This window comes from Ascaphus truei, chromosome 3 (assembly GCF_040206685.1).
Source record: "Ascaphus truei isolate aAscTru1 chromosome 3, aAscTru1.hap1, whole genome shotgun sequence".
NCBI lineage: Eukaryota > Metazoa > Chordata > Amphibia > Anura > Ascaphidae > Ascaphus > Ascaphus truei.
Genome location: NC_134485.1, coordinates 322375763 through 322506844, shown reverse-complemented (window position 1 = coordinate 322506844; position 131082 = coordinate 322375763). Strand labels below are relative to the sequence as shown.

General features: G+C 46.6%; 2 protein-coding genes across 2 annotated transcripts; one reads left to right on the top strand and one right to left on the bottom strand.

Annotated features, from left to right (window-relative positions):
- Positions 1–10008: 10008 nt before the first annotated feature.
- Positions 10009–44761, top strand: FKBP11 (FKBP prolyl isomerase 11). The gene is made up of 6 exons (XM_075591228.1): positions 10009–10216; positions 11795–11857; positions 23066–23153; positions 28041–28074; positions 38569–38639; positions 44525–44761. Exons 1-6 carry the CDS (start codon positions 10112–10114, stop codon positions 44740–44742), a joined length of 579 nt encoding a protein of 192 aa, XP_075447343.1. The 5' UTR covers positions 10009–10111; the 3' UTR covers positions 44743–44761.
- A 4735-nt stretch (positions 44762–49496) lies between these two features.
- DRC2 (dynein regulatory complex subunit 2) lies at positions 49497–83844 on the bottom strand. The gene is made up of 9 exons (XM_075591227.1): positions 83734–83844; positions 72233–72380; positions 71312–71479; positions 70665–70834; positions 62688–62826; positions 61888–62085; positions 58742–58960; positions 50528–50680; positions 49497–49991 (listed from the first exon to the last, which is right to left on the bottom strand). Exons 2-9 carry the CDS (start codon positions 72371–72373, stop codon positions 49674–49676), a joined length of 1506 nt encoding a protein of 501 aa, XP_075447342.1. The 5' UTR covers positions 72374–72380; positions 83734–83844; the 3' UTR covers positions 49497–49673.
- Between the last annotated feature and the right edge of the window lie 47238 nt (positions 83845–131082).

The window sequence follows — 131082 nt, the reverse complement described above, 5'->3', positions numbered from 1 at the left end:
TGCCCGTGTGGGAGAAGAGGCCGAGGCACTACAATTCGACTTCGGAGAGTCTCCCCTGGAGGAAGCATGGAAAGAGAAGCTACGTGCTCAGTTGAGAGAGAGACGAGATGTGTTCTCTACTAGTGAGATGGACGTGGGATGCAGCAGAAGCGCTCAGCACACGATTCGTCTGAATGATGACACGCCATTTAGGGAAAGGTCGCGCCGCTTAGCTCCCAGAGATGTGGAGGATGTGCGGGGTGTCCTGAATGAGATGGAAACGGCCGGCATAGTGACCGGATCTCGGAGTCCCTATGCCTCACCGATTGTGGTGGTACGAAAGAAGAATGGGTCTGTTCGATTGTGCGTGGACTACAGAGCATTGAACAGACGTACTGTGCCTGACCAATACACGCTACCCCGAATAGAGGAGATCCTCAGCGCACTGTCCGGAAGCCAGTGGTTTAGCGTGTTGGACCTTCGATCTGGGTATTACCAGGTTCCGATGAGCCCCACTGATCAAGAGAAGACGGCGTTCGTCTGTCCTCTGGGATTTTATCAGTTCACTCGGATGCCCCAAGGTATCTGTGGCGCTCCAGCCACTTTCCAACGGCTTATGGAAAAGACGATTGGAGATATGTGTCCGCGTGAGTGTTTGGTCTACCTAGACGACATAATTGTGTTCGGAGCCACCCTTGAAGAACACGAGACTAGGCTGATGAAAGTGTTGGATCGCTTAGGGAAAGAAGGCCTGAAGCTCTCCTTGGATAAGTGCCGCTTCTGTCGAACATCGGTCACTTATGTGGGTCATATCGTGTCCGCAGACGGAGTGGCCACCGACCCGGCCAAGGTGGAGGCGGTGGTGAATTGGCCAAGACCCGAGAATGTGATGGAGCTGAGGTCATTTCTCGGGTTCTGTGGATATTATAGACGATTCGTGGACGGATACTCCAAGAAGGCAGCTGTGCTGAATGATCTGCTGAAGGTCTATCCAGAGGAACCCAAGCAGAAGAGGACCCCCCCAAGGACCCCCTTCGGGGATCGGTGGACGCCCGCTTGTGAAGAAGCATTTAAGAGGCTGAAGAATAGTTTAACAGAGGCTCCCGTTCTAGCATATGCTGACCCGGAGAAGCCTTACATTCTGCACGTGGATGCCAGCCTCAACGGATTGGGAGCTGTGCTACACCAGAAGTACCCCACTGGGCTTCGTCCTGTGGCATATGCAAGTAGAAGTTTGACTCCCAGTGAAAAGAATTATCCAGTTCACAAATTGGAGTTCCTCGCCCTCAAATGGGCCATATCTGACAAACTACATGATTACCTATATGGGGTCACCTTCGAGGTCCGAACAGACAACAAATCGCTGACCTATGTACAAACCACGGCCAAGTTAGATGCGACCGGTCACAGATGGTTGGCCACCCTTGCCAATTACCAGTTTTCTATGAAATATAAGCCTGGACCTCTCAATATAGGAGCCGATGCTCTATCTAGGAGATCGGGACTGGGCGAGACCGCCGACGATGGCCCGTGGGAAGAAATTCCAGGACCAGGAATGAGAGCTATGTGTTCCACTGCTGCTATTGTAAACGACCGAGTGGCATTCTCCGAGCTACGAGTAGTGGATTCTTTAGGGTGTCGACCTCAAGCCCTTCCAGAAGCTTACTGCCACCCCGATGGCATGGGTCTAACACAAGACGTTATCTTCACGGTGAAGGAACTGGTACTAGCACAGACACATGATCCTGCGGCTAAGGCTGTCCGAGAGGCCCTACACAAAAATGACTCTTCACTGGTGAAACGGGCTCCTCGCGAGGATGTGAGTCTTCTCATGAGAGAATGGGATAAGTTTGAGATGAATAACGGCCTACTCTATAGGGTTGTTCAATTCCACAATCATCCTGACCGTCGACAACTATTTCTACCTCGGCGTATGCAAGGCCTCGTTTTAAGATCACTACATGATGATCATGGACATTTGGGGGTGGATAAGACCTTGGGTTTAGTGCGAGACCGGTTCTTCTGGCCTAGAATGCGGGAGTCAATTGAACAACACTGCAGAAAATGTCTACGGTGCATTCATAGGAAGACCCTTCCCACCCGTGCTGCTCCAATGGGCCATCTCAAAAGTGCTGGGCCTATGGATTTAGTTTGTATGGACTTTTTGTGCATAGAGCCAGATTCAAAGGGTATAGGAAATGTGCTAGTAGTGACAGATCACTACACTCGATACGCTCAAGCCTTCCCCACGAAGGACCAGAAGGCTACCACAGTGGCTAAAGTGCTGTGGGAGAAGTATTTTGTGCATTATGGTCTGCCCAGCAGGATGCACTCTGACCAGGGACGGGATTTTGAGAGCAAGCTGATCAAAGAGTTGCTAACACTGTTGAACATTCAAAAGTCCAGGACTACTCCCTACCACCCAGAGGGAGATGCGCTCCCTGAAAGATTTAATCGGACATTGCTGGACATGCTAGGCACTCTGAAAAATTCCCAAAAAGGAGAATGGAGTAAACATGTTGAGGCCTTTGTGCATGCCTACAATTGCACTAGGCACGAGTCCACCGGATACACCCCATACATCATGATGTTCGGGAGAGAAGCCAGACTGCCAATCGACATCCGCCTACGGGTATCTACCGACGGGATACCCAACATGGCTCATTATCGATATGTGCAGAGACTCCAGGACAGTCTGCACCGTGCCTATCAGTTAGCTGAAAGAGCCACCGCTCGACTGAATGCCAATAATAAAAGACGGTACGACCACAAAGTACGCTATAGAGCGCTCCAACCGGGAGACGCAGTTCTCCTACGCAACTTAGGGATTCCAGGCAAGCACAAGTTAGCTGATCGCTGGAGGGAGGGGCCTTTTCAAGTAGAGTCCCAAATGCCGGGCCTCCCTGTTTATCGCATACGTGACGTGAATGGCAGAGTAAAAGTCTGGCACCGAAACCACTTGTTACCTATCTCCCAACTGGGAGAAAGTGAACCCGAAACAGAAACAGTAATGAACGACAGTGAGCCTGAAGAGTCTATTGAGAATCCAGGGCCCACAGATGAGACAATTCAGGATCCTTTGGAGGGAACATCCAACAGAGACTGGTGGGCACCTCCCGAAGGAGCAACAAGTAAGGGGCCGGCTGACAAAGTACCTTCATCAGAATTTTCACCAAGTAATCAATCATTAGATCCTACCACTCCGAGTTTTGTGCCTCAAAGAGACAATGTTCAGTTGCAAAGAGACTTTCCCCAAACTGGTTCACCCTCTGCCAGAGAGTCTAGGCCTCAAGCCTACGATGGTCTGTCTCAAGAGGAAGAAATGGAGACTGAGACTCGCAGGAGTCAGCGAGTGAGACGCCCTCCCACTAGAGTGGCTTATGATTCATTAGGGGCACCTCACTATGAGTCTCAGCAGCAAGCTAAAGCCAAGCTAGCCTCAGTTATAAATATGTTTGTTGAACTGTACAATCTCGTTTAGAGTAATCGTTAAGTTGTACTTTAACACTGCATTTTTTATTATATAATTTTTGTACACTGTTGGAAGGTTATGTGGTTCAAGCGAGGATGTTGGAGTTCTCACCAGGGGGAGGATGTAGCCAGGTTCCCCCCTGTCATGGCTGACCCCCTCCTCCCTTTCGGCAGACGCTGTGTGCGAGGGAATGAGCGGGGGCCGGCGCGCGAAGGAGCGATCCCTGGTAGCTAGGGACGCGAGCGGCGAGCAGGCCGGTTGCCGGGGACGCGATCGGGCCGTCGCCAAGGCCGCGATCGCGTTGCTACCGGCCCGGCGGCTCGGGAAGCAGGGCGCCGCCATGTTAGGGCTGTTGCGCATGCGCAGTGCCCGAACCCAGCGTGGGAGGACCAGATAGCTCGCGCATGCGCGAGATGAGCATGCCAGCCCCCAGGGTGCATAGGGGCAGAGACACCTGACGCCAGGGAACCAATAGGGCTGAGGGATTTGCCTGGGGAGAGATTGCTACATTTCGCGGGGTTTTGCAGCCACGCAGGCAGTCAGGATCCGGACCAGATAGGGGTAAGAGGTGGATGCAGGGGTCAGTGACCCTCTGCATTAGGCCAGCAGCCCCCAAGGTCCCAGTTAGGTCCTGAGTCATCTAGTAGCTTGTGGAGCTTAGGGACAGGCCCTAGATAGGGACACTGCCCCATTTATTGGTTGAATAGACAGGGACACAGTGTTGAAGCCGTGCGGCCCTGTGAGGTGGGTTCTGGGCTCAGGACACCACCAAAGACCCTGCGACAAGGAGTGACATTGTTCGCGCTGGACATTCAACCCACGCGGTGTGGAGGACCACGTCGGATCGTGCGGATTTATATCGCGGTACCCGTGGCTGGAGCCCGGGCAGGTAACCTGCAACTCACGTGCACCAACCAGGCCTATCACCCAACATAGTGGCTGAGCATGTCACACATACACATGTACAGTGATATTTGACTTCGGGAGCACTAGACATTTGGGTGGGGGTTACTGGACACAGGGTGGGGTCACATTGTGGGTGGTTAGCGTCCGCCGTGACGCCTAGAGGTGATAGCGTCCGCCGTGACGCCTAGAGGTGGTAGCGTCCGCCGTGACGCCTAGTGTGGTTAGTGTCCGCCGTGACACCCAGTGTGGTTAGCGCCCGCCGTGGCGCATGATGAGGTTATGCTGTTATGCTGTTATGATGTTATGATGTTACGTGATATGTGTGTTTCCATGCAGTAAAGCCAGTCCTGTTTTATATTCGGTAGCATTGTGTGGTTGTTTCCTGTGAGGGCCTCCTCCCACTCCGTTGGGATCCCTCCCAGGTGGAGGCGTTGCACCTAGAGATGTATGATATGTATGTACCCCAGGTTCCCCAAGCGGAGGCTTAGGCTCCTGAGAGCCACACAGGTTGCACAGCAAGTAGTAGCGGCGGTATTCATAGGGAACACCCGTTACATATATATATATATATATATATGTGTGTGTATATATATAAATATATATATATATATGTGTATGTATGTATATGTGTGTGTGTGTGTGTGTGTGTGTGTGTGCGTGCGTGCGTGCGTGCGTGCGTGTGTGTGTGTGTCTGTGTGTGTGTATATATATATATATATATGTGTGTATGTGTATATATATATATATATATATATACATATATATATATATATATATGTATATATGCTGTGGTCGACAAATCCCCCAAAAATCTACTCGCCGAACAAAAAAATCTACTCGCCACCTAGTACCACACGTGTGCTGCTTGGGCCAATAGGAGCTCGCCACAATGTTAAATCCACTCGCCGGGGCGTGCAAATGTATAGGTTTGTCGAACACTGTATATATATATATGTATATATATATATATGTGTATATATATATGTGTATATATATGTATATATATATATATGTGTATATATATGTGTGTATATATATGTGTGTGTATGTGTGTGTGTGTGTGTGTGTATATGTGTATATATATATATATGTGTATATATATGTGTATGTATATATATGTGTATGTATATATATATGTATGTGAGCATGAGTGTCAGCGCTGCCCAGCGCTGATCAACCTACTATGTCCCAGGCCTAAGAGTGCTTGCTTGATAGTGAATAGAGACTCTGCGTGCCGATGTGTAATGATGGTTTGTGGGGTATTGGATGTAAAGTGGACTAATAAAGACTGAGGTCTCTTTGAGTTGTAAAAATAGTCCACACCCCTCAATACATATAATTTGTCACCAGCAGAGACTGCTGAACCTGATGGTCTGTAATGGTGAACCACTTGGCAAGTACAGACCAAACACTCCTAATGTTGGAGTTTTAAGTCAAGAGACTCATAGTATTCATATTGATGCAATTAGCACTGCAAGGTACATAACGTATTTTAAATAGGATCAAAGTCAGAGCGTTGCGCTTCCCACAGTGAAGGCTCCAAAACGCTCTGACAAGGTAACGCACCCGTCCTCTCCGATTAGCCTGCGCATCAGGGAGTAAGCCTATCAGGTGAAACATATGTTGGGTATGTCCTAGCGTTACTCCCTGGTGTGCAGCCTAATCGGAGAGGACGGGTGCGTTACCTTGTCAGAGCGTTTTAAATACTCTGGTAACTATACAAGTTTATTATCTGCTTTATGGGACAAGCATTAGCATTTTGAGAAGGCTAGTGTGCAACACTGTTATGCTATGGACTATATTTCTATATATATATTTCTCAAACCGTTGTATGCGTGTCTGTTTGTCCTGTGTCTCCCTGTCCCTAGGGGCAATCGCATTGGACCTTTGGCCCGTCACTCCGCCTCAGGCCAATGAGATGGCTCCCTTGGCCCGCCCGCCCCCGCACACCTCTCATTGGCCGGGGTGGACTAACAGTGTCTCACACACACCCCTGTGCCCCCCTCACCGCAAACCCCAGCCTCCCCTCACCGCAAACCCCAGCCTCCCCTCACCGCAAACCCCACTCCCCCTCGCCGCAAACCCCAGCCTCCCCTCACCGCAAACCCCCCACCCCCTCACCGCAAACCCCAGCCTCCCCAGCGCCAAGCCTCCTCCACCTCACCTCTCTACACGCCGCCAGCAAAACTCACGCCGCCTCTCACACGCCGCCGCCTGCCCACTCGGCTCTTGTCTTCGGGGCCCCGTATTACTACCGGGAGCGCCAGCAAGCAGCTAACATCCCCCCCGCGGCCGAGCCGGGAGCACCGGGTGGTGCATGGAGGTAACTTTCCCCCCCCCCCCCCCCGCGGCCGGGATCACTGGCTGGCGCAAGCAGGTACCACCACCATTCCCCCCTTCACCTCCCCTCACCCCCCCCCCCCTTCGCAGCAGGGCAGAGGAAAAAGCAGAGGGGGGGGGCACACAACATCAACAAACTGACTGACACACGAACTGCCTGTCTGAAACACACACAGACTGACTGACTGATACACACACACTGACTGACACACACACACACTGACTGACACACTGACTGACTGACACACACACACACACACACCACACCACACACTGACTGACACACCCACACCACACACTGACTGACACACACACTGACTCACACACTGACTGACACACCCACACCACACACTGACTGACACACACACTGACTGACGCGCTCACACTCACTGACTGACGCGCACACACACACACACTGAGTGACGCGCGCACACACACTGACTGACGCGCACACACACTGACTGACGCGCGTACACTCACTGACTGACGCGCGCACACACACACACAATGACTGACGCGCGCACACACACTGACGCGCGCGCACACACACTGACTGACGCGCGCACACACAGAGTGCCTGAGACACACATACTGACTGACGCACACAGACTGCCTGACACGCGCACACACACACACACACTGACTGACGCACACATTCACTGCCTGCCACGCGCACACACACACACACTGACTGGCTGACACACACTGAATGGCGCGCGCACACACACTGACTGACGCGCGTACACACACCCTGACTAACGCACACACCTGAGACACATACTGACTGACACACACACACACACTGACTGACGCACACACAAGCACTGACTGACTGCCACGCGCACACACACAACCCCTTACTGACGCGCACACACACACAGAGTGACTGACGTGCACACACACACACACACCGACTGCCTGCCACGCGCACGCACACACCCCCTGACTGACGCACGCACACACCCCCTGACTGACGCACGCACACACCCCCTGACTGACGCACGCACACACACACACTGACTGACACATGCACACACACACTGACTGATGCACACACACACACACACACACACACACGGACTGACGCACGCACATCCTGACAGCCGCACGCACACAACCCCTGGCAGCCGCACGCACACACACACACCCTGACTGACGCACGCACACACCCTGACGCACGCACACACACACTGACTGACGCACACACACACACACACTGACTGACGCACACACACACACCCTGACTGACGCACGCACACACACACACCCTGACTGACGCACGCACACACACACTGACTGACGCACACACACACACACACTGACTGACGCACACACACACACTGACTGACGCACGCATGCACGCACACACACACACACACACACACACACACACACACACTGACTGACGCACATACACACACACACTGACTGACGCACACACACTGACTGATGCACACACACTGACTAACTGGCGCACACACACACACTAACTGACGCGCACACACACACACTGACTGACGCGCGCACACACACACACTGATGCGCACACACACACACTGACGCGCACACACACTGATGCGCACACACACACACACTGACTGACACACACACACTGACTGACACACACACACTGACTGACACACACACACTGACTGACACACACACACACTGACTGACACACACACACACACTGACTGACACACACTGACTGACACACACACACTGACTGACTGACACACACACACACACACACTGACACACACACACACACCCTGACTGATGCACGCACACACCCTGACTGACGCACGCACACACACTGACTGACGCACGCACACACACCCTGACTGACGCACGCACACACACACTGACTGACGCACACACACACACACACTGACTGATGCACACACACACACACTGACTGACGCACGCATGCACGCACACACACACACACACACACACACACACACACACACACACACACACACACACTGACTGACGCACATACACACACACACTGACTGACGCACACACACTGACTGATGCACACACACACACACACTAACTGACGCGCACACACACACACTGACTGATGCGCGCACACACACACACACACACACACTGATGCGCACACACACTGACGCGCACACACACTGATGCGTACACACACACACACTGACTGACACACACAACTGCCAGAAAAAAAAGTGCAATTCAATAGATGAGGCCAGTTCTAAATATAATACAACCTAGCTTGCAAGCTAGAGATAAATTCAATTTATTCAAAATCACTTAAAAATACAATAAAAATACATTGTGTGTGTGTGTGTGTGTGTGTGTGTGTGTGTGTGTGTGTGTGTGTGTGTGTGTGTGTGTGTGTGTGTGTGTGTGTGTGTGTGTGTGTGTGTGTGTGTGTGTGTGTGTGTGTGTGTGTGTGTGTGTATAATCAAAAAATCAAAAAATAAATAGATGATACCGTTCTGTGGCTAACGAAATGCTTTTATTTGTGCGAGCTTTCGAGATACACTGATCTCTTCTTCCGGCGATGTTACAATGAATGAAGCAAGCAAAGGGAATACTTAAAAACAGTGTCTCTTGGAATGTTATCTGTGCTGGTCCTTCCCCCGGTGTGGATGAGATTTATGGCTAGAGGTGTTAAATGGTTCCTGAAAAGAAAGTGATGTAAGAATGACATCGCCGGAAGAAGAGATCAGTGTATCTCGAAAGCTCGCACAAATAAAAGCATTTCGTTAGCCACAGAACGGTATCATCTATTTATTTTTTTATTTTTTGATTATTGAAGCTCGGCTAACACGGTACTGATATATATATATATATATATATATATATATATATATATATATATATATATATATATATATAGCAACTGTAAATATTACTGTATGTTCATTTGCATGTCTTAGACAGGTCTGCAACCCTGTCTTTCCCCATTGTCACCCAGCATACAGCGCTTCCACTGCAGCAAGGGATTCTGGGAAATGACATGCAAATGAGCACTCAGTGCCACCTTTTGTCTCTAGCTCGTATTACACAAGCCAATCCTCAAGCCAATGCATGCCGTTTTAAACACAGCTTTTAGACAGAGGCTGGGATGAGATGCAAAGCCATTAGTGGATTATTATTGTATTGTATTATTGTATTGTATTATTGTATTATTGCTATGATGGTATACATATTACAGAGCACAGGGAATGTCTGACTCTCAGGTAGTGCTGTGTGTAGGAGGCGGTGAGTGGCAGCTGGGGGCGGGGTGGTGGAGGCAGAGCTGCTGCTGCTAGCTCCTCCTTCCAGTCTCATTGCCACGCTCCCTGTACAGTCTCTCTCTCTCTCTCTCTCTCTCATCCTTGCACCTCGGCAGCTGTCAGATTCCCCCCTTCCTGCGCTCTCTTTCAGACCATGCTCAGGGGTCTTCTGCTGCTTGTTCTCCTCTCCTCCCCACTGGCCAGGGCGGAAACCGAGCAGGAGGAAGAAAATGTGACTGAACTTGTGATTGAGAACATGGTGAGTAGTATCACAGATGGACATGGGTTGTGTATGGGCACCTTGATGCCCCTCCGGTTTCCATACTTCCAGACCCCCTCTGTCACTGTGATATTCTGCTGATCTGTCACTTCTCTCTGTCCCCTCCCTGACTGCAGGTGGAAAAGTTTTCAGCTGGGATATTGCGCATTGTTCATCTCTCCCTGCTCTGATCCTGAGACTCCCTTCTTCCTCTGATCTCTGCACATCATCTGCTTCCCCAGCCCATCTCTCCAGTCTCACCCCTGCTTCCCCAGCCCACCTCTCCAGTCTCACCTCTGCTTCCCCAGCCCACCTCTCCAGTCTCACCCCTGCTTCCCCAGCCCACCTCTCCAGTCTCACCTCTGCTTCCCCAGCCCACCTCTCCAGTCTCACCTCTGCTTCCCCAGCCCACCTCTCCAGTCTCACCTCTGCTTCCCCAGCCCACCTCTCCAGTCTCACATCTGCTTCCCCAGCCCACCTCTCCAGTCTCACCTCTGCTTCCCCAGCCCATCTCTCCAGTCTCACCCCTGCTTCCCCAGCTCACCTCTCCAGTCTCACCCCTGCTTCCCCAGCCCACCTCTCCAGTCTCACCCCTGCTTCCCCAGCCCATCTCTCCAGTCTCACCCCTGCTTCCCCAGCCCATCTCTCCAGTCTCACCTCTGCTTCCCCAACCCATCTCTCCAGTCTCACCTCTGCTTCCCCAGCCCATCTCTCCAGTCTCACCCCTGCTTCCCCAGCCCATCTCTCCAGTCTCACCCCAGCTTCCCCAGCCCATCTCTCCAGTCTCACCCCTTCTTCCCCAGCCCATCTCTCCAGTCTCACCTCTGCTTCCCCAGCCCATCTCTCCAGTCTCATCCCTGCTTCCCCAGCCCATCTCTCCACTCTCACCCCTGCTTCCCCAGCCCATCTCTCCAGTCTCACCTCTGCTTCCCCAGCCCATCTCTCCAGTCTCACCTCTGCTTCTCCCTGGGATCTGCCAGTCACTCACTTCATTGCTTTCATTGGTACCTTTGCCTCACGCACACTTTCTGCTGGGATTATTTTAAATGCCAATGGTCACTTCACAGATAACTCTCTCCCCTTTATCTCCTGTTACAATTCTCAGTCTCCCTGCCACCCCCCACTCCTCACACCATGTTGCTTTTCACTCTCTATCATCTCTTGTTACTCTTCTGTCTCTACCCTCTGTGTCACTCCCTCTGTCCCTTGTTGCTCTCTTCTCTGTGTGTGTGTCACTCCCTCTGTCCCCTGTTGCTCTCTTCTCTGTGTGTCACTCCCTCTGTCCCCTGTTGCTCTCTTCTCTGTGTGTCACTCCCTCTGTCCCCTGTTGCTCTCTTCTCTGTCTGTGTGTGTCACTCCCTCTTTCCCCTGTTGCTCTCTTCTCTGTGTGTCACCCCCTCTGTCCCCTATTGCTCTCTCTCGCTCTCTGTCCCGTTGCTGTCCTCTGTGTCACTCCATCTGTCCCCTGTTGCTCTGTGTGTGTCACTCTCTTGTCCCTTGTTGCTCTCTCTCTGGCACTCCCTCTTCCCCCTGTTGCTCTCCTGTCTCTGGGTCACTCCCTCTCTCTCTCTCGTGCAGGTGAAGCCGGACTCCTGTGCAGAAACCGCAGTGCTGGGAGACACCATCCACCTTCACTACACAGTGAGTTCCCCTCTCACTCTTTCTCCGAACACATGTGGGCCTGGCGGGTAACATCTGTAACAACACGTCAGCACTCCGGCCCTAGGCCAGGGAGCACAGGAGGGGATTGAGGGAGGGGGAAGGACGGGAGAGGGGCGGAGAGGGAGGGGAGAGGGGAAGGTGAGGGAGGGGAGGGGGGAAGGTGAGGGAGGGGAGAGATACAGGAGAGGGAGGGGAGAGATACAGGAGAGGGAGGGGAGAGAGACAGAAGGGGAGGGGAGAGAGACAGAAGGGGAGGGGATATGGGGCAGGAGAGGGAGGGGAGCAGGAGATGGAGGGGTGAAGGGAAGGGGAGGGAGGGAGGGGAGAGACAGGAGAGGGAGGGGAGAGAGACAGGAAAGGAGGGGATATGGGGCAGGAGAGGGAGGGGAGAGAAACTGAGGATAGAGTACCAACGTGAGTTTGTGGTGTAGTTTCCTGGTTTAACCCTTCATGCAGTACAGTTCCTACTTATGCCACAGGCAGGGGCACTGGTTCATATTTTTTTTAAAAAAGCAAAACCGTTATAGTAAAAAGTAGGGGGCAAAAATATACATTGACTGGCTAGATCTTCTAAGGATCAAAATGCCAGCTTTCATCCCCCCCCCCCCCCCCCAACATAATTAAACATAGAAGGTATTACATTTTCAGATTTTTAGATTTTTTCCTTGGACGGGAGATTGCAAACTTTCCTCATCACCAATTTACATACATGTAGAGGTATCAGTACCGTGTTAGCCGAGCTTCAATAATCAAAAAATAAATAGATGATACCGTTCTGTTGCTAACGAAATGCTTTTATTTGTGCGAGCTTTCGAGATACACTGATCTCTTCTTCCGGCGATGTTACAATGAATGAAGCAAGCAAAAGCTATACTATAAACAGTGTCTATTGGAATGTTATCTGTGCTGGTATATATATATTTATATATATATATATATGCAAATATAGCTGTATGCTCATCTGCATGTCTTAGGCAGGTCTGCAACCCCGCCTTTCCCCATTATCACCCAGCATACAGCACTTCCACTGCAGCAAGGGATTCTGGGAAATGACATGCAAATGAGCACACAGTGTCACTTTTTGCCTCAATAACCATTTTTAACATGGTTCCCTATAGGCTTAAGCTTGCTGCATGGTCACAGCTTTGAGCACAGCCAGGGTTAAGGTGCATACCCAGAAAACCACCCACAGACAGCTGTTTCGACCTTGATGGGTCTCATCAGTGTGGGGTTGATTTTACTGGGAATGCAAGAGAGGCTATGGGATAGGCTAAACCATAATACTGAGTTAAGTTATGGTGAGTAAAAAAAGTGACAAAAACCCTCCACAGGAAAGCAAATATGCAAATATAGCTGTATGCTCATCTGCATGTCTTAGGCAGGTCTGCAACCCCGCCTTTCCCCATTATCACCCAGCATACAGCACTTCCACTGCAGCAAGGGATTCTGGGAAATGACATGCAAATGAGCACACAGTGTCACTTTTTGCCTCAATAACCATTTTTAACATGGTTCCCTATAGGCTTAAGCTTGCTGCATGGTCACAGCTTTGAGCACAGCCAGGGTTAAGGTGCATACCCAGAAAACCACCCACAGACAGCTGTTTCGACCTTGATGGGTCTCATCAGTGTGGGGTTGATTTTACTGGGAATGCAAGAGAGGCTATGGGATAGGCTAAACCATAATACTGAGTTAAGTTATGGTGAGTAAAAAAAGTGACAAAAACCCTCCACAGGAGAGCAATATATAAAAGTAATTTGACAGATCAGCAAGGGATTCTGGGAAATGACATGCAAATGAGCACACAGTGTCACATTTTGCTTCAAAACCATATACTGTAACATGGTCCAATGTAAGCTCTTGCTTGCTGCATTTCACAGCTTAGCGTACAGCCTGCGTTAAGATACACAGCCAGTAAACCAACCCTCAGCCAGCCGTTTCGACCTTAAAGCTGCAGTTCAAGCTCCCTTTTTTTTTTTTTTTAGTTTTTTTTTTTTAGTTTTTTTTTTTTTACTTCAATAGTTTCATGTGGCAATCTCTACTTACCTAAAGAACTGCATAGCTGCCGGTCAATTCGTTCTCCGTCTATTGATCGTCAAAGTTTGGCGACATCTTTAAATCTGGGGAATTTAAATGGTTGCTATAGTAACAAACATGCTTGTTAAAATAGAATACAAGAAAATTGGTCTTTCAAAGTTGTTGTTTTTTAAAATAGAAAATGCTTAAAGTATTTTTTCTTACTACAGAACTGATTTATTTAAAAAAAACCACACATGCAGGATATTGCTTGAACTGCAGCTTTAATGGCTCATCAGTGGGGGGTTGGTTATACTGGCTTTGCAAAATGAAGCTTAGGATAGCTATGTTAGTTAAGTTATGGTGGTTAAAAAAGTGACAAAAACCCTCCACAGTAAAGCATATAGCAAATGGAAATATTACTGTATACTCATTTGCATATCTAAGACAGGTCTGCAACCCTGCCTTTCACCATTATCACCCAACACTATATATATATTTGCTATATGCTATACGGTGGAGGTTTCTTGTTGCCTTTTTCACCCACCATAACTTAAAATGTAATATATAAAACTGAAATGTTTGTCTGTCAGGATGTTTGTCTGTGGGTTTGTGTGTTTTCTGATTGGTTGGTGGCTGGCCACACCTCTCGCTGTAGCCCTCTCCCATTGGCTGTGGGGCAGGGTTTGCGGTGACGTCAAAACAGGGAAACTTCACCCGCCGGTTCGCCTCCTCACTCGGCGCTTCTCCTCACCCCACGGGCCTGTCCTCACTGCTCCGGGCAAGAGTTAATGTCCTCCTCACCCAAGCGATGGGGACCGGGGGGGGGGGGTCAATGAGCACCAGGGACCAGGTGTGGGGGGGGGGGTGTTGACCGGTGCTGGTCTGATCTAATATTTTCCTATGTATGTGTATTGTACCTGATGGTGAAGATACTGAACCTAAGCACCACTTACAATTATTAGTGCAGGGTGAGTGCAAGTTCTACTTTTCAACACATTACAGACGCTACCGTTTTAACATTCACAATTTGATCTTCTTCATAGCTGTAAAGAGATCAAAACAGCAATGCTACCTAAAATCAGGTGGAGGGGGGGGGTTGATAGGAGAGCCCCCCCCCCCCCCCCCACCACCCCCATTCCCCTCCCAAGATACTTACTGTTTTACTTCCCTGTTTTAATTCCTGGACATAAAAAAGTTGTCCAATAGGAAGTGGCAGTGTCATTTCCCCCAGAGGTAAGACTAGCTTGGTTCTGCTCTGGAGATCGGGTAGGCAGGATTATTGCTTTAATATTTGTTTAATAGATTTTCAGATTGAGAGAACAGGAAAGGGATTCTTCAGTGTTAATTTATGATATTTGCTGAAAAGATTTTGCTGTGCGCATAATAATACTTTATTTACACAATAAATCAGATTGAAAACAAACTAGCTGAGAGACCCGGCGTTGCCCGGGAGTACAATTTCCCGCTCCCCCATCTCTCTCCACTCCCCCTGTCTGTTTCTCCGCTCCCCCCTCTCTGTTTGTGGTCCCCCCCCTGCGCAGCTCCGTCCCCCCCTCCCCCCTACAGTGTTCTACACACACACACAAGGTCCCCACACACACTGTCATCCCCCCACACACACTGTCCCCCCCCACACACACTGTCCCCCCCCACACACACACACACACTGTCGTCCTTCCCACCACACACACACGCACACTGTGTGTCCCCACACACACACACTGTCGCCCCCCCCCCCCACACACACACACTGTCCCCCCCAACACACACACACTGTCCCCCCCCCCACACACACACACTGCCCCCCCCCCACACACACACACATTTCCCCCCACACACACAAGTTGTTTGTGTAGTAGGTCGTGAAACGTCATGTCAGCATAGTTAGATGACTGTTCTTACCTGGTAGTGGCAGTGATGTAGTGTGAGGTGTCGCCTTGGAGTAGTGGCTGCAGCGTCTGTTAGTGGAGTGACCGGAGGGAGAGGGGTTGGTGGGGGCGAGGTGAGGACGGCGCCGAGGAGCGGCGGGTGGGAGTGTAGTGACCGGAGGGAGGGGGGTTGGTGGGGGCGAGGTGAGGACGGCGCCGAGGAGCGGTGGGTGGGAGTGGAGTGACCGGAGGGAGGGGGGTTGGTGGGGGAGAGGTGAGGACGGCGCCGAGGAGCGGCGGGTGGGAGTGTAGTGACCGGAGGGAGGGGGGTTGGTGGGGGCGAGGTGAGGACGGCGCCGAGGAGCGGTGGGTGGGAGTGGAGTGACTGGAGGGAGGGGGGTTGGTGGGGGAGAGGTGAGGATGGCGCCGAGGATTGTGACCGGAGGGAGGGGGGTTGGTGGGGGCGAGGTGAGGACGGCGCCGAGGAGCGGCGGGTAGGAGTGGAGTGACCGGAGGGATGGGGGTTGGTGGTGGGGGAGAGGTGAGGACGGCGCTGAGGAGCGGCGGGTGGGAGTGGAGTGACCGGAGGGAGGGGGGTTGGTGGGGGAGAGGTTAGGCCTGCGCCGAGGAGCGGCGGAGGTGTGTTGGGGGTGAGGAGTGTGGGTTCGCCAAGTTGTTCTCCTTAGGTTCCAACTGCAAGTGAGATGGTCCTTGCAATGTGAGGGGTGGGGTAAGTGGGGGGGGGGGTGGTGGGGGGTGCGCCAATGACACAGGGGGAACACAGGGCCAATCACACAGGGGGAAGACATACACAGACAAACATTATTTGTATATTATACAGAGTCTGATGTCACTTCCTTCACTGAATAATATACATCACAGGAGGTGAGGGCAAACCCCATGATTACTCCTGGCAAACCTGCCCTTTTAACAGGGATTATTGCACAGGAGGAGAAAGGCATGTAACCCCAAAATTACACAGGGCTACAATCTCCCTCTGGTGGATCCAATGGTCCCCACTTGGTTCTAAATTTGCTGGGTATTCCTTCAAACAGACAACCTGCAATATAGCAATACAAAATTTACATTAATACAAAAATACAAATACAACACAAGTGCATTACTGTAATACAGAGCATATTCATTTTACCCTCCCAGCACTAGGACTACTCCCTAGGAGAATCCATTCAATAATAGTGCCTGGGATCAGGTTTCTTAACTTCTCGCCCATTGTGATCAATAATGGTGACACTATATGATCTGGCCGGCCCATTCTCTGGTCTGTATTCTAACTTGTGCTTGTAAGTGTTCCTGCCTACACTCCAGACACGCATGAGATAACATACTCTAGCCTCAGTTCGGTACTCAGCCTGACTAGATGTAGATTTAAGGTAGTCCTCCACCGCTTCCCTTAACCGTGTATCCCGGTTGTCCTCAATTTCCTGCATTATAAGCTCAGGAACATATGGATACTCAAAGCCATGAGACTGCTTATACCTAGCCACTATGGCTCTCTCAGCCCTGCTTACTCTCACCTGTCTCTTGTTTCCTGCTTTACCTGGCAGTACCCAGGACAGTGGTTCTTCAGGGGCAATAACGTCATACAAAATAGAGGACCCTTTAGGGGTGACTATCCCCTTTTTTATTTCATCCCATTTCCTCACTTGCTCCTCTTGGCCTTCCTCAGCCGAGTACATACCCACATCCCACCAGTGATCAATCACATCTCCTTGCATCAGAATGAATCTAGTGCGGTCCACCCATTCAGAGTAACCCTCATATAACGAAGCCCAGCACTTAGTGCTATGATCCCTCAATTGATTTCTCACCACCAGGGCAGTCTCAAGCCCTTCTGAGTCCCCTCCTGACGATACCCCAGATGTGATGCTAGAATGTGTAGAGGCCCCATAACGCTTATGCCTCCCTCTAACAATGTGGGTGTAGATAGTAGGATTCATCTTGGGTGGTTTCACATACGGTACTACCTCCTTCCCGGATCCCTCATCCGAAGGATTACAGTCCCCCCAGTCCATGGCCGACACAGGCCGCTCCTCAGATGTGTCCCGTGACTCCCCAGACCACCCTTGGCTCGAACGTTACCCCAAAGGTGACGTGGTAGGGATAGGGGCAGGGGCATTGGCCTTGGCACTGGGCAAAGTGAAAGGGGAAGTGTTCTTACGCTTCGGCAGGTAAATCAGCAGCTTGGCGATGCCACGACCCGTCGTGGCCTTGGGGATAGCAGAGTCATCAACCCGCTGTCCTCCACGGCCTCGCATAGCCTGCCGATATCTCTCTCCATCCTGCTGTACTAGACGGTTGCTGCTCAGCGTCGCTGCCGGATGCTCCCGGTCGGTTCCGCTGCTAAACCCGGAAGTGACGTCATCTTCCTCTCGCGAGGTGGCGTCATCTTGGGTGGAGTCGTCCCACCCCGGAACTTCCTCTTCTATTTCGACGTCCGGCACCGGATGTCCCGCAACGCTTCTCGGCTCCGCTTGGGCCTTGGTTGGGGCCTTCACTACGACCGCCTCCATTGGAGCCTGTGGGGAGTAAGGAGATTCCTCACCACTCCGCCGGCTTGCAATTGTCTCCTCTTCCTCCGGTCCTGTCTCCGGATGTCCCTCTGCTGCACTGGGAGTCGCCACGGCCGTGGGACTCTTCCGCTGCTCCGGTCGCACCAGCGCTTGTTGGCGAGGGATGTCGATCTGTAGCGGGCCCAAATCGCAGGTAAGCCGCTCTTCTTCCACAGCACCGCTGCAGTGGTCCGCCGGTAGGCGCATCACCACCGATGCACTGCTCCCATGGTCGTCGTCCGATGAGGATGATGCCGATGAGGGTAAGGGTATCTCCGCAGGGGACCAGCATTGAGGCTCCGGTTTCCTGCTACGGTCACAGGCTTCTACGCTGTCTTTCTTCGGCGCTACCATCAGGAGCGATCCCCATTCTCCGGGATCTCTCTTCTCTGTCTTGATCTTTGGCGGTTCTACGGCCGTCAGCATGGCTGTAGTTCCTCCCGCCTCTGCGTGCCCAGGTACGAATGGCTCCATGGCCCACAAGTAGTGGATGCCGCATTGAGGGCATCTCGCCGTTGTACTGGCTTCTCCGCCCGGTAGTCTACACTGCATGCATAGATACCGGAGAATTTCTCGATTACCCGTCTTCACTACCAGGAAGCCTCCTGGAAGTTGGTAGGGGTGTATAGCAAAGTCCGCCATGGCACAGTCAGTAGTTGCGCTGGGTAAGGGAGACACACGACACAACAGTCTCTCTTGCTCGCCAACTCATTCGCAACGGAAGGATAGGAAGCTCACATCCGGCTTCTCCTTTACTCAAATCAGCTTTCCATTGGTGGGTGCAGTGACCCCTCCCTCTGGTGGAGATTAGAGGAGGGTCCCACAGTGGCACATCATGACTCAGAATCGGCTCTGAGCCTATCACAGTATAGGGGGGCGGGACTTCAGCTTTCGCGCCAATTCCCGGCCAAGTCCCTGCAGAATTTCTCTCTGCACTCTGCCCACGCGGTTTCCCAGGGTGGCGGGAACCGCCATCTTTGATTACTTTGCAGTCCACACTCACCGCAGCTTTGACTTGCTTGGTAATCACCGACAGACACTCAGATACGTCATCCGAAATTTCACATGTAATTGCAATGTCCTCACTGATCTCCTGTTCTGATGCACTCAGGGAATTCGGACAGGACAGAAAGGGTGCGCCCACAGCTTTCGCGCGACTCCACAGCCTACTCAGTATAGGCGTCTCCGCGCTCGATTCCTCCGCTGTCCACACAGCACGTGCGTCTCTCATCTCTGAACCGCCATTTTCGGCTCTCCGCACCGCGCGGGACCTCATCACATATAGTCGTCATTTTTACTTCTTTGCTGAAATCGCACATGGTGCTTCTCTGCTGGGCGGCTGCCATGCTGATGCAATAAAGTAAGCCAGCGTGCACATCTACATGTATCTTAAGTGTATATGCCTCAGTTGTATTGCACTACCTCAGGCTAGGCTAAACTCTCTCTCTGTATGCTGCACACGGTATCAGTCCAGTGTAAGTGCTCTGTGGTGTACAATCTGGTTACTGGCTAGAAGTACCTAGGATCAACCCCACTGTACTTAACATGTCACCCATTGTCGGTTATACATAGTGTTGACCCATACCAGGAGTTCCTGACCAAGTTAACAGGCTACCCCCTAGGCATCAAACAACTACCCTCCGCCAGGTGACCCAAGCAATAGCCTTGTCTCCAGAACTATATCACACCAATCAGGGGCATTTAGGGTGTGCTTTGCGAGCAGACAATCTACCCCTGACTAGGGGAGTTTAATATCTATCTTTATTTGAAACACACACCTTTCTCTAAACTGAGACCTTTATTTATTCAGTACAAATTACTACACTAACATATTATGATAATAGGGTGTCACACTTGCCATATTACTCACACCAGCAGTCCCCTTTTAGTGGGTGGGAGAGGGAAAAACGAAATCTGGCCACATTACTTTGCTTTTCTTTTAAAGGTGATGAATACCCTTAAAATTTGGCTTTTGCATATATGAAAGGAAAAAAAAATCACCATAGAGCGCATGAAAAGATGCCCCAACGCAACAACCCTCTCTGCTAACCATAAACAAAATCTCCTTCCTTTACCATGGCAAAGCAATGGTTGGAAATGATGCCTGGTTGGGAGCAGAAAATGTCCACTGCCATTCACGCTCATTAAGATGGCAGAGGTTGCATGGTAACAGTTGATGCCAGTGAAAAAATAACAGGTGAACACACCGCCCCCAAAAAATGAAACGTTAGAAATAGATCAGCAAAAGCAGGTTGTGTTATGACTTCATTTTTGTTTCTTTTAGTGGGTGGGGGGGAGGAATTGGTGATTTGACCCCTTCACTGCCAGCGGAGTCAGAGAGGCACTTCCGTGCATTGATGCCCACTTCAGCAGTGAAGGGTGGCGTTTGACGTAGCTATTATATCGTGGCGTCCCACACTGCAGCAGCCCCGTGACATAACAGCGAAGTCATATTCTACAAGGAAAACAAGTGCTATCCACACTCGTGTTATTCGAAGATCTCGAAGGAACAAACGATACACAGGTCATACCAGGGATCAGCATACATTTGTGTTAAAAATAGGCAAAATAGCAATGAATCACTTACAATTGAAACACCTTGATAAGAGTTCATAATATGGCCAAGAAAACTGTTCGAGAGACTGCATGCAGCATCATCCATGGGCTGCGCGCAGTGGAGTTCTCCTGGGTATATTTTAGCCGGAGCGTTTGTGTAAGTCTCTTTCTATTCTGGCACTCCATGTGACTGTCAGCGGGGGAAAAAACTAAAGTGACCGCAACGCGTTTTGCACTTCGAGTGCTTCATCAGGGGTGTATACGTCATATTCTGATTGCCGTTTTTTAGGGGAGATAGCTTTATGGCAAGAAGAGGAGGACTCCAACTCTTTGTTTTCTTCATCAGTGACGTGGCGATCGCTCATGAGTAGCAGTCACATGATCGAGAAGTGCATGGGGGGGGGGGATGTGTGGTGTGGAGACTCTCAAAGGGTTATAAGGCTAAATCAACTATATAAAAAAAACAGTATATTTTTAAGTTGCGTAGTGGTGACTGTGGCTGTACTGAAGTACTGTACTTTCCTCAGTTGCTCAGTGCTGTCCATTTCACTTCCTGAAATACCATGCATCGGACACCCAAGTATTGCAAGATAGTTAATGTCCATCTAACCCTCTTAACTTGTGGAAACGCCTTTAAAATGTACAGAAAACCAGTAGAATGCTAAGAAAAAAAAACGCATTAGAGCAGCTCATTCATGAGAGCTTGAGAGGGAAAACAGAAGTTTGTATGTTTTTAAGAGTGCTACAATTTTATATACAGCTCAACCCCGTTATAAAGCGATCCATTACAACGCGAATCCGCTTATAACGCGATGCAAGCATGGCTCCCAATTTTCGTATCTATGAATACTTTACAACACGATTATTGGTATCTTAAAGCTGCAGTTCAGGCAATATCCTGTATGTGTGTGTTTTTTAATAAATCAGTTCTGTAGTAAGAAAAAATACTTTTAGCATTTTCTGTTTTAAAAAAAACAATTTTGAAAGACCAATTTTCTTGTATTCTATTTTTAAAAGCATGCTTGTTGCTATAGCAACCATTTATATTCCCCATATTTAAAGATGTCGCCAAACTTTGTCAATCAATACACGGAGAACGAATTGACTGGCAGCTATGCAGTTTTTTAGGTAAGTAGAGATTGCACACATGAAACGATTGAAGTAAAAAAAAAAAAGCCTGAACTACAGCTTTAAATATTTTATTGTACACTGCATACAATTGTACATTATTTCTAACGCCGATCCGCTTATAACGCGATGTGATTCTTTGGACCCCAAGCACAGCATTATAAGGGGGTTAACCTGTATATATATTTTTTTTCTTCCACCCACAAAAAATAAACTTCACGCTAATTATTTGTGGTGACTTTCTGTCTCCAGATTAGGATTAATTTCCCCTAGTCTGATTTTTCTAAGCACCTAACCATTTTTCTAAGCACCTAACCATAGTACCTAAATAGCTAATGCCAATTATTGACTATGGAGACATAGTATATGGCTCGGCTCCTCAAACCCACCTTAGCAAACTTGACACCCTCTACAATTCAATTTGTCGTTTTGTTCTCCAATGCAACTACAACACACATCACTGCGAAATGCTCAAAGAACTAGATTGGTCATCACTAGAGTCTAGGCGCAAAGTTCACCTTTCCTGTCTCACCCTCAAATACTTTCTGGGCAAGCTACCCAGCTACCTGAACAAGCTCCTCACCCCTACCACATGCAGTACCTATCACCTGAGATCAGACTCCAAAAGACTATTCATGGTCCCAAGACTCAACAAAGTATCCGGACGTTCCTCCTTCTCCTTCCGTGCACCCCAAAACTGGAACAACATACCAGAGACTCTCATATCCACCACCAGCTTAAGTTCTTTCAAATCTAAGGCTGTCTCACACTTTAATCTGGTCTGTAACTGTTTCATACGCTCATAATATATATTTTTCTTTAACTGTGCATGCAATGTCTTGTATATAAATGTATACCTTGTTCATTTATGTAACTGTATTTGTAACCATGTATTATTTGTTTTACTCTGTGCCCAGGACATACTTGAAAACGAGAGGTAACTCTCAATGTATTACTTCCTGGTAAAATATTTTATAAATAAATAAATAGTACAGTATTTCATTTTGTCTGCGCCACCTAACGGCAGCATGTTTCTCTGTCCCTAGGGACGGCTGGATGATGGACGTGTTATTGACAGCTCCTTATCTCGGGATCCACTTGTGGTGGAGATTGGGAAGAAGCAAGTGATACCAGGTAGACTGCGCTCAGCTATTGGCTCATTCCAGAGGGTTCAATGTAAAGCCGTTCTACAAAACACATTGTTCTCTTGCCTTGACACACACTCAGAAGATGGTAATCTTTAGATAGCTATATTTTTTACCCATGTAGCACTGCGGTTAACGCATCGCTGTACGCAGACTTTTGAAGGTAGAAGCAACTGAAGCTCGTAGCAGTGAAACAAACCCCTGGTTGTTAGTAACATGATTGGTGTCGACATGGTAGTGAGGAGGTCCTTTTTATGATATGTGTTGCTATACGTTGATGTTTAGAGAGACAGTTCTTCACTAACAGCAGAGATTGGTAAATTGTTAAGCAAATAACAATACCACTTGTGAGCGCATTCACATGTCTCAGACAGGTCTGCAACCCAGCTTTCCCCCATTATCTCGTAGCATACAGTGCTTCCACTGCAGCCAGGGATTCTGGGTAATGACATGCAAATGAGCACAGTGTGTCACCTCTTGCTTCTTGTCCATTCTAACATGGATCCCTTTTAAGCTTATGCCTATTGTGTTAGGCCTAGGACATAGTAAAATCAGCGTCGCTGAGGCGGGCTGAGCCGCGCTGAACAGATGCAGAAAGCCCCTGCATCTGTAATCAGCGCGGCTATAGCTTCTCCCTCCGCATGCGTGCTGATGCGTGCGGAGGCTGAGAAAATCAGAAGAGACATGCAAGTTTGAAATTTTGCCGCTTGGGGGAACGGAGGAGCGGTCACGTGACCGCTCCCATCCAATGGGGCTGCAGCCGGCATTTTACCTACTGTGTCGGTGAGATAGCAGAGCCACCAGACCAGACAGAGTAGAGGCAGCACAGAGGTGTGTGTCACTGTGTGTGTGTGTCACTGTGTGTGTGTGTGTCACTGTGTGTGTCACTGTGTGTGTGTGTGTGTGTGTGTGTCAGTGTGTGTGTGTGTGTGTGTGTGTGTGTGTGTGTGTGTGTGTGTGTGTGTGTGTGTGTGTGTGTGTGTGTGTGTGTGTGTGTGTCACTGTGTGTCACTGTGTGTGTGTGTGTGTCACTGTGTGTCACTGTGTGTGTGATTTGTGTGTGTGTATGTGTGTGAATATATTTATCAAAGTTGCACAATGTTAATAAATAATTTATTCTCACATGTCTTTTTTTTTTTCATTTTTAAAATATTATATAATACACACACACACACACACACACACACACACACACACACACACACACACACACACACACACACACACACACATACACATATGCACACACAGGTTCCCCAGTGACACACAAACACACAGACCACTTCAAAGTAACACACACAGTTACCCAATGACACACACACACTGACAGCTACCAAGTGACACACACACACACAGTGATACCCGCCTCCCAAGCGCGCTTGCTGTCTCCTCTGCCAGGACAGCAAAAAGCTCCTGGTAGAGCGAGCGGCAGCAAGCAACAGCGAGCAGCAGCACCAAAGTGTTTACTATGTCCCAGGCCTTACATCGCTTTTTCAGCACAGCCTGGGTTAATTGTTAAGGACACATACAGAGTGGCTGGATATTTATATGAGAAATACTATAAAAGAAGTTTCATCTGATTGAAGGGCATCATTCTAATCACATTGGTTGGATTTAAGAAATACTTTTTCAAACAATGTAGCATAATCAGCGGGAATTCAGTAGAATCACAAGGTTGAAGTTATCATTTTTATCCATCTTCATAACAGAAATATAATAAAGACTTTTTAGATTGTTATTTAGGCTGATGGAGTAGCTCAGAGGTAAGAACACTGCAATCAAAACAGTGGGGCCCGGCTGTAAATCCTAGAGATGGCTCTTTCTGTGCAAATCACTTACTGTCCCTGTACCTCAGGCAACAAAATGAGATTGTATGCGCTGAGACAGGGACTCGCTGTCATTACAAAATTCTATGTACAGCTCTGCACATGTTGTCGGTGAATATTGTTACATTTCCATCTTTATCTGCAGGTGCAGAAGTTAAAGGGGATTGTTTTTGTATCTCTTAGTATCTTTCCTTTTGTGCTATCCCATGGATTGTTTTTGTGTGCCTGGGGAAGGTTTTGTGCGGGACATTTAACGTAGGTGCTATAACTCACTGCTCAATAGATCATATCATCTGATTCCTGAGGCACAGGGAGATAAATTGACTTGCCCAAGGAAGGTCACATAAAACCTGGGAAAAAATCACTGTGATTTAAGTTTACAGTACCTGCCTTAAAGGCAGTGACAGTATCGCTATGCTACTCCTTCATCTTCTACACATAGGAAGGTGGGATTTTGGAGAACTTGTACAGTGTGTGCAGTTCTCCTTTTAGTGCAATAAAATATAGAATGGCTTGCAAAACAATATCTAGATTTCTGCAGCACCCTTCCAGCTACTGGAAGTCAGCACAGCATGTTGTAGCTGCTGCAGCATTGAGTGCAACATGTTCAAAGCTAACAACCCTGCTTACAGAAAGATGCAGAAGAATGACAGCACCAAAGAGGGGTTGAGCTGCGAAGCAAGATCAAACCTTTTTGCTTTTCAGCCCTGATACGCAGCGGCGGAGTGTACGTACCTGCCGGCCCAGCCAATTCATTGTGGCTCTCCTCCTGCAGCATTGCCGCATCATGTCGTGTGACATCACACATCACATTGTCTTGGCAACGCGTCACCATGTGACGTCGCACCATCATGTGACGTCGGGTCGCCATGAGAACACGACGCTGCAGGAGAAGGGCCACTCCCAGAAAGGTAAGACCCACCTCTCAGCACTCAGTCACCTCTCAACCACACACATCTTGAGGTGAGGAGCGGTGCGGCCAGTCTGGGGACTCCACAGCTCCCTCCTCCGGGTGGAATATGGATCCCGGCACCGACAGAAGGAGGGAGAGTATTGCAGGCGGTCAGGGAGATAGGGAAAGGGCAGCACCAGCCCACCGGGGCAACCCCTGATAGGGTAATCCCTGTTGAATGCCCGCGCCTTTAGCTAGTGACGCTGCACCGTATCTGTGGTCCTAAGGCAGCCTCTATATTTTACATAAATGTAGCCCATGTCCCCCCCCCCCCCCCCCGGTCGCAGATTGGACCTCTAAGGTGTATTGGGGGCTGGCTACATGTACTATGGTGGTGCATACCTGCTTGGAACAGGAGGGCCTGAGTCTCCCGCGTTGGTGTGGGGGATAACAGGGCCAGGCTTCTGGGGTATATGCCTCCATCTTCTTTAGCAACGGTGCAGCGCCTCCATCTTCTGACGAGACCTATAGGGATAGGTTAAGATCCTCCCAGAAGAAGCCCTGGTCCCAGGGTGAGCGATCTTAAACTCACACACAGTCTTTATGGAAAATAGCAGCAATGTCTTTATTGTCCTTGCACAAGGATACAGCACACAGCAGCAGCAGTTCATGTATAGCAGTGCTTCCAAATGTACAGGTATTCCTCCACTCCTCTCCTCCAGGCTGTACCCTAGCAGGATGGGCTGTTGGGGCTTCAATACCCCAACCCCCACCTCCAGGATATACTCTCTGGGTGAGGGTAGATCTCCCCCCTCACCCCCTCAACAGGGTGAGGGGCATTGGTCCACAGCACTACAGTGCTATCAGCTCTAATCAGTATGGCTGAGTATCTTCTCTCCTGTTTCCTTGAACTTCCAGACCATGCTCTCTCGGTTCCAGGACTCTCCACTCTCACAATTCCAACAGACTCCACTCTCCAACCGACTGACACATGCTCAACACTCCAACAGACTGAACTCCCACAGACTCACACAGGAGCAGCCCACTAAATAGATACAGCCCTGCCCCTTATGATGTCAGCAGGTCCTCCCCTCTGTCTCAGGCCTGCCACAGAGTCAGGGGCCTACCTCTATCACTCAAGGCAGGGCTTGGTGGGGGGAAAACCCATGATTACTACTGGCGCCTGCCCTTACCAGGGCTTACTCCAGTAGGAGAAGGATAGGTAGCCCACTATTTCTTACAGGGGCTACATAAAGTGCCTATATATTTTTTATTGATTTTGTCTCTCCATGCGCACTTTTTTGTGTGTGTTTGTTGTTTGTTGTACTCCAGTTTGCCCTGTTGATCACGGGAGAAATTCGAGCAGCAGGATTGACAATTATTGGGAGCTCCCAAGATCAGCGTGCACCCTTTTCTTCTCCATTCTATAAAGTGCAAGATATGAACTAATATGAATTCTGACCAATTATTTCACCTACCTCCAGGTGGCGAGATGGATAAATCGGCTATCGAAATGTGCATAGATATGTGCCGAAAATCTAGAGTATACACACTAACATCTCAGTGTAAATAAAAGACAATACATATGTACAAAAACAGCAAAATCTAAATAAATGACACATTATCCAAGTGGCATTTCCCCCTATGTCACTGTGCAATACTAATACTAATTTGAAGGGACATGTGTCAAGATAAAAAAAAAACAATTAAGTTATCATATATAAATATATTTAAATGTACTTAAATTGGACAAAAATAAGGCAATAATGTTACAATCGAAAAAATTATAAACCATGCATCAACATCAACTCATAAAAAGTCAACAAACCGTGAATAGGAAAAAGACTTGCTAAAGGGCTGCTTTTTTTGCCCAAAATGTTGTCTCTTTTTTTTGCCAAGGTGTCAGCCTGTTCTATCTTTTTATATTTTTTTCTGTGTGTATCTTTTCATTGTACTGTTATTGAACACTAGTTCCTGTGATTTTGCAGTCATTGTTTTGCAGCTTATAGAACAGGCCCCTTGGAGTGGCAGAAATGAATGGGAATATGATTGCTCTTGTCCTCTGAGCGGGTTTCTGGGCTCAGCACAGTGAAGAGGAAGGAGTTTCCGCAGAACACTGCAGCTGCTTTAACAATGTCCTCTCCCTCTGCATTCTCAGGTCTGGAAACTAGTCTAATAGGCATGTGTGTTGGGTAAGTAACGGGCCGCTCTTCAGTGACCTTATTTGTGTTTTTCTTCTGTTCTTCCCTATTTCAGTCATGTCACTCTCCTTTTACTGGCAGAAAGGGGGGTGATAGACAGCACTCTGACCGGGAAACTAAGCAGGTTTGCAGGGTGCACGGAACAGGAAGGGACCCTTATTCCCCTACTAACAAACAAAAATAGTACCAGCACTCTCTGTCTCTTAGCTAATGATACTGAAAAACACCAATGGAGTGAATATGAATAATTTTAATAAACTGAAATACTAACAACAGTAGCCTATGTGTCAATGAAAAAATCAATATCACCATGGGAAAAGTCAATACAGGCATACCTCGCATTAACATACGCAATGGGACCGGAGCATGTATGTAAAGCGAAAATGTACTTAAAGTGAAGCACTACCTTTTCCCCACTTATCGATGCATGTACTGTACGGCAATCGTCCTGTACGTGCAGAACTGATGTAAATAATGCATGTGTAACAGGCTCTATAGTCTCCCCGCTTACGCACAGCTTTGGTACAGGTAGGGAGCTGGTATTGCTGTTCAGGACGTGATGACCGGCGCATGCGTGAGCTGCCGTTTGCCTATTGGGTGATATGTACTTACTCGCGAGTGTACTTAAAGTGAGTGTCCTTAAAATGCCTGTAACTCCTTTTACTGGTTCTGTCTAAATTCCTGTTTTTTAACATTTGCTGTTGAATAAAAATAAAAGATCCTAATTGTTCATAGGTTGATTTTTAGCTGGAGCCATATGGGGATTTGTGTGTATTTCATGGGTAGTGTGGGGGTGATTGTTACTATTGTGTTTGTAACACATAAAATGGCAGAACGACCCATAAACACATATGAAATATTGAAGTCGCTGCGAGATGTGCATATCTCTGTGGAAAGAGCCCTTTCCCATCTGCAAGTTTTGCTATTCTGTAAGCCCTTGTTGTATATCTCCAAACCCTGCGAAAAAAAGGCTTTTTGTTTTGGAACCAGTTTCCGCCCGGCTGCACAAATCCGGACAGAATGACTAAAATGGCTCAAACATAATATTTTGGCAAACTAGCTGAATTTTAGTAACTCCATTAAGTACAAAAAGTTAAACCACTCACATTTTTTAGAGAGACAGAGACCTAATTTGTTTGAGTCTCAAGTAGTGTGTATATATATATATATATATATATATATATATATATATATATATATACCCTCAAACCTCCCTCCAAAGAACATACGGCACAAACATAACACACCTGTGCTCAAAAAGTAGTACATCTGAGTGCCTGGGAGATATGTTAATGAGATATGCAAAGTATATTTAAATGAATCTCACCTCCTTCCTCATAAAATATTTCCACAAGACCAATATTGACAAGTCTACGGTCCCTTGTGATGAAGGGGGTAATGTCAGGCCCAACAGAATCAGAACCCACAACCCCTGCTATTCTGGGGGCAGCAGCTCTCTCTCTCCATCTCTCTCTCTCCATCTCAACCCGTGCGGTTTTGCAAGGACAAACTCACAGCTACTAAAATATGCTCCATTGTATAAAAAAGTTCACCAATGAGTTATGTTTATGTAGCACTGTTTCCCCCACCCTCTGGGAAATTTACTGCTGTTGCTACTGTGTGGTGCTGAGGCTTACCTGTGAGGTTCGGGAGATCTGAGCTGTCTGTGTTGTAATGGAAACCAGGATAGGCTTTTGATATCATCTGGGTTCGGTGTCAGCGCCTCCAGCTTCAGTGGATATCCTGAAAGTACTAGAAGCAGTCCCCTCTGAAGCACTTTCACACACCTTCTCACTGACTCAGTTCAGACAGGTGTATAATAGAATGAGCTCCAGTCCTCTGGATGATGCTTGACACAGCTAGTACAGGGAAACTGCTGATCTAATCAGATCCCCAAGGGCTGAGGGTGAGCACGGTCATCCTGTATGGGAGAGACTCACAGCTCTACTGGTCTCTTCCTCCTCCAGACCAGGACTGACTAAATTTGGCTCTGTCTCCCATCAGGAACCAGAAGGGGCGGGCTCATGGTCTATACCTATCCCTCATAGGCTTATACAGGCCACGAGTCACCACCTTCTGTCCATCAGAGAGGAGCATGTAGGGGAGAGGGGTAAAAAGTCCACAGAATTAACCTGTCACAGCCTGCAGCTAGCAGGAACTTACATAACAGGGGGAGAGACAGGCAGAATAGACATACCCTATTACATTTACAATATACCGAGACAGAATGTACATATGTTAATCATTATATGGACACCCCCGGTTAAAAGGTAGAGCACAGAATGCATTCAGGTAACTATAATGACTGGTACCCAGATCATACTTTTTGCTCAAATACTAGTGATTGACAATATCCTGTAGCGAGAGACTAAATATTAGCTAGACTGCTAACATAAATAAATATCATGCAATACAATAACGATAAACAGCACTCACACTAATGAAATAAAGTATACAATGTGGGGTGCCAAGGACTAGAGAGGACCCAATCCCCCCTCTAAATAATAAATAAATATCAGTTAATGATTCCACCTTACTCTTTCTCACCTTGTACAGTATATGATAGTTGTGCTGTAGCTAGGAAGGTATAGGCCCTTACTGTGTGTCCTCTGCAGCAGTCTTCCCCATGATGGTGAAGGAATAGGAGATAGAACTCCTATGCAATGCTCACAGGGAACGTCCATGTATCAAAACAAACAGTAATGATGTTCCATATCCACACCGCTTTGTAGTGGAATCAGTATATCCATATCACTAATAACCCTTAAAGCCACTCTTTGTGGACTCGCACTAACCTCTGTAAGGGGTATATTTTGTATGGGTGTCACAGGCCATGGGTACAGTGAAAGAAGGAAAAAAAGAACTCACAAGTCTCTGGAAATCCAGGTGCTGTGGGGCGTGCTCCTACCGAAGTGGTATGCAATGCAGAAGATTATTGGATGGCGGTGCAGCTGCCTTGGAAAAAAATTGTGGGACCAAACTTGCAAGGAACTGGGTACAACAAAGTTTAATGGCACATAAAAACAGCAACAGACAAACTCTGACGCGTTACAGCCGCAGCGGGCCTTTGTCAAAGAGTATGGAAAAGAACGAGTTCCATTCAGTTGAATGGGAATGGTCAGATTCACAGAACAGTGTATCTGCGTAAGGCAGTGAAGCACTGTTCCCCTTTAGGCTACGGTGCTGCTGCACGCGCCGGTGCGTCCGCCTTGCGTCCTGGCGGCGCGTGCACGGCACTTCACCGCGGTCTGTAGGGAGATTTTTTTAGGTGTGGGGAGCGTGGCTAAAATGGGCTGGGGGGGGCGTGGCCATAATGGGGGCGTGGCCATGTCGCATATTTTCTGTTCCGCTTGCCATTGTGCATTATCTCACCTTGCTATTAAACAGGAAGAAAGTGATTCTTTCATATTGCCTTATTACACATGTGACAGCAAAGGACAGTCTGAATTAGAAAATCTTGAAGACGATCCAGCTCCTGAGTGCCCTTCAATTGACACTTTTACTCAGAGTTTAAGTGTAATAGTACCAAATCCAAGGGACAGGAACCAAAGCACAATAAAGCAATAGGAAAAGATCTTACACTCAAACATGGGCTCATATAACCCTTACAAAGGCGTTCACCGGGGCTGCACTGCTGCTTTTACAATACCACAAAATTCTACTTCATTACCAAGCTGTTGAGGAAGGATCCACTCCCCTGCCGGCGATCTCCTCTCTTCATTGGCTCCCTGCCACACCATGTGACGCGTCACCGCACGGGATCACAATCCTGTTGTAGCCCCTGCTGGCTGACGCGTCACAGTACGCAGGGAGCGAGGCGTCACCGGGGACAGCTAGGGAGGAGGTAAGGGGCTGGTGGGACGCGCGCGCCGCCGACTGCAGCAGGGACCTAGCCTTAGAGAAGTGAGCAGAGAGGAAGAGGTATGGTTGTAAATCCAGAAGTGAACTAGGGGGCACATTCTGTATATAGAACAAGGTCCTAAGAGAAAAGATCCCAGTATATGTAGGATTCTCTTAAACCTGCAGCATTGCTGTGTTCTGTTATTAACCAGCAAGAGTCATGTGGATAAAGGCAAAGATGAGCTTTTCTCACAACAAATGGCTTCAACCTTTACATTATATTCTGCTTGTCTGCATTATATTTCCCATGACCAGGGAGCAATAGCTGACAAAGCCCTAAATAAGTGAGGTTAAAGTGTTTGGTACAAAATGGTATCATATTTATAGAATGATCCTGACCACAATGAGGGAAGAGGGTCAGCTACTGTAATGATGCTGAAAATGAGTCTGATTGTTTTACATTGATTCACTTTGCTGTGTCCTGGTTTCTTCTCTGTGTTGCCTAATTGAGCTAGTAAAGCTATCCAGGTGCTTCCTAATGTTATGATCTGGGCAGTATTTTTATGTTCTCAGGGGTTTCTCTGCCCTCATTAACCGAAATGGACACAACATGGTATTGTATGCCCTAGTTTAACATTAGATGTACCTCGCATTGTATCTTTACAGGTGACAAATGTAAAATAAAAACAAAGATAAAATCACAGGCAGCGAAGAAGGCCATGTAAATATCAGGTTCAAAATGGCATCGCTGCTTTTATATACTGTAGTTGCAACAAAAGGATTTTTCTCTGCATCAAAGCAGTCCAACGTGGATAAGGCTTATTCCTCGCTAGCTGACAGATATGCATGAAATGTAAGAAACAAGATGTTTCACAACTCCAGTGGCAGAATGAATAATATGTTATAGAACTAAGGCACGCCTTTCAGGTGCATGGTATATAGCACTGCCCGTATATTTGAGACATCTCTCTGTGCCAGCAGCAAAAGATTCATTTACTGAGACAGACTTGGAAGAACTCAGAAGGTCACTGGTACACAAATCATGCATTGTCATTTTGAATTGCGGAATCACATCTACAGGGCTGTAGATCTGTTTTAATACCAGTGGACAGCGTAGTGCATTGTTCCTCCCTCTACTACTGAATAGGGGTAACATAGGCCCTTGTGGAACTTACTAAGCTTTTGTTGAATGCTTCCTGAACACAGTTTCTCTATCTTTTGGTTCTGATGGGGTTAATAACCCCTTATTAATGCTCGGGCTCGTTGGTATCAGTTTCCACGTTTTGGGCATGACGTATTTAAATCCTGCACCGTTTCATATTCAGAGCTGGCAAAGCCCCAGCAGATTCACTTGAAGATCACGCATAGAAGTTTTGAGCCGAGATCCGTGAGAAGGATGTGTGCTTCCTGGTGTTTATTTATCTTACTGTAAGCTGCATTACATCCAAGTGCAGAGTACTGTACATAGCATGGCTCCCATTGAGACAGCGCACGTGGCAAAAATGATCTTATTAGGAGACTTCTAAGGCTCTGGGGAGAGAGTGTGGAGGTGCAGTAGCACCGGGCATATACATGCATTGTGTTGTTGGTTCTATTCCAGCCTCAGCCACTGGCAATCTCAGGGAAGTTATTTTATCCCCCTGTGCCCTAGCTGAACCATTTGTATTTGTGCAAGAAAAATATTCTTCTTACTGTATCATCTGTCACTCGCTGAGCCGCCATAAACAAACACTGACTCACATTTTCAGAAGTATTTAACACCATATAGGCACAGGGGTCTGTGTGTAGGTTTGTACATGCGAGTTTATGAAGCACTAAACCACATAAGTAAAACAAGTGCCCTCAAACTAGTGGCACTCAGTCCTAGGGAACAAAGAAATATATAACGATGTACACTTAAAACATAACTTTTAATATACTGTAGTTCGTATTTAAAATCCCACTAAATAGGCGAGATACAAACCTTAACTGTTGTATATATTGTATATATCACGGAGACTACAATTGGCAAATACAAATCCAGAAACAGAGGTAGTTCAAATGCGGGGTTAAATTGAGTAAATGGATTGTCCTACAACGAATGGATGGCTGTATCAACTAACTGTTAATGTAGGTGTCAGCAAGTATTCTCATGCAATGGTTTATACTAGTGCAATGCCCTAGACTACGTTGCAAGAGCTGAGCTGCTGTTCATGGAGCTTTCGGTGGAGCCGCCAGCACGGGGTTCTACGGAGGACAGTTGGGACTTGAAGTTGTAGGGTCGGTTGAAGGGGGGAGTTGGACAGAGGACTCGGATAGAAAGAGAGATATAAATTGACGGGAATGTAAGGAAATGTAAATAAATGGTGTAACGTGCCAAGTTCTGGTAAGTTTCCCTCCTGCGTCTCCTTGGGGATTTGGAATTATGGCGAAGGTGTCCTGCCTGTTATTTGGTGAATAATTAGATAGATTTGTGGTATAGTGGAAGGGGGGACTTGGCACTAGCGTTACATCAGTATATATCTTCGTTATGAATACCCCGCATTTAGACTACCTCTGTTTCGGGGGTTTTATCCGCCAATTGTAGTCTCCGTGATATGTACAATATGTTCAGTTAAGGTTTGTGTCTCGCTTATTTAGTGGAATTTTAAATACTAAGTATATTAAAAGTTATGTTTAAAGTCTACATAGTTATATATTTCTTGGTTCCCTTCTACAATACTAGGTCTGAGTGACACTAGTTTGAGGGCACTTGTTTTTCTTCTTTGGTTTAGTTCTTTGTAGTATTTGCCCGAGCACCAGTTTATCCTACCCGTACTGTATGTAATTACACAAGGCTGAGTGAGGGCTCTCTCATTAGTCTGTGTAGTTTATATATTAACATGTTGGTCTTTAGATGAGTCAAAAGAGGCAACAAAACTGTGGCAAATCCTGGTCAGATAATTGCTTTGATACGTCACCCCCCATGTGTGTGCATCAGTGTGTTAATGTGTGTGGATCATTGTGTTAATGTGTGTGCATCAGTATGTTAATGTGTGTGCATCAGTGTGTTAATGTGTGTGGATCATTGTGTTAATGTGTGTGGATCATTGTGTTAATGTGTGTGCATCAGTATGTTAATGTGTGTGCATCAGTGTGTTAATGTGTGTGGATCATTGTGTTAATGTGTGTGCATCAGTATGTTAATGTGTGTGCATCCGTGTGTCAATGTCTGTGGATCAGTGTGTCAATGTGTGTGCATCAGTGTGTTAATGTGTATGCATCAGTGTATCTATATACTGTAGGGATCAGTGTGATAATTTGTGTGGATCAGTGTGTCTATATGCTTTAGTGATCAGTGTGTTAATGTTTGTGAATCAGTGTGTTAACTTGTGTGGATCAGTGTATCTATATACTGTAGGGATCAGTGTGGATCAGTGTATCTATATACTGTAGGGATCAGTGTGGATCAGTGTATCTATATACTGTAGGGATCAGTGTGGATCAGTGTATCTATATACTGTAGGGATCAGTGTGGATAAGTGTATCTATATACTGTAGGGATCAGTGTGTTAATGTGTGTGGATCAGTGTATCTATATACTGTAGGGATCAGTGTGGATCAGTGTATCTATATACTGTAGGGATCAGTGTGGATCAGTGTATCTATATACTGTAGGGATCAGTGTGGATCAGTGTATCTATATACTGTAGGGATCAGTGTGTTAATGTGTGTGGATCAGTGTATCTGTATACTGTAGTGATCAATGTGTTAACGTGTGTGCATCAGTTTATCTATATACTGTAGGGCTCAGTGTTAATTTGTGTGGATCAGTGTATCTATATACTGTAGGGATCAGTCTGTTAATGTGTGTGGATAAGTGTATCTATATACTGTAGGGATCAGTGTGTTAATGTGTGTGGATAAGTGTATCTATATACTGTAGGGATCAGTGTGTTAATGTGTGTGGATCAATGTATCTATGTAGGGATCAATGTGTCTATGTAGGGATCAATGTGTCTATGTAGGGATCAATGTGTCTATGTAGGGATCAATGTGTCTATGTAGGGATCAATGTGTCTATGTAGGAATCAGTGTGTATCAGTGATTTTTTTTCAATGAGGTTAAAGAGCATCAGGTAATGACATTGGGGGCCAGAGTCTACAAATAACAGAGGGCATTGTTAACTAGTTTGCTGCTGGATGAGCCAGCAACAAACACATTGCTGTACAATGGGGATTACATTTTATGCTTACAATATCTTTTCCCCATCTAACTCCCCTGTCTATAAAAGCCAGAGAGCTTGAAATATTGTAGCAGGACATTACTTCAGAATATACGAGTATGTCATTCAAGTGTAATTGAAAGATCATACTGTATATACTGTACCATGAAATACGTCATATAAACACAATGATAATGTATAAATCCTTTATAAGAACGCTCATTGAATATGCAGTACAGGTTTGGACATTGCTTCATAAAAAAAGACATTATAGTACATGTACTGGGAAAAGTGCAGGGCCCCCAAATTAATAAAGGGAATGGAAGTTCTGATTTATGAAGAAAATTCTATCCGAATTAGGATTGGTGACATTAGAAAAGATCTAACGGGGTTATTCATTAAGCTGCTATTGTGCCTTTCGGGGGAACTCTTGCACTGAAAATCCCAATGAGGTCAATGGGAGTTTCTGTGCGAGAGAGCCCCGATCGGCACTATTGCATTTTAACCCGAGGAGATGTGATTAGTATTTAAGGTATATACAGTACCAGGAACTTTCAAGGGAACTTTTCGTCCCAAGAACCGTACAAATGATACAAGAACATGCCTTGTGATATGTGGAAAGGAAATTTCACCAGCAGCAAAGGAAAGGGTTCTTTATAGTAAGGGCAGTTACAATGAAGAATGTAACACCCATGGAGACTGTAAGGGTAGATATAGAAGATATCTTTAAGAAAAGGTTAGAGATCTTTTTAGAAAGATATACCAAATAAATTAACTGTCCATCCACAGAGAAAATGTATTGCTGTTACTGGAGTTAGGAAGCAATTGTTTTCCACTTAGTGAAACATTTGTCAACGATGTCTCATGAGTTTGTTGTTTCGCTTCCACTGGATCAATATAACTATAATTATAGGATGCGTTTCTCAGCCAATGAAATGTAACATAGTTTGCGCTCGATAGACATTTGTCTTTTTTCAACCTCATCTAATATGTAATACAGTCGTTTTCTGTACATCTAAGTCTGGGCGCCAACTTTGAACAAGGCATGTACCCATTGCAGTTTTGCTATTGCCAACCTTGCTCACAATAATGCTCAAACATCAGTCGTAATGCTGCTGCTAGGCAAGGTCACCGACAGAAACCTTGAGGCCCAGGACAAATAATACTGAAATAATTGGATGAGGAAGGAATGAGACCTCCATTTAGTGACACACATGCTACCTGCCGCTGCCTGCACAGCAGAACAGCAAGGACCAGCAACCCTCTAACAATCTGCTAGCATACAGACCTGATTACAGCATAGCTATTTTGTGGGGGTCACATCAGTTTCCCTAGTGCAGAACTGGTGCTATTTTTTAATATCAGTATCACACCAGCTCTGCAGCAAGGAAGGTTTGCTAAATATCCTCTTATGTTTAAAAACAAAAAAAAAGTGTGTGCCGAGCACGCGCATTGTAAGTGAAACTTCTTTGTCTTTTGTCACTGTTTTGTCACAGAAATTTTATTTGTGATGGTGATGTTTTTAATTAAAAATCAAAACACAATTTCAGTGCCAAAACGCAAAGAAGTTTGACTTATAATGTGTGTTTTAGCTATTTGCACTTCTATATTTATAGTAACTGTGAATTTCTCGTGTGTGTGTCACTGTTTGTGTGTGCGTCAATGTGTGTGTATGTGCGTGTCACTGTGCGCACGTCAGTCAGTGTGTGTGCGTCAGTCACTGTGTGTGTCAGTCAGTCAGTGTGTGTGTCAGTCAGTCAGTGTGTGTGTGTGTCACTGTGCGTGTCAGTGTGTGTATCACTGTGTGTCTTCCAAGTGTGGCGCTGGGATGGAGGGTGCGCTTAGCATGCTCTACCAGCCTCCCTCACCCCACCCCTCCCTCCTGCGGTGCTGTTGGGACACGGCGCATCTCCCGGCCAAAGTGGAGATCTTGGGGGTTCCGAGGCACAAGCGATGCTGTGGGGAGGTGGGTGACGGCAGCGCCGTTTGCTCTGTGCGGGGGAAGAGAGTGTGTGTGTCGTCCAGGGGATCCAGTGCTGCCGACCCGCTGCCGCCTTCCTCCTCATTACCGGACATGAGCTGTCTGATTTCCCCGGCCTGGAGCAGCCCCCCCCCCCCCCTCTCCTCCCCCAGCGGAGCTGCGGGGACACAGCGCCTGGGTCTCGCAGCCCCCGCCTGAAGAGGAGGAGATCTCATGTGAGCTGGGGCACAGAAGTTTTGGGGTCGGGAGGGGTGTGTGTCCTCCTCTCCGGTGACTGGTGGAAGCTGGCAACACTGACGTCACTGGTGGCCTCTTCTGCCAGCAGTGATGTCACTTCCAAGACTGTACTTCTGTCACCATCAAGGCAATTTACTGGCAGGGAAATTTTCATGTGGTATGTGCCAGTAAAGAAGTTTCACTTCAAAAGTTAATTCTGTATTGTGCTCCTTTAATAATTACTGTGTGATCTTTTTACTGGCAGAGAGAAGCGCAAAGTGGTTATCCCCCCTCAGCTGGCATATGGCAAGCGAGGATTCCCCCCGTCCATACCAGGTATTGAAGTCGTACCAAGTCGTTATTGCAATCACTCATTCTTGGCATGGGATGGTATTTGTGCTGTGTTGTGGCAGCGCCTTAAATCTTGGCACATGTCACAGTGGTGTGATCCTGCAGCTGACCACAAACATACATATAGAAATATAGGAGCAGGAGCAAACCCTATCTGGCGTTAACTTCCATTGGCAAAGTACTTGCCTCTCGGATGAAGCGACAGCGAAACGTACGTCAGAGGTAGGCGTCACCTATGATGTCACGTATTATACGATAGACTATCGCCGCAACTAGTACACCAGCCGCCAGCTGATTTGCTCCGCTCCCTGAGCTCCACATGTTTTCCAGTGGTCAGTAACTAGCCTACAGAAGTGCAACGAGATCCGGACGCAGGGTAAGCTCAGCCACAGTGTTTAGTTTCTGCCTTTGATTCTTTATTTCCTACCCTTCCCAATATTGTAGGGTTATGTACCTAGGGAAAGTTACCGAAGTGTGATCTGACATTTATTTACAATGTTGCACTGAATTACCTGTAGTTTCTTTAGGTATATTTCTAACTGGGACAGTGTACAATATTTACCTACAGTATGTCTCCTTGACCACCAAGCACCAATTATATTGCTCCACCATTATAATTATTGGTCCAGATATACAACTGAGGAATTTGACACAATCTGATATATGCTACACAGCGCTCTGATACATGTCCTTTTAAATACTAACTAGGACCATTAACCCTGTGTGTTCTTGTCAGCATTATGAGCCAGTTATTTCTCTTATACTTCACTCTTTATTCCACTAGGGGAGAACACCTTAATGAGCCATTCTCCTACGGGGATACTCTATCAGTCTATCTACTTAAGTTACACTACACCCCAGGAGAGACTTTTGGTGATAGTGTTGCACATTTCACCACAGTGCCTATTTTGATTGAATACAAGACTATTTTAGAGTTCTCGTAGTTTACGGGACTCTCTTGTCAGCAATAGGAGTTCAAAGGTGTTCATCAGGGTAGGGTAGACATTATTACCTCCTGACCTAGTGTGGTTGACCATACCATGGTCTTGTTATGTACATTTTTTTGCCATGCTGTGTTAGCAATTGTGTCCCCCCCATTCTTTTAATTCGTTTGAAATAAATTGGTTTTACATTTTCTTTCATATCTGATGATATTTGGGGGACAAATTAGCTTGGTCTTCGGTATATTTGCACCTTGTCCTACTCCACTCTCTCACTAACGAATCCCTCGTCAGTACATAGTCATTATGTTTGTCTCTGCCTTCAATCAGTCCTATTGCTTAAATAGAGGTTCTGTGAGTGCAGGTTATTTGGGGCCTTTCCTGTTTTCTTCTATCGAGGAGATATCTGTTAAACAGGACCTCTCTTCTTCCATTCTTCAGTTAACTTCCACTGACTCGAATGGGAGTAAACGCCAGGTTGGGCGCCCTAACGCGTACCAACGAATGTTGAATCTTCCTTATAGTTTTTTTGTACTTGGGCAATACTGGACGCAGTATAAACAACATCATCTACCTGAATTGTGACCTGCTTAGCTAGATAACAGACCTATGTTCTCACCAACATAAGTTGTAGGGATATATTCTAACTGTACTACGCAGGCTATTTATGAGAGTCTTTTGGTTGTAAAACTAGGCCAAAATGGAACAAAAACTCGACCAGATGTATCAAAGAAACATACTTTTTCTTGCATAAGTTGTCCCATTTGTTAACAGGAGATCATAATAAATAACCTTCAGTGGCATCTGCGACCTTGCAGCTGTCAGCAGCTGTGAAGTGTGACATTTGGCTCAGAAATGTCCAACTTCCAGCATTGGCATAATTTTACAGTCCAAGGCTGATTGAGCTGTGCAGGGACCAACCATATTTCCTCACACATCAGAATTAATATATACTGTATATGGGATCTCATATAGTTTGCCAATAACCAAATAAGCTTTTTTTAATCTATTGTAATCAATTAAATAATACATGTATCTTTTTTTTGTGGATACAACTTTAAAACACAAAAAGCATAGAGACATCTGCCAGATTTGAAGTGGGGTAAAGTTTTCAGGCTGACAGTTTGCATCGTATATAGCAAACTCTTTCTTACATTTGAAGTTTGTGATACCTGAGCACTGATGACTTAATTTGACATCTTACTTTTCTTTATCTTGTTTTGCTTGCAGTTACTGGTTATACATTTTGCAATACATTTTAGCAGATTAAGAAAAATAGAAAACGAATCTGCTAAAATACCTCATCTTTCTCAAGACCGACAGCCGGTACATCTCTTTCGCTCTCTGACTCTACACGGGGGGTTTAATAGATAAGACGAGGGGCCCATCTAAACAAAGAAATTACAGTTTCAGCATTAAGGAAAGTTCGAGGGGAAACACTTATTCTGCGCGCGCGCACACACACACACACACACACACACACACACACACACACACACACACACACACACACACACACACACACACACAATTTCACTTAACCCATAACGCAATGAAACACAAAGCATGACTCTGCTTATAGCTATGGAAAACAAGAGCCTGGTTTTAGCTATACATAGAAATAATGTGAAAATATTATTCTTCCATACTATTAATGAACTAACATATCAATCGTACAAGGTTTTCTAGTGCATACGGTTTCAGACAGATGGAGAGATGTCACTTAAACAGTTTAATTAAAATTATAACAAATTGCACCCCACCAAAAAACTCTTTGGCGTACTCTACAAACAGCATTAACTTCCTGGATACTAATATTAACGTCAGGGAGGATGAAAGAATTGACACTGCATAATATAAAAAAAACCTACAGACAGCAACAAATACCTTCATAGCACCAGCTTCCAACCTAGCCGCACACAAACGTCAGTAATGTACAAGCAAGCCATCTGCTCCGATGAACATACTAGAAACACATCTGTCCTCTTTTCGCAAGTCCTTCTAACAAGGACACTCAAAAAGACAAACTGACACTCAACAAGACAAACTGACAGAGAAATAGATCTGTAAGTGCTGTAAGGATAGCCAGGAACAATTTACTCCAACACCGAGAGAGAAAAATATATATACTGGCCATGGTCCCCTTGTATATACTGGCCGTGGTCCCCTTGTATATACTGGCCGTGGTCCCCTTGTATATACTGGCCATGGTCCCCTTGTATATACTGGCCATGGTCCCCTTGTATATACTGGCCTTGGTCCCCTTGTATATACTGGCCTTGGTCCCCTTGTATATACTGGCCATGGTCCCCTTGTATATACTGGCCATGGTCCCCTTGTATATACTGGCCGTGGTCCCCTTGTATATACTGGCCGTGGTCCCCTTGTATATACTGGCCATGGTCCCCTTGTATATACTGGCCGTGGTCCCCTTGTATATACTGGCCATGGTCCCCTTGTATATACTGGCCATGGTCCCCTTGTATATACTGGCCTTGGTCCCCTTGTATATACTGGCCATGGTCCCCTTGTGTATACTGGCCATGGTCCCCTTGTATATACTGGCCATGGTCCCCTTGTATATACTGGCCTTGGTCCCCTTGTATATACTGGCCATGGTCCCCTTGTGTATACTGGCCATGGTCCCCTTGTATATACTGGCCATGGTCCCCTTGTATATACTGGCCATGGTCCCCTTGTATATACTGGCCATGGTCCCCTTGTATATACTGGCCATGGTCTCCTTGTATATACTGGCCATGGTCCCCTTGTATATACTGGCCATGGTCCCCTTGTATATACTGGCCATGGTCCCCTTGTATATACTGGCCATGGTCCCCTTGTATATACTGGCCATGGTCTCCTTGTATATACTGGCCATGGTCCCCTTGTATATACTGGCCATGGTCCCCTTGTATATACTGGCCATGGTCTCCTTGTATATACTGGCCATGGTCCCCTTGTATATACTGGCCATGGTCCCCTTGTATATACTGGCCATGGTCTCCTTGTATATACTGGCCATGGTCCCCTTGTATATACTGGCCATGGTCCCCTTGTATATACTGGCCATGGTCCCCTTGTATATACTGGCCATGGTCCCCTTGTGTATACTGGCCATGGTCCCCTTGTGTATACTGGCCATGGTCCCCTTGTATATACTGGCCATGGTCCCCTTGGCACCACCTACAATAATATAGAATCACCACTGGAAGACATGAAGGACCTGCTACCATTGCTCACTGGGGGTGAGTCAGAAATATACTGACTGTATCAACCGTCTTAGCCTATAAACAACTAACCAGCCAATCTCTCTAAGCTATTTATCAGGAACAGGCCGCCATCTATAGAAACATCTGAATTAGGTAGTTCACCCTGCCACAAGAAGAAATGTGAAACCTGCAGACACATTTTCACAGAAACTACAATCTACACAGCACATCGAAGAACTATAGAAGTAACAGGATCATTTACTTGCAAAGCAAACAATGTAGTATACCTTGTTCAATGTAAGAAATGTCATATTATGAAGTATGTTGGGGAAACCAAACAAGCCCTCCACAAAAAGAGATGAACCGCCACAGATACAACGTATGTGACCCTGACACCAGGACACCAGTTGGTCCGCACTTTTGATTACACTTACATTCATTCTACTAATGGTTTATCAGTATTAGTTCAAAGCAGTAACTTCAGCAATACTTAGAACAGAATGACATGGGGACTGAAATAGATCATTATTTCAGGAAAAATGATATGAATCAGGACTGTGGATTTATGACTCACTATGGAAACATTTAACACCTACAGCACATGCTTTGGGAAGGTGTCTACAGGTCTAATAATACCTCTATCGGTTCACTCCAACATACAGTACTGATACCCGAGGAGAATACCCATGGCTCAGTATAATTATCCCCTCAACACCTCATCCATATATCCATACACCAGAGAACAATACCCCAGCTACAGTGTGCTAGTCGTGTGACCACCTCATTCGCAGATGAACATGCCTGCTTTGATGAACATCATGCGCTATGTATTTAAGCCGCCCATCTCCAGTTTAGAAATCTCATCTGATGAAGAAACCCCTACAGTCTTTAAAGCTTATGCCCAAAAAAACCTTGTTTCGATTGATATTTTGTTCCAATAAAAGGTATCACAACCTACAAAGTATGTTTCTCTTTCTGGGATCAATACAGATTCTAGCACACTTTAATTACATTTGAAGGAAATACACGCAGAACATGGAGTAATGCATCAAAACAAACTTTAATTTGCACTTTCTTTAAATTGATGAAACCCCCACCCCTTGACTGTAAAATACTGAATAATTCTTTCAGGGTCTGTGGATCTTCCAATTACAATGTTCATGTATGGTGCATACTTATTCGTTGAGAATGTGCAAATACGACAGATATTACAGGGTTTAGCGCAAAGCTAAATATTAGCTATGTATTGCAAAACAACATATGGCTTTAAGAGAAAAGCCCCCTCCGATGCATAACTAGCTCTCCTCTTGGTCCCCTCTGATAACTGTTCCCTCTTTCGCTACTTACTCTGCTGCCACCAAACATGGTGACAGAGAAGCCGCATAACGAGGAGCATGTGAGAGACCTAAGGAAGACTTCCCTGGATGTAGATTAACCAATTTATTTATTGCGTCTGAAGTAAGCGGAGATAAAAGTAACCTGCCAAAGATTGTAAGAAGCAGCTATTAGCTGTCAGACTAGGCCCTTCCATTTTAAAGACTTGTGCCCTTATTACTGGCACATTCCTTTACCCTTCCAGGCACTAGCTGAGGATCCTGGTTGTATGACACATAGACACATAAGTTTATCCATCCCTGACATCACACTATTGTGGCTTGTCACAGCCTGCTCCAATAACTCTAATGCTTGTGCCTCTATTCCCCACCCCCCCATGCAGAAAACGCTGTGCTACACTTTGAGACGGAGGTGATGGCGCTGTTCAAGCCCACAACCTGGCAGACGCTGGTGAACGACGTGCTCCCCATGCTATGCATTGGCTTGGTGCCAGCTCTATTAGGGCTTATCGGCTACCACCTCTACTCCAAAACCAAATCCCAGGCTGTGTCCAAGAAGAAGCTTAAGGAGGAGAAAAGGAACAAAGCCAAAAAGAAATAAATGACTCTTCTTTCTCAGACCACTGACTCGCCTCCCTCATTTAACCACAGTCCAAGCATGTTTGTGGCTTCCATCTTATGCACGATCATATAAAATGATTCATCCCTGGGGTTTTATAAAAGAGAGTTACATGAATGTTGGTAATGATTAGGTTATTGCACCACACCAGGCTGCGTGGCTATACCCTTCTGACCAGAGATCTCATAACTGTGAGGAGGAATACAGATAGCATGGGGGTTCCCTACTTACACACACTCTGGTATTAGAATGATGAAACTTCTGTGTCCTTGGACTGTGTTCTAGAATCACTCCGTAACATCCCACCAACAGCTCATGCATTTCAAAATATCACAGAAATGTCACCAAGAAGCACCAAAGTGCTTAACAAATAAATATCACATTTTATTACAAAAGAGAATGCCCTTTTATAAAAGCCACAAAAGAAATGTCTCCCAAAATATATTTATTCACACACACAGGCATATGTGCAGTACATTGCCTACAGGGCGATATGTCCTTACTCGCGAGTGTACTTAAAGTGAGTGTCCTTAAATCGGGGTATGCCTGTATGTTTGTTTATATATATATATATATATATATATATATATATATTTCAATATTTACATACATACATTATAACTTATTTTTATTTGCATGTGATATCCTTTAATATAATTTTTTTAAAGCTGTTTATGTATAGATTTAATATGTATTATATATAATTATCACCAAACGTGATATGGTGCGGCGCTCTCACACAGAATACAAGTAAATAAGAGTGGACCAGTGAAAAAATATATATGGGTGAAAGTTGATCAAAACCTCTGGTGAGGACTTGTTTCCGATAGTCCTTTTCTTCAATCACCATTCCACAAAAGTCTAAAGGGAGCAGAGTCAACCCCAAAAAAAGAGAAAAGATAATATAGTGTACACTGTTGTATAAGTGAGTGATGTATAGCTAGAATCTTGGCTCACACCATCATAAGCCCAGTATCACACGCATGCTGCTGCCTAGGTGTCACATTCAATTCCTCCCTCACATTCTCCTCTCACATTCACAGTAGCTAAAACCTGACATTTTTTTCCTCAGTAACATTGTAAACATGCCTTTTCTCTGTCGCTCTACTGCTAAAACACAGGCCATCATTCTCTCCCGTCTCGACTATTGTAACATTCTGCCTGGCCTTCCTGCCTCCCTTGCAATCTATCCTAACGCCGCCGCCGCCGCTGCTGCTGCAATCACATTACTCTCTCCTAAATCTGTCTCCACATCTCTCCTTCTGAAATCCCTCTCCTGGCTTCCTATTAAATCCTGTGTTACTTACCAAATTCTCCACCTCTCTATTAAGACTATACACGCTTTTGCCCCTCCTTATATCTTAGCCCTAATTTCTCGCTATGCACCTACCCGACTCTTGCGTTCTGCTCAAGAATGTCTTCTGTCTACCTCTTTTGTATCAAAAAGCCCTCTCCTGCCTAAAACATTTCTCACTGCCCCACACCCCTGGAATGCCCGTTCCCTCAATATCTGACAAGCACCTTCTCTCTCCACTTTTAAGACCCATCTTATAAAACGTCTTTAATGAAGCATATGGGTAGCTCTGTTTGGCTGTTACTATACATCTCATATGTAGTGACCGTGACCCCTTGCAAACGCACTTACCATAACACCCTCCTACTGTCTCTGTAAGTACTCCCCACTTACCATTTAGATTGTAAGCTCTTCAGGGCAGGGACTCCTTTTCCTAGTGTTACTTTTATGTCTTAAAGCACTTGTTCCTATTATGTGTTATATTATTATGTCATGTGTATTACTGCTGTGAAGCGCTATGTACATGGATTGCAGTGGGAAGGACACATCGCAAGAAGAAATTACCATCATTGGACAAAGATGGTACTAGACTGAATTCCAAGGGACTTTAAAAGACCAAGACAACAACCAAAAGTAAGATGGGAAGATTAAATCGGAAAATTTGTTTGAGCAACGTGGAGAAGAGAAACTTGCAACCGCAGTACCTGGAAGATCATTGGGGAGCACACACATTCCCAGCTAGCTCAAACTCCCACACCCACCACATCAAAAATATATATTTATGTCAAAAAGAGTGCTACTGGGCGTGGCAAATGTATACAACAAAAGACGGGTGCCCAATGCTGCATCCAATTGACAAAACATATAAAGTAATAAGTATAAAGTTTAAATACTTCAATAATAATAATATTTACTTTGTTATTTAGTTAAACCCTTTGGCCAAAGCATCATAATCCTAAATAACCAAGTCAATATTATTATTATTGAAGTATTTAAACTAACAGTTGTATGGAGGTAGGTGGCACCTCCCCCCAGAGCTCACTCCTCACCTTTTTAACTTGGGAGGTCTTTTCACTTTGCTGCAAAGAACAGGACCTACTATGGTTCTTTCCCCTCATACAGAGGTAAAGGGAAGGGTTCACAATTTTGGTTATACCTTGACGTGGTATGCAGGCTTATGACGCTTTGGCCAAAGGGTTTAACTAAATAACCAAGTAAATATTATTATTATTATTCAAGTATTTAAACTTTATACTTATTACTTTATATGTTTTGTCAATTTGATGTAGCATTGGACACCCCTGTCTTTTGATGTATAGATTATTGAAGAGGCCTTCATCCAGCAGCGGATTGACAAGAACTGGAGATGATTGAGAGATTATATATATATATATATATCTCAAACGGAAATAGTCGTGTTAGTCCAGTTGCGATAATGCAGAATTAAGGAGTTCTTCAGTATTAGGTAATACCTTTTTTTATTTGGACCAACAATTTATGTCATAGGACAAGCTTTCGAGAGTTCTCCTCTCTTCCTCAGGTCAGCAATACTGGTTTACAAAGGAATCCATGGCTAAAACAGAGGTTTGGAAAGCAGTAAAAAAAAAAAAAAGATTTAGATAAGGGTGGGTGAGGAAGGGATGTCTGTAGACATCGAAAGGGTAATAAAACGGTGACAAGTAACAGCATGGAGGGGGAAGAGAATGCTGTGGGGGAAAAGGTGTGGATAAAAGCCACAATATAGAAAATAGTTCTTATCTGTTCTGTGGGGACTCTGCCCCACGAGAGTCTGGGGAAGGGGTGCACAACTCCAGTCCTCAAGGGCCACGCACAGGCCAGGTTTTATGGCTATCCCTGTTTCAGCACAGGTGGCTCAATCAAAATAACTGAGCCACTGATTGAGCCACCTGTGCTAAAGCAGGGATAGCCTTAAAACCTGGCCTGTGTATGGCAATTGAGGACTGGAGTTGTGCACCCCTGATCTAGGGAATTCCTCCCAGGGTAATTCCCTCTGGACCCTGTAACAGCTTCAAGATCCTGGTCAGAATATCCCTGCTTCAGCACAGTCTCGTGTCCTTCCTTCTTCCTGGGATTTACAACCCAGGCAATCCCAACTGGCTCCACGACAACTGAGCCTAGGGGACTGGGCTATCCAGCTTCACCTTGCTGTGGAGAAGTCTCTCTGTGTGCAGCTCTCTGTCTTTTACACTCCTCACTAAAGGAGACCAGACTGATTAGCTGCACGAGAGAGAGAGAGAGAGAGAGAGAGAGAGAGAGAGAGAGAGAGAGAGAGAGAGAGAGAGAGAGAGTGTACATACATATACACACACACTTCTCTTAATACTACTGTTCATTTATTTGCAATTATTGTATTTTGTATTCAATGTACACTAATCTCTACATGATAGATCAATACAAGTATAATGTAGTGCTGAGATTTTGTTTTTATTCTTGGCAGCTGAAGCACAGGTAATCAGGGACTTCATAAACCAGTGTCTTATTCACAAAAGTTATTGGGAATCGCTCTTTTATTAAATAATAACCCTGATTATGACTGCTGGGAGTTTTATTGGATTGCAGAGTATGTCCGTATTTATACAGAATGTGCATATTGTGTCACCATGGTGTTATCGACAATAGAGGTATCTTAAGATGTGAATGAGTTTTTGAAAGTAAGAAACAATTAGAGATACCTCATTTGAGTAAAGTTTGAACATTTTTCATTGGGCTCATATTCCTGCAGAAGCTTCAATGAGAGAAATATAATCTCCAATATAGTGCAGTCATAAAATGAATCAAAATGTGTGATGGACATAAAATTTACTAGTGTGTGGTTATGTTAATGCATGTGTGACATCCTCTCATGTTAAATTCTTTAGATTGTAATATTAGTAGATTGGTAAATTCACTATTGTACTTCATTTCTAATTACCTTTCTTTTTCCCCAAATCATCATTTGCAGCAATTCAAGTTATGGTATCTCTGCAGCTCGACCTATTTAAAACGGCTGGGTAAAAATGCATAAACTTCACACTAATAACACCCTTTAAAACATAAGTCGTTTGATTTTTATGGGATTCGCTATTGCTTCCTATTCCTGCTCTGGACAGCAGAGAGAAATGATCAATTACTTGCAGTCTGATTCTATATGGTCCTAAGCTGCCGTTTCGTCCGAAAATTCCCACTGAAGTCATTCGGGATTTTTGGCCCAAAACATCCTGAACGTCCTCTTTGGATTATATAGAATTACCCCCTATGATTGTAAGATCTTCGGGCACAGTCTTCGTTTGCCTTATCGTTATTTACTTGCTGCTCGTATCCCCATTGCTTGTACTTTATTTTCCCTTTAGTGTAATTATTGAAAGCGCTGCATACACTTGAACAATATAAATACAATTATACATACATCTCACATTTCAGCATCCAGGATGCACAAAGCAGCTTTTGGTTTACAGGTTTATTGGATGCTAACAGTACACATAATCCACAAAAAGACCACAGTAGTTAATCCACACTAAACAGAAACATCGCAGGTTCCAGGCGTCTAACGTCACCTGTACATTGAGGAGACAAAACTACATAGCAGCAGGCTAAGTGACCATTTGCTGCAAAAGTTTGTTCACAATGTATGGCTGACCACATGAGCTGCTTCGATGATGTTGTGGACCGGACGTCTGACCCTTGTGTCAGTAACAGGGACCTGTGGGGGAAGCTTCTGCTGCATGTTGCTGCGGTTGTTGAGAATTAGCAGCGAGTTCTCTTGAGTCAGGACCTCATCGCTCACAGAGATGCCATCCAGGTACTGCTTCAGCAGGACGCGCAGCTTATAATTGTCCTGAGTGAGTACCCCCTTCTCACAGTCCAGGGCCCAGCGCTCCAGCAGGACCTTGTTGTAGCGTTTCCAGAACTGGTCCAGTGCGGTGTAATCCTGCATTAGCTGCAACAAGAGACAGAGCCATGAAAATGACTTTGCAATGTCATCTAGTAGCAAACTGTTAGAAATATGCCTTTTGTAGCTTGAGGTGCATTATTCCAGAGCATAACTTAAAGTAGCAGGTGCCTCGGCAATGCTTTTTACTTCTCAATGTTGCTCTGAATACATACACGCGGGCAAAACGCAGCTTAAACTATCTGTTTTAGGATCGGGTTTCCGTTGTGTAATGTCACTACATGCAAAGCAGTGCCCCTGCCTTCTACATAATTCTCCATGATGACGTGACACAATGGAGCATAAAGATTGGAGAAAAACTGAAGAAATTGTTCCTCTCTACTACAAAACAGAAGCAGTTGTCAAGCATGTGCAGAGCAAATTCGGGCCGTGTTTGAAACATTAAGCTGCAATGCACCATCACTGCAACAGTATCTAAAATGAGGGCCTGTGTATATCACAAAATACTTGCTCCGTCACAGATTATTTTCTAAATTGCGGGAGTTTTAAAGGCATTGGTGTGTGTAGTTTCCTGCCATTTTCACCTGTGCCAGCTGCTCTGTAGGTTCTTCCATGCTGGCTCTCTCTGCCTCCTCCCTCTCTTCAGCACTGAGGGAAGAGGGGTAGAACGGCAGCACCTTCTCCTCCTCGGTCTCCAGCTTGCGACACATCTCTGCCAGCCGGAGAATGTGATCACCCTGCGTCCCAGATACACCAGAATGAGTGAACAGAGGCAACACTGACGGACATATAGAGAGAATCTCTAGAGCACCTTGTTCAACGCTCTTCATTTAAAGGGAATAGGGCCTCAACTTAAATACAGTATGTTTCCCGCCTTGCTGTAAAAGACTGTGTGGGTCTTAACACATCTGAATTACAGAAACAAAGAGGGACACAAGGAAGAGTGACAGTGATGTCCAGTTCAATTTTTGTGAACGTTCTTGCGTTTAAAAAAAATACATCTGGAACCCACAATCATGTCGCCTGACTTTGTCAAAGCAAGGGTTATATGATCAAACGTGGTGACCCGACCGCTCAATCTAATACTTGAATAGATGATGAACTATATAAATGAATGATTAAAACAATCAGGGTGCAAGTAGGAAGAATGTGTGTGTTTACCAATATTACCTCAGAAGGGTAAAAAAATATATATTTTTAATTAAATAAAAAAAAAAATCAGACTGATTGCACTCACTGAATTAATATGGAAAGGGACCATGTGCGTCCAAGAGATCAGTGTCTCTGCCACAATTAGTGATACAGTCTGGGTAGACTATTGACTCAAAACAACCTCCTGAGGAGATCCACAAAGGGTCATAAAATGAAGATAATACATTTTTAATTGCATCAGAAATTTATGACAATAACAAAATAGGTGAACTATATACAATGATGTGATATTAAAATCGTCCATGGGGTGGCAGCCCAGAGCTAAGTATTGGTTCTGATTTGCCTGTAACAATATAGCAAATGGAAATATTCCTATATGCTCATTTGCATGTCTTAGACAGGTCTGCAACCTCGCCTTTCACCATTATCACCAGCACCAGCACACAGCACTTCCACTGCAGCAATGGATTCTGGGAAATGACATGCAAATGAGCACACAGTGCCACCTTTTGCTTCAAAACCATTAAAATGGGCTTAAGCTTGCTGCATGGTCACAGCTTTGAGCACAGCCAGGGTTAAGTTGCATAGCCAATAAATTTGCACGTCATTTCCCAGAATCCCTTGCTGCAGTGAAAGTGCCGTGTGATAATGGTGAAAGGCGGGGTTACCGACCTGTCTAAGACATGCAAATGTGCATACTGTAATATTTCCATTTGCTATATGCTTTGCTGTGGAGGGATTTTTGTCCCTTTTTTTTACCCACCATAACGTAACTAAGTATGGTGTAACAATATATGTATGTACAGTATGTCTTTATTTATATAGCGCCATTAATGTACATAGCGCTTCAAAGCAGTAATATACGTGACAATCATAAATAACAAATAATATAAATAAAACATAAAGGGGAGAAGTGCTTCAGATATAAAAGTAGCATTTAGGAAAAGGAGGCCCTGCCCCGAGGAGCTTACAATCTAATTGGTTGGTAGGAAGAACGTACAGAGACAGTAGGAGGGTGTTCTGGTCAGTGCGTCTGCAAGAGGCCATGGTTTATGTATGAGGTGTAAATCAGTGGTGCGCAAACTTATTTTGCTGCACCCCCCCCTGCCTTCCTCCATCCGTTCCTGCACGCGGGCCGCCACACCCTTACCTCGCGCGGTGTCAAATGGCGACGCGGGGTCGTGTGACGTCATGTGACCCGTGGCATCATTTTATGCCGCGTTACCAAGACAACCGTGACGTCACATGACCCCGCGGAGTCATTTGATACCACATTGCCATGGTCACACGTCCCGAAGCCGGCTGAACCTCGGGAAGTAGAGGTTGCAGAGGCATCGCGCGGTCCCCTCAGCATTTAATTTAAATGCCTCGGGGAAGAGCACGGACCTCTGCAATCATCTGCGCCCCCCAGTTTGCGCATCGCTTGTGTAAATTATCAGCCATTGAGCTACTCATATGCTTCCTTAAGCAGGTGTGTTTTGAGGTGGGTGCTAGTCAGATATTGAGGGGAAGGGCATTCCAGAGGTGTGGGGCAGTCAGTGAGAAAGGTGTAAGGCGGGAGAGGGCTTTAGATACAAAAGGGGTAGAGGGAAGACATCCTTGAGCAGAACGCAAGAGTCAGGATGGTGTATAGCAAGAAATCAGGGCTGAGATGCAAGGAGGGGCAGAAGAGTGTAAAGCTTTAAAAGTGAGGAGGAGAATTGAGTGTGAGACGCGGGATTTAATAAGAAGCCAGGAGAGGGATTTCAGCAGGGGAGACGCGGAGACAGATTTAGGAAATAGTAGTGTGATTCTGGCAGCAGCATTTAGGATAGATTGTAGGGGAGACAGGTGAGAGGCAGGAAGGCCAGACAGTAGGAGGTTACAGTAGTAGAGACGGGAGAGAATGACTGTCAGAGTTTTTGCAGTCGGGCAACCGAGGAAAAGGTATATTTTTGTAGTATTGCGGAGGAAAAAACGACAGGCTTTAGCTTCCTTTTGAATGTGAGAGAGGAGTCGAGTGTGACCCCTAGACAGCATGCATGGGCTACTGTGTGAATGATAGTACTTCCAACAGTAATATGGAATGAGGTAGTAGGGCCAGGTTTGGGAGGAAGTATGAGGAGCTCTGTTTTTGCCATGTTAAAGTTTAAATCGGCGGAATGCCATCCAGGATGATATAGCAGAGAGACATTCAGAAACTTTAGTCTGTACAGCAGGTGTAAGGTCAGGGGTTGAAAAGTACATTTGTGTTTCATCAGCATAGAGGTGATATTTGAACCCAAGGGATGTGATTAGGTCACCTAGAGAGTGCGTGTAAGGAGAAAAGAGAAGAGGTTCCAGGACAGAGCCCTGGGGTACCCCCACAGAAAGATCGATAGAGGAGGAGTTGTTGGCAAAAGAGACACTGGAAGTACGGTGGGAGAGGTAAGAGGAGACCCAGGATAGAGCTTTTTTACGAATACCAAGAGTATGGAGAATGTGAAGGAGAAGAGGGTGGTCCACAGTATCAAATGCTGCAGAGAGGTTGATTAATATGAGCATAGTGTAATGACCTCTGTCTTTAGCAGCATGGAGGTCATTAGTTATTTTAGTGAGGGCTGTTTCAGTGGAGTGAGCAGTGCGGAAGCCAGATTGTAGAGGGTCTAGGAGAGAATAGGGGTTGAGAAAATGGAGCAAGCGAGAGAATACAAGACGTTCAAGGACAATCCTATGGTCTATCTGAATGATGGTCTGGACATATGGTCACAAGATAGAGATATGTGGTAGGTGTAAATGACCCCACTCTAAATATGATAGGATATATAGTGTAACAGGACAGCACTCATTGTGCGAGTTCTCACGCGACACGAACTCTATGAGTGCTGTCCTGTTACACTATATATCCTATCATATTTAGAGTGGGGTCATTTATACCTACAGTACCACATATCTCTATCTTGAGACCATATGTCCAGACCGTCATTCAGATAGACAAGTGGTTCCCAATCTGTGTGCCGCGGCGTCCTGATGCGCCGTCGCTTGCCTAGAGGGGCGCCGCGATCAGGGCCGTCAGCAGCGGGAACAAGGGGTACGCGACCGGACACCAGTTTATTATTTTTTTAAATTTAAAAAAACGCTGCACCTGGCGCCGGGTCTCCCTGTTGGCAGTGCCGGAAGTAGGTTGGGTTAGCTTCCGGCACGAGAGGGAGGCCCGGCGCGCGCTGGAGGAGCAGCATCGGGAGACAGATGTCTCCCAGCAGCACTGCCACCTCCCCCCGGGCCAAAACCACCACCCCCCGGCAGCATCGGGGCACTATCACCCCCCCCCCCTCTCCCCGCAGCCAACCGGACATCTCGCCACCCCCACCCCTCCCTTACATTGGGCCTGCACCGCCGCAGTGTGAGAGAGAGAGTGTGTGTGAGAGAGAGAGAGAGAGAGAGTGTGTGATAGAGAGAGAGAGAGTGTGTGAGAGAGAGAGAGTGTGAGAGAGAGAGAGTGTGAGAGAGAGAGTGTGAGAGAGTGTGTGAGAGAGTGTGAGAGAGAGAGTGTGTGATAGAGAGAGAGAGAGTGTGTGAGAGAGAGTGTGAGAGAGAGTGTGAGAGAGTGTGTGTGAGAGTGTGAGAGAGTGTGTGTGTGTGTGTGTGTGAGAGAGAGAGTCTGTAACCGTGTCTGAGAGAGTGAGAGTCTGTGTGAGCGTGTCTGAGAGTGAGTCTGTGTGAGCGTGTCTGAGAGAGTCTGTGTGAGAGAGACACCAACTGCGCACTGCAACTGTTAGGTATGTATATACAACTTTGTTTTCACTTTGGGCGCCGTGGAAAAAGCCTGATCGCCTTAGGGAGCCTTGAACCGAAAAAGTTTGGTAACCACTGAGATAGACTATAGGATTGTCCTACAGTAGATATTGTTACAGGTACATCAGATCCAATACTTGGCTCTTGGCTGCCACCCCATGGAAGATTTTAATATCACATCACTGTATATAGTTCACCTATTTTGTTATGGTCATACATTTCTGATGCGATTACAATGATATTGTTTTCATTTCCTTTGTGGATCTCCTCAGGGGGTTATATGATGTATAAGGAAGGAGAACATCATCTCATCTTTAATTCATGTCAGTACACGGTCACATGCATTCATTGTAAGTGGAGAAATTTACAGAAATTATGGGGCAAAAAGCAAATGGCAAATTAGGGACATAAATGTAAAGATATTAATAGTGTAACACAACTGAAACACTTATTCAACCACTCACTGGTTTTAGCAGAGGATTCAGATAACAGGAAGATGGTAAAAAGAACGGCAACTTGTTGCCAGTTAGCCTGACTTTGGTGGTGAAGTTATTCATGTAAACAGTGCTGAAGGAAGAATACATACATACATACATATATACATACATACATACATACATATAGCCTATAAAGAATATCACTTTTGAGCACATTCACATATCTTAGACAGGTCTGCAACCCTGCCTTTCAACCATTATCACCCAGCTTACAGTGCTCCCACTGCAGCAAGGGATTCTGGGAAATTACATGCAAATGAGTACACCATTTTTATAATGATATATATATTTCAAAGCAAGTATAAACCAACCTCACACTGATACATACATATACACACACACACACACACACACATATATACATATACACATATACACATACACACACCTCTTTCTCTCTATGTATCCCATGGAAGGTTTTTCGCTAGTCCCTTTCATGGCATAAGAATATGCAATTGTCCACTAACAATAAAGAAAAGTAAAGTGAAGAAAAGTGGGGTTATTCAGGGAACTGTATTGAGCCTTGTGCTATAGGAAGGTGTAAAGGGCAAAGTGGCAACATCTGCAGGTACAGTAAAACTGCAGAAGCATTTCTCCTATTGGGAGACTGGGCAGATAAAAGGCAAATCAAAATGACCATGCCACCCACTCATTAGCACATGATCTTATCATTAACTAATATGAATGTGTTTAAAGGAATGTTAGACATATTCATAGAGGGTATGTCCAAGAATGACATTTAGCAAGATGGGAAAACATGCAACCTCCATGCTGTTTGTCGAACTATATCTAATGTATGCAATAGGGGGGTATCCTGCCCATAGATGCATAGAGAGCAAGTGAGGGAATAAATGCAGGAGGTGGCAGTACTTGGTAGGAGTGACTGTGGGTGTGTTACAGTAGCCATGAGTATAGGCTAAGGAAATGCTGCATTTAAGAGGTGAGTTTTAAGGTTAGTCTTAAAGGTGGGTAGAGAAAGTGCTTGGCGTATACTGCGTGTGAGGGAGTTCCACAGGTAAGGGCAGTGAGGGAAAAAGGTTTCAGGTGAGTGAGCGCAGTAGAGGTGAAATGGGTGGAAAGGAGACAGCTGTGGGTAGAATGCAGGAGACGAGCAGGGGCATAGCGAGAGATCAGAGCCGATATGTGGGAAAGAGCAGATGAGTGGAGAGCCTCTAAGGCAATGAGGAGAACTTTGTAAGTGATCCGAAACGTGATGGGAAGCCAGGAGAGGGATATAAGGAGGCGATGAGCCGAGACTGTTTTGGGAGAAACTGAAATTATTCTAGCAGAAGAATTTTGGATAGATTGAAGGAGAAAGTTGTGAGGCAGGGAGGCCTGTTAGCAGTATGTTACAATAATCCAGATGGGAGAGGATAAGGGCATGCATTAGAGTTTTAGCAGTTGCGTGACAGAGGAAAGAGTGGATCATAACAATATTACGGAAGAGGAAGCGACAAGTTTTAGCCATACCGTGAATGTGAATGGAGAAGGAAAGTCAAATGTCACTCCTAGGCAACATGCTATGCCGGATAGATGGTAGAACCATTTACGGTGATGGAAAAATGGGATATTGGGCCAGGTTTATGGAGAAATATGAGGAGCTCAGTTTTAGCCATATTAAGTGTAAAGTGGTGGAGTGCCATCTACGAGGATCTAGGCAGGAGGAAATCAGAGACTTGGGACTGGATTGCAGGTGTGAGGGGAGGGGTGGATAGATATATCTGTGTATCATCTGCATAGAGATGGTATCTATGGCCAAAAGAGTTGATGAGGTCACCAAATGATAGTGTGTAGGGAGAGAACAGGAGAGGTCCCAGAACAGTGCCCTAGGTACACCAACAGACAGATCAACAGAAGATGAAGACATGTTAGCAACAGATCCCAAAGATGTGTGATGGGAGAGGTATGATGAGAACCGGGATAGAGATTTATTGCGGATGCCAAGGGAGTTTAGAATATGATGGAGAAGAGGGGGATTGACAGTATCGAAGGCAGCAGAGAGATCGAGCAGAATTAGTAGGGAAAAATGACCATGTGATGTGGCTTCATGTAAATCATTGGCTACTTTAGTGAGCAGTCTCTGTAGGAAACCCAGATTGTAAAGGGTGCAGGAGGACAGGGGAATAAAGAAAGTTGAACATACGGGAGAATACGAGATGCTCTCAGTTTGAAGGCAAAAGACAGGAGGGATACAGGTCGGTAATTAGTAAAGCACGTAGGGTCCTGGGTGTTTTTGAGAATAGGTGTGACCACTGCATGCATAAAGAAGGAGGGGGAAATGCCAGAGGATAGGGAGGAATTGAAGATGTTGGTAAGGAGTAAGAGTTCTGATAAAGTTTTTGATAAGTGTTTGGGGATAGGATCGAGGGGGCATGTGGTAGACGGAGAAGCGAATATCAGCTTAGAAACTTCCAAGTCTGTAACAGGACAAAAAGGAGTCAAAAGTGGAAGAAGGAGAATTAGGTAGAAGCAGAGAGGAGGGGGAAGGGACAGAAGGGATTTCCTTGTGGATAGCATCCACCTTGCCTTTAAAGCAGTCATCAAAAGCTTGCGGAGACGTGAAGGAAGGATGGGAGGGAGGAGCAGGTCAGAGGAGGGAGTCAAATACAGAGAAAAGACAGTGTGGATTAGATTTGTGAGTGTTGATGAGTGAGGAGAAGTAATGTTGTTTGGCCTTAGAGAGAGCAGAGTTAAAACAGGAGAAATTTATAGTGCAGTAAATCCGCCCGAGTATGAGATTTCTTCCAAAGATGTTCAGAGGAGCGAGTGCAAGTGCGAAGGGAGCGTGTTTGTGAATTTAGCCAGGGTTATGAGTTAACGAGACGAGTGTGCCGGAGCCGAGAAGGGGCATATAGATCAAGAGAGGAGGATAGGATAGAGTTCTAAGAGTTGACAAGATTGTCAGGTTCAGAGGAAGGCGATACAGAAGAGAGGTTAGTGTTCATGGTAGATGCCAGAGCAGAGAGGTCAATGCGGCGGAGGTCTCGAGAGTAGCGAGTAGGACAGGTAGGAGGGGGTGAGGTTAATGAGTGGTGGTGAATGATAGGAGGTGATGGTCGGAGAGCGTAAGGGGGAGACACAGAAATCAGAAAGGAGCCATTTTTAGTAAAGACCATGTCTTGATAGTGACCATCCTTGAGGGTGCTGGAATTGGTCCACTGGTGGAGACCAAAAGGAGGAGGTTAATGTCAGTAGCATGGGATCTGTGAAACTGGTGCTTCTTTGTTACTGTTGTATATTTGAGTTCATTACCCCAGTAGTACTCCAGTTGGCACAATGAAATATAGAATACTGTGGGTCTGGGTTTTGCTAAGATTGTGTATGTCTAAATGTTCCTATATGTATACAGGACCAAGCAATCTTTTTCTCCCATTAAAGTGTGTATATGCAGGTTACCTTGTCTATAACACCTTGCAGTTTCTTCAGGGTTGCGTTGCTCTGCACAGTGAGGGTGGCAAGGCGGCTGTGCTCTGCAGCTCTGGCTTGGTTCATCCGACCTTTCAGCTTCTGGAACTGCTTGTGCACAACTATCTTGTCCTGCCGCAGCTGCCGGTTCTGCTCGTCGCTCTCACGCGCATGCACTGCAATCTTATTCCTCAACGATGTTATTGAATCCTGGGAGGGACAGAGACACTTCTGTAGTTGTCGGTGAAGAAATTCTCACCTTTACATAGAAGATAATATATATTTCAGGCTGCCCGAGACTTTTTATCCATTTTATTGTGTGTGACGATGTCAGAATACGAGTCACTTTACCTCTACGTTATTAGAGCAGCAATCCCCCTCAAAAGCCTACATGAGTATAACTCATATAAGGTTAGTACGGTACCTTGTCCCCTGAGCATGTACTGCTTTTTTGAAGTGAAACTTCATTAGCGGCGTGAAAGTGTTGATTGGAGACGGAAGTCAGTGGTGACGGAAGTGACATCACTCCTGGCAGAAGTTGCCAGCTTCCACCAGGAGGAGTCAGTGATGGAGGGACACACACACACACCACACACCACTTCTTCTTTTGTGCCTCGGCTCTCAATCTGTAGAAGTGCTTGTTGCTCCTATTCAGGGGCTGCATGAGATCTCCCCCCACCCCCTCCCTCTCACAGACTGACTCACCACCAGCTTCTCCAGACCACTGGTGGGAGAGCCTGCGTGATATTTTCCCCCTCAGCACACACACACCATAGCCAGAGAGAGCCATCCCCCTCCACGCATGCGCAGAGGCTCTGACCACAGCCAGCGCATGTGCAGAGGCCTCTGGAGCTTCGCAGCGTGCCGCACATGGGCAGCAGCACCAGAGGAGAAGAGGACATGGAGTCGAGACCACCCACTCACACCCCCACCGTGTCACACACAAACACTGTCACACACAAAGAATTCACAGTCAGTGCAAATAGCTAATACAGGGTGTGTGTGCCGAGCACGCGCATTCTAAGTCACACCTCTTTGCGTTTTGTCAATGAAATTGTATTTTGATTTTTAATTAAAAAAATCACCAACACAAATACAATTTCTGTGACAAAACAGTGACAAAACACAAAGAAGTTTCACTTAAAATACGCGTGCTCGGCGCAGACACAATTTAATTTCCCCCCCCCTCCTAATAATGTTTTTCTAGTGTTAGAAGGACTTACTTCCTGAACAAAGCATCAGACCTTTGGAAAAGAAGAGATCCCTGAAAGTAAGTAAAAGCAAAAACCGCTGATCAGCACGGACTGCTGCTTAATTTATCATGCTTCCTTCAATCATATTATAAGGTTACAAATGTAAAGTGTTTAGTTTGTGACCGCAGCCTTTTTTTCCATCCTTTCGCTGACAGGTGGGACTAGAAGTTTGGCAGCGAAAAGGTTAACAAAACCACATATGTGGCAAAACTTGCGTAGGCTTTACCACAATGCCACGTGAGAATCGAGGAATGGCACTGTGGTGGTCTAGGACATTTGGCCGCGGCCGTTTCGCCGTGACCAAATGCATGGAGGTGTTTAGCCGCTGCTCACCATGTCACCAGGACACTCATTGACTTACCGAAGCAGCCAGTGGCTAACATTATCCCTTACCCTATAAACCTCTAAAGTTAACCCCCTACCCGAACCATTAAAACCCCTAAAGTTAACACCCTACCCTAAATGTTATACTCATCATTGCTAGAGAAGTCTGCATGGCACAGACCCAAAAGCCCCTGCTGCAGTGAAGAGATTAAAGCCGCAATTCCCCCTACTCTATTTTCTTATAAACTTTTTTTTTTTACTGAATCAGAGCCATGGGGTCTTTTTATGGAACTGATTCTGCTCCCTCTTGGAAAATCAATATGGCTGCCATCCAAGCCTCAGTCCCACAGGCCAATAGGATGCAGCATGAGCATTTCATGGCAGCTTATTAGACAACCCCGCCACCCATCTTTGATTTTACTTATTTTGTACTGCCATATAAAAACGGGAGGGTCTCCCAAGCTAGGAATAGTGTGGGTCAGCTGCAAAGCACCCCCCGGTTCTGGTTCTACAAAAGAAAATCCAAAAATATGGGGACTGCAGCTCCAAGCCCATGTTGTGATGGTAGTACTACGGTGACATCATAAATCCATAGTGATGCTTGTCCTAGTGCAGGGACGGCCAATTCCAGTCCCCAAGGGCCACCAACAGGTTTTCAGGATATCCCAGCTTCAGCACAGGTGGTGCAGTCGATGACTGAGCCACCTCTGCTGAAGCAGGAATATCCTGAAAACCTGACCTGTTGGTGGCCCTTGAGGACTGGGGTTGGCCACTCCTGTCCTAGTTGCAACAATGTAACATTTCATAAGTGTATACTGTATATTTCATGCATAACTTGCCCAGCTTTTGGAAACGGTTGTGTGAGGTAAGATTCAGTTTATCATGCCTACTTTACTCCCATAAACTACGTTTGTTGCACATACTCAAAATACTGTGTAAAATGCAATCACCACAGTCCTAATCTTAGACGCTGTATTTGAATATTCATACATTTTGGTGCCAAGTTATGCAATATCTGAGTATGGCCAGTTTTCCCTGGGCCATTACACTAATAAACTTATTTTTGGACAAAGTGCAAACTGTCATTTTATGAAGGGTAGTAGGCTTTGGTAACACTGGGCTGAAGGGGCTATCGTATGCCAGTGCCTAAAAACGAATCCACAACCGTTATGATTATCTGGATCAAAATGTCTTATCAATCAAATCTTTCCATGGCAAAGATTGAGATCTAGACATTGTGACCAGGGCAGCAAAATTGCTTCCAATGCGAATCCCAAGTACTATATGTTTTTGCTTTCAAAATCAGTAAGAGAGGTGGTGAACCCTGTACATTCTCTTCAAGTTATCTCCGAACCATATTAAGCACCGAACAACTAACTTTTTGTTCATGTCCTCTGTCCCATGATAGACTTGTTACACTTTTCAACCATTAGCTAATTGTCAACATGTTTACTGTCAATGCAAGTTATAAAGCAATACCTTGTGCATACAATAACAACTCAATAAAAAGATGAACCTGCAAAGAAATGCTATGTTACACAGTCACTGTGGGGTGGTTACCTGAATCCTCTGAAGCTTCTTCATCTGCATCTCGATTTCACATGCACTTTTGTCATCCTTAACCTTTAGAACGTCATAGGCAATCTTGCGGTCCTCTGTGGAGTCAGTGTAGTTTTTCAGGGCCAGCTGAAATTGCTTCCACAGATCCTCCACCGTTCCCTCTAGCGTAACCCGTAGGGCATGCTTCTCCTCCAAACTCTGACAGACAAGAACCCAGTGTCACCATGCAGCTAAAACAGGGACCTCTACTTTATACAGCCTGTCATGGGTCTCCTCCAGACTGTGCTTGGGACAAGAAAATCACTGTGCTCTTGTACATGCCCTGTGTTAATTGTAAATGCTTCAATAGTGAAAGCATTTTTCCTATGGAAATGGATTGCGTTATTATAAAGTATTACAGTTCTATTAGTGAGTGAGATGGTACAAGGAGATTGGACATATAAAACCTCCAACAGAATAGCCCATCATTGCAAATCCTATTTCTGAATACTCCAGCATCAGGGAAGATGCTGTTAAAACATGCTGAAAGGATATGAAATAAAAGACAAATGTATTTAGGTTGAGTTCCATCTTAAAATGTTCAACATCATGCCCTTAGACCACATAACCCATGGGCAGAATACAAGTTCAAATAGAATGACAATCACCAAATATAAAATGTTATCTGGACGGGTATCATAGCTATTATAGTAAAAAGAAACATATAACCGAGCAATAATGGTTAGCAAGATGTTAGGATGTATACATGTCACATGTATGTAAACAAGAGGATAGAGAGAACAAGACAGACATGGGTTAACCTTGTTTTTGATCTCATCTCTCATACTCTGGAATTCCAGTTTGGTTTCATTCTCATTTTCAGAGGAATTCTGTTCCATAGCTAGCAGAACGTTTTGAAGGTACATGGTCTCTGTCTCTTTCTGCTGGATGATCATCTTTCTGGGAAAAGAGAAGCCAGCACTCTATCAGGCAATGGGTTGGCACGGAGAGCTATGCAATGGTGCTACACCTAGGGTCTGGTTTTAATATGTTGTCCCTCTTCAATGAATTAAAGGTGCAAATTGTTTACTAGTAGTGTCACTGGGGATAATCAAGGGGCTATAATGTGAGCACGCAAAGAAGCTGTTCTCATATACTGACCTGCCATTCTTTTTGAACACACTCTCCCTGTCTTACATTTGTTGCCAATCATTTTTGACTCGCATATCTCCAAGTACATTATTCCCACTGATTCCCTCTGCTCCCTAATGACCGTCAGTGCTGAACTACCGTTATTGCAACGCGCGACAGTGGGATATGCACAACATGCCAGCATGAGAAGCGGCCATTGATTGAATCAGTTGAGTGCAAGAAAGAGGGGCGGTGCTATCGCACCATTTCACCTGCCAAGCCCTCTCCCACCTCAAACCTCTCTCACTGACTGCCCCACACCTCTGGAATGCCCTTCCCCTCAATACTGTACTAGCACCCTTTCTATCCACCATTAAGACCCACCTTAAAACACATCTGCTTAACAAAGCATACGAGTAGCTCCACGGCTAATACTATACACCTGATACATAAAGCTTGGACCCCTTCAGACGCACTTACCAGAATTCCCTCCTACGGTCTCTTTATTTATTTATAAAATGTTTTACCAGGAAATAATACATTGAGAGTTACCTCTTGTTTTCAATTATGTTCTTCCTACCTACCAATTAGACTGTAAGCTCATCGGAGCAGGGACTCCTCTTCCTAAATGTTAATTTTTAAGTCTGAAGCACTTCTTCCCATGATCTGTTATTTGCATTATTTGTTATTTATATGATTGTCACATGTATTACTACTGTAAAGCGCTATGTGCATTAATGGCGCTATATAAAGACATACGTACACGTTGGCTACATCTGTAAACCCTCTTGGAGGCCAGCATTTAAAATGACCAACCTTAGGTGAAGAGAATGGTAAACCTGGGAGTGCTAAAATGTTTCCTTTTGGACTGTAAAACATTATGTGCAGGTCCACCATATTTATGAATCTCTTTATCAATATATTTATATAGGTTTATCAACATATACATCTTAAAAATAGCAGACCTATGTGACGGTAGGGGGTAACCAGGCCCTCAATAAAAAAAAAAGCTGTGCGTGCTGTGCACGCGCATAGTAAGTGAAACTTCTTTGACTTTTTTCACAGAAATTGTATTTGTATTGGTGATGTTTTAATTAAAAATCAAAATGCAATTTCATTGACAAAACGCAAATAAATTTGACTTATAATGCACGTGCTCGGCACACATCCCCTGTATTAGCTATTTGCACTAAGTGTGAATTCCTTGTGTGTATGTGTGTCAGTCAGTGTGTGTATATGTGTGTCAGTCAGTGTGTGTGTATGTGTGTATGTGTGTCAGTCAGTGTGTGTGTGTGTATGTATGTCAGTCAGTCAGTCAGTGTGTGTGTGTGTGTCAGTGTGTGTGTGTATGTGTGTCAGTCAGGGTGTGTGTGTCAGTGTGTGTGTGTATGTGTCAGTCAGTGTGTGTGTGTGTGTGTCAGTCAATGTGTGTGTGTGTACACGTGTGTCAGTCAGGGTGTGTGTGTGTGTGTACGTGTCAGTCAGTGTGTGTGTATCTGTGTCAGTCAGTGGGTGTGTGTGTGTGTATGTGTGTGTCAGTCAGTGTGTGTATGTGTCAGTCAGTGTGTGTATGTGTGTCAGTCAGTGTGTGTATGGGAGTCAGTGTGTGTATGTGTGTCAGTCAGTGTGTGTCAGTCAGTGTGTGTGTGTGGGTCAGTCAGTGTGTGTGTGGGGGTGTGTGTGTGTGGGGGGGGTGTGGAGGGGGTGTGTGTGTGGGGGGGGTGTGGAGGGGGTGTGGGTGGGTCAGTCAGTGTGTGGGGGTGTGTGTGGGTGGGTCAGTGTGTGGGTGGGTCAGTCAGTGTGTGGGGGGGTGTATGTGTGGGGGTGGGTCAGTCAGTGTGTGGGGAGGTGTGGGTGGGTCAGTCAGTGTGTGGGAGGGCGTGGGTGGGTCAGTCAGTGTGTGGGAGGGCGTGGGTGGGTCAGTCAGTGTGTGGGAGGGCGTGGGTGGGTCAGTCAGTGTGTGGGAGGGCGTGGGTGGGTCAGTCAGTGTGTGGGAGGGCGTGGGTGGGTCAGTCAGTGTGTGGGAGGGCGTGGGTGGGTCAGTCAGTGTGTGGGAGGGCGTGGGTGGGTCAGTAAGTGTGTGGGAGGGCGTGGGTGGGTCAGTCAGTGTGTGGGGGGGCGTGGGTGGGTCAGTCAGTGTGTGGGGGGGTGTGGGTGGGTCAGTCAGTGTGTGGGGGTGTGTGGGTGGGTCAGTCAGTGTGTGGGGGGGTGTGGGTGGGTCAGTCAGTGTGTGGGGGTGTATGTGGGGGGGGTGTGGGTGGGTCAGTCAGTGTGTGAGGGGGGGTGGGTCAGTCAGTGTGTGTGGGGGGGGTGTGGGTGGGTCAGTCAGTGTGTGTGGGGGGGGGTGTGGGGGGGTCAGTCAGTGTGTGGGGGTGTGTGGGTGGGTCAGTCAGTGTGTGGGGGGCGTGGGTGGGTCAGTCAGTGTGTGGAGGGGGGGTGTGGGTGGGTCAGTCAGTGTGTGGGGGGGGTGTGGGTGGGTCAGTGTGTGTGGGTCAGTCAGTGTGTGGGGGGGCGTGGGTGGGTCAGTCAGTGTGTGGGAGGGCGTGGGTGGGTCAGTCAGTGTGTGGGAGGGCGTGGGTGGGTCAGTCAGTGTGTGGGAGGGCGTGGGTGGGTCAGTCAGTGTGTGGGAGGGCGTGGGTGGGTCAGTCAGTGTGTGGCAGGGCGTGGGTGGGTCAGTCAGTGTGTGGGGGGGCGTGGGTGGGTCAGTCAGTGTGTGGGGGGGCGTGGGTGGGTCAGTCAGTGTGTGGGGGGGCGTGGGTGGGTCAGTCAGTGTGTGGGGGGGCGTGGGTGGGTCAGTCAGTGTGTGGGGGGGCGTGGGTGGGTCAGTCAGTGTGTGGGGGGGTGTGGGTGGGTCAGTCAGTGTGTGGGAGGGCGTGGGTGGGTCAGTCAGTGTGTGTGTCCAGCTGCAGCCAGGGACGGGGTGTAACATTGCGCACCACCTCTCTCACATCTCACCACCTCTCTCCCCCCCCCTTACATTGCACACACACCCTCCCCCCCGCACGCAAATTCTGCACACACACCCCCCCCCCCCCGCACGCACGCAAATTCTGCACCCCCCCCCACGCATGCAAATTCTGCACCCCCCCCCCACACGCACGCTTATTCTGCACACACACACCCCCCCCCCCCCATCCGAGAGGTACAAGCGCCCTGTGCCCCGCGAAGGCCCGCGTCAGTGGAGGGCTGAAGGAGCGTGTGGGTGGAACGACGCCGCTGCCAGCCGCTTCTGCACATGTGTGGCGCCCGTCAGCGGCGCCATCACAACTGCGAATGCGCGGCATGGCAGTGGTCATGGGGCGGTTAGGAGCGGCGGCGGCTATCGCCGCCGCATGTTTGAACAGCCGGGTGTGTGGGGGGGTGTGGCGGCCTTCTCGGCCCCCCTCAGCTCATAGGTCTCCTCCGCCTGCTCACCTCCCCTGCACGGGGGTCCATGGGGAGAAGCAGGATCCCGGGACTCGGGTCGGGCAGGATCCCTGCACGTCCGCCTCTCCCCAGATATCCAGCAGGGCGCGGGTCTCCATGTCCGACAGACATCCCGCCGGGCAGGGGGTCGGTGACCGGCCCGGAGATGATCTAGCAGCAGGAGGCAGGCATGTGGCGTCCGTGAGCGTCACCATGACTACCGCATGCGCGGCATGTCAGCGGGCGCGGGGAACAGCGCATGCGCGGCATGGCAGTGCACGTTTGGGGGGAATGGCGCCGCTCGTGTGAGGAGAGCGGTGCCCTTTAGTCAGCGGGACACAGGGAAGCGGAGGTAGTGAAGAGGGAGGAGAGAGGCTGAGCAGCGGCTCCTCCTCCTCTCTCAGCTGGAGTACTTGCGGGGCTTCCGCCATCTTATTACACCCGCAGCACCGGAAGCTCTGCGGCAGCCATCTTGCTATACCCATGGCAGTGGGCGTTAGGAGCGGCGCCGGCGGCTATCGCCGCCGCCGCCGCATGTCACAGCAGGTGTGTGGGCAGCATGTCACAGCGGGTGTGTGTGGGGGAGCAGCGGCTGTTAGGAGCGGCGCCGGCGGCTGTCACAGTAGATGGGGGGGGGGGGAAGGGGGGGAGGGGGGAGCCGTGACGTCATTTCCGTTTCACATTTGTCCCCCATCTCTCCCGTTTTACCCCATCAGAATAGGTGCCACTAAAGAAGTTTCACTTCAAAAAGGTGAAGCCCATGAATGGTTACCCCTGATCCGTATAGAAGGGTGCGAAGGAGTTAGCTCTTGGACCCAGTAACAATGTATCTTTCAAATGCATGACTTGTAATAAAGATATTCTTTGTGTTTTTCCCTTTCCGGGCACGTCAGCGAGCAGGGATTGCTAGGGCATGAGTTTCAAGGGGGGTTTTGCGGAGGAATTGTTGTCAGAATGTGCCTAGGTAGTTGGGATCCGGAGTTGCCGGTTCCCCTAACAATGTACCCAGGAATCATGCCCGATTCCTGGATGCATGCAGGGCCGCCAACAGAAACCGTGGGGCCCGGGACAAACATTTTAAGCAGGGCCCCCCACGTGTCGGTGGAATTGCTGCCGCCGCCCCCCGTCCCATTTCACACCTCATGAGCCCCCTCCCCATGTATTTCTCTCCCCTGCTTCTCACTCTTAGGCTGCGTCCATGGAAGGACAGGCAGCGCTGAGCCGTGCGGACGCTCCGCGCTGAGCCCCGGCATCCTCAATGAGGATGTCTTAAGAGGGGGCTCCCGCGAGCGTCCGCAGGCGTGCTGAGGAGTTGGGTTCTTCAGCCGACAGCCAATGCTGTTTTTCAGCGCGCTGTCAGCTGAAAGCCTCCAATCACAGCAAAGCAGTGTCAACGTCACGGCTGGCCCAGCAGTCCTGTGAGGGGGCCCTGTGCTACGGCGGGGGGGGGGGGCGGGACGACCCTGCGCTGCGGCAGGACGGCCCTGTACTGCGGCGGGGGGGGGGGGTCGGTCCTGCGAGTGGGCCCTGTGCTACGGCGGGGAGGGGCAGTCCTGCGAGGGGGCCCTGTGCTGAGGCGGGGGGTGGCGGGGGAGGGGTAGTCCTGCGAGGGGGCCCTGTGCTACGGCGGGGGGGGCGGTCCTGCGAGAGGGCTCTGTGCTGCGGCGGGGGGCGGTCCTGCAGAAGGAGGTGGGGGGATCCTGTGCTGCGGGGGGCCAAGTCCTGCGGGGGTGGCGGGAGGGCCCGGTGAAGCAGGGGGGGGGGGGAACGTCATTGTGTTGTGGGGTGGTGGCGGGGCCCTGCGCTGCGAGGGAGGGGCAGGACGACCCTGCGCTGGGGCGGGACGGCCCTGTACTGCGGCGGGGGGGCGGTCCTGCGAGGAGGCCCTGTGCTGCGGCGGGGGGGGCAGTCCTGCGAGGGGGCCCTGTGCTGCGGCGGGGGGGGCAGTCCTGCGAGGGGGCCCTGTGCTGCGGCGGGGTGGGGCAGTCCTGCGAGGGGGCCCTGTGCTACGGCGGGGGGGGGCGGTCCTGCGGAGGGGAGGTGGGGGGAGGGGGGGGTAGTCCTGCGAGGGGGCCCTGTGCTACGGCGGGGGGGGGGGGGGGCGGTCCTGCGAGAGGGCTCTGTGCTGCGGCGGGGGGCGGTCCTGCAGAAGGAGGTGGGGGGATCCTGTGCTGCGGGGGGCCAAGTCCTGCGGGGGTGGCGGGAGGGCCCGGTGCAGCAGGGGGGGGGGGAACGTCATTGTGTTGTGGGGTGGTGGCGGGGCCCTGCGCTGCGAGGGAGGGGCAGGACGACCCTGCGCTGGGGCGGGACGGCCCTGTACTGCGGCGGGGGGGCGGTCCTGCGAGGGGGCCCTGTGCTGCGGCGGGGGGGGCAGTCCTGCGAGGGGGCCCTGTGCTGCGGCGGGGGGGGCAGTCCTGCGAGGGGGCCCTGTGCTGCGGCGGGGTGGGGCAGTCCTGCGAGGGGGCCCTGTGCTACGGCGGGGGGGGGGCGGTCCTGCGGAGGGGAGGTGGGGGGAGGGGTAGTCCTGCGAGGGGGCCCTGTGCTACGGCGGGGGGGGGGGGGCGGTCCTGCGAGAGGGCTCTGTGCTGCGGCGGGGGGCGGTCCTGCAGAAGGAGGTGGGGGGATCCTGTGCTGCGGGGGGCCAAGTCCTGCGGGGGTGGCGGGAGGGCCCGGTGCAGCAGGGGGGGGGGGGAACGTCATTGTGTTGTGGGGTGGTGGCGGGGCCCTGCGCTGCGAGGGAGGGGCAGGACGACCCTGCGCTGGGGCGGGACGGCCCTGTACTGCGGCGGGGGGGGGCGGTCCTGCGAGGGGGCCCTGTGCTGCGGCGGGGGGGGCAGTCCTGCGAGGGGGCCCTGTGCTGCGGCGGGGGGGGCAGTCCTGCGAGGGGGCCCTGTGCTGCGGCGGGGGGGGCAGTCCTGCGAGGGGGCCCTGTGCTGCGGCGGGGTGGGGCAGTCCTGCGAGGGGGCCCTGTGCTACGGCGGGGGGGGGGGCGGTCCTGCGGAGGGGAGGCGGGGGGATCCTGTGCTGCGGAGGGGCCAAGTCCTGCACGGGTGGCGGGAGGGCCCGGTCCTGCGAGGGGTGGGGGTGACGGTGCTGGTTGGTGCTGCAGGGGGCCCGGCGGCTGATCACAGCAGTTGCCGCCGGCCCCGCTGCAGACACCTGTTCCACAATGCTGCTCCCGCGCACGCTGGACCTCCCTCTCGCGCCGGAAGCCACTTCACTTCCGGCGCTGCCGATAGGGGGACCAGTGCCGGGAGCAGTTTTTTTTTGTTTTGTTTTTTAAATATATATTAAATTAACGGGCCCGGCCGGCCCCCCTGACCCACGGGGCCCGGGACGCCAGTGCCCTTTGTCCCCCGCTGTTGGCGGCCCTGGATGCATGTAGGCACATTGTCCCGGCAATATCTCCTCTTGAAAACGATTGCGCGACTCACCTCTAGGTTTCTCTGCTTCAGCATAGCCCAGAAAAGGTAAATGAGGCACAGGGATGACAAGTGTTCCTATAGCTGAGGGAATCCTTAGGTAACCGAGGGGTACCCCAGTTAGTGCCAGGTAGCCCAGAACCAGTATTGGGTTCATGGGTGTTCCCAACCGTAGCTAAGGTTGTGGGGGGACTCTCAGAGTCCAGCTAAGTACAGAAGATAGTGTGTGGGTAATAAAGGCTGATAGAAATAAAAAGTACATCTTTCTATTCTATTCCCCATACTCAGTGACTTAGGGATGTATTAAAAGTATACTTTATTAATACATTGTCATGTACTGTTGTGTATTATAAAGTAGTGGGACTTTCGGAACCAATGTTCAGAGAGCCAGGGCTACCAAGCTGGTGCCAGTAAGTCTGCTGAACATCGGAGCTCAAAGTAGCCAGAGGATGCCGGAGGTGTGAGAAGCAAATGGGCACCAGGGAAAGGCTGAGTATCCAAGTCCGGGGATCAATGGCATTCATTCCGGGCTGTCACTTGCTCTACCAGACTTGAAGGAGCCTGTCACCATGGTTAGCATTGAGTGACCAGGGACAAAGGTGGCAAACTCAAGCATATCCCTTGGTTCATTCAGGTTCCCTGCTAACCCGGCTGTTTCTACCAGCTTGGCGCTGATTGGCTGCTTGAGAAAAGTTTCCACGCTCTGATTGGCAGTAGTATTTTGGAATCACAAAAACAAATTTGTGACAAAACAGTTACAAAACACAAAGAAGGTTCACTTACAATGCGTGTGCTCAGCACACACAACTTTTATTTTTTTATTATTAATAATTCACCTACCTCTCTGTCTCAAATTCTTTCTGCACAGCATCCAGATCCTGCTGATACTCCTCCCGCAGCAGGGTGAGACGCTCCCTCTGCAGGTCCAACAGCTGCTCAATGTTCTGCAGATGGCTACGTAGAGCGTGAGCGTACTGCTCCTCCGCCTCATCTACGTCCTTTGTTAGGGACTAAGCAAACAAAGTGTGAGAGTCACACACACACCAAGCAACACTGTGCAATGTTTACTGTGTGTATGTTACAGTTTCTGCATTGATATACGCCTCGGCAATGATGGATTTTCAAGTTGATGGTATAGTTTTCAGTTAAGAGTGCAATGGTGCACAAAAAAAAATGTCTATTCTTAATAAACTGGTCCAACCAGTCTTTAATTAACTGCAAACTGTCACTGCATAGGTTTAGAAAGTGGGTTTCTTCACTGAAACCAAGTACTACAGAGGCTAACTACTCTTAACGTGATGTTGCCGCAAGTGTCATCATTACGCAGCTTAACCTTTATTCCTTTTTTAAACAGCGACACACTGGAAAGTAATTATTTTGTAATCTAAAAAATGTGGAGTTCAAGCACCTTAGTGTACAATTTGCATCCCTGCCCTTAGCAAGTGAAAGCAAACACTAGAACTTTCCTGCAGAGAACAGCAGCTCACCTTAATGACGCTGTCCTTGCAGTCCACAACCCTCTCGAAGGTCTGACTCAGTATCTCGATATCCTTATGCAGTTCCTTAATCTTTGTCTCCCGCAGGACACAGCGCCACTGCACATTCAGCTTGTTCATGTTAATTGTGCTGCTGCGTTGCTCTTTGGCAAGTTTGTCCTGTGTGAGGCACCATACAAAGAGGGATTGAAAAGTAGTGGACCACCAGAGGTAGGGTCCAAGGCATGAGATACTTTGTGGATGAAAAAAAAAAAACACTCAAGCTGAGCACCAGAGACAACATACACTTTGTAGACAGGGGAGACTGGCTACATACAATGAAACATCTTGTTGGCAGGTGACAATCAATAAGAAATTAGACATCTTAGATGGTAAACTCTCTGGGGCATGGAGTCCTTTTCCTATTGTGTGTCTGTATTTGCACTCGTTTTATTATCATTCTAATGTCTATTTGTAGGAGGTGAGGTGTACATTGTTGGTGCCATGTCAAAAAAAAAGTATAGATACAAATAAAACAAAAGAGAAGTCCACAACATAACTAGGATAAGACGCATGATCACCTGAAATATGCACCTTACAGACACAATGGAACCAATGGACAAAGAAAGCACAAGGAGACAAGAAACTACTTAAAGAAGGAGGGTACAACAAATACAATACTTCACGTATCCACGGGCTCATGCAGAGTGCTACACACAAGAGACAATGCAGGAAAACAACCTCAAGGAAAAGGACACATCCGAGTGTGACAGAAGTAACAGCCTACAACAAATTGCTTCTATAGGTACAATCAAGAAAGATCCTGATGCACAAGTGGTTTGCTGTAATAATCTACAGCTCATGCTCCCCGAGGCTCTGTTATGGCTGCGTCCCTTAGATGTGGGGTATTTTAAACTGGAAAGTCTTAATTACCTTTAAAAACTGCATCAGCATGTCTTCCTTCTTCTTGGTCTGCTCCTCCTCTGCCAGCAGCTTTTGCTGCATGTATAGCAGTCGCTCCTCTTCGCTCATTTGGCTCATTTTGCCAGACTTTTTCGCGGCCTTCTTAGGCATGGCTGTGCTGTTGGAAGAAAAACACAATGCAAAGGATCAGTGCGTGTGGTATGTATGGGTGTGTATGGGTGCAGTGAGCACAGAGGATGCAAAGGCACAGAGCGGAAAACAGAATACAGGGAGTGGTGCATCAAGGCAAATTGGTCTGTCAGTGCGTCCAGCCGTTTGGAAAAACTGCGTTTATCTAGGATTTGGCCGGACGGTCTTACAGACCCGAAAGTGTAAACATCCTGTGTGGACGGCAGTGCCAAAGTCAGTGTATGCTGATGTCACTGTGGAAGTTAAATGGAGCTCTCTCTCTCTGCACAGGCAAGGCTGAGGGTGTCTACAAGAGAAGAAAATGAGGAGGTGGAAGATGGTGGGCTTAGAGGTGAGAGCTGCTATGTGTGTTTGTGTCTCTGTGTGCTATTGTGCTTGTGTGAATGAAAGAGTACCATGGATTTAGCGTTGAATGCTTGTCTCGTGATACAGCCTTATTCACAGAACAGTGATATCTGGCATTGTATTTGTCTGGATAACGCTGTTTTGTGGATGAGGCTAACAGGGCAGATTGACTAAGCGCCAATGCTGGGTTATCGCACCCCTATCCAACATTAACTGCCATTTAAGTCAATGCCAGGTAACGTCAGATCAGGGTATGATACCCTCCATTGGCGCTAGTATCCTCATTATGGGAAAGAGGAAATCTGGTAACCCTAGCTCCAAGCTTTACACCATTTGCAGTTTAGCAAGTATCAATAGGAGTAATTAAGAAGTTACGCGACACAAATTATAATGACATGTCACTTTTTACTCTTGTATTTGCATCAATAAAATCCACAAAGTCAGAAGTGGCATAAACTTTTCTGTCTAAGAATTTACGTCACCTGCGTGAAATATCTTTTGACATTTGACACAAAGCAGAAAATGCGGCACAACAAACTTCTATTTAAATTTTCTTTATGTTGATAGATCGCCTCTGCCATCTATATTTAATGAGTGCAAATGGAATAAGATTAGGAAAAAGTGTGTGCAGTTGAAGCCTTGCCATTACAAGGGTGTCCGGGAGAAGATTTGGGCTTGAAATGTAAGGGTTACATGGGTCATTTCTTTCTTGGGGGAGATTGTACAGTGGGGAATCCTTTGTAGATGTAAAGGAGCTATAATGAAGTAGTTACATAGTTACATAGTAGATGAGGTTGAAAAAAGACTTCCGTCCATTAAGTTCAACCTATGCTAAATTTAGACAACAGATACTTTATCCTATATCTATGCTTATTGATCCAGAGGAAGGCAAACAAAAAACCCCATTAAGGGGGAAAATTAATTCCTTCCTGACTCCAACAATTGGCAATCGGATTAATCTCTGGATCAACATCCTTCCCATGTATACTTATTTGGTATATCCCTGTATACCTTTCCTTTCTAAAAAGATGTCCAACCTTTTTTTGAACAAATCTATTGTATCTGCCATCACGGTCTCCATGGGTAATGAATTCCACATTTTAACTGCCCTTGCTTTAAAGAACCCTTTCCTTTGTTGCTGGTGAAATTTCCTTTCCTCCAACCTTAAGGGATGGCCCCGAGTCCTTTGTACTGCCCGTGGGATGAATAGTTCTTTTGAAAGCTCCTTGTATTGTCCCTGAATATAGTGGCAACATATACGTAAATGCAAAGATGGCACTGGAGCAAAAGCGGACCAAGTAGTTGCTTTGAGGACCAACAGGCCCCAGCGGATCCCAGAAGTCACAGAAATCAGAATTATACCATTACAACCAAACTAACTAATACTTGACCCAGTAAACTATTATATTAAAAACACCCATTTTCTTTTTGAACATTCGGTTTACATGTGTGCGTGTATCGGTGTTTCGGTGGGAGATTCCGGTGGGAGATTTGTCCATTACTACGGCGTATGGTGCATGATACCTGCTGGCAACAGGAGGTCTGAGTCGTCCGCCGGTGGTAGTGGGGACACAGGAACAGGCTTCTGGGGTTCATACCCCACATATCTCTTTAGCAGTGCAACGCCTCCATCTGCCATAGGCTCCAGGAACTGAAGGTGATCTCCCACGATCGAACTATTACCTCTCCCCCCAGTAAGGTCACGCACCAGGCAGGAGGTATATAAACAACAGAAACGGTTTATTGTCTTCTGTACAGCACAGTTACACAGCAGACTTCTGCCCGATGCAGTACTCTCAGCTTCCACTGAAGGATGGTCCCTGGACTGTCACTACAGGCCATGGGCACCCGCAGCGGTCCTAGCTCTTCCAAACCTCCCTAGCAGAGGCAAAGGTATGGTCCACACTCACTCTCCCCTGGAGGAAAGAGCACGAGTGAAGGCCCCAATCTCAGGCTCTCTGTGGTGTGACCTGCCTTCCTCATAGGGGGAAGGACAATACTAAAAATTTAGGGCGGTCCTGCCTTTAAGTACTGCCAGGAGGAGGGCACCAGGTCTGGCTCATGATTGGTCATGCCCAGGCCTGATGTCACCGCATTCCCCTGTCACTCAAATGCAGTTCCTCAGAAGGGGAAAACCCCATACCAACCTGATTGTACCCGTTTTTACTTCCAGCCCAAGGGCAGAATAGTAGCCATCAGGTGACCTGACTACACTCTCCCTCTGGTGGATTCCCAACAACCCCGCTTGGGTCCTAAATTTTCGGGTACCATCGTCGAATGAAAAACCTGAACAAAAACAAGAACATTTTTCACACAATGATTGATCACATTTCAATATGCATGATAACACATTTCAATGAATATCGTTATACAGCTTATATTTGAATACAACAATCAAATGGCTATGTTGCAGAACTAGGATTCCTCCCAATCTGGAGAACCTTGTTATAATAGTAGTGCTCCGGTTCCAGTGACTAACTAATGCAGCGTACTATCGGGCGCTGTCACTGAAAAAACAATATTATTAGGTTGGTCTGCGCAGGGCATGGTCCACTGGATCTAAAGTAAGAGCATAATGATACTCCTGGTAACATATAGGGCAACCACAACCAGGTAATACTTTAGGCATGAAAGCTATGGATCTGGAAGTGTCATGCCGGGACGATTCTTTAAAACATTTCCCTGGGCTATCACCCCCTTCCTCTGCGCTATACCAACTCTCATCTGACTCCTCAGGATCCCAGTTCTCTCTCGAACTATTAGTCCTCCAATTTTCCTCGCAGCTATCAGTGTTCCATCCAGGAATATGGTGAAGCATCTCTTCTCTTTCCCATCTAGACAGATTAGATGATCCCCCTAATCACTCATAGGGCAGATATTCCTCCATGATATCTTTAAAACGCTTTACTGGAGAAGACACTTACGTACTCATCCTCGTCGGAGCTAAAGTCAATCTCCTCATTATCAGACCCCATAACAAACTCAATCTCCCCCTCCCAAGGTCGGTGGAAATGGAGTAATGCCTTTTGACGATTTTGCGCCACGCGCGTAGAAAGCGGAGCTACATAAGGTTTTACCAGGGCAGTAGGTACAATATTAGCAACAGAGTCCTGAACTTGACCCCGCTCATGGTTTTCTTTTACTGGGTCGAGTGTCCGAATTCTCTTGGGGACATCGGCTGCAGGCAAAAGCACAGTAGCCCTCGTGTTGGCCTTAAGTCCGTCCATGTGTGCCCGCATAGAATGAATAAAGCGCCCCAGGCCCATGCAGGGTAAGGCGGTACTTACCGGAGCGGGGGATCGGCTTCTTCTCAACTGCCCGGCAGTCGCTGCAGTAGTGACATCATTGCCAATGGATCTCGCAGGCTCCTGGAGCAAGTCCAGGCCCGCAAGTGCGTCGACATCCGGACTTGAAAGAAGCGCGTCGCCGTGGTCTTCCGCATAGAGGTCATGCCCGTCCAAAGCCTTCTCTCCGGAAGTCTCCATTGGTCCTGGCTGGGAGTAAAGAGGTGGTCTCTCACCGCTCCACTAATAGGCTGGAACCTTGGTATCCTCTGCTTGGGATATAGGTACGCCGACCAGGCCGCTGGACATCACCGAGAAGAGGACTCCCATCCTTCGCTTTGGCCGTGCCTTCTCGATTCCTCTTTAGGTAGAGCTGGAAGCAGGAACACCTTGGGCTGGATACACACCGCAGCTGTCCTACCCCCGCTCTGGCGAGATACCAGCGGGGGCACTTCGGTTGTGACGTGTGTTGGTTCCGTCTCTCTGACCGTCTCTGGCACCTTGTTGGGAGCCGGGTCTAGAACAATCATCTGGGCATATGGCCCCCCTTTAGCAGTCTTTAGAGCCCTTAGACCCTCTCTGATCACCAACGGTAAGGTAGACTCATCATCATCTGGCTCGGTATCAGAGCCGGTCAGATCCGTGAAATCAAAGTCCATAGATCCTGATAATATGGGCAGGAAATAGTTAGCTCTACACCTTGGACAAGTACCGCCCCAGATCAGCTCGCCACCCGGGTAATCACAATTGGGGCACAGGCACAGCAGGCATGAGACTCGCCGACTGTTACTTCCAGAAATCCCCCTGGCAGGGCGTAATATCCCAGCACACGGGTCGCCATTTCGGGCCTGGATAAAGTGCGTGAAGGCAGGAGCACAGGTAGGGTAGCTCCTCCATCATTGGTGGCTCCGAAGAACTGAGGGTGCGGTCGGATACATCCGGCTCCTCCTTTCTTTTCAACCATCGATGAACATTGATTGTCACAGTGCCCCCTCCCTCTGGTGGAGATTAGAGGGGCCCACAGTGACAGGGCGTGATCTGGGCTCCTGACTAAGCCAGTCACATCGCTGGGGTGGAGTCCTGGTTTTCACGCCATAGGCGGATCCCAAGTCCCCGGAGTAGGGTGCACCCAGTAGCACGTGGTTCAGCACCCACGCTGAGCACAATCTCTTGGGGTCCGGCTTCCCGCCGACGGCCATTTTTAAACACTTTGCATACGGGTTGAACTTTGGCAGTTATGGCAGGCTCCTTGATCTGAAGAGCAGGCCCGTCTCTGGTTCTCGTATCGTATCCGAGGCCATCGCTGGGGCCGGGTCAGCGGAAACCATCTCAGGCCTTGTCTCAGTGGTTGGGGCTTGGTACTCATCAGTTGTCGGCAGTAGAGGACTAGACACAAGATAGCTGGCCCTATTCACGGAGAAAATAGCCCCCCAAAGAAGGTCTTCTTCCGGGGATGTACAATCAGGACTCAAGCACATCAAACTAGTGATCCCATCAGTGGGTACATCCAGGAAATCTTCTGGCAGCGAGTAGTAGGCAAAGTCCATATCGCTTTACCTCACTGTATGTAGACACGGGCACAAAAGAAATGGGTAACTCACTCCTCTTGCCCGCCAGGCTCCAGGGAACGGAGGGTACGGTTCACTACATCCGGTACCTCCCTTATTCTCCAAAGTCTTTAGACATAGACTGTTGGCGTGACCCCTCCCTCCGGTGGAGTTTGGAGGAGAGACACCCGGCAACATGGAGGGGGCGTGATTGACTCCGGCTTGAGCCAGTCACATCACTTGGGTGGGGTCCTGGCTTTTGTGCCAGACCCTTGCAGAACTTTACAAAAAGGCATGCAGATTATTTGCAAGCCTTCCACACGGTTCCAATTCTCGGCGGGAACCACCATTTTGGATTGTGCGCCTCATTCCCGAGCAAGGGAACCTCCATTTTGAGCACAGTCCGTTCTATGACCCCACAGTGACTGCGATTCCGGCAGGAATCCATTCCTCGTGGATCCTCACAGCACATAGATTAGCAGTCTACCAAGAGTAGGATGTACCCCAGGCTAGCAAAGCTCCATCTCGATACGCTGCACACGATTACAGTCTATTACAAGCACTCTGTGGTTCTATGATTTGGCTATGGCTAGTAGTACTCTGGGCTTCTTCTATTGGAGGTTCAGTCACTTTGCACGTCGGGCACCCCTCCTAAGATACTGCCTATGCAGTACCCTTACGCCGCCCCACTCGGCTGCCAGTATCGCGGACCCTCTTCAGAGATCTCTGGGACCACTTGGCCAAGCACCCCCTGTAGGCAGCACAACTACCCACCTCAGGGCGACTTAGAACAGCTATATGTGTGGAAGAATGGTGCTCAGAAATACAGGGACCTATATCCTTTGTAATAAAGGGAGAGTAATGCATACACTGGGTAATCTCCAATATAAAAGTACTAAACCTATAGTGGGGCTCCAATCCACCCTGAAGATGGGGGTAGGTGCACGGAGACACCCCCCCTTACCTCATTGGGCTGGCCCCAGGTAAACATACTCACAACTCAATGTCCCCAGTAGCTCTCTCCACAAGCGTGCAGCTGTATCCGGTAAGGAGAATCCAAATGCAGTGTGTGTGCAGCGCACAGCAAAGGATAATAAGGAGCAGGTCTGGCAAAAAATTCCTTTAATGTGAGGCCATAAATAGAGGGTTGCAACCCTTCTACGCGTTTCGTGCACTTTATCAAGAAGTGTCATACACAATACATAGGACATTTAAATAGCAGCTGTCTGCCGATTTGGCGCCAAAAATCTATGACGTCATAAAATCTCATTACCAATGAACATAGTCCCCGTAGCGCATGCGCCATGCAGACAAACCCCTGAAAGAGCCCCACCACGAGGCATAGCCAATCGGCGTCCGGAAGAGTGACACACACCCCATCGGCAGTGAAGAGCCAAATCTCGCAGGATGCGGCTCATCCAGGTCTCGTCGGCACGCGCATGCGCACACGGACAAACCATGATCTCCTCATAAATCTCCCTCTGTTTAATCATTCACGAGTACGTGAGTAAATAAAAGTACCCCAATCCCCACGCTTGGCAATATAAAGGCGCATTCAGTGTGTAAAACACAAGAATGAATACCCATATAATTCCCAAGGCGAGCGGAACAAGGGACATAAACATACATGATGAAGAGAAAAATACACATAAAGAGGGAAATATCTAATATTCTACAATCAGCCAAACCCTGCAATTTACAAAAAATTGTGAACAAATTATATAGTGACAAAACATATAACATATACATATACATTATTGTTGTTAAAAAACAGTATATTCCTATATCTGTATTAAAAACACATGTGCAACCCCTCCAATGAAGCAGAGATTTCATTCATAATTGTATTCTTGAATGTCATTGAAAAGAACTACCAAAGTTTAAGTTGGAGATACATACCAGAATGATGCTATACTGATGATGGAATATTCCTCAAATGATGCTGTAAAAACATCTAATTCTATTGCTCAGAAATTTAAGCAAAACAGAGCAAAATCAAAAAATCAAAAAGCAAAAACAATGATCTTTTTATACTCAAATTCTCCAGATATAATTCATCTTTAATAAGAAAAAAAAAAAAAGAGAGAAGAATCCCACGAAGGGATCGTTTAGATGTAACAATTGCAATATGTGTGACTTTATGAAGCCTTCCAAATGTGTCTTTTCCCACAGCCCATATAGACGTTTTAACATCAACAGCTTTATCAATTGTAACACCTCTTATGGGGTGTATGTTGTTAGTTGTGGCTGTGGGAGAAGATACGTTGGTAGGACAACGAGGGCCCTAAAGATCAGGATGGAGGAACACTGTAGACTTATTAGGAAAGGAGACCTGCTGCACCCTGTCTCTAAACACTTTTCTGAATGTGGTATGGGGGGCATTAAAAACTTCTCATTTTACACACACACACACACACACAAACACTGATACACACACACAAATAATAAGTCTACAGTGTTCCTGCATCCTGATCTTTAGGGCCCTTGTTGTCCTATCAACGTATCTTCTCCCACAGCCACAACTAACAACATACACCCCATAAGGCCTTGGCCATGTTTGGCGCTTGCTCGCTCTCGCTTGCTGCCGCTCGCTCTACCAGGAGCTTTTTGCTGTCCTTACAGAGGAGACAGCAAGCGCTTGGGAGGCGGGTATCACTGTGTGTGTGTGTGTCACTTGGTAGCTGTCAGTGTGTGTGTGTCACTGGGGAACATGTGTGTGTGTGTGTGTGTGTGTGCGTGCGTGCGTGCGTGAGTACGTGTGTGTGTGTGTGTGTGTATATTATATAATATTTTAAAAATTAAAAAAAAAGACATGTTGTGAGAATAAATTATTTATTAACATTGTGCAACTTTGATAAATATATTCACGCACGCACGCACACACACACGCGCACACACACACACACACACACACACGCACACACACACGCACGCACACACACAAAGGCACACACACACACACAAAGGCACACACACACACACACACACATGCATACACTCACACATGCATGCATACACACACATGCATACACATGCACACACACACATGCATACACACATGCATACACATACACACACACACACACACATACACAGACACACACACACACACACAGGAGACATGGATCGGGACAGAAGGGGGACAGGGATCGGGCAGAAGGGGGACAGGGATCGGGCAGAAGGGGGACAGGGATCGGGCAGAAGGGGGGCAGGGATCGGGCAGAAGGGGGACATGGATCGGGCAGAAGGGGGGCAGGGATCGGGCAGAAGGGGGACAGGGATCGGGCAGAAGGGGGGCAGGAATCGGGCAGAAGGGGGGCAGGGATCGGGCAGAAGGGGGACAGACCGTCAGGGGGCGGGCCGGGAGCGGGCGCGTCACTGGCCGGGGGCGGGCCAGTGACGTCACGGAGCTGGTTCGCCCTCATTGGGCGAACCGCTCACGTGACCGGCCTGTCTCGCCGGCAAGCGGGGGAATTTTAAATTCCCCTAAGACCTGCGCTTCCGCAAGCGCGCGGAAGCGCAGGTGAGCCCCTACTAAAGCCGCTCTAATTGCGGCTGTAGGGGCTCAGTGCTGAGCGGGAGCGCGCGTCAGCACGCTTCCGCAAGCACGCAGGGAACATGTCCGGGGCCTAAGAGGTGTTACAATTGATAAAGCTGTTTATGTTAAAACGTCTATATGGGCTGTGGGAAAAGACACAATCGGAAGGCTTCATAAAGTCACACATATTGCAATTGTTACATCTAAACGATCCCTTCGTGGGATTCTTCTCTCTTTTTTTTTTTTTTTCTTATTAAAGATGAATTATATCTGGAGAATTTGAGTATAAAAAGATCATTGTTTTTGCTTTTTGATTTTTTTATTTTGCTGTTTTGCTTAAATTTCTGAGCAATAGAATTAGATGTTTTTACAGCATCATTTGAGGAATATTCCATCATCAGTATAGCATCATTCTGGTATGTATCTCCAACTTAAACTTTGGTAGTTCTTTTCAATGACATTCAAGAATACAATTATGAATGAAATCTCTGCTTCATTGGAGGGGTTGCACATGTGTTTTTAATACAGATATAGGAATATACTGTTTTTTAACAACAATAATGTATATGTATATGTTATATGTTTTGTCACTATATAATTTGTTCACAATTTTTTGTAAATTGCAGGGTTTGGCTGATTGTAGAATATTAGATATTTCCCTCTTTATGTGTATTTTTCTCTTCATCATGTATGTTTATGTCTCTTGTTCCGCTCGCCTTGGGAATTATATGGGTATTCATTCTTGTGTTTTAAACACTGAATGCGCCTTTATATTGCCAAGCGTGGGGATTGGGGTACTTTTATTTACTCACGTACGCGTGAATGATTAAACAGAGGGAGATTTATGAGATCATGATTTGTCCGTGTGCGCATGCGCGTGCCGACGAGACCTGGATGAGCCGCATCCTGAGAGATTTGGCTCTTCACTGCTGATGGGGTGCGTGTCACTCTTCCGGACGCCGATTGGCTATGCCTCGTGGTGGGGCTCTTTCTGGGGTTTGTCTGCATGGCGCATGCGCTACGGGGACTATGTTCATTGGTAATGAGATTTTATGACGTAATGGATTTTTGGCGCCAAATCGGCACACAGCTGCTATTTAAATGTCCTATGTATTGTGTATGACACTTATTGATAAAGTGCACGTATCGCACGAAACACGTAGAAGGGTTGCAACCCTCTATTTTATGGCCTCACATTAAAGAAATTTTTTGCCAGACCTGCTCCTAATTATCCTTTGCTGTGCGCTGCACACACAGTGCATTTAGAACAGCTATAGCCTTCTTGTCTCCAGACCATTCATCCGATAGGGTAGTCTAAGTCGGTCTTTGCGAGGTTACGAGGTACACTATCCCCCTGACTGCACCTTGCTCCCTCCTTCATTAGCACTTGTTCTGGAAGCGTACCTTGTTAATTCCAGCTTTGTTTCACTGAAAGCCTGTCCTGTTACAGATCTCAGCAGCGCCTTCAAATGTAACTGTTTCCCCCACCCGGCGGGAGATTTGTCCATTACTATGGTGAATTGGTGCATATACCTGCTGGCAACAGGATGGCTGAGTCGTCCGCCGATGGTAGTGGGGACCCAGGAACAGGCTTCTGTGGTTCATAACCCATATCCATTTTAAGCAGTGCAGCGCTTCCATTTGCCGTAGGCTCCAGGAACTGAAGGTGATCTCCCACAGTAGAACTATTACCTCTCCCCCCGTAAGGTCATGCACCAGGCAGGAGGTATATAAATAACAGAACCGGTTTATTGTATTCTGTACAGCACAGTTACACGGTAGGCTTCTGCCCGATGCAGTACTCTCAGCTCTCACTGAAGGATGGTCCCTGGACTGTCACTACAGGCCAAGGGCACCTGCAGCCGTCCTAGCTCTTCCCCACCTCCCTGGCAGAGGTATAGACCACACTCACTCTCCCCTGGAGGGAAGAGCAAGAGGGAAGGCCCCAATCTCAGGCTCCCTGTGGTGTGACCTGCCTTCATCAGAGGAGGAAGGACACTACTAAATTTAGGGCGGTCCTGTCTTTAAGTACAGCCAGGAGGAGGGCACCAGTCTGGCTCATGATTGGTCATGCCCAGGCCTGATGTCACCATCTCCCCCGCTGTAGGGGGAAACCCCCATATCAACTACTGGCAACCTGATTGTAACAGGGCTTACTGCCAGCCCAAGGGCAGAATAGTAGCCATCAGGTGACCTGGCTATACATGTAAAATAACAGGGTTTGTAGAAATTATGAAGCCGATTCCTAGTAAGGCCCCCACTAAAAAGGCTAACACAGTGAGGTCTGTGTACCAGGACAAACGGTTTGCAATTCTGGGGCAAAATGATTTGCACCAGATGCATCAGGGAAGTCGATACTAGTCATTGCAATGTGCTTTTTTCTTTTTCTTCTTTCTTTAGTGCAGTTATTTTGCCCCAGAATTGGCCTACTTTTGCCTCGATTCAAACCCCCATAGACTTCAGTGAGTGGAGAGGCGCAGCGCAGTGTGTATGTCATGCTGTGGTGTCACAGTGTATATGTAACGCGCACTCCCCGCAGCTTTCTCTGCCTGCGGTCTCTCCCCCGCCCCTTGTTCTGGTCTCGGTCCCGTGTCCCTCCGCCAGTACCTGTCTCCGGTCCCTTCCCCTCCGCGCAGAAGTTTCTCTCCGTCTCCTAGCAACGGGCACTTCCGCCCGCAGCAGGGCAGGGAAGAGTCCGCTTTCAGTGTCGTCACGGTTACCTGGCGCCTCTTATGACACGGGGTGTAACAGCGCTCTCCTCAGAGCAGATAGTGACGGTGCGAGTCTCAGAGGCGGGAAGGAAGGAAAGCAGCACCTGGATGCTGCAAGTAGTGTCATCTATTTTAAAGTAGTTTAACTTTGCTTTTTCCGATGGAAATACGCAATGTGTCACGTTACTTTTACTTATTATAGTTGCATTCCCTTCACCTGTACATATTTAGCAGGAACACATACATGTTTTTGGCAGCTGTACCTATTACACACAAGGTTTTTAGAGTGTGGTCAGCTGCATAGGTTATTGAACTTTAATAGGTATTGCTTGGAAACACCTCTGTCTAATAAAGGGGTGGCATTCCCTGGCCACTTGGCAGCATTTGCAGTGGCCCGTGTGATACTCAGGGAAATGGCCTTGACTCACGTTGGCCCGCGTCGGAAGTCAACTTGGATGAGGCCACAGCTCCCATTCGCACCAGGCCTTGAGGTGAGGTCTCGTGGCCCAACTTTCGGTGTGACTAGAGGCTGATCCCCGGTGTATCACGTGGCCCACTTCACACCCCTCCCCTCTACTCCCCAAGGTAAAGTTGTGAGTGAGGGGGTAGGAATTGAATGAGATGGGATTGGGGGGGGGGGGAGAGGTGGGGGCGTAAGAGAAAGAGAGGGGGGCTGAAGACTCGGGAGCTCAGGTGCAAACTCTAGCCCTGCCCGCTCCACACAGACTGCCGTCCCCACCGCTGCACTTCTACTGTCCCCCTACGGCAGGGGCGAGGACAGTGCCCCCCCACCCCAAAAAAAATTTTTTGCTCATTTATAGTGTGGGGTTGGCAAAAGTAGCATCCACGGGTCATCTTAAGCAAATGCACAGGTGACTTTCTACATTGGGGTAATTATTATTATTTTTTATGTAGTGTTGATGATATGATTTTATCCTAATTGCAAGGGATCCCAAAGTGATAGAGGTATCACTGCCAGAGCACAACATCTTACAAACTATTACTGCACACTAATACTAGTGCTTCTCTCGTAGAAGCATCATGGTACTAGTTTATTATTTACAACCCCAGAGACCACTAAGTTTTTTTTTTAAAACAGGTATAAATAGGATCCAAGAGCCATACTTTAACATTTTTGCCACTTTTTGAATTAGGATACAGACTTAGCTAGGCCAATGTCTTTGAAATGACCACTGGCATCCGTGCCCTTCTGCCCAACCATTCCAACTGCTTGCTTAACATCAACTGACTTCCCTCGCCTAACACACCTGATTGTGCAATGCCTTCCTTCACAGAATGACCACTGTCTGGATCTGCAATCTGGCCCCCATTTACAACATTCCCCAATAAATGCCCAGCAAAAACCTTTCTTGCACTCCGTCGACAATCTCGCTCCTGACAAAAATGTTACAGGCCTCTGCAGAGTCTTAAAATAAATCCAAATATCAAAATCCTTATGACACCAAGTATTGTGTGTGGATCGAGCACAAGCTCCACCCCGTGAAACTCCAGTCGCGTGATTGACTTCAACTTCTCTCTTGCCTGTGGAGCAATCCTGCATTTGATTTGTTGACCCTGCTATTTAGGCTCTGCCTCTTCCACCAGGAAGTTGGCTAAGCATAAACTTGTTGTGACGTCGTGCTGGTTGCAAGGACCCTGCCTTGTTATGGTTTTGAGTCTGCTGACTTCTACCTTCGACCCAGCTAGTGACCCCTATGATCCACACCTCTAATCTTTGACCTTGACTAGTGGCTCCTATGCGACTTGCCTCTCCATTCCTCGACCTCGGCGTTGTGACCCCTATAATCGGCACCTCTCCAACCCGGACTCGGCTACTCATGACTATGATACCTGAAATCCGGATGCTGCTCCAGGTCAGTGAAACCTATCCCCATCTTGGCCTTGCCACCCACCTTGGTACCGTCCTGTTTGTGACGAGCCCTTGTTACTGTATGCTTAGATCCTGCACGCTAACCTGTTAAAAAAAACTGGAACTAAACCTGGATCAGAATGAAAGACGGAGGGATCAGCTTCAGACCATCGTACAATCGGCTTCGGACCAGGTACAGTGTGCAGCGGCACCCCCTACCCCCACCACAGCGATAGTATGGGAACCGGTTTCCAAACACGACTCCCCATTCCTAACCGCTATAGCGGAGATCATCTCGGCTGTTGCAGAGCCGAAAGCCCAGCGCAGAGAAGGCATTCGATCTTTGCAATCTTGTTCTGTACCATCTGTTCCCAACGACGTCCCGGAGCCTGAGGAACCAATGCAACTCGGAGGAAGTAGGCTAGCGAGAAGCATCACAGAAGGAGTAACGGTTTGTGTATGTACTGCGGCCTTGCTGGACATCAGGCTCTTTGTCCCAATAAGTCAGAAAATGTCATTTCCCAGTCGGACCGGGAGAGTCAAACTGGGAACACTCCTCCCTCTGGCCTACCTACTAGACTTTTACTTCCCATCACTTTTACCGGGAAATCCTTTGCGGTCAAGATGTGGGCCTTCCTGGACTCCAGGTCAGGCGATAACCTCATTGAGGTACTAATACCAAACTAAGGGGGAAAGGTATGGGTTTTAAAGGACCGAGACACACTGTCCAACAAAGGGAGGAGGGGAGGGAATCAACCGAGATATAAGAACACAATGATAAGTCTAGAATTGTTAATCTGTCTAGCCTTACACTTAATGAGAATCATCTCACTGTTTTGGCAAGAGGCCTTTCCTTCTCCCCCACGATAAATATGGACACTTTCGAATGGATAAAAGATATCAATCTATTCGCACGAAAACTAAAACTCCACAAATGCTTTAAACGTAGGGAAGACAGACTGGTAGCAGATGGTAGGGACCCTCTGGATATTGCCAATGTTAAACTCCTGGAAGATCTCCTAGAGGATACAAATAGGATCCAAGGTGAGGGCCCCTACACAGACCTGAGACCGAAGTCTAAATTTATCCCTGCTGGCGATATTTTCAATCACATTGAGGTTTTTGTGGATCTCGTTACTAGGGACATTGAGGGCCTCCCTAAGACAAAACATCTGAGTAACCTTAGCTCCCAAGAAAGTACTGCACTCAAGGAGCTTGAAAATAATAATGAAATTGTCATTAAACCATCTGATAAGGGGGGAAATCTAGTCATTATGAATAGGGAAGACTATAAGGCAGAAAATCGCAGGCTTTTATCGGACTTGACCTGCTATGAAGTCTTAGAGAATGATCCCACTGTCAAGTACAGTAAGACACTTATGACCATCCTCAATGAGGGGTTCACAAACAAAGTAATCGCCAAACAAGAGTTTGAATATATCATGAATAAGACACCAAGAATAGCCACGTTCTATAGTCTTCCCAAGATCCATAAGAATAGACAACCCTCCCCTCCCCCCCCGGGGGGACCTATCGTTTCAGGCATAGGCAGTCTCACTGACAAAGTTCTGCAGCCTTTTGTAGCCAGTTTACTCTCTTACATCAAGGACACTAAAGACATCCTCAATAAATTAGAGGGTATATTTATTACGGAAGACACTCTGCTGGTGAGCCTTGATGTAGAGCAAGCATGTCAAACTCAAAGGCTAACTCGGGCCAAATAAACAAGGTTTAAGTTTAGGTGGGCCGCAAAAAAACAAAAACTTCAATTTTCATAGAAACGTAGGTTTATTTCAGACTCTCACTCTCAGACTCTCTCACTCTCAGACTCTCAGACTCTCAGAATCTCTCTCTCTCAGACTCTCTCACTCTCAGACACACTTTCTCAGACACTCTCTTTCTCAGATACTCTCAGACACTCTCAGACTCTCACTTTCAGATTCACTCTCAGACTCTCACTCTCAGACTCTCTCACTCTCAGACTCTCAGACTCTCTCTCACTTTCAGACTCTCAGACTCTCTCTCAGAGTCTCTCTCCCAGACTCTCTCTCTCACTCTCAGACACTCTCTCAGACTCTCTCACTCAGACACTCTCACTCTCTCTCACTTTCAGATTCTCTCTCACTCAGACTCACTCTCAGACTCTCTCTCGCAGACTCTCACTCTCAGACTCTCTCTCGCAGACTCTCACTCTCAGACTCTCTCTCTCTCTCTCTGACTCTCTCTCTCTCTGACTCTCTCTCAGACTCTCTCTCTCAGACACACTCTCTCAGACACACTCTCTCTCAGACACACTCTCTCAGACACACTCTCTCAGACACACTCTCTCAGACACACTCTCTCTCTCAGACACACTCTCTCTCAGACACACTCTCTCAGACACACTCTCTCTCAGACACACTCTCTCTCTCAGACACACTCTCTCTCTGACACACTCTGACACACTCTCTCTGACACACTCTCTGACATACTCTCTCTCTGACATACTCTCTCTCTGACACACTCTCTCTCTGACACACTCTCTCAGACACTCTCTCTCAGACACACTCTCTCAGACACACACTCTCTCTCAGACACTCTCCCAGACACTCAGACACACTCTCTCTCAGACACACTCTCAGACACTCTCTCTGACACACTCTCTCTGACACACTCTCTCTCAGACACACTCTCTCTCTCAGACACTCAGACACTCTCTCTCAGACACTCTCTCTCTCAGACACTCTCTCTCAGACACACTCTCTCTCAGACACTCTCTCAGACACACTCTCTCAGACACCAGACACACTCTCTGACACACTCTCTCTCTGACACACTCTCTGACACTCTCTCTCAGACAAACACTCTCTCAGACAGACACTCTCTCTCAGACAGACACCCTCTCTCAGACACCCTCTCTCTCTCTGACACACACACACAGATACAGATACACACACACACAGATGCAGATACACACACACACACACACAGATATACACATACACAGAGATATACACACACACACACACACACACAGATACACAGAGATATACACAGAGATACACAGACACAGATACACACACACACACACAGAGATACACACACACACACAGATACACACACACACAGATACACACACAGACACGAGAGCAGCAGTGGAGAGCAGAGGCAGCGACGGATGTGAGTGACTGGGGGGAGGGGGGGGAGGGAGGAAAGGCATGCGATCCATGCAGGACAGGCACATTTACAACTAACTCCCTCCCCCCCCCAACCCCCCTACCTTCTCCTATCACCCGGGGCAGAAGGGGACGGGACACCGCGCAGCCACCAGCAGGCAGAGGAGCGGGGAGGCAGACACACACTCACCGTGTGCTCTGCACAAAGCGGAAGCCCCGCCCCCGGCTTCCTCTCTGTCTGCAGCCAATCCCCTGCGGCATGAAGGAGGGATAATGGGGAGGGATAACCGGAGGGATGGTGGGGAGGGATAATCCGCGTCGCACAGATTGGGGACCACTGGGCTGGACCGCAAATATGTTCGTTGTGGGCCGCATGCGGCCCACGGGCCGCAAGTTTGACATGCTTGATTGTAGAGGGCCTGTATACTAGTATACAGCATAAATCAGGCTTGGAAGCAGTATCACACTTTCTATCCACAAGAGGTCAATGGCATGCAACCCACAATACTTTTGTTTTGCGTCTCCTAGAGTTCGTACTAACGAACAACTATTTCCTATTCAATAACAAGTACTACCACCAGATACAGGGCACAGCAATGGGGACGAAATGTGCGCCCTCATATGCCAACCTGTATCTGGGGTGATGGGAATCGGAAATAGTTTTCTCTGAGCTTTTGGAAGAATACACGAGCCACATGGAACTATGGACAAGATACATCGATGATGTGTTCTTGCTCTGGCGTGGCTCTGAGGATAAGCTCAAAGAATTCATTCAGACTCTGAATCTGAAGCTTACTCTGGATTTCAATCTAAATAGCATTTGCTTTCTAGATATCAGGGTATCTAGAGGAGTGAACGGTGAACTCAATACCACCATTTTCAGAAAACCTACAGCCACTAATAGCCTACTTCACTAGTGAAAGGCATACCAGTAGGCCAATTCCTGCGGTTAAAACGCAACTGCAGTGATAATGGAGAATTCGAAAAACAGGCAACACTGATGACAAATAGATTGATCGTGGGTACAGCAAAAAGGTGGTCAGGAGGGCATACAAAAGAGCCAAATTTACAATCCGGGCCGACCTTTTCAAACAAAAGACACCACAGATAGAAAAGAAAATCATACGCTTTATTGGTGGGTACAACAGCCAATGGCACCAGGCCAGGAGTATATTCCAACGCCACTGGCATATACTGACATCAGACCCAGACATTCAAGGGGCAGTTTGCAGTTACCCGTCGATGGTGAGCCACAGGGCAAGGAACCTTCGGGATTCCCTAGTACATAGCCACTACACAGAACCCCAGGTGAGTAATTGGCTCACACCAAAACCACTTGGTACCTTTACGTGCCAGAGATGCAAAGCCTGCAGAAATATGGTGACCAAGACATTTTCCAACCATAACAATACAAAATCATATGATATACGGAAATTTATCAACTGCGTCATCTGCGTAGGGGTCATCTACCTGGGGATCTGTGCGTGTGGCAAAAAATACGTGGGGAAGACCAGGAGAGAATTCAAACTGAGGATACTTGAACACCTGGGCACCATCAGGAATAAAAGTGCCACCCCTGTATCTAGGCATGTAAACATCTGCCAGAATGGGAATACTGACTCCATCAAGTTCATCGGCATTGATAAATACTCACCTGGCATCCGGAAAGGTAATTGGGACATAGACCTTTTAAGGAAAGAAGCAAAGTGGATATACACTCTAGGGACCTTATCACCTGGAGGACTGAACGAAGGGTTCATGTATTCACCTTTTATTTGACATCTCATGACTCTCTGCAATATTTGGAACGACTAGAAAAAATCTGTCCACCATTTCTGTGATTTAGGCTTCCTTTCTTTTCAGTCCAGCCTCTGGATTAGGACAAGACCCTAGGATTACTGTCTTTTATCATATTCCATTAATCATTTCATTTTATGTACCAAGGGTGGTTTTATGTATGTATATCACCATGAAATGTCAAACCACAAAGCTATCATTCACCATTACTCACCCACACACCATTAGGGACATGAAATAGGTCCCCAGTGCCTGCAATAAACTATCATAGCATTAGCTAACAGTTTGGTACTTATACCGGCGTTACAGGCACTGTCCTCTACAATCTGTGAGGAATACACGCCCCCGACCCCTGTATCAGCCGTGTAGTCAGAGACTCTCTGACGTCATGCACAGGGGCGGTACAGAGTAAATGGGACGAGAAGTGTTTGAACGCAAGGGGTATAAAGGTACTCACGTAACCAGTGGATCCCTCCCCCTCTTACCTGCCTTGAGGAAGCGTTGTTACATGAAACACGTGCGTCGGCATACAGGTGCACGCGCATGACTCAGACGCCTACACGCGAGTCAGCTGGCGGCACTGTCTACCAGCATCTGCAGCGTGCTTACAAAATACTAAGTGGCTTCTATATTGGACTGTCCAAGGGAGCATTTTAACCAGTAGTTTGCCACTCATTCTGTCTACACTGTACGAGATAGGTGCACATCTGTGCACTCTACTTATGAGTTACTATTGATCTACCCTCTCACTAGCACTGACCCTTTATTGACCAGGTCTGTCTAACAGAGCAGGTGTCGGGTCAGTGCCGTTTACCTCACCGTTACACCAATGTACTGTGTGAATAATCATTTATATACAAAAGGTATACTCTGTGTGAGGGTCACAGGCAAACCACACATTGAGTTGTGCCTGCTGTTTCTACCAGTGTAGCTAGTGTATGTATTAGTGCTATACTTTTGCCATAATTCCTCTGGCTGGGGAATACATTAACCCCTACATACCCAGCTTCAACACACCTAGGACTTACCATCTATCCAGGTGACTGGGATTCATTTCATTACCCTGATTTTACTATTTACACTATACAGCAACGGGATTTCCACCACTACCTATTTTACTCTTTGTAGTACCTACCTAGCCAGTTATTGGTGGCGCAGTAACACGATTATTGTTCATAGCTACTGGCAGATCAAGCTAGGGTCAACTTCTGTGGCCGTTGTTTTTACTGTGTATTCAGTATATGTGCACTGATACTTACAACAACAGTTGAGTTTTACACCTCTGGTTACTCTTACAGGTCTTTCATCATATCCACCTTTCCTGATTGCAGGACACTCCCTTTGAGTGCTCCTGTCACCTTTATTGTTGATCCAGAACCTGGCATTACATGTTCAGAATTTAGGGTCCAAGCGTTTAATACTCGTTTTATTCCCCAATAGTTTAATAGTGGTTTATTAAAGTTTGTTTTCATTTTCTCATATCTCACCCATTAGATGTATTGCGTGCCCAAAACTAGGTTTCTTTTCTCTGTTCGTTGTTCTAGATAACCTCATTGATCAGGCTTTCGTTGAGAAACACGGTATCCCTTTGATCAAGAAGCAGTTTCCGGTAGGATTGGAGGCGATCGATAGCCGGCCTCTGCAGCCAGCGTTCATCTACTTGGAGATGGTACAGATGAAGTTAAAGACGGGTAAGGATCATACGGAAGACATCCGATTTGACGTGATCCACTCTCCAACTGTCAACGTAATCCTGGGGTTACCTTGGCTACAACGTCATAATCCTCATGTGAATTAGACAGAGTCCCAACTCATCTGCTGGAGCTCTCGCTGCCTGGAGACCTGCTCGGTACCGCCCCAAGCTCTTTCAGGGATTACTCTGACCGAGGTGAGCCTGTCCGAACTGCCCACGATCTGCGATGCTTTCCGGGATGTCTGACAAGGCCGAGTCCGAAGAGCTCCCGCCGCACGTGCCCTTTGACTGCCCCATCGACCTGCTACCCAGGTCTGTTCCTCCCAGGTGTTTCTTCTATCCGCTGTCCCTTCTGGAGACCCGTGCCATGAAGTAGTACATTCAGGAGAACCTTCCCTCGTGAGAATACTGACATTGAAGTATTTAACTATGTATTTTGTCACATTGGATGTAGCATTGGGTATTTTTGTCTTTTGTTGTATACATTTGGTCACGCTCAGTAGCACTCCTTTTGACACAAATATATATGATGTGGTGGGTTCTGGGGTTAGAGCTTGCTGGGATTGTGTGTTTTATTCATTTAAATTTTCAACTGGTATCAGTTGGTTGGAGCTTAGTGGCCCCTCCTCCCAGGGTTTAAGCTCATCCCATCCCGCTTTTTAAGTAGCCGTTTTTTCCATGTACCTATGCAGGACAGGTCCACTGAGCCCATTCTCCCTCCACTGCAGAGGTAAATGAGAATGTTCACAGGTAGTGTTAGGACCTGCATACTGGTCATGCTGTGACGTGGCCGCAGGCTTATAACGCTTTGGCCAAAGTGTTTAACTAAATGACTTGCTCATGAGATTACTAATATTGAAGTATTTAACTATGTATTTTGTCACATTGGATGTAGCATTGGGTATTTTAGTCTTTTGTTGTGAAGCTTCAGAGAGGCTTCATCCAGAAGTCGTCTTCTCCTGCTCGGGCCAGTTTCTTCGTAAAGAAAAAGGACATGTCACTATGACCATGTATCGATTTCTGGGGTTTAAACAAGATCACGGTAAAAAAAACACTGCCCGTTACCTCTTATCTCCGAACTTTTCGATCGCTTGCAGAGGGTGTCCATTTTTACCAAATTAGAATTACGAGGAGCCTACAACTTTGTCCGGACGAGTCGAAAATGGCATTCAAAACTCTTGATGGACACTATGTGTACCTGATTATGACGTTCGGGCTGTGTAACGCTCTTGCAGTATTCCAGAGCTTCGTTAATGAAATCTTCCGGACAAATTTGTTATCATCTATCTGGATGACATCTTGATTTTCTCCAAATCAGCCCAGGAACATCCAGGTCACGTGAAACAAGTCCTGAGACGCCTAAGGGAGAACCACCTATTCGCGAAACATGAGAAATGCCAGTTCGACCAGTCCAGCACTTCCTTCCTGGGGTACATCATTTCAGCTACTGGTTTATTTATTTATAAAATGTTTTACCAGGAAGTAATACATTGAGAGTTACCTCTCGTTTTTAAGTATGTCCTGGGCATAGAGTTAAGATGACAAACAATACATGGTTACAAATACAGTTACATAAGTGAACCGGGTATACATTATATACAAAACATAGCATGCACAATTAGAGATAATATATATTATAGGCGTATGTAACCATTACAGCCAGGTTAAAATGCAAGACAGCTTTAGTTTTGAAAGAACTTAGACTGGTGATGGCTGTGAGAGTCTCTGGTAGATTGTTCCAGTTTTGGGGTGCACGGTAAGAAAAGGAGGAGGGGCCGGATACTTTGCTGAACCTTGGAACCATGAACAGTCTTTTGAAGTCAGATCTCAAATGATAAGTGTTGCATGTGGTAGGGGTGAGGAGCTTGTTCAGATAGACTGGTAGCTTGGCCAGAAAATATTTGAAGGCAAGACAGGAAAGATGAACTTTGCGCCTAGACTCAAGTGATGACCAATCTAGTTCTTTGAGCATTTCGCAGTGATGTATATTGTAGTTGCATTGCTTTAGCTATGGACCCAGCTAAAGTAAAGGCCATTCTCAAGTGGCCATGTCCCATCAGTTTGAAGGCCATTCAGCACCTCCTGGGTTTCGCGAACTACTATTGTAGGCTCATACAGAACTTTTCTTCAGTCCTGGCTCCTATCACAGCCTTGACCGGCAAAGGTGCGGATCCTTCGCAGTGGCCTGCTGAGGCTTTAATGGTCTTTGAGAAACTTAAAGCATTTGCATCGGCCCCAAAACTGGTGCACCCGGATCCCGCTCTACCCTTCACCATGGAGGTGGATGCGTCTCATGTCGGGGCAGGGGCTGTGCTTTCCCCACAGAAGATCGAGAAAGCTAAAGCACATCTTTGTGCGTTCTTTTCCAATAAATTCTCACTGGCAGAGCGCAACTACGACGTAGGCAACCGGGAGCTCTTGGTGATTAAAATGTTGCTACAAGAATGGAGACACCTTTTGGAGGGTACAGAAAACCCTATTACTATTTTTACTGACCATAAGAATCTTATGTACATTGAGGGCGCCCCTCGACTGGGTTCTCGGCAAGCAAGCTGGTCACTTTTTTTTTTTTCACGTTTTAATTTCGTTATCTCTTATATCCATGGCTCCGAAAATGTCAAAGCTGACGCTCTCTCGCGTCAATTCATGGTGGACAATATAGCGGAGGATCACGTAGAGCCTATCTTGTCAGCCTCGCTCTTCATTTCCATCGCCACCTTTGCTACCTTGGAGGACATTGTTCAGGGATAGTCCCAGATCCCAGAGGGTCTCGACGTCCCCGAGGGTCATCTTTGTACCCACGCTCTTTTGACGTAAGGTCCTGGAACGGGGTCATAGCTCCAAGAGTGTCGGACATTCTGGAGAGTAGAGGACTGCCTGGCATCTGGAAAGATGTGAGGACTTTCGTGGGCGCTTGTCCTGTCGGCGCCTAGACCAAGACTCCTAGGAGTTGTCCTACAGGTCTGCTACAGCCTTTTCCGGACTTTCCGTGGACCCACATATCGATGGACTTCATCGTGGAGCTTGCCTTAGCTATGACCAGGATCCTAGTGATAGTGAGTTGGTTTTCAAAAAAGGCTCACTTCATCCCCTTGAGGGGCGTACATAACGCCTCCACCTTGTCCGAGGTGTTCATCTGGGAGGTCTTCCGATTTCATGGGGCACCACAGGTCATTTTTTGGATCGGGGGTCACAATTCATTTCTAAGTTCTGGAGGGCCTTTATCTTGTTAGTATGAAGAAATATCTTTTATAACAAAGCAGATATTCATTACTGAAGGTTGTTTATCTGCTGTCCGTGTACCGGACTTATCTTACTCCGGTGTACTCCCACTTGGACCAAGCAAAGTTTGTTTCTTTTGCACTGTGTGAAACTGTCTCAGAGTTGAATTGTCGGTGAATCCAAAAATTGGCAACATCTGAAACTTTTGCTAAAACGTTTGCACATATTCTCCTGAGGAAGACCATCACAGTAGTGTAAACAAACATATTTGTTTCAGGGAGTGGCTTGTTAAAGTGGCACTGACTTTAGAAGTAGTGGCCCTGTGGCAAAGGCATTGAGTTTGAAGTGGGAGAGCACTTTGAATTGAATAGGAGGGGTTGCATGGAGTTTCCAATAAACAAGGAAATGATCACAGTTTAAAAGGCCAGTTGAGCATCTTAAAATACCCAGCAACAGTAGCTGAAGGATAACTGCAGTATGGATTAATTCATATTGATTACTGCAATGTGACAGACGGAAATAAATCACCTCAACAAGAATGTTAAAACATTAAAGGGACATATACAACTACATATTTCTGCTGATGAGCTTCAAGAAACAAATCCTGAATTCTTGACCAGCAGGGGGCACTTAGGCATCATGAACAGAACTCTTGTCATGGAGTACAAAGGACATGTGCCTGTCTATATTTGCCTTTCCCATTGTTACATTGGGAAGATGCGGCCTCTGCACAGTTAAACGCTAAATATAGTTTGGTTGATCAAAGTTTAACAGTATATAAAAATAATTTGTAAACCTTTAGCAGGGGAACATTTCTTCATTGTGGAAGCTCAGACAGCGTATCCTATGTGCCTCAATCAATGTAATATGTATGTACTTTTCTCTCTCTATTCTGTGATTAATATCAAATGTATACAACAGACGACAGAGAAGCCCAATGCTACATCCAACATGACAGAAATACACAGTAAAATACTTATATATTCTCTTGAAATAGGGTCATTTAGTTTAACCCTTTGGCCAAAGCGTTGTAAGCTTGCGAACCACGACAAGGCAGACACCTGTTCGCAAGGCCTAACACTACCAGATAAAATACCAATATACCTCTATTAGGATTAAAATTCTCATTTACCTCTACTAGGAGGGAGAAAGACCACAGTGGGTCTGTATTCAGCAGAATGAAAGGACCTGCAAACTAGGGAAGTGGGGAGGGGTGGGCTTAAAATCTAGGAAGGAGGAGCCACTAACCTCCAACAGCTGAAACAGCGGAGAATGGGTTAAAAAAAACACAGAACCCCAGCAAGCTCTTTTTGGGAACCCCTGAGCCCCCACAATATATATAAATGTATATGTATACATATAGCAGCCCAAGATTCAAAGTGGCCCAGTTTTAAGTGGCATGGTCGAGTTTAACAGGGAGTTCAACAGGAGGGAAACAAGGGGACTACAGAACACCTACGGACCCTCAATCCTGGATGTGAACTACGCTGGAAAGGTGGACATTTTCTATCCCAGACCACACATCTCAGCACTAAACTACTGCTGCCATGATGCTGCTTCTATTTATATTTGCTCTGACCTCGCTTCTTTTCAAAATACACATTTCTTTCTACCAGCCCCATGTCTCCAACTCTATTCATATATCTCCATCTTCTTTACCCTTCAATAAAAAACACCCACACAAATCCTCTATTCACACCCTCTATCTACTCCTTCCTGCTGCTGGGGATCTCCCCTAAGCCTGAAGCCAGACATACACACCTGATCTCACCTACGCCTCCGTGCCATCTCTTCCCCTTTAAATGGTGTTAATCTTTTCATTTAACACCCATCTACAGCACTTATTCCCTCACCTGCTGTCTCTGTAAGTTTCCCCTCAAACCTCTTAGATTGTAAGCTCTTCGGGGCAGGGATATCCTTTCCCATTGTCTGATTTTTGCTGCACTTATTGTATTTTTAAAATTCCCTGTACTGTATTGTTTGTGAAGCGCTGAGTACACTTTTGGCGCTATATAAATAAAGACATACAATATGTGCCAAAATGGAGTGCTATTGAGCATGGCATATGTATACAACAGACGGCAGAGAAGCCCAATGCTACATCCAACATGACAGAAATACACAGTAAAATACTTATACCTGTATATTCTCTTGAAATAGGGTCATTTAGTTTAACCCTTTGGCCAAAGCGTTGTAAGCTTGCGAGCCACGTGGGGGCTCAGGGGTTCCCAAAAAGAGCTTGCTTGGGTTCTGTGTTTTGTTAACCCATTCTCAGCTGTTTCAGCTGTTGGAGGTTAGTGGCTCCTCCTTCCCAGGTTTTAAGCCCGCCCCTCCCGACTTCCCTAGTTTGCAGGTCCTTTCATTCTGCTGGATACAGACCCACTGTGGTCTTTCTCCCTCCTAATAGAGGTAAATGAGAATAGTGGTATAATAGAGGTATATTGGTATTTGAATAAAGAATGAAGAAACGGAACATAGCGCAGTTTTAAGCGCCACTATAACATTTTTCACTTCACATATATTTAGATGTGTATGTATAAATATATATATATATATATATATACATATATATATATATACTGTATACCATGTATACCCTGTATACGGTATATATATATATATATATATATATATATATATATATATATATATATATATATACTGTCTACCCTGTATACGGTGTACGCAACGCTGTACAATTTTGCCATCACAATGAGTTCAGGTCCTGGATAAATTACAATCTAATCTTATCTGATGGCCTCATAATCATTTCACAATCACAGGACAAACAAATGAAAAGGTATCTGTAGATTTTAACCGTCCAAACAGTATCATCACAAAAGGAAAATACATAGATTGTAAAAAAAACTCAAGGCATCTGGTTACTGTAGAAATACTAGGGAATCCAGACCTTTTCCTGTTCCTAATACTGGACAATGAGGATGTAAATTTGTCACAAATAGATCTAAATGTAAGTGATGTTAAACATACCTCATTCAAACCGCCTTCTAAATTTTATCCTGCTATTTCAAAGGGTAACTTTATAGAGACCTTTTTTTTCCATATGCTAAATAAAGATTTTAATGATTTGTTGTTAAATGATACTAAACCAAGGAAGTTTAACCTTACAAAACAGGAAAATGAGGCGTTGAAATCTTTGCAAACTAATGATGAAATTATAATAAGGGAAGCGGACATAGGTGGGGAGTTGTGATACAGAGCGGAGTGGACTATGAGAAGGGTGCCTTGCGTTTACTTTCTGACTGTATCATATCGCCCCCTAACTGAGAATCTGACTAAACAATTTGTAGTGTTTAAAATGCTTCTTGATAAGGCTCTTGAAAATGGTGTCGTGACCAAAAAGGAATATGATTTTGTATTTGATCCTAATCCAAGGATTCCAATTCTGTACCATCTACCTAAAATACATAAAACACTACAGGACCCTCCAGTTTGCCCAATCATATCCGGTATTGGTACTTTAACATCTAACACTTCCCAATATGTTGATTTCTATTACCATCCTATTTATATAAGAGATTCTGCATCTATTTTGAATATCTTTAAAGATTTCAAATGGGAATCAGAATTTAGCTCAGGCATTGGCGTATGAGCTAGTCCACCACGGTAGCTCAGGAAACTGAGCTACGGTGGTGGACTAGCTCATACGCCAATTGCCAGGACGGGGAAGGCATTCCCTGAGTCGTACGCAATACTAACGAAACTTGCCAGGAACCACAGGCTGTTCATTTGAGTTGCCGGAGGGACGATTTACCGTGATACACCGGCAGAAGTGAGGTCTGACGTAACGGAGCAAGCGGTCGGCGAGCAGGCTATATGTTGGCGCATGGGTTCACCCATACAATGTTTTATTTGCATTGACAAATTGTGAGTGTGCATTTGTCTTGCTATTTATATTAAAACTTTGTATTTGGATTTTACACATAGATCGGGCGCTTTTCCTCTTTTTTTTCCAATAGAATCTGCTGGGAGGTTGTTGACCCCAAGGAAGAAGCAGCCCGGACTTTCCAAAATCCCTACAAGGTTTACTTATCATCAAGTGAAAAAACATTTTTTGTAATTTTTTTCATTGTTTTTTTATAATTTTTTTATGTTTTATATTTTTATTTTTTCACACTTTTTACTCACATTACAACAATCAATCACCATCAAAGTTCCTGTATATAGTACCTAATATAGGTCATCTGTGTTAGCTATTTTGATGATTTGCTTGGTACTGGGAGTCTGCTGTGTGGCTGGTTACTATCTTAGGCGCTGTCTAATTTTATATCTAATATATATACCATCACGTTTTAAGTTATGGTGGAAGAAAAAGGCAACAAGAAACCTCCGCCATATTGCATATAGCAAATAAAAAGATCACTTGTGAGTACATTCACATGTATTAGGCAGGTCTGCAACCCTGCCTTTCACCATTATCACCCAGCATACAGTGCTTCCACTGCAGCAAGGGATTCTGGGAAATGACATGCAAATGAGCACACAATGTGTCAACTTTTGTCTGCAAAAACCATTGTTACATGGAGCCCATATAAGCTAATGCTCGCTGTTAACACAGCTTTAAAGCACAGCATGGGAATCAGATGCAAAGCCAGAGAAGCCATTCACAGACACGTTTCAACCTTAATGGGTATGATAAGTGTGAAGTTGGTTGTACTGCTGGCTTTAAGGTTGAAACATGTCTGTGAATGGTTTCTCTGGCTTTGCATCTGATATATATATATATATATATATATATAGTGTAAATTGCAGCAACCAGCACTCACGTATCCAAAATATCCAGATGCTAATCCCATGGATAATAAATAGAGATGATATTACCAGATTGAGGTCCAGTAATTAGGAGACAGCACACCAGGAGTATATTCAAATGCAGTATGTATTGAAGAAAATACAGGCACTTCAACCAACGTTTCGGTCTGCAGAGAGCGACCTTCCTCAGGGCTGTGCAATGGTACAATGACCGTGACTTCTACTTATATTCCCACCCAGTGCAACATAACACCCAATAAACCAATCAAAACCATGATAAAAAGCACATGTCATAATGCAGCAGCTGTCAAGCATAGCATTTACCTGCAGTGATTGCAAACTGGTGTCATGCTTACGTGTCTGTGCTGGTACACTGACCAGACTTCCGACGGCACTTGACGTCAGCGAATGGCGACAGAGTCCTCCCAGTGTGTCTTCTGGCTTCTCCATGGCTACTGCGCATGCGCAAGCCAAAACGGAATCGCCCTCCTTGTTCTGTAGATACTTACATTAACGGGGTCTCTGTAGTACATCCTCTGACCGCTCCAAGGCTACTGCGCACGCGCAAGTCGAAATAAACTTCCCTTCTCTCTGTTATGTGCCGCGATGTACACTGAGTCTATATAGAGCACTCACAGAGGCGCATGTGCAAGTTCTAGTGTTTGTTAGTGGTCATGGCAACCCATGTGAGGGGTCAGATAACTACAAGCATAATAAATACTGTTTAAAAAGTCATATAACGCATCATTTTAATTAAAAAACTTTAAAATATTGTAATAATGTACCTAATTAGAGGTGTCACAGTTACATTACCTCTAATTAGGTACATTATTACAATATTTTAAAGTTTTAATTAATTAAAATGATGCGTTATATGACGTTTTTATCCTGCCATCTGTATAAACTAATTATCCTGCCATCATCAGCCGAACACGGAAAAAAAAGTACAATAAGAATCACATAGAACCCGGAGAAGACACAAACTTCATTTATTTTTCACAGGAAACAAATATTTGTTTAGTCTTCTAAGACTGACCATTTTAGTAGTTCACAAGCGACATAACAAGTGCAGTTAAAGTGAGATCACATTTCCTCTCTCTCAGAATTTCCATGGACAACAATAAGACATTTTAGGTAACTTAGTGCTTCCCAGACATGATCCTGCCTCTGTTCCTGTCATGTCAGCTCCCTTCCTTCTCCGCCCTCAATGTATGTACCTGTTTCCATGGTTAGTTAACAGTAACTCAACCCAAATTGTTCCTTCTAGTTCAGAAAAACACAGCATATTATATGCACACTACTTGTTTGTGTATTTACAATTAAACAGTGACAACACTAGCTTTAGACACTATATTATGAGTGTTTTACTCACTGCTTTTATATAATTATTCAGATAATGAGTATTGATTAGGTTTATTAATAGTTATTTTTTAAATACTGTTTTATATTGAATTGTTACATTTATATAGTTCTGTCATTTACTTTTTTTCCATTCAAATTGCAATTAATGAAAATCAAGATATTTAACATTAAAATAAATGCACTTCTGTCTCTGCTTCTCAGCTCCTACCGTATGTGCACTTCTTCTCTTTGTCTAGTGTGACTGGGGTCAGTATCGTCACTGTCACATCTACAATCGGAAGGGTATAGTTCTCATTTCCCAGAATCCTTTCCTGGAAAAATCGACAGTATCCTTCATGTGCACATAGCAACAATAGACTAGTAGAACAGTGTGTGTGTGTGTATTCTCGCGCACATCAACCTCTTAGATTCAATAACCATCCAATATCCTGCATAGGCACAGTACAAGCTATGTGTCGCAATCCCCTGCTTCTCTATTTGATGTACCACATAATGTTCTCCTCACAAAGTAAAGTGCACATATCTTATCACTAGGCTCTCTCAATATACCAATGTTTCTTTACCATTTGTTGTATTTACTTAATTTGCGTGGAGACCCCATCAGTTTATCTATACAGTACTAAACATGATACGTTACTTTAAGGGATGATGTCACATCCTTTTGAACTAATGTGACCTATCACATAGTGCAGCAACCAATAGAATTGTCTTCAATCCCATTGGCTGGTATACCATGTGATATAGCCACGTGGTTTTAAGGATGTGACGGACATCCCTTGGAGATGATGTCACATCTTTAAAAAAAAGAGGCAGGCACATAATACAGCGTCCAATCGGATTGGAGCTGTACCATCTGACCCTAAAATGTGACTTCACAAGCCATATATAAGGCCTGTACATCTCATTTTACCTCATGAAGTCGACGAGAGAACATCCTGTTGTGGATTTACCATGCGGCTTTGGATTGACAGATGAAGAAAGAAGATTAAAGAAAAGTAGAAAATAATGACAGATGAAGAAAGAAGACGGTGATAGAAGATAAAAGAGAAAAGATTTTTTTTTTAACCTGATGCTGGTCTTCAAGGTGGATGGCGTTGAATTGCGGGTGATGACGTCGTGGTACGAGAAATTGCAGATACAACGTGATTCAGAGGGTGAAGACTTCTAAAGGTAAGAGAAATATTGAATGTATGTAAATGTCTTTTTTTCAGGTTTTTTCATTGTATTTATTTACTTTTATGTTTGTGATTTTCTATTGACTGACAATGTATTGATCTGTGCCCAGGGTACAGATAAATACAGTGACATCCAATGCACTTTTTGGCAAATGCTTGTTTTGCATTGATTTGTACATTTTTCTATTTGTTTTTATTGTTTGGATTCAATTGTTTGGAATTTGGATGGCTTATGTTTAGTATATTTTAGGATTGGTTAGCTTTTTAAATCAATTATTTGTTTTGTTGGCTACTGGTTTCAATTAATTGTTTTGTTGGTTAGTGTTTTTATTTATTAAATTAATTGGTTGGCTAGTGCTTTCATTTACTTAATTGGTTGGCTAGTGCTTTTATTTCTTGAATTGGGGTGTTTAGGTGCTTGTGTATATCTTTTATTATTGTGTATTTTTGGCCTTCATGCTTTTTTATTAGGGTGACCATTGGCTGCTATAGTGGCTTATCATGCCCATATTATATGGGTATGATGTACCACTATGCCAATCAATGGGTAGAGGGTGGGTGAAGTGGTCCCAGGGTAGGTGGTTAGGCTTCACGGGTAGGTAGCGGTAGAGGGTGGGTTAACCCCTTAATTACTATAGTGGTTATTAACCGCTAAGGTGATTAAGGGGTTAGGGGCCATTAGATTATATTTTTTCTTGTATGCTTTCTGGCAACAGAGGACATGGACCTGGAGTATGCTGATGAGGACGCCCTCCATGATGGCAGGGGTAAGTAGAAAGTTGTATTTACTTTATTTATGCTGGCTGGCAAATGTTTTTTTTATAATGGGCAAATGAGCTATTAGTGAGAAAGAGAGATGGAGACCGCACTGCCTAATGAGATGCTAAACCAAAACTAATGTGGGGGGAGGGGTGCTGGGGACTGAAACAGAGGCCAATACATAAAGAGAGAGAATCCCTGTGAACAAGCTCTCTTCCCCCAATAGAAAAAAATTATAAATTGTTTAATGTGAAAAGAGAAAACAAATGAAGTTAAAACCTAATAGATGCAAGAAGGTGCTGCCAACCGTGATGTACCTAGTGTAGGTGGTACAATAACGGGATTGCCTAGTGTCACTATGATGTAATACAAACTGGTATTACTATCCTGTATTAAGTAGAGGCAGACATAGGTGGCTCCCATGAGTCCAAGTCTCTAACCCTGCAGGGTACCCACCCCTGAGAAGGGATTAAGAGATATCACTATATGTAATAGCGTGATTATATCCCAAGATCAAACTCTGGTCCCCAAAATGGTAAATAACCAGAAAAGGAAGATGTATCTCACCCTACTGAGCAGATACATTAGCCCTTGTATACCAATAATCATACTCATGTGACCACCTACTGCTAGATTGCCATTGCACTGGGTCACTATGGGGATAGGTAAAAATAAACATATCCCCCCGACCAGAGATTTCATTAGCCCACAACTGGGCTGACCAGAGGAAAAGATGATGTCTTGATGCACACAGTATGCTGACAGTAAAACAAGGGGACAAGACCTCTATACCTGGACACAGAGAGTGACATAGCACACAAGGATGCTGACCCAGGAGAACAGACTGGCCTTCCCCTACAGAAACAGATAAGAGACTTTCTTGTTGGATGTGTGTGCATATATAATATATATATATAAAACGAAAACAAGCATCTGGCACTCTATATAATGAAAAACAATGGTGGTGCTAGTCCCATAAAAATAAACAAAACATATTACCATCCTTGCGTCAGGCACCTTGAGAAAGGTTCCGTTCCGGAGCCGAAACGTCGGGATCGGTTGTCTGTTTACACTGCCTGAATACACATTTATTTCCTGGAAGTGAGTGCTGTCTCTTATTTGCCTGACGCAAGGATGGTAATATGTTTTTTATTTATTTATATATATATATATATATATATTTGTTTGGGATAGTAATCAGCCTAGCTAGCCACTCGGTTAGAAAGGGCTGGAGTACTGGTTTAGTTATTCTCCAAAGTGGAGTAGACCTTTATTTTGTTTATTTTTGTATGTTTTGCCTTGTTGAATGAACAGGCACAATAAAGCCAAGATTTCATTTCACCCTAATCGGTGTTCATTAAATGTACCTCTGCACACATCTCTTACACCTCCCTGCATTGATATTTGTGTTCCTCTGTATTTATGTCAGTGCCCCCTGTATTTTATTTTGTCTATAGGACTATAATAAACTTGTTTTAATCACACGCAGTATACTTGTAATCACCATTTGTGTTTTGGACATTCTGATATTCCATTACCTATGAACCAATGCCATTTTGCACTGGTTAACCCTTTACCCTTCACTGGCTTCTAGCCACATACCTATCTATTGTATCGACCATCAAATTAGCGAGTGTATGTCAATTGGTGCCTTTTCTATCTCTGCCTGCTCTCTCACTGGTGTGACACTCAGGCTTTGATACTCGTTTGCTACTTGGTGTATAGTCCACCGCACAACTGGATCTATTAAGATTTTAGGGTGTGGATGTTTGGGGGGTGTATGTTAGGGGGGTGTTATATAGCGTGAAGTTTGGTCCAACTGCACAGCTGGTCCCAGCAGGGTTAGGCACGTTCTGTAGTGCCGGGCGCGTGCTACGCCGTGCGCACGCGCGGATTTTTAGTTGGCTGACGTTAGTCAGCCTTTCTATAAATGTGCCGCGCGCACAGCAGGGAGAGGGGAGCCGATAGACAGCGGCGAAGATGACGAAATTCATCTTTTTGCGCCGCTGCCTGCGCTCAAATGTATGTATTGGTGTGTATGTATGTATGTATGTATGCATGTTTGTATGGATGTGTGTGTGGGGGGGGGGGGGTAAATAAATGCACACACAAAAAAAATGTATTAAACTTTTTTTTTTAATTTAAAAAAAAATCTTACTTACACTCCCCTTATACTTACACTTACACTCACACAACATATATACACACATACACGCATATACACGCCCATACACGCATATACATGTCCCAGGTCCCTGGTCACAGTCTTATGAGCTGTCTCCTCCCAAGTCTGTACTCAGACTTGCTCCTTGCTTCATCATCTACTACCAACTCCTCCAACACTCAGCAACAACTTCTGAACCACTAACTTTTGAGCAGTGCTGTGCCTTATGTATTCTCTGGGGGCTGGCACAACTCTGACATCACTAATCATGGATTCAGAGCATGTGACCACTCCCATGCATACATAGGGCATCTCACCAGGGTGTGAGGGCAAACCTCCATAATTACTGCTGGCATGCCCATAACTTACCAGGCCTTACTGTCAGCAGGAGAGATGACTGTAGCCATTTTACAGCATGGTTACATACACTTACCTGCAGCTCCCGGCTCTATATACACGGAAAGCATGCGGCACGTGTACGTGCGGCCGCATGCTGTATAGAACAGCCCTTAGATGGGGGTTGTATGTTAGGGGTATGCCAGTTAGGGGTATTCCTTAACAAGTAGATTTTTCAGGGAGTTTTTTTAATGTTTAATGCTGGGGGAAAGCCTGATGGTAAGTGGTAGGGAATTCCAGAGAGGGGGAGCAGCACAGGAAAAGTCTTGTAGGCGTGAGTGAGAGGAGGTGATAACTCCGCTCCATCACTGCCTCATAGGAATTACACTGTGTTTCTTTCTTTCATCTGTAACTTAACAAAGTGGAAGCTATATTTGGTTTCCTTATACAATATCATTATAATACCCCTGAGTGAGCAGGTTTATAACTGAGGTATCTATGTAGAGACTTCTATACCCCTACACCTGCTGCAGTAAGGTGTTATTTTTGTTTAGCTGATTAATAGCAATAGTGGTTACTCTAGGTCCTGCATGATAAAGAAATATAGGGTTGTTCCTATCCCTATCCCTGACTTACTAGGATCTACTACTCTCCCCCACCCAGCAAGCAGCACTACTGCTAGAGAATAACCGGTACCATTGGTAGTCATTGAATAGTACAGTATACAGTAATAACTGTTTCCTACACAGCAATTACTCATGCAGCACATCAATTAAGCACTATTGCTGCTTGTGGAGGTGCAGTTTCGCCAGATAGATTACCTGAAAGTGTTTGTTTTTAAGTTTTATATGTATGTATTTTTGCTCACAAGTTGTTATTAAATATTACTGGGCAATCACTTTTGCTTGGGGAGCTTCTTGCGATATTTTGTTTTATAGTAGTATATTCTTTAAAAGTTATATACTAGGAGGTCACACATTGTGTCATTCAGTAACACTGCCTTCCCTCAATGTAATCCTAACTGATCACGCAGCACACACACAGTGCGTTGCTTTCCCCCATGTCTGCTGAGAAACTCTATTAAACAGCTCACCATACCTAATTACAACGGTGTCCCTTTCTTTAGTACCGCAGTTGTGCGCTGTACAAGGGGCTTTGTTCTCTCTTTCCACTCCGGGGATCTTTTTCATTCCTATTTTCCCTTAGGTACACCTACAAGGCCACATTTGTTTTATGCAGGCTGAGTGGTGGACTCCCTTTATGTGTAGGTGGACAATATCAGTACAGGCTGCAAGTATCCCAGGACATACTTGAAAACGAGAGGTAACTCCCAATGTATTACTTCCTGGTAAAATATTTGATAAATAAATGATAAATAAATAAATTGTACGCACAATGTGTCCCTTCCAACCCATCTAATTACTAGTGCCAGAGAAATAAAGTGATTTGCCCAGGGTAACACTGGGCATGCCATGCTACCCACTTCAAAGATCAGTGGCTTGGCAACAAAGTCACTTTTTTTGTCATTTCCATTCCATTTGCCATTATTAATATACTGGATGTGACATGCCTACATTTGAAAAGCTATCATTATTTTAAATCAAGATAACAATGTTAAACATGGCATAACGTGTTTCATGGGTGAGTGCCTTCGGCTTTTAGCAAGTGTAATCAATACCTTGTTAAATATCGCTACTGATACTGCATCAACTTTTTTTTAATGCAAGTGATTCCTGCGGCTCTTTGTGGTCACTTATTATTTAGTGGCACTATACTGCCAGAGGGACTTAATATGCACTGGTTTGCAAGGTGCTCCATGCACCTCTGGCAGCAAAGGGTTAATGGAGAGGGGATCTCTCTCCTGTCTTGGGTGTATGTGATTTGCACTGCAGTTACCATAGGAACAGATGTGTACTTGATTACAAAAGACAAAGGCCATATCTTCTTCTATCTCCCACCCCCTTAGGTCTCCCACTCACACACCCCCTTCAGTTCCCAATCCTTTGCCTCTATCTTGTTTTCTCTGTCTATGTCAGTTACACTCACTCACTGGTATGTCTTCCTCTTACCTTATTCCAAGACACATGCAGACAGAGCATTATACAGGCATATTCAAACACACACTGATTATACACACACACACACACACACACACATAGTCAAACACACACACTGCATCACACACATTTTCAAACACACACTGTTCACACAAACATATTCAGACACACACTGCATTACATAGATATTCAAATACACTGCATTATACCGACATTCACACACACCCTGCATCACACACATATCCAAACACATGCTGTTCACACAGACATATTCAGACACACACACTGCATCACACAGACATATTCAGACACACACACTGCATCAAACAGACATTTTCAGACACACATACTGCATCAAACAGACATATTCAGACACTCACACTGCATCAAACAGACATATTCAGACACACACACTGCATCCCATATACATATTAAGACACACACACTGCATCACACAGACATATTCAGACACACACACACACTGCATCACACAGACATATTCAGACACACATTGCATCACACCCAAATATTCAAACACACACACTGCATCACACAGACATTCAGACACACACTGCATCACACAGACATATTCAGACACACACTACATCACACCCAAATATTCAAAGACACACTGCATCACACACATATTCAAAGACATTCAAACACACACTGCTTGACGCAGACATATTAAGACACACACAGTTCATACACAGACAATTACACACCCACTGCACATATTAAGATACATAAATACACTGACACACATAAACACACTGCATCACACACACACTCTTCACATTGTACTGAGCTGCTGAATATGTTGGCACCATATACATAAAATCTAATAATAACATACTGTACACATGCTCAGACACAGATACACACACAATTACTTAACACAGATATTCAGACACACACACTGCTTCACACAGACATATTCAGACACGAACACACACACACACACACAGACATATTCAGAAACATACACAGACTTACACAAATACCCACACAGACATGATTATCCAGAAACACACACACACACACACAATACATATACATACAAATACACATGTATGCACACTCTACTTCACAGACATACTCAGACACACACTAGCACTACCTCACACACACACACTCACACACACACACACACACACACACACACACACACACACACACACACACACTTACACAGACATTTACACACATACACGCCTATTCACACAGACACACATACACACAAAACCTAAGTGTTTTTCAATACAAATGACAATGTGATTTAAATGCATTGTTGATCATTAGATTGATGAAATTTTTTTGCAAATCATTTAAAAACAATGCAAAGTACACGTATGGACATTGTAATTACGATAACAATATAATTGTGAATGCAATTGAAAAAAAAAATGGTAGTAACTTGGTCATTAATTTCTGTTTTTAACCAGTTCTAGACAACTTTTACTGGATATAACTATTGAAAACCCAATTAGTTAATTGGCAATTAGATCATACTAACAGGGGTTACAAATGGAAAATTAACAAAATAATTGCAGTGATACTGTCATATCATCGTTTTTATTATAGGGAGCACAAAAAGGCTTTGAATAGACACAAAAGTAACCTAAATTTGAAAGAACCCAAAGGACTTAATCGGGTCTAAGATTTCACAGCAGATAGCAGACCGGGCAGGCTAGATGGGCAAAGTGGTTTTGAGCTGCTGTCAGTTTCTATGCTTAGATAACCAAAAACATAATCCTACACATATATAAACTTTTTTTTTTTAAGATCAGTGAATGTTTGTCCTAATGCTTAAATAAATAAGATCTGTCCTTATTTTAAAAAGGTTGTGGCTGCTCTGGACACTAGGCCACTTCTTTGTTAAGCCTTTTGATGCCAGAAGACTAAAGAGGTTAATGACACTTAAACCAACTATCGGACCACATATTTCTCCGTATCCCCTTATGCTATTAGGTCAGATTTACAGTATAGTAAAGAGTAGCTCTAGAGACTGTGGAGAACAGGACAAAGCTTAGCACTAAGGCTTGCCCCTTAGGCTAAGGCCCCGCTCCCTCAGTCAGCGCGCCCGCACTGCAGACAGGCGAGGCGCTGACAGACACAGACCGCGATATGCGGTCTGTAGGGAGCCGGGAGGGGGGCGGGAGTGGGAGGGAGGGGGGCGGGATCTGATCGTGGTGCCGTCCACCCCCCCCCCCACACACACACACATATACACATACACACACACATACATACTCACACACTTTAACCCGCAGCTCCTTCCCTGCTCCCCGCCCAAGGCACCTCCCATCTAGCTCCTTCCCTCCCCTCCTCCCCATTGGCTGACTCGTGTACCACGTGACGCGTCAGCTCCGAAAATCACTAGGATCTTGCAGCATTGGCCGACTGACGCGTCACAGTACGTAGTCAGCCGTGCCGGAAGGAGGCAGCGGGGGCATGGACCATTCGGGCAAGGGTCTGGTGGTCCGCGGCCGCGCGCCCCGCCGGCCGCAGCGGGTTCGCAGCCTTAGACTCCAATTTAATAAGCTATGAAGCACTACCCCGTGTTGGAGAAGAGTTTACCTCCATTCAAATCAACCAAACTCAAATCCCTCCAGCACTGGGAGACAGTTTTACAGCATACTGAATAAAGGCTATAGAGGGCTACATGTTGCCCTCAATCTCCGCATTCTTCCCAACAAAGCTATGGGGAGCCTAAAGTCTGAGCTCAAGTGAAATATACTGTTGTAACCCCCTTGTTGGTGCAGGCAGCTGACACACATACAGTACACTGCCCCTTGGCTGCAATTGGAAACTACAACTCCCTGCTTGCTCTGCTGCAGCATCAAGCCACTTCCGGGACAGGAGGATGTGACTTGTGATGGACAGGGCCTCAGCCAATGAGCTTGGACTCTGGAGAAGCGGGCTAAGGGATGGGCCTTTAGGAGTCCCAGGAGTTGTCAGTGGTTAGCTGCTACAGCAGATTTGCATGAGCCTGAATGAGTTCAGGCTTGATCAAGAGTGACCCGGGACCAGTCTGTGTCCCTCCAAGAGAGAGGGGACGTTGACTGGAGGGAGATCAGTGCAGCATGCAGAGAGGCCCAGTAGATCATTGCTGGGAAGGCGCAATGAGTAGCGATTGCCATCGGAGGGGACCGTCAACAGTTGCAGTTAAAGTGGTACGAAGTATTTTGTGAAGTACAGGCCTGTTACATTTTGTTGCATTAAAGAGCTCCAACGATGTGTCGGCACCATCACACAAGCCTAGATACCTAGGAATGGGTGGCCATATCATCACTGACACGGACATACACCCACATAGTGTAGTGTTATGTTGACGTGCTGTTATATGACTGTGATCCTTTGTTAAGGATCTCTAGGTTCTCTAATATCTAGCTTAAAGTATCTATAAAATCCGTTATATCACACCTGCATTGTGTTTGTTTCCCGTTGTCTGACAGAAAGCCATGGGTGGCATACAACTTAGACATAAAAGCAAGGGCCCCCACCTCAGCAACAGGTATCAGTCTGGGGCTTATAGAAAGAGCGGTTACACTATGTTGCTTAAAATAAAATGTGCTGACCTCAGGAAACTAATGCACGGCTAGTAAATGCAGAGATTCTTCTGAGGCAGAACGGGAAACCATGATGATTTGAAGCTTTTCAAAGCCATATGCCCTCTTACACTGTTCAAAATATAAATATATATCTTTTTCAGAAATGTCCTTTACTTACTTTTTTTCTCACCCTTGTCTCACTGTCAAATCGTACACCAGTTTTCAGCTGTTTGCTATTTATTAGTATTGTTGTTTTCCATCAAGAATACCTCCCTGTATTTTAAGGCGGCCTCCTATATCTCAATTAGTTGCAAATAAATCACAAGTAGTTAGCTTAGCTTCTTTACATGTTACAGAAATATTGATGTTAAAATATTTGTGGGTACACTTAATTATGACCTCCTTATGATAACTTCAATCACTCCAAGCCCCAATAACTGCATCTTTGCCTATAGCATTCTTAACTCAGTTACATGTTATCCCTAAACAAGCCCACTGCAGAATCAATATGCACTGAATATTTTGTGAATATTGCTGTGGGTTTAGGAGTTGGCCTTTTGGAACAAAGTTTAAAAATCTATTGAACTTATCCTAAACCAAGCAAGATAGATTTTGTTGTAGGTTTTTATGGCTGTGATGCGAGACCAGGACTTAACCCCGGGGATCAAGGCACTAGACAGGACCAAGCAGTTCAATAAAGAGTTTTTATTCCAACAGGAATCAGCAAGTACAACACAAAAGACAGATCAGAGCTACACTCACTAAAACGGGCATACAGGTGGAATCCTAGCTGACACGGTGCTCGGGGCCACATTAAAGACTTACCCGGGGTTTGCTTCCACATTCTACTGGGGTAAGGAACGTCCAGACCTCTTATGTGCAATTCTCAGTTGAGCACTTTCAAAATCCCTGCTCAAAAGTCCTGCTCTCTGCTTCTCCGACAACTCACAGTCCCGTAGTGCAGAAGCACTTTCAAATCTCCCGCTCGGTGAGGCTTCCGGCCTCGTTTTCTGGTGTCTCCAGCAAAGCCTCGTAGCACAAAGCTTCGTTCACCTTTACGTCAGGATCAGAATGAGCTCCGGAACACTAATCAGGTTCCCCTTACATAGATTCCCCGCTGCCATAGGAAATCATGCTAGACGGGCCGGACAATACTTTATTACGATGTGAGGCTAAGTGGTTATATAGACTGGGGACGGAAGCACATAGAGGTCTTAATGAAGGGTTCGCATACTCTGCATTCTTTATAGTAATGTTTTAATAGTCTATATATTGTCTAACACTGTATTCAATTTGTTGCATACTATTATCTTCCGCTATCACCTATTTGGACACTGACTTTTATCCTTGGAGATTGATAATCACCCACAGAATTCATTTTCTGCAGCAGGACCGGGGTTGAGGCCCATTACTTTTGCAGTGAATCCCTGAGACAGACAATTATTATGTGTTGGGTACATATATAAATTACCCACAATTGGAGAAAGGTACTGTGAGTATTGCTCGTGAAATTGTCATTCTAATTTATCTACTTCTGCAATATAATGCGGTTGAGTTATATTGTATTATTTGATGAGTAGACAGCTGTTTTTCCAGTAGCATTAGAGCTGCTAATATACACAACAGGGTCCCACTGACCCTTTTCAGGTTTGCAAATCTTATACTAGTAATAATTTGTGCCGCCGGGCATGTGAACGGAGCAGGATTGCACTGGACGGACGGGGAGGAGCTGTGCTGCAGCAGGGACAGACACCGGAAGTCAGTGAAGACTTCTTGGTCGGACAGCTGGGGCGCGCTCCTTCACGGCTGTCCTCCTGTGCTGACCTGCTCCACTCACATAGTCCTCCGTCCTCTTCTCCCATTGCCGCCTGCCGTCCTCTACTGCTACCCTCCAAAATGTGCCACCCTAGGCGACCAGGGAATTTTAAAGTTATGAAATGTTTCCCACTTGACCCAGTGATAATCAATGGTCAGAGCTTACTGCATAGCAAATATTCATTTGGTAAACAATGCTCATTTACTTACAGCTTTGTATTTTTTTTAGAGCACTATCTCCCTCCCCTTTCCACAGCCAGTGCATCTGTCTTCACTGCTTCAAAACTAAACCAACAAGTAGGAGAGGAATGGACAATGTGCATTGATCTTTGCTATCAGTATCTGATGGTTACGTGTATTTAAGAGTTATTATAACTTGCTGTTGTAAGGACCCCTTCAGTGCTGTTAGAATGTTTACCAGTAGAACACATATTGTACTGTTTTGGTCTGCAGTCTCTCCAGCACCAAAAGTGGTTAAATAGAGACCCTCCAAGGTCAATTGTCCCACTTTGGTCATACAGTAGTGTAACGGTATTTCTGAACCGGACTGACCCACCCAATCTCACATTGGCCCCTGTGGTCTAACCGGCCCCCATTACAGTGTGGTAGTGTCTGGTGGTGCACCTGTTGGCAACAGGACTCCTGAGTCTCCCGCATGATGGTGTGTGGGGAGAACCCGTCCAGACAGGCAGCTGAGGTAGTGTGCTGAGTCTCACCTAGTTCCAGTGCAGCGCCTCCACCTCATCAGGGTCCCTGCGTCCGCATGGGGATGATCCTGTTGAGGAACTCCTCCGTGGTGCTCCTATCTGTACATTCACTCCACACATGTACACGAGAGGGTTTGTGATTGAGAACATCTTTATTGTCTTGAGTGGGCTAGCTGCCCCTCGCAGTAGATATCTAGCCACTCATGTTCAGTCAGTGCCTCCCTTTAAAAGGTGTATTTCTCCTTAGATAGGGATTCCCTATCTCAGCAGGGATCTCTGCCCTGTGCCAGGTCCCTGGACACAGTCTCCTTTTCAGTTACTATAACATAACCAGAACTCTCAGTAACTCAGGCTAGGACTAGAACTTGAACTTGAACTCCTCCTCTTCTTAGCTGAACTTGTACTAGAACTTGACTCTCGCAGAACTAACTCTTAGACACAGTGCTGTGCCTTATGTACACTCTGGAAGCTGACACACCTCTGACATCACTAACCATGGAGTCAGAGCATGTGACCACTCCCATCCATACACAGGGCACCCCACCAGGGTGTGAGGGCAAACCTCCATAATTACTGCTGGCATGCCCACAACTTACCAGGCCTTACTGTCAGCAGGAGAGATGACTGTAGCCATTTTACATGACCGCTACAGTAGGTACAGTGTTGTTTGGTGACAATTGGATGATGTTATCTGTTCAAAGGATTCAGAAAGGGGGGCTCCATACATCCTCTAATTTAATTAGCACTAGTCAGCAAGAACAGTAACTTCCAGTTGGTAGTATCACTTGCCCAAGTCTGACACTTCCACCCTCCTTAGTACCCATTCCTTTATTCAGTTCTAGTTTTGATGTGCATGTAAATCGGTCACTTAGTGCACTGTAATTACTCACATACCAAAACAAAGACAGATAGATACATGTTCATTATACATCGTTTGGATTACTTTATATGTTAAGGAAGACATGAGAAAAACCTGTTTTTTTTTTTTTTAAGTTTTAGTCATCTCTGCAGACTACTGTTTTTTTTACTTCATTTATTTTCGAAGTTGTAATACAGATACAATATATATAGAAATTCACTGTTGGAAATATTTAAGACCTGGCAATATACGTTCTACTTTTCAAATGTATCTGTCATTGGTCTTCATTATTCTTCATTATTTCTATTGATAGATTTCCCTGAATCTCTATTTTCTTTACTCCGTGTGATCCTGACTCTTGAGTGTAGAGTCTCTGTGTTACCACTTGCTCTGTTCTCTCCGCGCCTCTGTCCCTGGCACAGTACTGTACATGCTACTTCTCTCCCTCTAACCTTTACCTCCTACCTACTGACACTCGCTGCTAGTGTCCCCGATAATCCTTTTTCCTTCTCCCGGCTGCTAGTGCTTTTTCTCCTGATCTCTCCCTTGATAAGCCTATTGTGATCTCATCACAACAGGGAATCGCTATTCCTCTATGTTTATTTTTATGCCCGCTGTTCTTATTCCTGTACTGTATCATTATGTACTGTATTTTCAATTGTCTGTGTGCTACAGCTGTTCAGTGTTTATAGTAATAGTAACGAATTGCTTTCTGTCTGCGTCCCGCACCTGACCTGACACATCTCTCATTTCTTCTCTCTTTTACTCAATAGAGTGACAAGTGAGATAACCGTTATTAACACATTAACATCCATTAAAGTAAATGTACATCGATGCACTGTTAACGATCCATTACAATGCTTACTATATTATATAGAGAGGGTAGTGATCTCTTTATTTGTCTGTGACCAACATATTGACTCTCCAGCTTGTGCTCCTGTTATAATCTCACAATTGTCCCTTTAGCTATTCTCGTTTGACATCAGTTAGCCATTAAAATATATTATCTTTACCATATATTTATTGTTTTATAAGAGACTGTTTTCATTCTAGGGGCTAACGCGGTCCCCTCCGCACACTAAGGCTAGGTAACCCTGCTCGTCTGTCTCTCTGACTTGCCCCCTGGCACTCTTTGCCTATGCTCCACGGGTCTCGGTTCCCCGCAGTCTTGAAGTCTCTGCTCATTACTGGAAGTCGCTTGTTCTCTTCAGGAAGGAAAAGGAAGCAGCACTGTTGGATCCTCCGAGACGCTTGGCTTTGTGTAACACCGGATTGCTCGACTCTATAATTAAATCATATCACTTTTTTTCCCCGGAAGGCATGTTTCACCTCATTTGTTCAGAGAATGTTATCATCTTTTTTTAAATGCATTTGGAGTTTCCTCCTTTTTACTTAAGTCCCCCACATTTGGCGTTCTTACACCAGCTCCCTGCCAGCTCCCCCACACCCCCACTGGCAGTGATACATAAAAAAAAATAGTGGTTTAAAGTAGCAATCTGCGCTGTTCGGGAAACAAAATGTTGTATTTTTCTTTAATTACTGGACTCGGGATTCTCTATACGCAGTTCTTCAACCTCCAGTTCTCGAGCTACAAGCCATTTTGTCCACTGGTCAAGAATACTTACCCAGCGGACACAAACTGTCTGCAGGGCTAAGGTTCACTCTGATGGCCAATAGAAAGTTGCCACATCATCAGGAGAAGACGTTGTCACTTTCTAAAGGTGACAATGGGGCCATATTTCTCGATTTTTGATAGGAAATACAACAAATTCAGACCGGAGTGGGAAGAATCCCACTTGAGCTCTGCGGGACCCCCGGATCGTCTAAGATAAAAAAATAATAATTATTATATATAATGTGTTTGTATGTATATATACTGTATATATATATATCACCTTGAGAAAGGTCCCGTGTGGAGGACCGAAACGTTGGTTATTATGTCTCACTAAATACAAAACTTTTTTGACAACCTTGTGGAGTGCTGCCTCTGATATTCGCTCAAACGGTATCGTATCACCTATGTATATATATGTATATATATATATATATATATATATATATATATATATATATGTAAATACAACTGTATGCTCATCTGCATGTCTAAGGCAGGTCTGCAACCCCACCTTTCACCATTATCACCCAGCACACAGCACTTCCACTGCAGCAAGGGATTCTGGGGAATGACATGCAAATGAGCACACAGTGCCACTTTTTGCTTCAAAAACCATTTTTAACATGGTTCCCTATAATACCATTTAATATATATGATTGTCACGAGAGAATAGCACATATATACAATAACTGGGCCAGATTGAACAAGACTAGGATATAGTAAACTGAATGAGTTTATTTCCTCTGAGCAGAACAGACAATACATCAAGCAAATAACATTACAGAAATATTTACACTTACTGAGGTTGGACAAGGAGATATTCAGCCGAATAGCAGCTCCTTAGTTGTTATAGGTCACAACAAGCACGAGAAAACGACAGCAACAACAACCAACAAGGAACTATATATATATATATATAGCAGAAAAAGAATCCCACAACGAGACACTCAGGTTTACCAGAATATAAATCACAATTTTATTAAATGTCACATAGAGATATAAAACAAACAGTGCAGAAAAATGCTAAAACATAGCATAACAACCCCCTGCACGTTACCACGAAAAGAACAATGGTGCTAAAGTTCAATTGAATCACAATGAGACAATAAGTGACTGTAAATAAATACATGGACTAGGGATATATCTGCATATAAACAGTAACCATGACAAATAGTCAACAAGCCAAAAAAATATGGCAAGCAGAAAGACCACTCTAACCAATGAAAGGTAAATATTAGTGAGCAAATGAACATACTACCCCCTGCATCTGCCTCAAGGTAAGTCTTACACTACCCCCTGCATCTGCCTCAAGGTAAGTCTTACGCTACCCCCTGCATCTGCCTCAAGGTAAGTCTTACACTACCCCCTGCATCTGCCTCAAGGTAAGTCTAAGGCCCCGCTCACACAGCGCGTGACAGACTCCTGGCGGCCAATGGTAGTGTTCAGTATGGAAACTACCATTCGCTGCAAAGTACGGCATCGACGCTGCTGCACTAGCGGGAGACTTTTGAATCAGTGATTTCTGGCTGCAGCAGCGCGACGTCAATTTCAGCAGCCAATCATAGCTCCTCATTTGAAGACATTTTACGTTAAAATATTGTGGCAGTGTTTCTGACCTCATTTTTCTAAATATTTATGCTCTAAAATAAAATAAACTTTTTTTTTTTTTTTTTTTTAAAGTGCAGACTTGCAAATAAGAAATATATATTTATTGGTACTTGGCGTTTGTAAAGTTTCTGAAAGCTGCCTCTCTGGCTGTGGGGCTGAAGGCTGCTTCTCTTGGTGTGGGGCTGAAGGCTGCCTCTCTGGCTGTGGGGCTGAACGCTGCTTCCCTAGGTGTGGGGACACAGGATGTCGCCTTGTGTCGGATCATTCCATCTGCTGGGGATGATAACACATCGCCCAGCAGACAGAGGTGTGCACACGCGGATGGGCGCACGCTGCATCGCGAAGTCCCCAGTGTGAACGCGGCCTTACACTACCCCCTGCATCTGACTCATGCTAAGTCTTACACTACCCTCTGCTTCTGACTCATGCTAAGTCTTACACTACTCCCTGCTTGTGATTCATGTTAAGTCTTAGGCTGCGCTTATAGTGCCGGCGATGTCGCGGCAAAACAAATGTATTGCCGCCGTCACGTGCGCTTATAGTAAGCGCGACACTGGCGGCGCAAATTTCTGAAGCCGGTCAAATTTGATTTTTCAGAGGCTGTCGCCACATGTGACAGCCTCTGAACCAATCAAAGACCTGGTCACCGGAAAGCGAAATACAACTTTCGCTAGCGGCAACGGGCGCATTATAAGCGCGGCCTTACACTACTCCCTGCTTCTGCCTCAAGGTAAGTCTTACACACCCAATGGTACTTTCACAGTTCCCCTCACAAGTTGCACTGTTATCCTTCTCTTTACAGTTCCCCCGACAGGTTGCTCAGTTACCCCTCTCTTTATAGTTCCCCCCACAGGCTGCACTGTTACCCCTCTCTTTATAGTTCCCCCCACAGGCTGCACTGTTACCACTGGTACAGGCTTGCTGTGATAGCCACTGGAGTAAAGTATGGTATCCTTCCTTCTTTTATTTTAAATATATATTATTACTGTAGAGGTTCACTAAGAGTGCTTACACCAGGGATTCTTTTGTATAGTAGTTATTTGGGCCTTTCTTTCTCCCACACTCCGCGCCCTGATGGCAGGGGTGGAGGCGTCAGGTTCCTCCTCTCTCTACCATTACAGAACATACACCTCCCTCTCTTTCTTTCCTTTGAGGCTCACACTGGCCAGCTTTTCTCTCTTCACCCTCTCCAGCTGGCTGACAGCTATAGCCCACCAACCTCTTCTCATCCCCATTCTGTCCTTCTCTCTCACTTTGAATCCTGGCTCTCCTTCTTTCTTTCCTCTGACTCCCTGTTCTTCTCCTTGGAGACTTCAGCTGCCATATTTATGACCCCTTTCTCTCTTGGGCTTCCCGCTTCCTCTCTCTAAACTAGTCTTTTGCCCTTCACCAATGGACTGCAGCCAGCACCCACAAGGATGGCCACTACCTGGACTTGGTTGTTGAAAAAACTTTTCTCTCTCTCTGATTTCTCCATTCCCCCTTTCCTTTCTCTGACCTTCATCTCATTTACTTTATCTCAGTTCTCCTCTTCTATGTCACGACTCACGGGAGACCAGGACAACACACCGGGATTAAGGCACCAGACAGGACAAAGGCAGTCAATAAGGGTTTTTTATTGTGGCCGGAGCCAACAAGCAACACACAAGCACAGAAAACAGCTATAACGCACCAAAAAAGGGGTTATGGGGAAAATTCTAGTTAGCTAGGTGCCGCTTTAGTAGGCTTACCTAGGAGTACTTCCACGTCTGCAGGAGTTTCGGGTCTCCCAGACATCAGGGATGCAGTTCGCACAAAATCACTTTCAAATCTCCCGCTCACCAGCCTCAGTCCCAGTATCTCCACGGAGATACAGCGACATGCACAAGAGTCTCCATGTGCTCAAAGTAAGTTTGAATTTCCCGCTCGGATCGGCACTGAGCCTCATTCTGCGGTCTCGATTCTTTCCGTCTCGATTATTGTAACCTTCTATTCTCCAACCTTCCTACCTCTCACCTGACTCCCCTACAATCTATCCTAAATGCTGCTGCCAGAATCGCTTCATAATACTTCACTCTCACCTAAATCTGTTTCAGGGTCCCTCCTGATGAAATCCCTCTCCTGGCTTCCTTCCTATTACATCCCGTATTACTTACAAAATGATCCTCCTCATTTTTAAGGCGATACGCTCTTCTGTCATTTGTTTACTCCTAATGTATCTAAAGCCCTCTCCCACCTAAAATCTTCCTCACTCACTGCCTCACACCTCTGGAATGCCCTTCCCCTCAATATCTGACTAGCACCCTCTCTCCCCACCTTTAAGGCCCATCTTAAAACACACCTCTTTAACTAACCAAATGGGTATCCCCGTTGGCTGATACTATACATCTCATATGCACTGACGATGGCCCCTTGCAGACACACTTACCATAACACCCTCCTACTGTCTCTGTACATTCTCCCTAATTACCCCATAGATTGTAAGCTCTTTGGGGCAGGATCTCCTTTTTGTAATATCTAATTTTGTGTTGAAGCGCTTATGTCACAAGTGTGTTACTGCTGTAAAGCGCTATGTACATGGATGGCACTATATAAATGAAGATATACATACGTACATACTGTACTGTTACCCCTCTCCTTGCAGTTCCCCTGCAGGTTGTACTTTTTCTCCTCTGTCTGCAACAACCCCCAGGAAGCACAGATGCCCTCTCCATGCAGATCACCCATCGCAGCCCAAACTCAATACAACTGCACTTACACCACAGCCTGTGCTGTTACGTCACACCCTGCAGTTCCTTCGTGGGATTTACGGTACTACCTAAATCAACCTCCTAGCCATGACTTTTAGGTGTGCCTGACATTTCCCCATTGTCTGCCTCTGGGCTCACTCTTTTTTGCATATTTATGAGGCACAGGGCTTTTCATTATCTCATACATGACACAGATAAATGACGAAACATACAATATACTGTATGGATAGGGGGATTCCCAGAACTCTGAGTAAACGAGAGGACGACAATTGGTTTATGCCAAAAAGAGAAAATAATATATTGTATGCAAAATTAGATGCTGTACATACCTTTAAGTTCATGAAAAAAAATCTAGAAACAATGTATATACACAAATGCACCATATACTGTATATGTGGTAAATATATTGAAGGCTCAAGGGTCACACATGCAGCCCTTCAAGTATATCATGTTGCCTACCACTGCTGTAAGCTCTATGGAGCAGGCATTTGCACCTGAAATATTCCATATTATTGACTGCCAAGGGGTTAACCGTTAGGTAATTGTACTTATTTTGCTTATGTATTTCCCAATGGTTCTGTGATGCAGACACAAGGCGGATCTTGGCAGAGATAGGATTAGCTGGCTACTTTACATATGTTCTCATTGTGGATGTTCCCTGTCAGTCTCCAGCCTTTATCCAAACCCTTTAGTGCACAGTCAATTTCAACTAAATAATAAATGGCACCACTAAATACTTCAAGGATTTATTTCGCAATATCCAATTCAATGAAAGTAATGCGAAATTGGACTATTTTAACCCCAGTTCTGCAGCTGAAGGACCTTGACCCCCTTTATATTTATGCCGTGCAACATTTAAACATTTGTACCTGTGCAGCTATAAAGCACCGATAGCTCAGGTCAGACTGCCCATCAAACACAGAGAGAACTAAAACGGAATCTCTTCTTATGCTGAGACTTCTAACATACCCCGCACATAAAATCAGCTCGGGATTAACGCCTATATTTACTAGGTGGTGCTATGCCATATACCACTTTCTGGTGCCAGTAGGCACCTTATTGCCCATTCGCTTGTGGTTGTCGTATGGCATTGCACCACTTAGCAAATATGGGCCTTTCTGTCTTACCGAAACCAGCAAACCCATTACATTTCTGTAACTTGGTAACACCTTCATTCAGAATTCGGCTGTAATTTCCCAAGACAAAGGGAAATCAAAATGTCCACCATCTTCTACAGCCAGTCAGTGAGGCAAACATCACAATGATATGCAGCATTTCAGGAATTCTCTCAGTGACTGGCTCTGATCAGCGATGCTGGGACTTGCGCTTTGAATATCTCTTGAATTGGGAGGTAGGGTACCTCCCCTCCTCTTTGGGGTCTACTATTTCAATAAGGGGTTAACGGCCTTAATGGGTTAACTGTGTGGGCACATTCAGTTTACTCCCCACCATCATCTGATGTAGGATGACTATGCAGAAGGGATTGCCACTCCCTTGTATGTCTTGTGACCCGTGATATAACTATAGAGAGTATATATAGCTCTACCCTATGTTGTAGAAGTAGGTTCTTCAGAGTTCTGTCTGAGGTTTATGTGTATAGCTAAGGGTATTAAGATATGTTGTGACACAGTTTGTGTAAAGCCTGTATGCCCGCAGACGTGGCCAGTCCCCAGTACTGAGGTGGGTAAGGGTACAACACGCACCCACAGCAGTGAGGATGTGCCCGGAGTGTGGTAAGTTGTGTTGCCGGGCCTGGTGAGAAAAGGGTTAACGATATACTTGCTGAGTCCGGGGTGCCAGAAGTAGACGGGTAGATGTCCAAGAGCCAAGGGTCAGGGACAGGAGAAAGCAGCGTAGTGAGATCCAAAGCAGAGTCCAGGGGGAGAGAGGTACACGTAGTCAAGCCGAGCCGAGATCAATCCAATGAAATCCAAACAGAGGCAGGGACATAAACAAGGAGCTGGAACAGAGAGCTAAGCACAAGTTACTGCACACAGGAGCCACAGAGAAGCTATGCTGAGTGACGACGGAGAGCAGACTGGGGTTATAAAGGGCGGAGAACCAATGGTAGCAAAGGGTGGAGCAGAGGCTTGACTGAGCGGCTGCAGTGATAGGTCCAGGTAAGCAGGAAGGGAGATAGGGGAGTGATACCTGGTAATAGCCTGCAGCCGATGAGGGGAGGAGTCAGCAGCACGGGAGGGCAGGTAAGAGGATCGGGTGCGCGCGCCTTCTGTAAGGCTGACGTGCGTGCGCCCTGATCGCGTGCGCGCAGATGCGGCGTGCGCCGCGGAGGAATGGCCTGCGGAGGAGGAGGTAAGGTGTTGAGGGAGCGGGGCAGGGAGCCGCCGTGGGACCGGAGGTGACGGATCCGCTGAGAGGTGCGTGTCCCCCGATCCGTTACAGTTTGTTGTTTTCAGTTAGGAACGGGCTCATTAAGTAAGCGCCAGTAATAATGGTCCGAGATTGTTCCCGCTATTGAAAAGGAGGAAACATGGTTTTGGTAAGGAGTTCTCAGCATAATAACTCTGGAGTATAGATTGAACCAACCAGAAGGTTCCTTGTGCATTTCTAATCAATTAAGTGTAACCCATGTTCCCCCCCCCCCGGTCGCAGATCGGACCCCTAGGGTGTAGTGAGGGCTGGCTACATGTCTTATGGTGGTGCATACCTGTGAGGAACAGGATGGCCTGAGTCTCCCGCGATGGTATAGGGGACAACAGGGACAGGCTTCTGGGGTTAATGCCTTCATCTTCTAGCAACAGTGCAGCACCACCATCTCTGGTAAGCCCTATCAGGGTAGGGTGAAATCCTTCCAGAGAGCCCTGGTCTCAGGGCGAGAGATTTCAGTCTCACTCAAGTCTCTTAAAAGCAGCAATGTCTCTTTATTAGCACAACACTCTCTCCACAGCTCACAGCAGCAGCAGTAGATAATGTACAGGGTCTCTTCCTCCTTCTCCTCCTCCAGACTGTACCCCTTCAGGATGGGCTGTCTGGGACTCCACTGCTCCCGACCTCCACCCCAAGGTGCAGACCCTCAGGGTGAGGCTAGCTTTCCCCTCACCCCCTTTAGGGTGAGGGGCATTGGTCCACCACACTATAGTTCTAAGAACTCTACTCAGTCTGGCCTGAGCTTCTCCAACTGTCACACTCCAACACCAAGACCAGACAGACCCAGAACCCACAGGAACTGCCACTAACTTTAGACAGCCCCACCCATCATGATGTCAGCAGGCCCCTCCCCTGTGTCTCTTGCCTTCCACACAGAGTCAGGGGCCTACCTCCACCAATCAGCCCAGGGCTTGAATCGGGGGAAACCCATGATAACTACTGGCGGCCTGCCCTTAGCAGGGCTTACACCAGTAGGAGGATAGACATATAGCCCAAATTCTTACCAGGGCTACACTTTCCCTCAGATGGAATCCAATGGTCCCCACTTGGACCTAACTTTAGCAGCTTCATCCTGCAGGTGAACAATCTGGGAAACAAACACATAATTGATTAGTGTCCGCACATCAGACCATCCACCCGGATGGCGTATAACAAAAAGGCACACGGTTACTCCCAACATGAAGAACCAACTTAATAATAATGTCGCGGGTCAGGCTTTCTTACTTCCCGCCCATTATGATCCATTACCTTAACATAGTACGGCTGTACCGACCCATACTCCGGCCGATACACTACACTGTGCATGTATATGCTTCTCCCAACGCTCCAGGCCCGGATCACATCACATATTTTATCCTCATTGTGATAACCCGCCTTACTGAACCTAGTTCGTAGATACTAAATCACTGCTTCTCTGAGCCAGCTATCTCTCTGCTCCTCAATTTCTTGCATTATTGGTTCCGGCACATAGGGAAACTCGTAGCCATGCGATTGTCTATACCTAGCCACTATGGCCCTATCCGCTCAGCTCAGCTTGGTAAGTTTACGGTTACCCGCCCTGCTTGGCAGTACCCAAAACTCAGACTCCTCTGGGGCAACATCATCATACAGTATGGCAGCCCCCTTAGGAAGGATGTTCTTCTGCTCTATCTCCTGGTATCTATGCTCTAACTCATCCGCCACCTCCTGGGGAGTAAAGGCACCTACAGCCCACCAATGATCGACTATGTTGTTCCTTATTAACAGGAACCTTGTGCGGTCCATACCCTTGTGGTATCCTGTAAACAGAGGTGCCCACCACTTGTCATGATGCTCATATACGGACACTACACTGGAAGTACCTGCCTCTGACTCCGTTTGTGAAGACACACCTGACGTGGCCACATCAGTAGAGCGCGAGCCTCTGCGTCTACCTCTGGTATCTTATGGACCACTTTACTCACAGGCCCTGCCTCCGCAGTAGTATGGGACCCTCGGGCCCTCTAGGCACAGGAGAAAATGGTACAGTGTTAGATACACGAATTACATTGTCATATGGTATTTTCCCATCAGACCCCTCATCACTCAGTTCCCAATCCCTCCAATCTTTAGAGTACTTGGGGTTCTTACTCAATTTATCCCCACTAGGTCCCGGTGTCATGACTCGTGACGGGGCAGTGGCGCTAGGGGTTGGGACTGGGGCATCGGCAATGTCCGTGAAAGTGTCTATCAGTCGGCAATGCCGCGACCAGTGGGCATCTTTCTGCTTGCCCTTTCCGGCGTGCTTCGTGCTCCTCATGTAACGCCTGGTGCCTTCAGTGTGGCCAGCGCAGCTGCCATGGCTGCTCCTCTTGCTGCAAATAACGCTGCCGGGCCTCCTTGCCAGCCGGACCCGGAAGTGACGTCATCACTGGTGTCCGCGGACTCTCCATCCGCTCCGTGGTCTCGCACCGGAAGTGCGTCGAGGACCGGAAGGGGCGGTGGTGGATCATCCGGTCCGCGGACGGGCAGGTAGGCCGCAAGCCTTTCTCTCTCGCCCTCTGCAGGTTCCGTCTTCGGCTGGCGGGAGTAAGGGGGTGGTGCTGTCTCCTTACCGCTCCGCTGCCGGCTGGTGATCTCTGGTTCCTCCGGAGCCATCTCGGATCCCGTCTCCGCCGCACTGGGAGTCACCACGGCCGTGGGACTTCTACGGGCCTCAGGCCGCACCAGCGCTCACCGTCGGTGGGTTTCCGGACTCGTCTGCTCCCTCTGGTAAGTGGACCGCCATCTTTGTTACAGCTGGGGTGGTTCGTCGGTAGGCGCATCGCCACCGATGATACGCCATCTCCTTCCTCCGAAGACGACTTGGCCGGTTCCTCCGCTAGGGAGTCACCTGGGTCTTTTGCGGTACCGCCAGTGGATAGTGGTACGAAACGGACCCGCTCCGGTACCTCCACTGCGGTCGCACTCTTCTCCGCCGACACATCTCTTGGTTCTGTAGTTGGCTGGGCCTTGGTTCCCACGTCAGCGGTGATACAGGGAACCAGGGCAGCCTTCTCCGCCATCTCCGCCACCTCCGTTAGGGTTCCCGGAGAGGCACCCCGAGGGGTCTTGATCATTGGCCATGGCTCGGTAGGCCAGAGGTAGAACGTGCCACATTGAGGGCATCGTGCTTTCGTGCTTGGGGTCGGTCCGGGTGTCCTGCAGTGTATGCACAGGCACCGGAGATACTCTCGGCCGTCAATCTCCACCACCAGGAAGCCTCCTGGAAACTGGAAGGTGGACATATTTAGCTCAGACATATTTTGCGCAGGGGTTGAACAGTTCAGTTCGTTAGCTCCTTGCTCTTTGATAGTCAGGCAAAAGTGAAGCTCCTCGCTCTCACTTCCTGTCGCTCCTTCTGCTGGGGAGGACAGTTCTGATTGGCTCTTGCTGTGCCCCCTCCCTCTGGTCGAAACAAGAGGAGGGGCACTCTCGCTCAGTGTGACGTGGCTGCTTCTGTCGGACAGTCACAGTACAGGTGGGTGGGTGGGCTTTCAGCTTTCGCGCCGCTCCGCTCCGCTCCCTCTGCAGGGAATCTGGGTTTGGCGCCAAACCCCTGCACATCTCTCGCCACATTCTCTAGAAGCTTGCTTGCACGCGGCACGTGCACGATCCAGGCTTGGCGGGTGTCACCATTTTGGGGCGGCTGCTAGCTGCTGGGCCGTGGATGATGCTGCTGTCGCCATTTTTAACTCCTTCTTGCCCCGCAGAGCACATGTATTGGCGGCCGCCATCTTTTGTGAGCCCTCCAAATGTATAACTTCACTACTCTCAGTGTCTAGTGCATAACTCGTTCCTAGACACTGACTGTTCTCACTGATACACTCTGATGCTCTCTGCATGCTTTCTCTGATTGCTTTACCCACTGATATGATGTATGGCATACCCCAGGCTGCCAGAACTCTTTCTTGGTACACCGCACTCGCTGACGGTTCCTGCAAGTACTCGAGTTGTGGTGTGTTTTATGTGGGTGCTGGCTAGTGTACCGGGCATCTCCCTAAGTACAGGCATCTCCTACTTTTGGCCACTCATAGTGCGGGCCCTGGGCTATGGTCCCTGGACTAGTTAACAGGCTAACCCCCCCAGTTGCCTCACACTATCTGCCTCAAGGGACTAGGACAGCTATAGCCCCACGCCCATCTTACAACACCCTCTTAGGGCACCCAGGGCGTACTGTGCGGGAATCCACGCTCCCCTGACTACCCCTGATGTGCATCTGTGCCCTACTTTCCGCAGCACTTGCATGGAAGGTGTACCTTACACTTCCAGCTCTGCTTCGCTGAAAGCCTGTCCTGTTTCTGGATCTCAGCAGCTCGCCTCCAAATGTAACCCATGTTCCCCCCCCCCCCCCGGTCGCAGACCTCTAGGGTGTAGTGAGGGTTGGCTACATGTCTTATGGTGGTGCATACCTGTGAGGAACAGGAGGGCCTGAGTCTCCCGCGATGGTATAGGGGACAACAAGGACAGGCTTCTGGGGTTAATGCCTTCATCTTCTAGCAACGGTGCAGCGCCTCCATCTGGTAAGCCCTATCAGGGTAGGTTGAAATCCTTCCAGAGAGCCCTGGTCTCAGGGCGAGAGATTTCAGTCTCACTCAAGTCTCTTAAAAGCAGCAATGTCTCTTTATTAGCACAACACTCTCTCCACAGCTCACAGCAGCAGCAGTAGATAATGTACAGGGTCTCTTCCTCCTTCTCCTCCTCCAGACTGTACCCCTTCAGGATGGGCTGTCTGGGACTCCACTGCTCCCGACCTCCACCCCAAGGTGCAGACCCTCAGGGTGAGGCCAGCTTTCCCCTCACCCCCTTCAGGGTGATGGGCATTGGTCCACCACACTATAGTTCTATGAACTGTACTCAGTCTGGCCTGAGCTTCTCCTCCAACTGTCACACTCCAACACCAAGACCAGACAGACCCAGAACCCACAGGGACTGCCACTAACTTTAGACAGCCCCACCCATCATGATGTCAGCAGGCCACTCCCCTGTGTCTCTTGCCTTCCACACAGAGTCAGGGGCCTACATCCACCAATCAGCCCAGGGCTTGAAGCGGGGGAAACCCATGATAACTACTGGCGGCCTGCCCTTAGCAGGGCTTACACCAGTAAGAGGATAGACATATAGCCCAAATTCTTACCAGGGCTACATAAATATGGAGGAAGTATATAGTACACCGTAGCAAGTTACAAAATCAGGAGCCTAAAGTATATGCTCAAAGGACCCACTTGACAAGTGGTGAATTACTAATCCCATGCAAGAGACTGCCAATGTATCCTTACTATGGGTTACAAGTTTAAGTACCTCCTCAGCGTAGGAGTGACAGCGGGGGGATCAAGTTCAGAATTATATTGTTTGCCACAAGTTTCTGTCATGTAACCAGTATGTCAATGTCTGTGAAGCATTATTGATGGCTCTCAAATAAGACACCTTTTTGTTTATAAAAGTTCCTGGCGCCCATACTTGTTATATTCAAGCATCCACGGCGTCAGGAGAGGGGAACCGCGGGACGGGAGCGGAGCAGGGCGGCGGGAGAGGAGGACGGCCAGGGAGGAGCGCGCCCCAGCATTGCGACCCGGAAGTCTTCACTGACTTCTGGAGTCTGCCGTTGCAGGTCCTCCCCTGCTCCACCTCAGATCACTGTCGGCCAGGTAGACATTGTTAATTGGGTGAGTTGGTGAGGAGAGGGTGAGAGGATGAGGGGGGGTGAGAGGAGGAAGAGGGCGAGAGAAAGGGGCTATAATTTTTTATTTTTTTTATCTGAAAGTTACGTTGGTGGGGGACAGGGGGGAAACAGGGCTGAAGGTTCGTCTAGAGTGCCGAATACCCTTGCACCGACCCTGGGCGGCAGCACCCCCCGCACTCATCGTTCCAGCCCCTATGCTTCTTTTCCATTCTAATGACATTGTTCACACATTCTGCAATCCGCTGGGAGTCTTTGCGGGGAAATACTGATATAAAAAACATTACAGTTTCATAATCCCTTTGCTGCCTTAAAATGCATTGCAGGTACCACGGGCAGCAAAATGCTAACATACGATAAATATTTCCATAAGACTGATGAATGTAATGGAAGGTTTTAGTAGTGACATTGTTCCTAGAGATGTATCATCAGACTAACCAGCAAATTCTTCATAGATGTAATAATGTGTACACAACTTCCAAACCTCATAGGTCTCTTCTTGGTGTGTTTCTCCTAATAAGTAACTTGATATAGTCCAGATCCATTAGTAGCAATATAATGGTATGTGTATGTGTATATATCTTAATATATAAAATCGAAAGGTTAGTGCTATCTGCGGTGAATCTGATTGGTCCTCAGCCTCTGGCCAATCAGATTGGTCTGACGTCACCCAACTGCCACTCTCTTCCCCCTCGGCCACACACACACACACACCCCCTCACCCGCCCATTACACTCACCTCCCTCCCAGGCCCTCAGTCACCTCCCTCCCGGCGCTCACTCACCTCCCTCCCCGGCGCTCACTCACCTCCCTCCCCGGCGCTCACCTCCCTGCCCGGCGCTCACTTCACTCCCCTGCGCTCACTTAACTCCCCTGCGCTCACTTCACTCCCTCCCCGGCAGGGGGACAGGTAGTGGGCAGCCTCGCTGCGCCGAGTGCCTAAGATGGCGGCGCCCGGAAGTACCCCCTTCCTCCCTCGCGGCGCCGAGTGCCTAAGATGGCGGCGCCCGGAAGGACCCCCTTCCTCCTGCAGCTGCCTCGCGGCGGCGCCACTGAGAGGTGGGAAACGGAGAGGTGACATATGTGTGTATGTGTGTGTGTGACACTGTGTGTGTGTGTGTGTGTGTGTCACTGTGTGTGTGTGTGTGTCACTGTGTGTGTGTCACTGTGTGTGTGTCACTGTGTGTGTGTCACTGTGTGTGTGTGTGTGTGTGTGTGTGTGTGTGTGTGTGTGTGTGTGTGTGTGTGTGTGTGTGTGTGTGTGTGTGTGTGTGTGTGTGACACTGTGTGTGTGTCACTGTGTGTGTGTCACTGTGTGTGTGTCACTGTGCTTGTGTGTGTGTCACTGTGCGTGTGTGTGTGTCACTTTGTGTGTGTGTGTGTGGGGGGGGGACACTGTGTGTGTGTCAGACACTGTAGGGTGGGGACCGGAGCTGCGCATGGGGGGGGGGAGGGGGTGGAGGAGCGGAGAAATATACAGGGGGAGTGGAGAGGAGGGACACGGAAATTTTAAGCAACCACCCCCCCTCCTGTCCACTGTCCCCCTCCTCCTGTCAACTGTCCCCCCCTCCTGTCCACTGTCCGCCCCCTCCTGTCCAGTGTCCCCCCCCCTCCTGTCCACTGTCCCCCCCCACCCCCTCCTGTGCATTTATCTGGGGTCGTTACCCTGGTCCCAGGAATTTTGATCTTGCACCAGGTTTGATTTTATTATAACAATTGTTGTTTATTGTTTATTTTGTGTTATATATCCATGATAAAGTTGTCATTTTACCATCACCCGTTTTACTGCGCTTCCCTATTTTTTTCTTTTTCTTGATCTTTCCCACCAAGGACCCCAAAATCAACAGGTGCAGCATATAAATTGATTAAAACAAAAATCACATCCATAATGTTAAACCCCTGTTTATGGATGTGATTTTTGTTTTAATCA

Excerpts from the sequence above, each read along its gene's own strand:
- FKBP11 (XM_075591228.1), top strand. The coding sequence starts at position 10,112 with ATGCTCAGGGGTCTTCTGCTGCTTGTTCTCCTCTCCTCCCCACTGGCC. Across the intron at positions 23,154-28,040 it reads GAAGAAGCAAGTGATACCAG|GTCTGGAAACTAGTCTAATA; the intron begins GTAGACTGCGCT and ends CTGCATTCTCAG. Across the intron at positions 28,075-38,568 it reads CTAATAGGCATGTGTGTTGG|AGAGAAGCGCAAAGTGGTTA; the intron begins GTAAGTAACGGG and ends TTTTACTGGCAG.
- DRC2 (XM_075591227.1), bottom strand. The coding sequence starts at position 72,373 with ATGCCTAAGAAGGCCGCGAAAAAGTCTGGCAAAATGAGCCAAATGAGC. Across the intron at positions 71,480-72,232 it reads TGCTGATGCAGTTTTTAAAG|GACAAACTTGCCAAAGAGCA; the intron begins GTAATTAAGACT and ends TGCCTCACACAG. Across the intron at positions 50,681-58,741 it reads TGCAAGGTGTTATAGACAAG|GGTGATCACATTCTCCGGCT; the intron begins GTAACCTGCATA and ends TCTGGGACGCAG.